We start from the raw sequence: 101,139 nt of genomic DNA, 5'->3' as shown, positions 1-101,139 counted from the left end.
AAGAAGTGCCTCACTGCTCAAGGGGAGAAGTCGCGGCTGGGCTCAGGCAGCGGCCGGCGACGGCTGCACGGGGCCCATGGGCACATCCTCTCACCACTAACGGTCCTGCAAGTGGGTTTGGGGACCTTTTCTTTATTTGACAACTTATCATGGGTGGTGGGGCGGGCCGTCTCAGCTCGGAGAAGAAGTCCGCGGGGAGGGACTCTAAGCCGGGACCTCCGAAGGACCAGAAGAGCGCGCGTCCCGCCAAGCGACAGCACGCGCCCCTCTCGGTCCGCTCCCCTCCCCCGCGGCCAGTCTCCGGGCGGAGGTGTCTTGCGCCAGCCCGTCCTCCCCCTCTCCAACTCGTCCGGGCAGACCGAGCCTCAGCGGGAGCCCCGCCTGTCTCCGGGCAGCTTGAGCCCCTGAGCGCTCGCCCAGCCTGTCAGTAACCGCCGTTTGCGCTTTCTTTCTTTTTTTTTTTTCCCTCCTCTTCTTTTCTTTCCCCCTTCTGCCTTTGTCCCGCTTAGTAACTGGCTCCGACCAATCGCCGCCTCACCGGCCGGCGCCGGCTGGCTCCTGATTGGCCCGCTTGGGGCGCGCAGCCGTCTCCCGCTCCTCCGCCGGAGCAAGGCAGACAAAAGACGCAGGCTCCGGGCTCCGGCAACCCGGCTCAGCCAATCACCAGCCAGTTCACCCTCTCTTCCCCCGCTCCCCCCTCGCCTCTCCCTCCCCGCCCAGCTCGCGTGCTCCCAGCGCCGACTCCTGGCGAGCGGCCAGCGCCCGGGCCCTACCATTCTGATTGAGGCTGGGGGGAGAGAGGTTGGAGGGTTAAGGAGCCGAGGCCTAGGGAGAGGTGGGGAGAGTTGATAGCCGAGGCAGAGGACAGCTTTCTGCACACTCTTTCAGGCACCTGACAGAAGCCCTAACACTTTGAGGCGGGATAGAGTGGAAAGGGCAGTGGCGCTGCTAGCCGTCCCTCCCTCTCGGCACGGTTGGGTGGCGCCTCAGCGGGGGAGCGTGGGGGCGGGGGAGGGTATCCCCCCTCCGCGCCGTTAAATTGAAACTCTAGTGGCTGGACTCAGGGCAGAGCGTGAGGGGAGCCGGCGCTGGCGGGCTTGCCTACAAGCTGGCGGGAGCGCCTGGCCAAGCAGAGCTAACTGGACTCTCGGACGGGCCCCCATCCCGAGGCTGCAGCAGCTTCGGTTTCGAGCCCGACCGGAACGGAGCCTGAGTCCTGGCCCCTTAGGGGATCCCTCCCCGCAGACCAGTGGGACCCCGAAACTTGAACGCAATACCCAACCCCCTTTTTATGCCTGCCTTTGTCATTTCCCCACCTTTCTCCCAACGCGTTCTTTTTTCCCCCCTGTCTAGTCTCCCTCTCTCGAAGGACACAAAAGTGGCTTCCGCGGAAAGATCTGAAGGCGGTGGGAGCTTTTCTCTTTGGAGAACGACTGTGTAGAGGGGGTTTTGGGGAAGCCGCTTTTTAACACCTCTGCCCTCCGCCCCCCGAGCCTCTCTGTACCCCTTCGAGGAGAAAAGCCCGTAGATTGAACGTTCGGGGGCATTTTGCTGGGTGCCAGAGGAGGAGAGGGGAGGAGGACCCCGTCCTCGTCCTGGTAGTTGGCTGGACTTGTACCGGCCGTTGGAAACGCCGAAGTACATTTCCGAGTGGGACTTTTACAGATATATGTTTTTAGATTTTTAAATAGCAGATAAAAAATATATATGCTTTCTATATATTTCCTGACGACCTGCCCCTGACAGCGCGATGTACAATACGGTGTGGAGTATGGACCGCGATGACGCAGACTGGAGGGAGGTGATGATGCCCTATTCGACAGAACTGATATTTTATATTGAAATGGATCCTCCAGGTACTTGGGAGAAAAAAAAAGAATCTTGTGATGGGTCTGATTTGTGTTTAACAAAACCTTGGTGATGTTTTCAGGGCACAAGTATTCTCGGGTGCGCTAGGTTCGGGATAGGGGCAGATTTGCAGTTAGAGCTGCAGTAAAACTGCTTCTGGTTTACACGTTTAAAGTTTGCAGTTAGGACCCCGATCCTATTGTCCTGTGAGAGTGAGGGTGGGGGCTGGGGTGGGGGATGGGAGGAGAGACCCGTTTCTTTTACTTCTTTGCCTTTGCTTGTCGTTCAGGTTTTTGTCGTACCCTCCAACCCCCCCCCCCTTTTTTTTTCTTTTTCAATTAAAGATTCTTCTACCTGCAAAGGATGCTTTATACCCCATTCTTGAAGTCAGTCTTTTCCTTTGGGGGAATTCTTTAAAACTCGTCATTTCATACATTTGTCTTGTTTGGTTCACTGTGTTTTACCTTCGTTAACTTCTGAAACTGGGTTGCCTATGTGATTATTCATTTTAAGACCCCCTTTTTCTCTCATGGAAACCGAATGCCGGTTAGTGATTTTCAGGGACTGGGCGTATTTATTCACTCAAGGCCTTAGTCTGAGGTTTTTCTTTTCAGAATATAGTCGCTCAGAGAGATCTACGTGCACTATTTTATTACTCTTTAATTTATGGTGATTTAACTTAATTTATGGGATAGGATTTAATGTAATTTCAATTCTTAGCCTAAAAAAAGGAGGAACCTTTTCTGTATGTGTAAATATATGTGATGTGTACATATATGTGATAGGTTTGAGTACACATAATGTAAAGTATACATACACTGTATTTTTGCTTAAGAGCTTTGTCTGAGATCCTTACAGACATTTTGTGTATCTGAAAAGGAAGGAAAGATGGAAAAGTTGGGTAATTTTTTTCTTTAAAGTCTACCCCATTTTATGATTATTAGCTGTCAGATTTTCAGACCGTTTGCAGTTATAGACAGTGCTTTATGTAATGGTTTTGAATAAGCAGAGGGCCTTTGTGACTATTTTTGCTGAGGATGAATTCGTTATGTCTTTTAAAAATGTGTTATAGCTAAGCCTACAGAATAAATTGTGTGTCATTGGGGAATCTCAGTTATCAGAAGGCTGTGTGGTTTTGGAAACCTTTGAAAGGATTTGAGCCCATGAAAGTGTGATGAAGTATAACTGTCTTATAGGATGTATGTAGAAATTATTTCCTGTGTCCTTGTGAACAGTGAATTATTCTTTTTGTTTTTTTTTTCAGTCATAGAGTGATAGTGTTAAATGATGTTATATTAAAAACTAGTACTAATATTGAATCAACGTTTTTCCACTCTTAACGATCACTGAGAATTTTTTCTTTTCTCTTCATTTTGGAGCCTTCTTTATTTGCTTTTATAATTGTGACTGCAGTCCAGATGCAGCTTTTTTTGTATTTTACAAAGTTTGTAAGATTTGCCACCCATCTATTGTGTGTATTTCCCCCTTTGTTTCCCCTAATGGTAAAGCATCATTTCTATTAGATGCATTTGTCATTCATGTAAATAGAAATTTAATACATCGTTGGTTCTTCTCGTGTAAAAAGTAAGGTTAATAATTCTAGATTTCTGCTGCTATAAGAATTATATATTCAAACTGCTTTAGAATCATACTGTATCATGTAGTATCTTGCCTTGCAGACATACAAAGGGAATTTGTTGGGCGGAGAGGTGAGTGGGGAGGAGGGGAGAAAATGAAGAAGGCACTAATATTTGAAAAATATGGGCCTAGGAGAAATATAGACCGAGTTGAGTTGTCCAAAAATGATTTTAAAAAAAGTCAACTATTATAATTATGTAGTAATGTGGGTCTTATAAGGTTGTATAGAAAATTCTGATCCAAACTTTGTGTATTCCATGGAAATAAACTTTTTGAGCTTAAAGTGTTCATCCTTAAATGATTATACTGAGATTCTAGTCAGAATATTGAAAGTATGCATTAGCTGCTCTTTATTACCCATTTTGTAGACTTCATGTAGAATATATGTGGTTATTCCTAACAGCTTTTTAAAAAGTAAGCACACTTGAGTATGCTGAAATATTGCCTGTGAAGTGAACGGTTTTTAATGTAAATAATGTGAACAACCTTGTTTTGTGTGATAAATTAAGTTTTGAAACATTTAAAACTAAGTTAATTTTTAGTGAAGAGGTTGCAGCATGTCTTGTATCTGGCTTTTTCCTAGTCCCTGTCCCAGATCAAGCTCTTATTATTTCCTGCCTGGACTGGTGTGATAGTGCACCAACTGTTCTCCCCATTTCTACTCTGTCCAGTCCACAGTATTATTAAAGTATCATCCGATGACTTACCTTCCAGTGGGAAATCTTCCAATGACTTTACAAACCTTCCAATAGATTCCCTTTGCCTACTGAAAAAAGCCCCATTTTGCTTATCCTGTCATGTAATTCCCTTTATTTTTGCTTCCAACCTAGTATTCCCTCTTTTCTCCTCCTGTTGTCCATCACAGGTTCTATGGAAGCTGTTTTATACTTGCTTTTCCTTGACTGTGTGTTTTTTTCCACTTCCTGGGATGCCTTTCACTTTGGGTTGAAATCTTATATGTTAAGGGCCCTGGTTAGATACCTTCTTTGCCAGAATGTATGTTCCATGCCGCCTTCTATTAGGAGACATCCTTCCTTCCTTTTCCCTCCCTCTTCTAGCGCTTCTCAGATAGATTTTCTTCCATTCTGTCTAGAGTATACATTTATTTATGTGTACTTCCCCTTTGGAATTATCTTCCCCCCAGCTTATGAGCTTCTTAGCTTGCTCAGGGTCTTGTAAGTAGTAGCCAATTTAATAAATATGTGAACTAATGAATACTTAAGCAGCATCATTTCTTTCTAGCCTTTAAGCACTTTCTACTTAAGGTCTTTGGTCGCCTCATTTCTTGGCTATTGCAATAGCCTAGGGTTAAGTAACTTTCAAATTAGACAGTTGTTGACTTAGCATTCTTAACTGTAATATTAATATCACAGTTTTTAAAATACAGCTTTCATTTTAATTTTAGACTGAAGTATAAATGCAAAGTTTTTATCTATTATTGCTTCCAGCAGCCTCAAAAACTAGTATTGAAAGGTGTTTCCCTCCAGCCTGTATTTTCAAAAACTACCATTACCATGCATCCTGAAGTTTTCTAATAGCTGCACGAATTGCTACATCTGTTACAATTTACTGACAACGTAAGGATTGGATCCAAATGGGACTTTAATGTCTTAATCATTATGTATTTCCCAGAAATACTGGGAAAAATTGAACTGTTCAGGTGAAAAAAAACTTTTTACTTTGGAAATGTTAAGATTTTGGTACAGAGAATTGCTCATAACCATCTCGGTTAGTCCTATTGTGATTTGGGAATCAGGATTCCATAACAGAACAGTTGCTGGATAGACCTCTCAAAGAGCCCTGCTTTTGGTATAGGAGCTACTGCAGGATTACCAATACACAGCTGATCATAAACTCATGCCCAAAGCTTATAAGTGGTCTGTTAGCTTGCACTTTAGTTTCAATATTATATTTATTTTGAGAAGATGTAAAAAATGATTTCTTTTTTAAACTAATGGATACAGTTCTTTTTTAAGATTGTAGACTTTTTTCATCTCATCAAGACAAATTTCTGAAGTAATCTGTAGGGCAGCAACATCTCGGTGGTAACTAGAAAATTAAAAATTTAATCGTTTGGCAGAACATAAATATAGGAAGGTCTAGAAAAGTGGCTTTCATTTTTTAAAAAAAATTTATTTATTTATTTATTTGGCTGCGATGGGTCTTCGTTGCTGTGCACAGGCTTTCTCTAGCTGTGAGTGGGGGCTACTCTTCATTGCAATGTGCAGGCTTCTCGTGGTGGCTTCTCTTTTTGAGGAGCACAGGCTCTAGGCACGTGAGCTTCAGTAGTTGCAGCACGCAGCCTCAGTAGTTGTGGTTTGGGGGCTCTAGGGCATAGGCTCAGTAGTTGTGGCACTCGGGCTTAGTTGCTCCGAGGCATGTGGAATTTTCCTGGACTAGGGATTGAACCTGTGTCCCCTACGTTGGCAGGCGGATTCTTAATCACTGTGCCACTAGGGAAGTCAAGATTCTCATTTTTTTTTTATCTCAGTACCTCTTTTATACTCTTAAAAATCATTGAGGATCCCAAAGAGTTTCTGTTTAAGTGGGTTATAAATACTGAAATTTACTGTATTAGAATAAAGCTGAGAAGTTAAAAAATATTTAATTCATTTAGAAATAATAAAGCATTACATGTTAACATAACTTTAAAGTGAGAAAATAGCTATATTTCCCCAAAAACAAAAAAAGTGAGAAGAGTGGCATCATTTTATGTTTTTGCAAATAACTTTAATGTCTGGCTTTTTAATCTTTAATGTCTGGCTTAAATAGAAGACATATAAATTGCTCCTGCATTCAGTCAGTTGAGATATCACAGGTCTTAGCCTCTGGAAAACTCCACTACACAGTTGTGAAAGAATGAGAGTACAGAACGCAGATAATGTCTTAGTAACACTCTGAAAATATTTTTGACCTCTTGGATCCTCTGAAAAGGTCTTGGGGACCCTCAGTGGTCTCTGAACTACACTTGAAGAAGTACTGGTTTAGTAGCTGCTTGACTATGTAGTTTAATGGCCAACCTAGTGAAGTATCTTTTGACTTTTTGAAGCCAAATGAAAAGGTTGTTTCAGGAAACCTTCTTGCTTTGGCATACTTGGTATTTTCATCCTGGTAAAATTTAGATTAAGTAACATTCTGGTGGAGAACTAGCATACTGGCCCTGCTTTTGAAGAAAATATCTGCTGAGAAACACACTGAAGAAACAGGTCACCTGCCACCATGTGGTCCTTACTGTTAGCAGATTGGGCATCCTGCTTCTGTGGTTGAATTTTTCTTTATAACTCTGAACATTTGATGGATGCATCTTATGTAAAATGCTTCTCCTGTGTGTAGTAAGGTGTTTCTTTTATGAGCTAGGTGTTACTTTTTAATGATACTGTAGTATGGGACAAATGTTAATATAATCAAATGATGTAAAAAGCCATGCCAACTTTTTCTGCATCTTCTTATTGCAAAAGATTAGTCATTGCTTTCATTTAACATATTATAGTTTATAGTATACCCAACTATGTTTCATTAGAAGTATGGTAAGGTTTCATTAGAAGTATGGTAAGTCTTCATTTGATAGTACTTTTAAAATTTATTATCATTTTTTTTCATGCTGAATACCTTTATTTTTTTGTTAGAATATAGAAAAGATTGGACATGTTTATGGTCACCATATTTAACAAAGTAGATAGAAAAGTAATTACAAATATGTCTATGTAATATGGTATAATTTTTATTGATATTAAAGCGGGATGCAGCCTGAATGTAGTAGAAAGAACACAGGCTTTGGAAACAGATGGTATGTGTCCCAAACCTAGCTTTGCTTCTTACTCTGCCCAAGGTATGTGGCTAGTGCTAAACCTTTGTGAGCATCCGTTTTCTCTTTTGTAAAATTGAACTAATACATATCTTTCACAGTTGTTCTGGGGATTAGAGGTACTACATAAATATCTAGCACAGTGTTTGGCACATATTATGTACTCAGTTCATTGTAGCTTACATCTTAAAGCATGTTTTTTTAAATAAGGTTTTTCTTTTTTTCTTTCTTTCTTTCATTTTTTTTCTTTTTTAATGTGGACCATCTTCAAAATCTGTTGAATCTGTTACAGTGTTTTTACGTTTTGGTTTTCTGGCCCGTCTTCATGCAGGGTCCTAGCTCCCCCACCCAGGGATAGAACCCGCACCCCCTGCATGGGAAGGTGAAGTCTCAACCACTGGACTGCCAGGGACGTCCCTCTTAAAGCATATTGATAATATTTAATTATCTCAACTCTACCGATTTGGACACTCTTACAGTCAAAACTTTTTGAGCTATCTTGCTCCATTCTTTTCTTCATCCTTGACCTTTAAACTGGGACCATTTTGTTTTTGGAAGAATTCTCTAGGGTCTTTTCTAGTTATAACATCTCATGAGTCTATGGAAATATCACTCCAGTCATCCTTTCTTTTTAGTTTCTATTGCCCTTGTTTCTCATCGCCTCGGGTTTGAAATGATTTGTAATAAGGTAATAGTTGCCAACATTTGTTGTATAGTTATTATAGACCAAGCACTCTGTTAAATGTTTTCATATGTAGTATTTCTTTTAGCCACACAACAACCTCATAAAACAGGCACTATTATTATCCCACTTTAGAGACAGAAAACTGAGAGGTAAACGTGTTGAGTAACTCATTCAGTGCCTCACAGCCAGCAAGTAGCAGAGCAGGTCCATCTGCTTGACTCTAATGCCCAGGTTCTTAATCAGTACCTCCTAACTGGTTGCTTTGTTTCTAATTTCTCTTTCCCCTCCCCCATAAATTCATACTGACTTCTTCAGCCAGGTTAATCCTCCTGAAATGTTCTTCTCATTGTCTTACTGCTCTATTTAGAAATAATCAGCAGCTCTCCATTTCTTTTAAAGAGAGGTCATATTCTTAAATTTGGCATATGTAATCTTTAGTAATATGGTACCAGTTTACATTTCTAACTTAATTACTAATCCTCTATTCTCATTTCTCTTCTTGCCCAATTCCTTGCTTGTCCCCTCAGTATACCTTGCCTATTTCCGTCTCCAGCCTTTTACTTATGCTGCTTCATGTGTTAGATTATGCCCATCCCACCCCATCTGCACATCAGGATCCTTTGCAGGTCCTTCTTCCTCCTTCTCATCCTCTGAAAATTCTAGCACTGAACCCCTTAATTTATCTAGAGCTGTGATCTGTTATTTTGACACGAAATCATGTTATATTATGGCATTAATTATTTCATGAATATAATTTATCTCCCCAACAAGATAAGCTTCTTGAGGTCAAGCTGTCGTATTTCTTTTGTATCCTTTTTTTCTCTTAACACCCAGTGTCCAAATATTTTGTTAAATCTTAGGCCTGTGGACCCAACCAGCTTCATTTTGAGACTTGTTTCAAAATGTTGATACTATTTATTATCAGCATGTGACCTTTAAAGTTATAAAGATAATTTATTCTAACAAAGGAAATAATGAAAAATGCAGTACTTAATGTTAGCAAAATTCTATGGTTTTGCGTAAAAGTCGTATTTGAAATTTTGAGGAATTAAAGTGAGTAGTAAGTTTTTGAAAGTTAGGCTAGTTTTACACAGCATTGGATTAAATGTAGATTTGTTACTTAATGTGTTACTATACCAGTTAAATTTAGATTATGTAGGACTTGACTTGGGATAACAAGGTAAGGTCAACCACAGAGCCATATAAGATCAGTTTCCAAATTGTTTGCCTGTATGTGGTATATTTTTTTGTTTTTAGTGCATTATTTGTAAGTTCTTATAAAGTGAAAGGGTTATCTTATTCTTTTAATAAAAGAGGCAGTAAGCTAGCAGCCTGCCAGATCATACCATTTTGCATGTCCCATGTCAATATAAAAACTGCCCTGTGCCACGTGATTATGAGCCAACACAAAGCCAAAGTCAGCACCGTGATGTCATACCATCCACCATCATCCAGCCTTGGATTTCCTGTCTGATGTTCTGTTTGTGGACCAGATTAGTTGTCTACCCGTGTGTAAGGGTGTAGGGCAACAAATCCAGAGCATGTGGCTATGTAATCTTCAATACTTACTGTTATAGTTTCCTCTCTTTTCTTTTCTTTTTGGCTGTGCCACGTGGCTTGCAGGATCTTAGTTCCCTGACCAGGGTTGAACCTGGGCCATGACAGTGAAAGCACCGAGTCCTAACCACTGGACCTCCAGAGAATTCCCTAGTTTCTTTTTTTTAACTTAGGAAAAAATAAATTCAGTCATGAGTCAAAATTTAAAATTTGTGTATAAATTGTTTTGGAGAAGGCTTTATTGAAATGATTGTGCTAGAAGAATACTGCTTTAGAGTTCATTCTTTCACATGTATCCTTTTTAACTTTTTAACTCTACAGCAGGTTACTTGGTATGGTATAATTCATGTTGAACTTCTAATATGCATTTGTAGAATGAACCACAAACTTCTTTTAAAGATAACTTAAGACAGATTTTATTTATTTTTCTTATTAGAAGCACTACAAAAGTACTACATAGTCATTGTAGAAAAGATAGAAAATACAAATAAGTAAAAAGAAGAAAATAAAAGCCCCTGATCTTACCACGCAGAATAACCACTGTGATCACCTTCAGATATATTCTTTCACGTGTATATGTCAAATTCAAATGAGACAGTACTGTAAATATCTGCTTTTTAAGATACTTAGGCAAACTTTTACCTTTGAGAATAGTTTTATATTTACAGAATAGTTGCAAAGTAGTACAGAGAAGTCCCACATACCTTTCACCCAGTTTAACACCTGCTTTTTTCCCCTTAATTTGTCCTGAACACTTTCCCATGATAATAAATATTCATCTCAACATCATTTTAAATAATAGGATTGTATTCATTTGCAGAGATAGAGCATATTTACTGAACTAATCCCATTTAACCACAGGCTTTTTTTTCTGAGGTTAGTCCTGGGATATGTTTCATAAAAAAGTTTGTAGTTAGTATGTTTTCAGCTGTAAGCAGCAGAACCTAATTGCTTAAGAAGTAAGAAATTTTATCTTCTCATGTAATAGGCTTCAGCGTTGGTTGATTACAGATATTCAACAGTGTCAGTAAAAACCCATATTCTTTCCATTGCTCAGTTCTGCTGCTCTCCCTGGGATTGGCTTCTAGGCATCACATCCATACACACAACTTCTAAAAGGAGGAAGATGTCACTTCCTGTGCCTCCTGAAGCCTCTAGCAGGCTTCTTTCACACCTTTTTTGGCCAGAATTGGGTCATATGTCCATTCCTGAACCAGTCAGGAATGGTTCAGTAGTGATTACTATTGAACTAACCATGTTCGTGCCTGAATCTGGAGTGGTGTTGACTTCCCCTGAGGCATTATACTGGGGAAGGATTCTATTAGGAATGAAGAAGGAGGGGATGAATTCTAGGTAGGCAAATAGCAGTGGCCACTCTGGGAAGTAATTTGGAAAACCATAGCTCTTTACAAAGTTCTTGTCTCTGTGTTTGGAAATAAAAAGAATTAGCCAGTTAAGTTTTTTTTTCTTTTTCAAAACTAAAACCTAATTAGTATAGTGATGTATTATGAAACCCATTTTCATTTTGCAAATTGGAATTCACAGGGTCACATAGTATTGAGAGTTAAATATAAGACAGGTCTTTTCCTGTCTTACCAGTTGCTTTCTAGAAGGTGACGAAGCTAACTTCTTGGTTGACAGTTTCCTTATTTGAGGCATGTAGGTGTTGGAATAGAGTATGTTAATATAACAAGTAAATGAGTGTGAGAGAGCATTTTGTAAAACTGTAAGTTCCAAATTTCAAAGTTTAGTAAATTAAGTAAATTTGGTAAATTAAGCCTCGGACTTGTAGAATGATTTATGGTTTGCGTGACTGACCTTAAAAATTAGGACACTTAAAGTAACCCATAGATCATATCTTTGAGTTAAAATGTGTTAACTAGTTAGAAATTTAGAATCAATATATTGGGGCTGTTAAGAGAGAGGGTTCTGGAATCAGATTGCCTGAGTTCGGATTGTGCCTGTGCCACTTCCTAGCACATGTCATTGGGCAATTCACTTAGGTTTTCTGTTTTGGTTTCCTCACGTAAAAGATGGAGATGATGATGGTCCTTACTTCAGTAGGATTGTTGTGAGAATTTAGTGAATTAACAACTGTAAAGCAGCTAACATGGTGCCCAGACCATATTAAGCATCCAAAAATTTTTTGGTTCATGTGTATTAATTAATTCATGTTTTTCAACAAATATTTGATTGCCGGGTAACGTTCTAGGTATAGCAGTGAACAGAACAGCAAAACTCCCTGTATTCATGAAGTATACATTTTTAAGGGAAGGGAGAGAGCAAAGAATAAACCAATTCATAAGTGAAATACATGGTGATGGTGATAAATGATCACGGAGAAGAAGCAAGAACAAAAATAGAGTGCTGGGTGGGGGAACTGCTATTTTAAATAGTAGGACGGGGAGGGCCTGACCTAAAGGAAGTGAGGGGCCTAGCCAGGTAGATATATGGGAGGTGAGAGGGTGGGGGAGTATGCCTGCTAGAGGGGATACCAGATAACTTACTCTGAGGCAGGAGCATGTGTGTCATGTATTCAGGGATCATCTAGGTGGACAGTGTGGCTGGAGTGGAATGAGGGGAAAGTAGTAAGATTTAAAGACAAGTAATGGTGTGGATGGTGGGGAAGACCACATAGGACATTGTAAGAACGTTGGCTTTTAAAGCTCAACTGAGGAATATAGCCAATATTTTTAAAATATCTATAAATGGGGTATAACCTCTAAAAATTGTGAATCACTGTTCTGTGCACCTGTAAATAACATTGTACATCAACTATACTTCAATAAAGAAAAAAAAACTTGACTGTGATTAAAAGCCATCCAAGTGTAATGAACAGTGATGTATTATGATTCCTGGCTTAAAAGGATTATTCTAGCTGCTGGTGGAAGTGGAGAAACTGCTTACGAGGCTACTGCAATAAACACGCTGAGGGATGGTGGTGGCTTGGACAAAGGTGGACGCTGGGGAGGTGGTGAGAAGTAGTTGGATTCTGAGTATCATGACCAGTTTTGTAGCTTGTTGTTTTGAAACTGACTTACTTTATTTTCTAATTTCTTAGCTTTAAATAAGCTTTAACAATGAAAAGATTTAGCTTTTAAAATGGTGACAAAACTATTTATATATTTTTTTGATGAATTTTTCTCGTTTTTGAAGTGTTAGGATTTCTAATCTCTAACATCTGAGTGCAAAGCAGCGTAATATATGGTGTTAGTTATTTGATGAAAGCTTGCTCATGAGTTGCTTTGATAAACATTACTGTATAAATCTGTACTATAATTTACTTTCAAAAGTAACTTTGAAAGGAAACATATCTTAAAGTTCTAAGTTTCTATGGTAGGCTGTGAAGGGGAGAAGAAATTAAAGAGAAGGAAGCCATGCCACATGCGTGTCATTTTACTTTATGTGCTAAGGTTGTTCGTATGTTAGAATAATTAAAATATGTTTATCAGTGGAATACTTACGTGCTTGAGTAGACATTGCTTTGAAGTAGGGAAGTGTTGCTCAGTTTTTAGGAACTTTTTCCATTTTTGATCAGTATCTTTGCATGTTTAATCCCAAACTTCCTCCTCTCCTTTAAAACTTGCCAAACTCTATAGCAACTTGAACAGCCTCATTGTTTTTTGCTTCTTTCCTCCCTTTCTCTTCCAGGAGGACCTGTTTCCCTTTCAACTCTCTCCTTTGCCTATTTCATTACTCTGATCTTTATGATAAGGGCCAGGAACCAAGGGAGTAAAGAGAAGAAGCTAAGAACACTCATGTAGCAACATATTTCATTTTGTCACACTTATCTGCCATAGAGGGTATATAACATGTTTGACTTTTAGAAGGAAGTTTGCTTAAGACAATCAGGTAGTTCATACCTATTGTAGGAGGTTAGTTCAGAACTTAGAATTTACTCTTTTTCCTAGTAGTCATGAACTATGTAAGAGCAGTTATCACTTCTATCTAACTGAGGTTGACCTGGGCCTCTCTTTTGATTCCTAGGGATCAACAGTGGGCATTTAGAGTAGAGTTGCCAGATGAAATACATTCAGTATGTCCCACGCAATATTTGGGACATATTTATACTCAAAAGTTATTCATTGTTTATCTGAAATTCAAATTTAATTTGGTGTCTTGTGTTTTTATTTGCTGAATTTGCCAAGCCTAATTTAGAGAGAGGCTAGACACTGTTTCCTAGTCTATTCTCATGGAGATAGATGTGTAGGGATAGACATGTAACTTGTAATGGATATCAGGATATTTTCAGTTTTAGTAGCAAAAAGTCCAACTCAAATTGGTTTAAACAAAGAGAATTTATGGGTTCATGTAATTGAAAAGTTTAAAGGGAATGAGGGAATAAACAAGGTCCTACTGTATAGCACAGGGGACTATATCCAAGCTCCTGAAATGAACCATAATGGAAAAGAATATAAAAAAAAAATGTATATATGTGAATAACTGAGTCACTTTGCTGTACAGCCGAAATTAGCACAACATGGTAAATCAACTATACTTCAGTTAAAAAAAAAAAAAGGGAATGAGGGCCCCTGGCTAGGTTTGATCAAGACCGTCAGGCTTTGGCCCTGTTTTTCTGCATTTCTCTTGGCTCTCCCCTATATCAGCTTTTTTCTCAGGCTGGCTTCCCTGGTAGTACAAGATGACTGCCTTTGGCTCCTGGGACTACATGTTTCCTTAGTTCTGGGTGGGGAAAAAAGGATGCATCCCACAAAAATAACATAAAAATCCTGAGTTTGTCACTAATTAGACTACTTCCTTTGTCCGGAAGGATCACTGTCTTAAAATCTGGAGTCCTTGAACTATTAATTGTAGCTTTCTCTGTCTCCTGAACTTGAGAGTGCATCAGAACCACCTGGAGGACTTGTAAAAACACAGATTGCTAGGCCTTAACCCCAGAGTTTCTGATTCAGTAGGTTTGGGGTTGGGTTCTAAAAATTTGTATTTGTAACAAGTTTCCAGATGCTACTGATTTGGCTGGTCTGCAAACCACACTTTGAGAACCACTGCTGTGTAGAATCAGGGCCTACTCCTGGAGCTGGGGAAGGGGTCAGTCCCACATAAACTCCTTACCAGTGTGGGGAAGGAACAAGATATGTTTTGAGGAGATAATTACAATGTCCACTAAAGAGAGGACTGCTTACTGTTTTTTGCCTGTCCAGCTTTCCTTCCCTCTTATTTGGGTAACAGCTTCCTGATTTTTGTTTTGGAACCATTCCTCCCCTATTTGCAATCTGTGTGACTTAGTTAGAGTTGATCTAGCCCATTGGCTTTAAGGGTGGGCACATGACCCAGGCCTGGCCAATGAGATTAGCCTAGGAAATAGGGCAGTGATCTTTGTAATATAGTCAATGCACATTACTATGCGTTACTATTTACTGTCCTGGCTAGTGATATAAAGATGGTGTAATCCCTGTCCTTAAGGAGCTCAGACTATAATTAAGGAATACCCACATGGAAACAAATGCATGTCGTGCTTCTCTTTATGACTTCCTCCCTTTCTTATGGCTATCATCTAACATACATTTCCATTATGTACTGTATGACCCACTTGATAATCCTTAACAACAGTTATTGTTAGTTGTTTAGCATCTTTAGTCCTTATTAGATTATAAATTCCATCAGGATAAGGGCTGAGTCCATAATTAACTGCTGGGTTTCCAGTACCTAGCACTGTTTCTGGCACATGGAGGTACTCAGTAAATATTGGTTTAATGAATGTTTGAAGTGTAGTAATAGAAAAATGTATAAACAGAAGAGGGGATGATTGGTTTGCTGGTGGGTTAGCAGAGAGGTAACAGTCTGGGTGAATGCACACAACTTGGTGTATTTTGGGAACTGTAACTAATTCAGTTTTGTTGAAACAAGTGCAAGGTGGAAAGTGGTGGTAAATGAGTCTGGAGAAATAGGTGAGGGCCAATTGTTGAAAGGCCCTGATTGCTATACTTAGAGGTTGAATTTTTTTCCTATGGGCGATTGGGGAGCCACTTACTGATCGGTTTCAAGTAGGGAAAAGAATATACTGGCTGAAAAGTGAAAAATAGATTGGAGGAAGGCCAGGTTGAAGAAGGTAAACTCACTAGGAGGCTATTTCAGTACAGATGAAAGGTGTTATGAAAGCCTAAGGTAAAGGGAAAAAAAAACAATATGGAGGTTGGGGGGAGACCCTGTGCATAAGAATTCATGTGGACTCATGGAGATTTTTACTATAATTTAATTTTGTCTTAGCAACAGAAACATTGCATCAACCAATCTTTTTAAAAAATTTTTAAATGTGTTATTTTTATTTATTTATTGGCTGCATTGGTCTTCGTTGCTGTGGGTGGGCTTTCTCTAGTTGTGGTGAGTGGGGACTGCTCTTTGTTGTGGTGCTTGGGCTTCTCATTGCAGTGGCTTCTCTTGTTGTTGTGCAGCACAGGCTCCAGGCATGCGGGCTTCAGTAGCTGTGGCACGTGGGCTCAATAATGGTGGCTCACGGACTCTAGAGCACAGGCTCAGTAGTTGTGGCGCACGGGCTTACTTGCTCTGTGGCATGTGGGATCTTCCCAGATCAGGGATCGAACCCATGACTCCTGCATTGGCAGGTGGGTTCTCAACCACTGTGCCACCAGGGAAGTCCTGGCATTAGCTGATCTTAACTACTGACCCAAAGTTCTGCATCCATACCCACTTACATTTGTAACCAGAGATTATATTTCTGTTTTATCTTCTGATCATTTAAAAAAAAAATAAGTGGAAATTATCTGCACCCCCCCCCCCAAAAAAAAAGCCTAAGGTAAGGTAGTAGGAGAGAGAATGAATAGCAGAGTTATTTAAAAAGTAGAATTGATGGGACTTAGTGACTATCTTGAGAAAAATCAAAGACTAGAATGATTTTTAGTTTTCTGGCTTGGGAGATAGTGGTACCATAAACTAAGAGACATTATTTAAAGAGGAAGGACAAGTTTGGATCATATGGAGAAGAGTCTAAAGGTGTATTTTATTCTAGGTACTCTTCTAATGACTGGGAATATAGCAATGAACAAAACAAAGTCCTTCCTTTATGTAGGAGGAGATATGACAGTAAACGAAAAAACGGTAAATACACAGTTATGTTAGGTGAAACAAAGGCTGTAGAGGAAAAAAACTGCTGGCTCAGGAATTCCCTGTTGGTCCATTGGTTAGGACTCTGCACTCTCACTGCAAAGGGCCGGGCTTCAGTCTCTGGTCGGGGAACTAAAATCCCACAAGCCATATGGCACAGCCAAAAAAAAAAAGGAAAAAGCAAAACAAAAAAAAAGCTACTGGCTCAGGAAGATGGAAGTCAGAGAAGGAATTACTGTTTTATTTTGGGTACTCAGAGAAGGCCTCCCTGGTATGGTGATTTAACCTTCTTATTGTGACATAAAATACATATTAATAAGTATATAAAACATAAATGTACAGTTTACTGACTTTATATAAAGTGAACAACCTTATAATTACCACTCAGGTGAAGATGTTAAAGATAGCTTCCCAGGGACGTCGCTGGTGGCCCAGTGGTTAAGAATCTGCCTGCCAGTGCAGGGGACATGGGTTTGAGCCCTGGTCTGGGAAGATCCCACGTGCCACAGAGCAGCTAAGCCCGCGTGTCACAACTTCTGAAGCCTGAGTGCCCGTGCTCTGCAACAAGAGAAGCCACCTCAGTGAGAAGCCTGGGCACCACAACGAAGCACAACAAAGAGTAGCCCCTGCTCACAGCAAGTAGAGAAAGCCCATGCACAGCAACGAAGCCCAACGCAGCATTGCCCTCTCCACTGCCAAAAAAAAGATAGCTTCCCAAAAGCCATGCCCCTTTCCAATAATATTCCTCTTCTCTTCTTCCCACCAGAGGTAACCATTGACTTGACTTTTTATGTAATTTTTTTCTTTTCTTTCTTTCTTTTTTTTTTGGCCGCACCGCATGGCTTGTGGGATTTTACTTCCCTGACCATAATTGAACCCAGGCCCCTTGCAGTGAGAGCACCGAGTCCTAACCACTGGACCTCCAGGGAATTCCCATTCCTTGTTTTTCTTTATACTTGTATTCATAAATGATATATTTTAGTTTTGCCTTTTTTTGAGTTTGAGATACATGGAATTATACCATATGTATTCTCTTCTGGTTTTTGTTCAGCACTGAGTCATCTATACTGTTTTCACCTAGCTGTAGTTTCTTCTTCTTTTATTAGATGGTGTTTCATTGTGTATCACAGTTTATTTTTACTGTTGATAGATATTTGGATGGTTTCTATTTTGGCTATCATGGACAATGCTGCTATGAACGTTTTTGCACATGTGCCCTGTTTTATTTACATCAGTGCATTTCTGTAGGGTATATATCTGGGATTCAGAATTATGGTTTATAGAATATATGTATCTCAGCCCTTCTAGAGAATGCCAAACTCTTTCCTTCTGTAACAGTATATGTTACTCTACATCTACAATAACCCTCGTTATTGTCAGACATTTACATTTTTGTAAATCTCATAAGTGTGTAGTGGTATCTCATTGTGGTTTAAATTCAATTGCATTTTCCTTATTCCTAATGAGGTTGATAAGCTTTTCATATGTAGGCCATTTGGTTTTCCTCTTATAAATTGCCTTTTCATGTCTTTTGCCCATTTTTCTATTGGATTGTCTATTTTTTCTTTTTCTTAGATTTGTAGGAATTATAGATATGTGTCAGTCCTTGTTTATTATGGTACATGTATTGCAGATATTTTCTTTTAAGGTGACATTTTGAGCAGAGACCTGAAGGAAATGAATGAGTGAGCCATGGGGATAACTGAGTGAAGAGTATTACAGGTAGAGTGAATAGCAGTAACATACAAAGACCTTGAGGCAGGAGTATTTTTGAAATGTTGCAGGAACAGCAAAGGATGTTTACCTGAGGTTGGAAGGGGTGGGGAGTGGTTAGGAGGAGAGGATCTCAGGAAAAAAATGAAGCAAAATGAAAGAAAAACTCATGGAGTGTTACTAATAAAAATGTAGACTATAAAATCCATTCCTTGCTCTTACTACAAATATGTAAAAATGGAATATGGTGAAGGAAAAGAACTAGAATACGATCAAATGAAAAGAATAATTTAATGATGGGATTATGGATAATTTTTGTCCTGGATTTGTTATTATGTATCAAAAACAATATTAAAAGTACATTTAGGACTTCCTAGGTGGCGCAGTGGTAAAGAATCCGCCTGCCAGTGCAGGGGACATGGGTTCGAGCCCTGCCCTGGGAAGATTCCACATGCCACGGAGCAACTAAGCCTGTGCGCCACAACTATTGAGCCTGTGCTCTAGAGCCCATGAGCCACAACTACTGAGCCTGTGCTCTAGAGCCCATGAGCCACAACTACTGAGCCCATGTGCCGCAACTATTGAAGCTCATGCGCCTAGGGCCCGCGCTCCACAACAAGAGAAGCCACTACAACGAGAAGCCCACGCACCACAATGAAGAGTAGCCCCCGCTCACAGCAACTGGAGAAAGCCGGTGTGCAGCAAGGAAGACCCAATGCAGCCAATAAATAATTTAAATAAATAAATTAAAAAAAAACATTTAAAAAGAGAAAAAATTTGCACATAGATACTACAGTTAAATTATAAAAAATTAATCTTCAGAAAGATAATCTGGGAGCTGCCTCTTACTCCCAGGTATTAATATGTAGAAACTCTGTATTGGTTTCCTATTGCTACCATAACCAGTTACCATAAACTCAGTGGCTTATTACATTATTACCTCGCAGTTCTGGAGGTCAAAAGTTCTAAAATCAAGGTGTTGACAGGCTGTATTCCTTTTGGAGGCACTAGAGAAGAATTCATTTTCTTGCTTTTTCCACCTTCTAGAAGCTGCCAGCATTCCTTGACTCCTGGCCCCTTACCCTATTTCAAAGACAGTAGCATTGCATCTTCAAAATTCTCTCTCTGTCTCTGTCTCTCTGACCTCTGCTTTTGTTGTCATATTGCCTTCTCTGACTCTGATATTCTTGCCTTCATCTTATGAGGAGCTTTGTGATTTCTTTAGCTCACTTGGATAATCCAAGATGATCTTCCCATCTCAATATTCTTAACTTAATCACATCTACAGAGTCCCTTTTGCCATGTAATGTAACATATTCACAGTTTCCAGGGACGTTCTAGGGATGTCGACATCCTTGGAGGACCATTATTCTATCTACTGCAGACTCTAAATTTTTTTCTTTTATAAATTTATTTATTTATTTGTTGGCTGTGTTGGGTCTTCGTTGCTGCATGCAGGCTTTCTCTAATTGCACAGAGCGAGGCTACTCTTTGTTGTGGTGCACTGGCTTCTTATTGTGGTGGCTTCTCTTGTTGCTGAGCATGGGCTCTAGGTGCGAGGGCTTCAGTAGTTGTGGCACGTGGGCTCAATAGTTGTGGCTCAAGGTTCTGGAGTGCAGGCTCAGTAGTTGTGGCACATGGGGGCTTAGTTGCTCTGCGGCATGCGGGGTCTTCCCGGCCCAGGGCTCGAACCCGTGTCCCCTGCATTAGCAGGCGGATTCTTAACCTCTGCACCACCAGGGAAGCCCTAATCCTGTTTCTTAGGGTATGATGAATGAGGAATTGGAAGTACAGATAAAAGAGAAAGGGCCCTCATAAGCAGAGAAGGAGCTTGGTAAATGTCTTATCTTAATTTTGAATATTCTACAACATCTGCCATTGAGGGATAGCTTAGAGTTAGCCTTACACGTGATGTGAGGGGTACCTGAAAGATCGCCAGAAACCTTTTAGTCATATTTCATGTAGTTGATGCCTTGAAATAAAGAGGATTGTGCTTTGTTAGAAGACTGGTTTCAATTTGTTCTGCTTAACAACTGTGTGACATTGAATAATCTTCATCTGTAAAATGGAAGAAGTAGTACTTAATTCACAGAGATTTTTATAAGAGTTATAAAATATATATACACACATTCACAAATATGCATATACATATAATGAAGTAATACTTAGCTTAGTATCTGGCATATAGCAGGTACTCACTTTTCTTGAAGGTCAGTTCTTTTGGGATACAATGATAGGGAAATGTTAGAGAGGTTAAGGTGAGGGGCCTATGCTGGAGGCTTTGCTAGAGGCAGCTGCACATCTCACTTGCTAGAAGCTGCCTGACTCTAGTGTGTGCTTGGCTTTAAGGTCAGGATGGGTAGACTCTTGGGACAAGAGAAACAGTGGGTTAATATTTGTAGCACGTGTCACTGATCATTATTCTTTTCTTATGGCTTATTTTACCTTTTTCTATGGGAAATTTCAAAAATGTTTTTATGTCTTCAGGCTGACCTTTTTTTTCTTTTTCTGCCTTCAATAAAAGTCTACTGCATAATTATTCTTGGATCTTCACGTTTTCTCTGTGGTTAGCGTAAATGCTGATCATCTCATACATTAATTCAACAAATATTTATCGAGTGCCTTCTATCAGTGAGACAGCACTGGAGACACAAAGATAAATAAGAAAAGGTATGTCCTCAAGGAGTTTCAGTGTAAGCTTTATATTAGAAGGTTCAGCAAAGCTCTGTGAAATCGAAGAGGAGATTGTGCTTACCAAGCCTAAAAATGTGAGGGAAGGTTTCATGGATAAAACTATGCATGACCTGAGTCTTAAAAGAAAAATAGGTGGATAGGAGAGTGTTGGGGGGATGGGGAGGGAGAGAGAAAAAGGAGAAGGGGGAGGAGGGGAGAGAGAGAGAAAGAGAGGAATGGGCATTCTCTGCGGTAGGGAACCATATGTACAAAGGCATGAGAGGGTGTTGTGTGTTTGGATGAGCTGTGGATGTTTACGTATGGCTAGGGTGGAAGGTGCCTGTGGGAAATTAATAGGAAAATGAGCTTAGAAAAGTAAGCAGGGCCAGATCCTGAAGGGCCTTATGTTCCATACTGAAGAATTTGGACTTTATCTTATAGGTAGTACAGAACTGCTGAAACATAGTATGCTAAAGCAATATGATTAGACTCAAGACTCAAAAGTAGCAGGGAAGGTAGGAAAAGAAGGAGATAGGTCTCTGGGAAGCCTGGGGGAGATTTTCAAGAAGATAAAAATGGCCTACAGCTTAAAACCTAAAGTGATTTTGTGAAGTAAAGATAGAAAAGTTTCTGCTGGATGTTGTTATTGAGAAGACCTTAGCAAGACATATCTTAAGTGAATGGGGTAGAAAGCAAATTACATTAGGTTGAAGAGTGGATGAGAGGTAGGAGTATAGAGACTACAAGTATATAGACCACTCTTAGACAACTTGCTGTGAAGGAAAAGTGAGAGGTAGCAGAAGAGAGACATAGATCTGAGAGAGATTTTTTTTTTTTTAAAGACAAAGGAGTTGAACACCTGTTATATTTTGGTGGAGATAATAAAGCAGAGATAAGGTTGAATATATGGGTGTGTGTCTGATTTGATGGAACAGGAAAGTGATGTGTTTGGAGGTGAGAGGAATTATTACCCCAGGGAAGGAGGAAAGATACCTTTGTATAACACTTAGCAGGAAGAAGATAGGTTTGAAGAGTAGTGTAGGTTGGAAAATTCGCTAGGGTCAGACTTCTTTTTTCTGGTAGAGGGCAATTGTGAAGGAAGAGGTATATAGAGTGATCACTGTGCAGGATGGAAAGGGCCACTGATCAGAGGCATATAAGTGAATTACTAATAAGATAGATAATATCAGTGAAGATTAGAGACTTACAAGTTTGCAGTGGCACACATTCCCAGCTCTTTGTGATTTCCTTAAGCAGCACTCAGCAGTTGTGGTATGGAAACAGAGGAATCAGGTGGTTGGATGATTCCCCATGGCTGAGAGATGTTCTGGGCTGGGGTGGCAAAAGAACAACAAGGAGCCGGGTAGAGATATCAATAAGAGAGTGGTGGATGCCCAACCCTGAAGGCATAGTTAAGTGAATTATGACACATTCATATAAAAACTCTTTTACAGCTATTAAAATTTATGTTTATAAAGTGCTTATTCTATAGTATTAAGATAATAAAAGTACTCTATGTTGTATAAGGGTTTAGTTTTGATCAACTGTAATACTCCAGGGATTGTCTTAGGCATAATGATGGACAAATACTCTCAAAACCAAAAGAGTACTGGCTGTTCCTCTTCACACATAGTCACTCGACAGGGATTATTATCTCTGCTTTACAGGTGCAGAAAATGAGATTTAGTAAAGGTGGCTGTTCAGAGTCATAAATATGATAAATGGCAGAGTAATAACTATTATAGTACTTATTGAGTAGTTACTATGTCAGGCATTGTTCTATTTAAGTAGTCTTATTTAATATCTTCCTCACATATTGCTTTAATTTTCATTTCTCAGTTAAGAAAACAGACTCAGAGGAGAATAATAATATAAGTGATAGATAACTATCAAAATGTGATACCAACAAGTGCTTTAGAAGTTCAAGAGAAGGGGGCAGTTGTGGGCTAGGGTGTTAGAAGGACTTTGGAGATGATGATATTTGAACTTGGACTATGAAGGATAGGTAGGATAGTGTTTCTTTTTTTGGGGGGGATCTCTGATTTATATTTTCCACATTAAAAAAAAGGTTCTCTGTAATAGTGTAGTATATCATGTTTCTGGAGCCTTTTGCTCAGGTAAGAGGAAATATTATTCGTGCTTATTTTTGATGAAGAGATCAAGGCTATCTGTAGATGTCATAAGGAACTCAACATAATTTCCAGATCTCGAGTACATCACATTTGAGACTGCTTTGGAAGGAATGCAAGAAATAATGGCTTCCAGTCAGCTTTGATAGTTGATTCATGAACTCCTTGGTAGGCCTTCTAGAATAGATTTCAAATATAAATATAAATCAGTCTATATTTATTTATCTATATATTGATCTTAAGTTAGTTTTCCCCTTAGTCATTTATATTTGGTTATTATTTTTGCTATACTTAATAGACGAAAACACTTCATTTGAAACAACAATGAAAAGGCCACTGAAAATTAGTTCTTTCGTGCTGAGTTGAAATGGGAAAAAATAAGGACTTCTTAAAGGTAGTAGTTTAAATTTCCTTTTTCCCCAGTCTTGACACTTTCCTTCTATGGTTTTAGTGGAAGAAACATTTGAATATGGAATATTTTACACTAAGGAATCTTCAAGAACATATCAGAAAGAATTTAGTAAGTATGATCTCATATTACTCTTAGTTCAAGTAGGGGTTTTCCTGTGTGGATTTGTTATTTATCAGTTTTTATATTTGGAGATGCCTGTAATTGCCATCTGTAAATTTCTACAAGGAGTAGTCACCATTGTAATCTGTCTCATTTGTAGATCAAGTCCATATGTAATAGATTATGGCTTCAAATGAGTACTTCATACTGTTTAGTAGGGCTCATCTGGGAACTACAAAGAAGTAAAGATAAAACAGACAGTGTAATGGGCTGTGAAAAGGTAGCGTCAGTAGGGAAAGCAAATTTTAAAAACTGCAAGAATAACTTACCGATACTGATTTGAGAAGAAATTAAAAATCTTTATAGTCTTTTAACCATAAAAGAAATTGAACTAGTGATTAAAAAAAGTCTACCTACCAAAATAATTCTAGGTCCATATAGTTTTAAAAATCATGATTAGAAAAGAAACCTTATAAAATTTGCCTGCTTCACCATTCTTAAGCGTGTAATTCAGCTGAGTTAAGCATATTCACATTGTTATAGAACAGATCTTCAGAACTTTTTCATCTTGCAAATCTGAAATGCTGTACCCGTTAAACAACTCCCTTTTCCTCCTCCCCTTAGCACCAGGTGACCACTGTTCTACTTTGTGTTTCTATGAATTTGACTCCTTTAGATAGAAGAAAAATCATACAGTTTATCTTTTTGTGACTGCTTATTTCACTTCATATAACATCCTTAAGGTTCATCTATATTGTAGCCTATGACAGGTTTTCCTTCCTTTTTAAGGCTGAGTAATATTCCATTGTATGTATATGCCACATTTTGTTTATCCATTCATCTGTCAGGGAACATTTGGGTTGTTTTCACTGGTGGCTATTGTGAATAGTGGTGCTGTGAACATAGGTATCCAGTGTCTCTTCGAGACCCTGCTTTCAGTTCTTTTGGATATATGCTCAGATTGGGATTGTTAGATCAAATGGTATTTCTTTTCTTTATTTTTTATTTTTATTGTTAAATTAAAAAAATTTTTTTGGCTGCACTGTGCATCACGCAGGATCTTATTTCCCCAACCAGGGATTGCACCTGTGCCCCCTGCAGTGGAAGCACAGAATCTTAACCACTGGACCTCCAGAGAAGTCCCTCAAATGGTACTTCTATTTTTAATGTTTTGAGGTAGCTCCATACTGTTTTCCATAGAGGTTGGACCATCTTACAATCCCACCAGCAGTGCACTGGGGTTCCAACTTTTCTAGATCCTCACCAACACTTGTTATTTTCTGTTTTTGTTTGTTTGTTTGTTTTTAATAGTAGCCACCCTCATCAGGCTTATACAGTTTTACAAATGAGTTCTATCAAACATTCATGGATAATCATAACTTTAGATAAACTCTTCCAGAATCTGGAAAAATAATCATGCATTTGACTGTTCTGGGTATTTCGTATAAGTGGAATCATAAGTTTTTATCCTTTTGTGTCTGGCTTATTTCACTTAGCATAATGTTTCCAAGGTTTATCCATTTTGTAGCATGTATCAGAATTTCATTACTTTTTATGTTCCATTATATGTATGTATTGCATTTTGTATATCCATCAATCTGTTGATGGATACTTGGGTTGTTTTTACAACAAATGTAATTTTAAAAAGATATAATTTATTATAGCAGCGGTAGCAGCAACAACAACTATTTTAAAAGTACCCAGGAACAAAATCAACACAAGATACTCACGACCTTTTATGGAGAATATTGTAAAATTTTATTAAAAGACATTAGAGAAGATCTAAATAAATTGGCATACCGTATTAATGGACAGGAAGACTCAGTATCATAAACACATTAGTTCTTTCCAAATTAATTTATAAGTTCAATACAATTCTATTTAATATAATGATAGGATATTTCATATAACTTGACAAGCTCTGTTCAAAGTTTATATAGGGGAACAAACTGCCAATAAAAATTAGAAGAATTTACTCTTTTAGATAGTATGACTTCTAAAGCCATTAGAACAGTGTGACGTTGGAACAAGATAGACCACAGTGGAGCAGAATAGAGGCCAGAAACTGATCCCCTTCATGTAAGGAAATTTAATATAAGACAGTAGGTTTTGCAGATGAGTGAGGAAATGATGGACTGACTAAACAATAAATGATAATGGAACAATTGAATATCTATATGGAAACTAATAAAATGGAATTTTTATTCACACTATATATACAAGTAAGTTCTTAGCAATTAAAGATGTAAATGTGAAAAAACAAACTTTTAGAAAAGAACTTGAAATTTGAATTGTAAGGGAAAGTATTAACAAATATGTCTCTAGATCAAAATAAAAAATGTACAGTTATCAAAAGAAAACATGAAATGAAAAATATCCTATCATCTGGGAGAAGATGTTTGCAGAACACATAACTAAGAAGAATTAATATACAGATATATAAAGAATATTTTACAAACCAAATAAGGAGGAGAAGGAAAAGGAGAAGGAGAAGAAGAAAATAATGGACCAGAAATTCATAGAAGAGGAAAGGTGAATGACATGAAAAAGTCTTCAGTCTTCTAAGTCATCATGGAAATGCAAATTCAAACCGCAATTAAATAATATACTTGCCATTTTGGTGAGAATGTGGAATAATGAAAACTCTCATATACTGCTGTGGGGAGTGGAGTATCAGTTGGAACCCCATTTTAGAAGTCAATTTAGCAGTATCTGATATAGTATATACCTTAGGAAAACTCGAGAAGGTGGGCAATTGTTTGTACCTGTGACAGTACAAGAAAGTTTATAGCAATGTTATTTGTTAAAGCAAAAAACTACAAACTGCTCAAAAGCCATCAATAATAGAGTGAAGGAATTGTAGAATATTCATGTAGTGGTAGGGAACAATGAAAATAACCACAGTTACATGTATCAATATAAATGAATCTTAAAGACACAGTGCAGAGTGAAATGCTGTGGAATGATTCTTCCTTATGAGAGTCATAAAGAGAGAAAATATTTTAGGAGATGGAGCCCCTGGGGGAAAATAAGGGAATTTGGGAGGGGTAAAAAGCAGTGGCAGAGGAAGGAAAGTTTGGCAAGGAGCCTAAAAAGGAACAGCCAGACATTTAACTAAACATAACTGAGAAGGATCAGAACCAGGTAGTTTTTCATATGTAAAATTGTGGTACTGGCTTGAAGGTAAGCCTTGAATTGAAACACGTTATTCTTTATGTGATTAATCTCTGTGTGTATGTATTTTTATATTTTCTTCGTTATGAGGTTACAAAAGGTCTATTTAAAAGGTCTGATAAAAGTCTTTTAAATTGGAATTTTAAAAGTATCTTTGCCTTTTTCTCTTTTATTGAGATATATTTCACATGCTGTTATATTCATCCTTTTAAAATATACAGTTCAGTGGGTTTTAGTATATTCCTAAAGTTGTACAGCCATTTAATTTTAGAACATTAAAAAATGTTGTAAACCTTGTAGCCCTTAGCAGTCACTCCCCATTCCGCTTTCCCCAGCCCATGGCAATGACTAACCTACTCTTATCTCTGTGGATTTGCCTGTTCTGGACATTTCATATAAATGGAATGATACACTATATGGCCTTTTGTGTTTGGCTTCTTTCACATAGCAGAATGTTTTCAAGGTTCACCTATTGGTAGTATGTATCACTACTTCATTTCTTCTTATGGCTGAATAATATTCCACTTTATGTATATACCACATTTATTTATCCATTCATCAGTTGATAGATATTTGGGTTGTTTCTACTTTTCAGCTATTATGAAGAATGCTGCTATGAACATTCATGTGCAAAATCTTCCATTTTCAGTTCTCTTGGGTATATATATATATACCTTGGAGTGGAATTGCTGGTCATATGATAATTTTATGTTTAACTTTTTGAGAAACTGCCAAAGTGTTTTCCACAGTGGCTGCGGCATGATTTTACATCCTTGCCAGAAGTGTATGAGGGTTCCAGTTTTTCTACATCCTCATAAACGCTTCTTGTTACCTGTCATTTTTATTATAGCCATCCTAGCAGATGTGAAGTAGTATCTCATTGTGGTTTTGATTTGCATTTCCTTAGTGACTAATGAAGTTGAGCATTTTTCGTGTGCTTATTGGACGTTTGTATATCTTCTTTGCTGAAATGTCTGTTCAATATTTTATTCTCTTTGGGGGTCTATTATAAGTAGAATTGTTTTCTTAATTTCTTTTTTGATTGTTAATTACTAGTGTATAGGAATTCCAATTTACTTTTTTTTTTAAACAAAGGTTTATTAACTAAATCATTAATTGTGGTTTCTTTTGGTATAGGAGGCTTACACTTTTTTTTTTTCCCTTCTTTTGGCCGTGCCACGTGCCATGTGGGATCTTAGTTCTCGGACCAGGGATTGAATCTGCACCCCCTGGAGTGGAAACCACTGGACTGCCAGGGAAGTCCCTCAGTTAACTTTTGCATATTGATCTTGTGTCCTGCAATCTTGCTGAGCTTGTTTGTTAGCTCTAATAGTGTGGGTTGTTTTTTTTTTGGTGTGTGTATTCCTTGTAATTTTCTGTATGCAAATAGAGATAGTTTTACTTCTTCCTTTCCAGTGTGGATGCTTTAATATATTTTATTTCCCTAGTTGCTCTGGCTGGAACCTCTAGTAGTATTAAGTAGAAGTGGCAAGAAAAAACATCCTTGTATTGTTCGTGATTTAGAGGAAAGCATTCAGTCTCTCATCATTAAGTATCATGTTAGCTGTGGGGTTTTTTGTAGATGCCCTTTATCAGGTTGAGGAAAATCCCTTCTACTCCTAGTTTGTTGAGTTTTTTCATCTTGAAAGTGTGTTTGATTTTGTCAAATGATTTCTATGCATCTGTTGTGATGACTGAAACTTTCTTCTTTAATTCTATTAATATGATGTATTACATTGATTAATTTTTGTTTGTTGAACCAATCTTGATTTCCTGGAACAAAGCTCACTTGTTCACGGTGTATAATCCTTTTTATGTGTTGCTGGAGTTGGTTTGCTAGCATTTAGTTGAGGATTTTTGTATCTGTGTTCCTAAGGGATATTGGATCTATAGTTTTCTTCTCGTGTTGTCTTTTTCTGGTATTGGTATCAGAATTATACTGGCCTCATACAATGAGTTGGAAGGAGTTTCATCCTCTGTTTTGCTAATCGTCTCTCCCCTTAATGTCTAATTCTAGTTTTTTTCAGTTCTGTTGTTCACTTTAAGAAACATTAATGCAATTCTTTTGGTTCTGGTTGTTCTTTTTATGAACACCTAGAAATACCTCATGGTCTTCATAATTGCATTTAGCTTACTAGTTGGGAATATGACTCATGGTACACAGCAAACTTTAAATGAAATCTGCCTAAGATACTGTCTCTCTTGGATAGCCAAATACACAGGAGGAATTATTTAGATGTAATCAAACATTTTATAGACAAGAAGACAAGCGAGTTTAAGAGGATTGTTCAAAGTTACATTGCTAGATTATGGCCAAGTCTGGAGATTGTATTTTAGACCAGTAGCTTTCTGTGTTTGTGAGCAATACTAAGAAACAGTATTCTATTTATTTGAATGGAATATGTCTAAAATTTATCATGTCCAATTGTATTTTCCAATTGAAGGAGTCCTTGACGATATAATGAATTCATTGCTATCAGGAAGATATTATTATTATTATTATTATTCAAAGCACTTAACTTTAGCTGAAGAAACTGCTGTTTACCTAAATTATATCATGTGAGTGGACAGAAAAAGGCAGTGTCAAAAAAAATTGAAATCTGAAGGAACTCTTGTCTCTAGCTTGGGGAAGGGCACAAAGGGAGGGGGAATCATATTACTATTCCAACCTAAATGTTTTAACATTTAATTATTAATTAAATGTTACTTCTACTAATTGTTAAAGTCATTTTTTTTTGGTTTTGAGACAGTCTTTTAGAAAAATATATTTTCAAAGAAAAAATTAGCAATATAATTTTAGGAAAACATATATGTTTCTAAAGATAAAATCGTAACTTCAATTTTGCTGAGCCAAGAATTTCAACTAAAAATACCTCCTGGAAATTGCAGTTTTCTATCTCAACATCAATAACATAAAAACCAAATTCCATGTTGTGATTGGGTTATGTACTGTTTTCATTCAGGGATTAGTTTTGCCAGCAACATCTGATTTGGGATTGGGATTTAGCTCACAAAGGAGGTTGGTTATTGGGACATAGCAAAGGGTCAGTGTTACTAATGAGCATGCTACAGAGAAATAATTTCAGTGGAGAAAAATGGCATTTGTCCGTATGTGAGCAAAACTGTTCTGTAATTCATTGTTGTATGCCAAATATTCTGTGAAGTCTGGATGTGAATGTGGCAGCTCACTGGTGCTGGGGGCGGGAAATTTTGTTTAATCGTTGTTCTTGAAAAATAAGTTGGTTAAAGGTGTCAATTGTTTTTCTTTTAGAAAGATGAAATGTTGTTTCTGTTTCTTTCCCTCCTCATGTTTCCATAATTTTAATTTTAGGTTTTCAAAAAGCTGAAGATTTAAGTAAAATTTTTTTCTTCCTTCTGAATATAGTTGTGTTTTCCCCTCTGGATAGCCTGATCAACCAGTCATTCTTTTCTAAGCATTTTTCTATATCTAAGATTGTATCAACATCCAGAGTAGTTCTAATTCTTTTTTAAAAATTTCTCTAAAATGAAATAGGTTCATGAGTTTAGGCACTGTATTTTAATAGAATTATTTAGTTTTATTACTTTTGTATTTAAAACCTTGTATAATTTCAGATTATTCACAAATATATGTACTAGGAATTTTTCTCTTGTTCCCTGGTTTCTTAGCAGTGGTTGTAACAGCTGGCTTGATGTTTCCAGAAATTCAGAGTGCTCTTTTAATAGAATGGTCATTTAAAGTACCATAGTTAAAACTTTCTATTCAAATAGTCAGAATTTATTATATGATGAAATATTTCACGTTTGTTATGTGTACTTGATAACATCATTTGCCTTTGACAACACTTAACAGGATAATTTCTTTATTTACTTAAGTATTTAAACACAGTACCCTCAATACCATACAGCAAAGGTTTGTATGAATGAAACACTTTTCTTAAACTGGGAATTTTTATGTTAAGCATATTTGCGGAAGATAGGATTTACTATTTAGAGAGTAGATATTAGGAATTTTAAAAAGAAACAAATGTAAGCAGTTGATACAGAAAGATTTTAAGAGAGCAGTGCAAATTCCTTTTTTACTTTTTAGTTGATTGATCAGAATCAGTATCTAAATATAGCTTAAATGAATTAACTGTAAAGGGGAACATGAATTAGTAGTAGTCTATTTCTTCTTTTTCTTTATGAAATTAAAAACAGTTTCTGGTCTTCTAGTTTACCATCTCTAGTTATACTAAACACCAGTAACAGCTGACAAAGCCAGAGGTGCTAGGGACTTTTTTCCTAACATAGAGATGACTGCTTTTATGTTTGCCTTTTGGTTCTGCATATGTTACTTAGGTCTGGTTTAATGAGAACTAAACTATCCTTTGAATGCCTAATAGATATTTTTGGTGCCTGCTATATCACCTTCGGGGGAGAAAAAAACCTTTTTCTCTACCCTCATAGGTTTAGTTACTGGGGATTGCAAATTAAATTGACAAATGCCACATAAACAAAACAAAACAAAAAGGTTTACTCCTCATATATACACAAGAATGTCACAGAAAAGAAGTGAAAACCCAAAGAAGCAGTTAAACTTGAAAGCTTGTATGCCATATTTTTTCTTTTCTTTTCTTTTAAATTGGACTATGACATAACATTATATTAGTTTCAGGTTTACAACATAATGATTTGATATATGTGTATATTGTGAAGTGATCACCACAATAAGTCTAGTTTACATCTATCACCCCATAGTTACAGATTTTTTTCTCATGATGAAAACTTTTAAAATTTATTCTCTTAGCAACTTTCAAATATACAATATAGTATTATTAACAATGGTCACCATGCTGTACATTACATCCCTGGGACTTACTTATTTTATATATGGAATTTTGTGTCTTTTCACCACCCTCACCCATTTCACCCATCTCTCACCCCTTGCCTCTGGCAATCAGCAGTCTGTTCTCTCTGTGAGTTCTGTTTGTTTCATTCTTTTTTTTTTTTCTTTTAGATTCTGCATATATGTGAGAGCATGTAAGTGAAAGTATTTGTCTTTCTCTGTCTTATTTCGCTTAGCGTAATGCCTTCAAGGTCCATCTATGCTGTCACAAATGGCAGGATTATCTTCTTTCTATGACTGAATAATATTCCTTGGTATATATTTTCTTTTTCTTTCTTTTTTTTATTTTTGGCCTCACCTCGTGGCTTGTGGGATCTTAGTTCCCTAACCAGGAATCAAACCCAGGCCATAGCAGCGAAAATCTGAGAGCACCAAGTCCAAACCACTGGACCTCCAAGGAATTCCCTCCATTGTATATATTTTCTTTATCCATTCATCCATCAGTGGACACTTAAGTTGTTTCCACATCTTGGCTATTGTAAATAACGTTGCAGTGAACATGGGGATGCATATATCTTTTTGAGTTAGTGTTTTCATTTTTTTTAGATAAATACCCAGAAGTGGAGTTGCTGGTTCATACATTAATTCTATTTTTAATTTTTTGAGGAACCTTCATGCTGTTTTGCATAGTTGCTGTACCAATTTACATTCCCACTGACGATGCAAAGATTTTCTTTTCTCTGCATCCTCACTGACACGTGTTATTTCTTGTCTTTTTGATAGTAGCCATTGTAACAGGTGTGACATGATATCTCATTGTAGTTTTGATTTGAATTTCTCTGATAATAGTGATGTTGAGCACCTTTTCATGTAACAGTTGGCCACCTGTAAGTCTTTTTGGAAAAATTGCTATTCAGATCCTCTGCCCATTTTTTATCAGACTTTTTTGCTATTGAGTTGCATAAGTTTTTAAATATATTTATTTTTTATTTTTAAAAGTATTTATGTATTTATTTGGCTGGGCCAGGTCTTAGTTGTGCCATGTGGGATCTTTGTTGCCATGTGAGGGATCTTCCTTGCAGCGTGCAGGATCTAGTTCCCTGACTAGGGATTGAATCCAGGCTCCCTGCCTTGGGAGTGCCGTGTCTTAACTGCTGGACCACCAGGCAAGTCCCTAATATATTTTAGATGTTAATTTCATATTTTCCCCCATTAGGTAGGTTGTTTATTCATTTTGTTGACGGCTTTCTTTGCTGTGCAGAAGCTTTTTGGTTTGATGTAGTTCCATTTGTTACTTTTGTTGCCTTGCTTTTGGTGTCAAATCCACAAAACCATTGCCAAGACTGACGTCAAGGAGCTTACCTTCTGTTTTCTTCTAGGAGTTTTATGGTTTCAGCTCTTATGTTTAAGTGTTTAATCCATTTTGAGTTGATTTAAAAAACAAAAGAATTATTTCTTATTTATTTTGGCTCTGCCAGGGCTTAGTTGTGGCATGCAGGATCTTGTTCCCTGACTAGAGGTTGAACCTGGGCCCCCTGCACTGGGAGCATGGAATCCTACCCACTGGACCACTAGGGAAGTCCCATTTTGAGTTGATTTTTGTGTATGTTTGTGTATGGTGTAAGATGGTGGTCTAGTTTCATTCTTTTGCATGTGGCTGTCCAGTTTTCTCAGCACCATTTATTGAAGAGATTGTCCTTTCCCCTTTGTGTTTCCTTGGCTCTTTTGACATAAATTAATTGACCGTGTGTAGGTTTATTTCTGGACTATTTCATTCCATTGATCTGTATGCCTGTTTGTATGCCAATACCATACTGTTTTGATTGCTTTAGTTCTGTAATATAGTTTAAGTTCAGGAAGTGTGAAGCCTCCAGCTTTGTTATTTCTTCTCAAAATTGCTTTGACTATTGGGGTCTTTTGTGGTTCCATGCCAGTTTTAGGATTGTTTGTTCTATTTCTGTGAAAAACACCATTGAAATTTGGGTAGGGGTTGCATTGAATCTGTAGATTGCTTTGGGTGGTATGAACATTTTAACAGTATTTCTTCCAGTCCATGAGCATGGAATATCTTTCCATTTAGTTGTGTCTTCTTTAATTTCTTTCATTAGTGCCATATAGTTTTCAGATGTAGAGATCTTTCACCTCGTTGGTTAAATTTGTTCTTAGGTATTTTATTCTTTTTGATCAGGTCATAAATGTGATTGTTTTCTTAATTTCTCTTTCTTATGGCTCCTTATTAGTTTAGAAGTGCAGCCAGTTTTTGCATATTGATTTTGTATCTTGCAGCTTTACTGAATTTGTTTATTAGTTCTAACAGTGTTTTTTTTTTTTTTTTGGTGGAGTCCTTAGGGTTTTTTATATATAATATATTGTCATCTGCAAATAGAGACAGTTTTACTTTTTCCTGTCCAATTTGGATGCCTTTCATTTATTTATTTTTTACCTAATTGCTCTGGCTAGGACTTTCAAAACTGTATTGAATAAAAGTGGTGAATAAAAGTTATCTTGTTCCTTAAAAAAGCTTTCAGCTGTTTATTATTGCATATGATATTAGCTGTGGGCTTATCATATGTGGTCTTTATTATGTTGAGGTGTGTTCCCTCTGTACCCCTTCTTTAAAAAAATATTTATTTATTTACTTATTTATTTATTTGGCTGTGCCAGGTCTTAGTTGCGGCACACAGGATACTTGTCATGGCATGTGGGATCTTTGTTGTGGCATGTGGGATCTTTGTTGCTGTGTGCAGGATTTTCATTGCAGCATGCGGGATCTTTACTTGCAGCATGTGGGATCTTTTTTTAGTTGCGGCATGTGGGATCTTTAGTGGTGGCATGTGAACTCTTAGTTGAGGCATGTGGGATTTAGTTCCCTGACCAGGGATCAAACCCGAGCCCCCTGCATTGGAAGTGTGGAGTCTTAGCCACTGGACCACCAGGGAAGTCCCCCTGTGTACTCACCTTGTTCAGAGTTTTTATCATTAATAGATGTTCAGTTTTGTCAAATGCATCTATTGAGATGCTCAGATGACTTTTCTTCATTTTATTAATGTGGTATATCACAATGTGGTGCTTTGTGGATGTTGAACCATCCTTGCATTCCTGGAATAAATTCCACCTGATCATGATGTGTGGTCCTTTTAATGTATTGTTGAATTCAGTTTGCTGATGTTTTGTTGAGGAGTTTTACATCTATGTTCACTGGAGATATTGGCTTGTAATTGTCTTGAAGTATCCTTGTTTAGTTTTGGTTTTAGGGTAATGTTGGCCTCACAAAAATGAGTTTGGAAGTGTCCCCTCCTCTTCTATTATTTGTAAGAGTTTGAGAAGGATTGCTATTAATTCTTTTTAAAATGTTTGGTAGAACTCAGTAGTGGAGCCATCTCTGGACTTTTGTTTATTGGGGGGGTGGGTTTCATACTGATTCAATCTCCTTACTAGTATCTGGTCTGTTCATATTTTCTATTTCTTCATGATTCAGTCTTGGTAGGTTGTATGTTCCTAGGAATGTATCCATATCTTCTAGTTTGTACAGTTTTTTGGCATATAATTACTCATAAGTAGTCTCTTATGATCCTTTATATTTCTGTGGTATCAGTGGTAATATCTCCTTTCATTTCTGATTTTATTTGAGTCCTCTGTCTTCTTTTCTTGCTAAGTCTAGCTAAATATTTGTCTATTTTTAAAATATTTTTGAAAAACCAGTGAGAGCTTGTCTGCCATTTTAAAAAAGGGTGATAAATTATGGAGAACTGACTAGACAAAGTAAAGAGGAGTTGGAATTCTAGAGGTAGTAAATTGTGGGAAGGTAAAGGTAAATATATGGGGAAATTAATGGAAAATAAGGGTCATCTTAGTAAAGTTTGTTTATGCAGACTTGAGTTGGTGCTGTCTCCTGTGATAAAAGTCATTTCTGGTGATTAAGAGTCATTCTCCTCTTCCTGGTATGGGAGAGGGAGATGTCTTTACAAATATGCTCTGCCATTAGACAGAAATGAGGAGGGCAGAGAGTTCCTCTTGTGTCTGCTGTTTCTTAATTGCCTTCAGCTCAAAATAATCCTCATGCCAAAGTGGCATATTTTGGGGTGGCATATTCTGATCCCTTTCACTGAGGCATGTTTTGTTCTGTAACACATATGGCCTTATGAATAGGTTGTAGGATCAGAACCTGAGCCTCTTCTTTATCCTAGCTCTTTTTTTGGTTTCAGGGTACAATTCAGTTATACATAAATCCTTTTGTACCTGCACAAAAAGTGGCAGTGAAAAAAATCCCTTTTCAAACAGATGTCTGATTAGATTAGTAGTTCTTAAACTTTTTGGTTTGGGACCCTTTGCACCCTTAAACATTACTGAAGACCCTAAAGCGTTTTTGTTTATGGTAGTTCTGTCTATTTTTAATGTATTAGAAATTAAAACAAAATTTGAAAATGTTTACCATATTCATTTAAAAATAACAATAACAGGGACTTCTCTAATGGTCCAGTAGGTAAGACCCTGTGCTCCCAAAGCAGGGGGCCTGGGTCCTATCCCTGGTCAGGAAACTAGATCCTGCATATATGCCACAACTAAGAGTCTGCATGTTGCAACTAAGAGTCCACGTGCCACAACTAAGAAACCCACATGCTACAAATAAGAGCCTTCATGCCACAACTAAAAGATCCCACATGCCACAACTAAAGATGTGTTGCATGCTGCAACTAAAGATCCCACATGCAGCAATGAAGATCCATGTGCTGCAACTAAGACCTGGCGCAGGGCTTCCCTGGTGGCGCAGTGGTTAAGAATCTGCCTGTCAATGCAGGGGACATGGGTTTGAGCCCTGGTCCGGGAAGATTCCACATGCCACAGAGCAACTAAACCCATGCACCACAATTGCTGAGCCTGTGCTCTAGAGCCCACTAGCCACAACTACTGAGCCCATGTGCTGCAACTACTGAAGATCATGTGCCTAGAGCCTGTGCTTTGCAGCAAGAGAAGCCACCGTAATAAGAAGCCTGTGCACTGCAATGGAGAGTAGCTCCCACTCTCCACAGCTGCAGGAAGCCTGTGTGCAGCAATGAAGACCCAATGCAGCCAATAAAATTAAATAAATAAATAAATAAATACTAGCTATAAAAAAAAAATTCTAAAAAAAAGACAAGACCTGGCACAGCCAAAATAAATAATTAAAAAATAACAATAACAAAACCATTACATGTAACATAAGTGACGTATTTTAAACGAAAAATAATTTAATTTCCAAAACAAATTTAGTTAGAAGCATGGCATTGGTTTACATTTTTTTTCAGATCTCTTCAATCTCTGGTTAATAAAAGGCAAATGGATTCGTACATCTACTTCTTTTATATGTTATGATATGTTGTTTTGGTTGAAGTCTGTGAAGAGAAATCTGGTCTCACACAGGCAGTTGCAAAAGGGAGGAATATTTTAATATAATTAATGTTAGTGTTTAAGGTCTTCCTTGACACTTCTTTGACAAAACTTTGATAGTTTCTTAAAGGTTAGTTGAAATGTGGAATGAAAAACCATATCGAAGAACTTTTCAAATACTGTTATATTACAGTCCATTGGTCTTGTACTTTAATAGATTTCTTATCCATGCATGATTTTTTTTTTTAAGATAATAAGTGGCAAGGCAAGGATACACATCCAGGCAACTCTTAATCACTGCATTTAATGAGTCTTAACTATTTTTACTGTAATGGCATGGTTATGTTTTTTAAAATTAATTAATTAATTAATTTATTGGCTGTGTTGGGTCTTCTTTGCTGCTCATGGGCTTTCTCTAGTTGTGGTGAGCAGGGGCTACTCTTTGTTGTGGTGTTCGGGCTTCTCATTGTGGTGGCTTCTCTTGTTACAGAGCACGGGCTCTAGGCATGCGGGCTTCAGTAGTTGTGGCACGGGGGCTCAATAGTTGTGGCTCATGGGCTCTAGAGCACAGGCTCAGTAGTTGTGGTGCATGGGCTTCGTTGCTCCGTGGCATGTGGTATCTTCCTGGGGCAGGGATCGATTGTGCCCTCTGCATTGGCAGGCAGATTCTTAACCACTGCGCCACCAGGGAAACCACCCCCCATGCATGATTTTATAACATCATGAATTGTTGTAATCCATCTGGGCTGCTATAACGAAAATACTTTATAGACTGGGTGGCTTATGAACCGCAGAAATCTATTGTTCACAGTTCTGGAGGCAGAGAAATCTACAGTCAAGGTGCCATCGGATTTGGTATCTGGCAAGAACCCACTTTCACATTCATAGGTGTCTGTGTTTTTCCTATGTCTTCACATGGTAGAAGGGGCAAGGGAGGTCTCGGGTCTCTTTTATAAGGATACTGATCCCATTCATGGAGGCTCCACCCTCATAATCTAATCACCTCCCAGAGACCCCCTCCACCTCCAAATACCATCATATTGGGAGTTAAGAGTTTAACATATGAATTTTGTGGGGATATGTTGGGCTGCACCCTGTAGGCCTGCAAGCCCTGCCTGTACTTGCCCTGCCTCAAGACTGGAGAAAGAGCCTGGAATCAGCAACAGAGATATCAGTGGTTTCATAGGTGGGTAAATCTTACATAGACAGCAGATGGCTGCCGTAGGAGGGGGAGGGGAATGATTTACAGTAGGTTGGCTCACTGGTTACCAGGGAAACCAACAGAGGGGCACACGCCTTTGGTAAACTGTCATAGTGAAGATAGTTCTGATCTAAAGATTAAAACAACCACTAGGTGGTGATTGATTAGACTCTTAGGGAATGTCAGTCACATGAGTAGGGTGTAGGTGATGCAGGGACTGGTGGAGCAGGGGATGTACGGAGAGCAGGAGAACAGCCATCTTGGGTGGCCTGGTCATATGAGATACAAACATTCAGCCTATAGCAATCTTTTTGAAAATATTGGTTGACTGAATTATATAGGTCTTCCAAATGTTTTCACATTGCATTCTGCAGTGTTAAATAATCATTTTAATATCACTGTTGACCTCAACAGAAAAGTTTTAAAGTTATTGGGAAGCTTTCAAGTTTTGTAAAAAATGTAATATTCTTTTGAAAGCTCAGTTTTGTCAATGGCAACAAATACTGTCCATAGGTCTCTGTAAAGTGAGAGGGTTACTTTATTTATTTTTAGAAAAATGTCTGCCAAATACCCAAGTGTGAATAATTATAGTTTGTTAGCCATTTTTACAGTTAAAAATAGACTTCTGTGGAGAAAGTGGCTTGTAAGACAACCTCTTAAGGGTTTTTCAAGATAACCATTATATTGCATTGTGCAAAACTGTTTTATATGTATTTTTCATTTTGTCACACTATTAAAAAGATGTGTACTCAAGGGTCAAGGTTTATAAAATTTTAAGTATATATATTTTTTTATAATAAAAGCTAGAGATGTCATAAAATTTTTTTACTGCTTTGTGTTGGATATTTTTAAGTCCAACTGACTTTTTTTTTTTAACTCAGGTATGTGATAGTGAAGAGTAGTGACAAGACTGATGAAATGGTCCAGTTTGATTCCACTGCTTTGGTTTATCTTTTATCCAAGATGCTTGTACACTATCAGTGAACCATAATTAAGTGAAGGAGGAAATATGAGGGTGAGTCAAAAATTATCTGCACTCTGGCTGTAGAATTTATTTTAATTAACTCTTAGAAGAGACAAACATCCTTTTTCAACATAATCTCCTTGCTTTTCAATACACTTTGTCCACCTGTCACACACTTTTTTATTCCCTCATTAAAAAATGTTTCAGGCTGAGCTGCAAGCCACGAATGTACCGCTGTCTTCGCTTCTTCATCAGAAGCGAATCTTCGTCCTCGTAGGGCTGCTTTCAGGGGACCAAACAGGTGAAAGTCTGATGGAGCAAGATCAGGACTATAGGGAGGCTGCTTTAACACCTCAAAATGAAGTAATCCATGACAGACTTAGGTTTCGAAAAGTTTGTGCAAGTTGGGTACTGAAACAACTCATGGAAGGACATAAACATAAGTGTTTGGATATCTCCAAACAAAATTTGGACTGATATGCTAAGCAAGGTGAAAGTTTGTTAAAGAGAATCATTATTGGTGACAAGATATGGATTCATTGCTAGGAGCCTGAGAGTAAACAGCAGAGTATGGAATGGAAACATCCTCAGTTGCCGGCCAAGAAAAAGTTCAAAAGTCAGCTATCAGCTGGAAAATTGATGCTTCCAGTTTTCTGGGATTCTCAAGGGCCAGTATTGGAACATTATCAGGAAAAAGGTCAACAATCAAACAGTGCTCATTACAGTGAGATGCTTATTGAAGAGCTGAAGCCTAAACTTCAGATTAAATGCAGAGGACTGCTATCTAAGGGGTTGTGATCTTGCATGACGATGCACGTCCGCACACTTCTGCCCACACTGTTGACACTCTGCAAAAACTTTGTTTTGGGGTGTTAAAGCATCCTCCCTATAGTCCTGATCATGCTCCATCGGACTTTCACCTGTTTGGTCCCCTGAAAGCAGCCCTACCAGGGCAAAGATTTGCTTCTGATGAGGAAGCATAGACAGCAATACATTCGTGGCTCGCAGCTCAGCCTGAAACATTTTTTTAATGAGTGAATAAAAAAGCGTGTTGACAGATGGACGAAGTGTATTGAAAAGTAAGGAGATTATGTCGAAAAAGGATGTGTTTGCCCCTTCTAAGAGTTAAATAAATTCTATAGCCAGAGTGTGGATGATTTTTGACTCACTCTTGTATTAATATGAAAATAGTTTTGGGGACTTCCCTAGTGGCACAGTGGTTAAGAATCCTCCTGCCAATGCAGTGGACACAGGTTTGATCACTGGTCCGGGAAGATCCCACGTGCTGCGGAGCATCTAAGCCCATGCGCCACAACTACTCAACCTGCACTCTAGAGCCTGCGAGCCACAGCTACTGAAGCCTGTGCACTTAGAGCCCATGCTCTGCAACAACAGAAGCCACTACAATGAGAAGCCTGCGCACCGCAACAAAGAATAGCCCCTGCTTGCGCTGCAACTAGGGAAAGCCTGCGCGCAGCAATGTAGAATCAACACAGCCAATAAATAAAATAAATAAATAAAATTGAAAAAAAAAAGAAGAAAATAGTTTTGACCTTGTATATTCCCTGAAAAAATCTCAGGGGCTCTCAAGAGTTTGTGAACCACACTTTGGAAACTGTTGCACTATTATCAAGAGGAGAGTGCTTTGTCTGTGTCAGAACCATATTAGTAGAAATCACCTTAGCCATTTATTTGGTACTGTGTAGAAAGAAAAAAGAAAAGATTCTGGTTGTGCGATTAAAATAAATTGTTCGATTATATACAAAATATAAAATTTATAAGTTTAACCTTTTAAAGTGTATGTCAGTGGCATTAAGTAAATTCACAGTGTTGTGCAACCAATACCACTATCCATTTCTGAAATTTTTCATCATCGCTAACAGAAACTTAATACTTTAGACAATAATTCCTCTATTCTCCCCACCCTGCAGCTCCTGGTAACCTCTATTCTACTTTCTGTCCCTGTTAATTTGCCTGTTCTGGGTACTTCATATAAGTTGAGATAAATATACAATATTTTTTTTTTTTTGGTCTGGCTTATTTCATTTAACATTGTATGTTCAGGATTCATTCATGTTGTAGCCTGTATCAGAATTTCATTCTTTTATAAGGCTGAATAATATTCTTTTATATGTGTATACCACATTTTGTTTGTCTGTTCTTCTGTTGACAGACATTGGTTTGTTTCTGCCTTCAGCTGTTGTGAATAATGCTGCTATGAACGTTGGTGTACAAGTATCTGAGTCCTTGCTTTTAATTCTTTTGAGTATATACCTGGAAGAGGAATTGCTAGATAATCTGGTAATTTTATGTTTAACTTTTTAAGGAACCACCAAATTGTTTTCGCAGCATCTGTATCATTATTACATTCCTAGCAGCAATGCACCAGGGTTCCAATTTCTTCATATTCTTGCCATCACTTGCTATTTTCTGTTATTTTGATAATAGCCATCCTAATGGGTATGAAGTGATAATTCATTGTGGTTTTGATTTGCAGCTCCCTAATAACTAATAATAATCTTTTCATGTGCTTATTGGCCTTTTGTGTACCTTCTTTGGAGAAATATGTATTCAAGTCCTTTGCCCATTTTTTAAATTGAGTCGTTTTGGTTGATATTAAACCCTTATAAGATATATAATTTGCAAATATTTTCTCCCATTCTGTGAGTTGTCTTTTTCACTTTTTTGATAGTGTCCTTTGATGCACAAAAGTTAAAAAAATTTTTTTTAATTTTATTTTTTGGCCATGCCACGCAGCATGCAGGATGTAGTTCCCTGACCAGGGAATGAGCCCGTGCCCCCTGCAGTGGGAGCGTGGACTCTTAACCACTGGACTGCCTGGGAAGTCCCCAAAAGTTTTAAATTTTGATGAATTCCTGTTTATTTTTTCCCTTTTTGCCTGTGTTTTTGGTATTGGACCCAAGAAATTATTACAAAATTTAATGTTGTGAAAATTTCCCTGTATGTTTTCTTCTAAGAGGTTTATAGTTTTGGCCCTTACATTTAGAACTGTATTAATTTTTTTATATAGCATGATGTAGGAGTTTAACTTCATTGTTTTGCATATGAATATACAGTTTCCCCAGCCCTGTATGTTGAAAAGACTCCCCAAAAGATGGTCTTTGGACTCTTATCCTAAATCAATATACCATATACATATGAAGGTTTATTTCTGATTTGTCAGTTTTGTTCCATTAGTCTGTGTGTCTGTCCTTATGCCAGTATTATCCTCTTTTGATTACTGTAGCTTTATAGTAAGTTTTGAAATAGGGAAGTGTGAATCCTCTGACTTTGTTCTTCTTTTTCAAGATTATTTTGGTTATTCAGGGTCCCTCTTAATTCCATATGAATTTGAGTGCTTTTTCCAGTCCTACAAAAATCCTATTGCAATTTTGATAGGATTGCATTGAGTCTGTAGATCACTTTCAACCATGTGTGAGCATGGGATGTGTTTCCATTTATTTATGGAATTATTTTCTTAATTTTCTTTCAGATTGTTCATTGCTGGTTTATAGAAATATAACTGACTTTTATGTGTGGATATTGGACCCCTACAACTTTGTCAAACTTGTTTATTAGCTCTAGTAGTTTTTTGTCTTTGTTTTGTTTTTGACTCTTTGGGATTTTCTATATGTAGGATACGTCATCCGCAAGTACAGTTTTACTTTGTTTTTGGCCATGCTGTGCAGCTTGCAGGATCTTAGTTCCCTGACCAGCAATTGAACCCAGGCCACTGCAGCGAAAGCTCCGAGTCTTAACTGCTGGACCACCACGGAATTCCATTTCCAATTTGGATACCTTTTATATATTTTTCTTGCCTAATTATTTTTCATTTCCAATTTGGATACCTTTTATATATTTTTCTTGCCTAATTATTCTGGCTAGAACCTCCAGTCGCACCCAGTGTTTACGTCATTTTGCTCAGGTTTCAAAGTCCTGTGAGAAAAGATTCAATTTGCTTTTTTCAGATTATGTATCCATCCCTCAGCCCCTTAGCCATGGGATAGGAGGAGACCTTGATTTACCAACACATATACAGGGAAGGAGTCATTCTTCCAGATGAAATTGCAGTACTATTACCAAAGAAGAGGAGATGGCTGCCCAACAGCCAACAAGCAAAGAAACAACCACTGGCTCCAAGGCCCTATTTGGTCACAATTGGTTGTGGCAAATACAGGGTTAGAACCCAGGCCCTTTGATTCATAGGCCAATATTTTTGTTCATTGTTCTAGCAGTTCTCTGTTAGATGTTAATCACAAATTAATTTTCTTAGAATGCTTTAGTTTAGTAGCTTTGAATTTTCAGTCTTATCAGTTGCCGCAATTTAATAAGGCTGCTTTCAAGTAGCATTTTCTGTTATGCATAAAAAATTTATTGGATAATGTTGAATTCTTTTAAAGGTCCTTATATTAATCTAAAAGTTTATGTTCAATATGTGTATATGGCATTTCATGTTAAGTTTTTACTCTCCATCCAGTAAGAACTGTCCATGGCATGCTTATAGTACAAAAACTTCATTTTTGGCACTCATGTTTATACATTTCTCTATTTTATTTGTTTAGGATGTTGACTTATGAACGGATGACCACTTTCATTCAAAAGCATTTCCCAAAGCATGTTGTAAATTATTTTCTTAGGAAAGGATCATTTATTCCTGAGAAAGAGATGGTCTTTGAAGTGGTTAAAATGATAGAATCTGGACTAGCATTACTTGGGTGCATTTGTTAGTTGGGCAAGGGCTACTTAATCTCTTTTTTGTGTTTGTAACATGGGCATGATAATAGTATCTCCTTTATAAGATTGTTGTGAGGATCAAATTAACTAATATATGTAAAGCACTTAGAATAATGCCTGTCATATAGTAAGTAAACACTCAGTGAATATTAATTAGTATATGTCCCCACTGGAGAGAACTATTGGTCTCAATATTTTTTATTAAGCTCTGTACAGTAGGATTTTTTAAAAATTTAATTAATTAATTTTATTTATTGGCTGCGTTGGGTCTTTGTTGCTGCTCGTGAGCTTTCTGTAGTTGTGGAGAGCGGGGGCTACTCTTCATTGCAGTGCACAGGCTTCTTGTTGCGGAGCACAGGCTCTAGGCGCATGGGCTTCAGTAGTTGTGGTGCAGGGCTCAGTAGTTGTGGTGCATGGGCCCCGTAGTTGTGGCTCATGGGCTCTAGAGCGCAGGCTCAGTAATTTTGGCATCCGGGCTTAGTTGCTCCTCGGCATGTGGGATCTTCTCGGCCCAGGTATCGAACCCATGTCCCCTGCATTGGCAGGCAGATTCTTAGCCACCGTGTCACCAGGCAAGCCCTGTACAGTAGGATTTCTAGTGATTAATTGCTTTGATAGACTTACTAGTATATCAAGAAACTTCATTGCTAACTCAACAAGATACTTCTGGTGATTCTGTCATCTATTAGAAACTATATTAGGTACTGAGGTTACAATGATGACTAGTATTCACTTCTTACTGGGATCTTATAGTCTACTGGGAGTCACACACAAGTAAGATGTTATTTTAATAGAGACTGACAGGTACGATAATAAGAGTAAGCAGGAAATACTTACGATATCAAATGGAGGGACAGTCAGTCTTGCCAGGAGAGCGGGCATTTGAGAAGTTTCCTTGAAGAGGTACTGAGAATGAATTTCACATAGGAATTACCAGGTAGAAATTAGGTGGCTGGAGATAAGATTTGGAGGTCTGCAGCATGAAATTACCCCAGGAAAGTATACAAAGCAAGTGTTGCAAATTTACGTGTCTACAAATAGCTATGAGTGAAGCAGGCTGGATATTTTAAACATATGCTACACTAGCTAAATGAAAATGACAGCTGAAACTTGGCCTTAGGTATCTTGGGAGACCCCAGGGAGTAATTATTGCTTTGTAGCAATATGGGCTCAGGATTTTCAGAACTTCCAGTTTTTTAAAAGAAGCCTGAAATTGAGTTTGATGTGGAATTCCCTAATTTTTAAGTGTTGGGAAATCAAAACGCTCTGGGAGTAGAGTTGGGGAGAAAATACTAATTGTAAGGTCAAAACAGTACATTTCTGATCACTAAAATGAGCCTTGTGGAATGCCAGTTTGTGATATCTTTGGTCTAGAGTGGTGGGATGAGGAGGCAGCTGGCCCGGGAAAAGGAGCCTATAAAAGGTTTAGAGAGAATGGCCAGAGAGATAGAAAAAGTATACAAAAGTGTATGGTCTCAGATGTTGAGTAAAGAGGGTATTTCAAAGTGGAGGGAATGATTAGCAGTATCAAATTCTGCAGATAAGGAATGAAAAATGTGTACCAAATTTAGCAGTGTAGTCGCTGCCCTTGGCAGAAGTGTTTCAGTGGAGTTGTGAAGTTGGGAGGCAGGATTGCAGTGGATTCAGGAGGGAATTTAAGTGGAGACAGGTAGTGTACAGCTCTTTGGTAAAGCTTGGGTAGGAAAAGTTATAGGGTATGAGTTCTTAATCTGGGATTTATGGACACCCCCTCCATCAATATTATATGCACACTGTGTGTGTAGGTACATTTTTTCTGGAGAGAAGCCTTAAAGGTTTCATCAGCTCTTCAAAAGAGTTTATAACCCCAAAGAACCACTTCTGTCAGGGGGCCTGTAGTTGAGTGATTTGGGCATATTTATGAGCTTGTTGGAAAGGAGCCAGTAAAGCAGGAGAGACCAGCAAGTAGGAATAGGGTGTTGGAAAACCACAGTTCCTCTGGTGGTAAAAGGAGATGAGATCTAGAGCATTAGGTAGGGGGACTAATTTAGATAAGAAGGAAAAAATGGGTATGGGTGCATATATATTTATAGGAGAATGGCAGGAAACTGAAGTAGCTCTGTTCACAATGTTTAATTTCTCTGTTATGTAGTAGGGGAAACGGGGTCTACCAAAAAATGTGTAGAAAGAGGTGGAATGTGATGTTTGAGGAAGGTGGAGAAGGTTTGAAACAGCTGTAGTGAAGAGTGGGAAAGAGGGAATTCCAGGGAGAGCTTTTTGGATTGCATTGAGTGGTCTGTGTGTGATTGGAGATCATTACCAGTGAAACCAAATTGAAGATGGTGTTGTTTATTTCCCTTTCTTGTGGCCTAAGGAGAGAGCAGAAAAAGCATGAAAATGGATTGAGCTATGGTTGGGGTCTTGCCAGGCAGGTACATTTAGTAGAATAAGAGGAATAAGAGAGATGAGGCTATTGATTGAGATAGGCAGTGAAGACCAGCATCGTATAGAAAGTAATGAGTTCAGGGAATTGGAGGGCTTATAGAGGCTAAAGAACAGGGGGAGAGCAGGAGTAAACGAGAAAGCTGTAGAGATAGAAGTCAGAGCATTTGTGGGATTAGGACCAGGGTTCTCATCCTAGTTTTTTGTTTGTTTGTTTTTAAATCAGAATTACCAGCTGTGTTTAAAAAAACACAGATTCCCAGGTCTCATTCTGGATCAACTGAATCATAATCTCTAGGGAGTTGGACCCAGGCATCTTCATTTAAGAAGATCTATGTATGATTTAAAGAAATTTTTCAGTGTTTACATATAGTAAAATTTACTCTTTTGTGTGTACAGTTCTGAGGTTTTTTTTTAATGATAATACCAGATTTATTATTTTTTAAAATATTTATTTATTTATTTGGCTGCATCTGGTCTTAGTTGCAGCATGAGGGATCTTCATTGCGGTATGCAGGCTCTTTAGTTGCAGTATGCAGGACCAGTTCCTTGACCAGGGATCGAACCCGGGCCCCCTGCATTGGGAGTGCGGAGTCTTAGGCACTGGACCACCAGGGAGGTCCCCAGTTCTGAGTTTCAACAAATGCATAGTGATGCCTTTTATTAGGATAGAGTAGATAGGAGGAGCAGGTTTACTAAGGAAGGTACATTTGTTTTTGAACAACATCTAATTTCTTGTTACGCTAAAGATGCAGCCCATGGAATTAAGATTATTACACGGAATTAACATTTTTTTTCATCACTTTCTTAAGTCTAGATCAAGGATGGGCATACTTTTTCTGTAAAGAGCCAGGTAGTTAATACTTTAGGCTTTGTAGGCCACATATGGTCACTGTTACCTATTTTGTGCGTGCGTGTGTACGAATGTGTGTGTGTGTTCCAACCATTAAAAAATATAAAACCGTTCTTTGCACTGTTCAAAAATAGGCAAAGGGCCATAGTGTAATGACCCCTGGTAGATAATCAATACAACAGTAAATTAAGCTCTGATTTGTAGCATTTGCTTGATTCTAGAAGTGTAAATACTCCTGGGCCTGATTTCAAGCTGTAATACCAATGTGATATGCTGAATGCAGAGTTTGAAAGAGATGTGCAATATCACAAAGGATTTCTACTATATAAGTGCAATAGATGTAAATAACTTTAAACACATAGTTAAATAAAATATAGTAAAATACTAATTAAGTGAAGAATTTTGAGTTGAAATTTTGATATAATTTATATAATTGTGCATTTTTATGATTTAATTTTAATAATTAAACTGTATATAATAGTGGCTTGCAAAATTCCTGAAAATGTAACAGTCAGCTTCTGCTAGCCTGTACAAGTTGGCTCTAACATATCATTGAGACAATATTGTAAATCAACTGTACTTCAATTAAAGAACAAACAAACATGTCATTGAACCTAAGACTTAGAGAAGTAAGATAATTTGCCAAATCTGGTTTAAGTAGCAGAACCAGAATAAACTCTAGGTTTCTTTTATTTAATTTTTATTTTTATCAGGGCAATTCAAGTTCATAGCTTAAAAAGTCAAAAGGTGCTTCAAGGTTTATAGTGAAAAAAAACCAACAGTTGCCTGCCTTACCCTCTCCATCCCTGATTTCTAATCTACAGAGGCAACACAATTCAAAAGCCTTTTCTTTTGGTTTTTACCTCCCTGTTTTTCATAATATGCCTATAGTACTATTTTACATTTTTTCACTTTTTGGTATTATTTATTCTTTCTAAGGAAGATGGGGATTTAGTTCTCTTATGCCATACATATACTTCCCCCTTTACCCATTTTCCAGTATATTTATATCACAATTATAATTGTTTCTTTAATTATATTTTAGTATTTACACTATTATGACTATGTAAATAGTGTTCATACCATTAGTATATTATGATTATATTTCCTTTATTATATAATTTTTTGGAATTATTGTCTTAGTTGTTAAACATTTGTCGGATTCTTTTTTATGTGCTTATGACAGCGTTAGCCACATACTCTATGACAGAACTATAAAACTCATCACAGTATGGTTAAACATGAGATAATCTATCATTTTAATTTTTTTTCTTCAACACATCCTCTAAGTCACTCTTTATTTTCTTGCTAGCATCCCAACTATTGTTTTCATCTTGTCATCCTGGTACTCCCATTATCCTAGGAATTACTTTTGCTTCTCTTCTGTGTTGACATCCATTTTCCTGAATCCTATACCATCTTGCCTAGATTTACTTCTTCATTTTGGTAGAGGACATTGTAAAGGAACTTCCTAAGAAAGGGTGCTAAGAGATAAGACCTCGTATGTCTGAAAATGTCAATTCTGCCCTCATGTGTAATTGGTCATTTGGCAGGATATATAATGCTAGGTTGAAAAACCAGTTTCACTCAGAACTTGAAGGTTTTTCCTCCAGTGTTGTTAATTTCCTATATTTGCTGTTGAGGAATCCAAAGTCATTCCAGGCCTTAGTTCTTTGTGATCTTTTTTTTTCTTTCTTTTTCCCATGATAGATTTTAAGATCTCTTTATTCCTAATGTGAAATTCCACAGAGATGTACCTTGATGTGGGTCTTTTTCATTCATTTTTGGGGCATACTTGGTACTTTCATTCTGGAAATGTATATCCTTCATTTCTGAGAATTTTTTCCTATTTATTTTAAATGTTTCTTAGTTGTAAGGTATGGGTGAAGGAAAAGAGGGCTTTCTAGAAAAACCGAGAGCTAAGGAAGAACAGAGGCTTTGTGTACATGAGGTGTGGGAAAGTGAGCAACCTTCCAAGAAAGGGGGCCACAAGGTTGGAAGTGTCCTTTAGGGAGAGCCAAATTTCAGAGAAGGCTAGGAAGTGGGAAGAACTTTCTGGGAAGATATTCAAGTTATAAAATAGTTTATTTAATTAGAATTTGGATGGGGAGGATATCAAGGGGGATGCTCTGGAGAACATAATGGAATGAACGATGAGCAGTGAGATGGTGTAGTGGGGAGGAATGAAAACACAGGAGATGACAGGGGGCTAAAATGAGTTTCCATGATTCCTCACCTCATACTCCCCATGTGCCAGGCATTTCTTTTAATTCTCTCTTGGGCTTTTTTTTTTTTTTTTTTTTGGGATATGCATGCTATTCCTTTAGTCTGGGACACTATATTTCTTGTCTTCCTTGACTCTCTCTGGATTTTGTGCCCTTATTTTGTGCTCCATGGCACTTTATTCTTTCTTTCTCTCTTATTTATTTATTTATTTATTTATTTGTCATGCCGTGTGGCTTGCAGGATCTTGGTTCCCCCACCAGGGATTGAACCTGGGCCTGGCAGTGAAAGCGCCGAGTCCTAACCACTAGATTGTCAGGGACTTCCCTTGTCTCTCTTTTTTAAATTGAGATACAAATCATATACCATAATATTTACCCTCTTAAATATATTTTAAAAATACTTTCCCTTTTATTATATTTAGCTGCAGTATAGTAATTATATGCTTTATTTATTTGAATTGCTCACTGGACTGTCTGTCTTGTTACTGTCTTTGGCATCTAGCCTGGCACCTATAGCTAAAGCTAGTATTTATTCATTGCTCTGTGTCATATGCTGTTTTAAGTTTACACATATGAACTCATTTAATCCACAAAGGATGTAGGTTCTACTATAGCCCCATTTTATGGATGAAAGAAACAAAGGCCTAGAATAAGTAGGTGCTCTATCAGTATTTGTTGAATGAACACATTTGGGTTACAGAATAAAGAAACTCTTTGGTTGGGGTTTCAGACAGAATGTTGGTTAAACTTAACCCTGAAATGAAGGAAAGATAGCTGGCTCCTGGTTTTGTGGTACTTGGAATCAAAAGGCTTGAAGGCCTCTGACTCTGCTTATATAACTAGATATTCCTCTTCTTCCACCAGCACATCCTGGAGACATACATTCAAATATTGTTTTAGCTTTTTCTCTTCAAGTTTTGATTTAAAGCCATCTTTCATGAAGTCAAATCCCAGACAATGAGGGCTGAGATCTGCCATTCCTCTCTGGTTTTAATAAGTACCTAACTCTGATTCTTAATGTTAAAAATTAAATATTTTATTTGGAAATAATTTCAGACTTACAGAAAAGTTGCAAAAATAAGAATACAAGGAACGATTTATGTGTCCTTCATTTGTTGTTAACATTTTGCTCCATTTGCTTTATCATTAATGCTCTCTCTCTCTGTATAAAATAATGCTGCTTTTTTCTGAACTATGTGAAAGTAAGTTACATTCATCCTGGCCCTTAACCCCTGAATACTTCAATATGTATCTCCTAAGAATAGGCGTATTCCTTTGCATACCAACTACACTGCAGTTATCAACTTCACTACATTTAACTTTGATACAATACTTTAATCTTCTGTTTGTACATTATTTGTAGACTATGACCAAAGAAATAATTTTTTTTACAGTGCTGTAGCCCCTAAATATTTATTTATTTATTTAAGCTGTGTCGGGTCTTAGTCGCAGCATGTGGACTCTTTGTTGAGGCAAGTTAGTTGTGGCATGTGAACGCTTACTTGTGGCATGCATGTAGGATCTAGTTCCCTGAGCAGGGATTGAGCCCGAGCTCCGTGCATTGGGAGCGTGGAGTCTTACCCACTGGACCACCAGGGAAGTCCCTCTGAATACTTTCTTTAATTAAAGAAATCGAAGTCACTTTTTTAAAGTGTTTTAAAAACAGAAAACACAACAAATTAAAATGAAAAATTATTCATAACTAGTCATTTTTGGTTTTGTTGTTCTTAAAACATACATAAATAATGCATACATATATAAAGTGCTCTCCTTTGTGACTCCCAACATTCCTGTTATATACACTATTAACAGTTTGTGTGTTCTTCCAGATGTTTTTGTTTTTGTTTTTTTATTTATTTAATTTATTTTTTGGTTGTGTTGGATATTTGTTGCTGCGTGTGGGCTTTCCTAGTTGTGGTGAGCAGGGGCTACTACTCTTTGTTGTGGTGTATGAGCTTCTCATTGTGGTAGCTTATCTTGTTGCAGAGCATGGGCTCTAGACGCTCAGGCTTCAGGGGTTGCAGCACATGGGCTCAATAGTTGTGGCTCGCAGGCTCTAGAGTGCAGGCTCAGAAGTTGTGGCTCATGGGCTTAGTTGCTCTGAGGCATGTGGGATCTTCCCAGACCAGGGCTCGAACCTGCGTCGCCTGCATTGGCAGGCAGATTCTCAACCACTGCACCACCTGGTAAGCCCCTTCCAGATGTTCCAAGCCTCTTCTAGCCCCTTCCAAACATATGTATATATGTTTGTTCTTATGTCTACGTATTAATTAAAACTGGATTTGAAACATCTTTCTGTATTGCTAATATTTTAAAACTTGTAATATCGTTTTTCAGAATGGGAAGAGAAATACTGTTCATTGTCTACTAGATAGAAGTAAAAGTGCTAGGTATTTTATGGATACTTATTTAGGAAGGTATCTGCTCAGATGCATTTAATTTATCACTCGGCACTGTAGTGCTCACTTAGTGCAAGAAGCACTTTGTCAAGGGGTTGAAAGATAATTAATGTACCCTAATTAGCTTCTCCCTCAATGTGTTCCACTTGACCTACTTAAAATGTATGTGATTTGTAATTTTTCCCTTTATTTATAATATCATAATCTGGAAGTGACATATGATACAAATCTGCTTATCTCCATATAATAAGAAGATTATGTAAGGTAAATTTTTACTTACTTTTGTTCAGTAAATTCTACAATTTGCACGGGAGGGGACCAACTACTAGAGAAAGCAAAACATTTAGTTTGAAGACTCACGTTAGTTTAGTTGAACTAAATTTGAACATACTCATGATTTTAGGAGTGATGAGTTATCGCGAAGTTTATCCTTTTGGATTATGAAGTCCATAAGTATAAAGACTGTGTCTGCCTAATTCATTGCTATATTCCCAGCTTTTAGAACACAGGAGGTATTCAATAAATACTTGTTTAACTTATGTATGGAATGATGATAGATAAGAATGTAGAAATAGGCCAGTATTTCATTCATTCTTATTGTGTTCTTTTAGCAACTTTATGTAGGAGCAGCTTTAAAAGCAGTTACAAGGAGGCTATGGGCAGCCCTCTGTAATAGATGTGACATGGTCATTATCTGTTTGTTGGTGGTGGAGCTATCAGCGAACTGTCATTATCCATAAATAGCACTTTCCCCATGCTGCTGGTCAACTCATTTCGGTATAGAGGTCCCCCAGAGAAGGAATCTAGACAAGCAGCAAGTCTCTGTGGCTCCTTTTGGTGATTAGGTTGTAATCTACCTGCTGATTCAAGGAGGCAAGTTGGTCCTTTTTTGGCTCTGGTGGTTATGGCATTCAGTTTAGTAAGGACTAGGTTTGAGAAGCCCAGTGTTTGAACTTAAAGTTTCCCCAGGAGGAGATCAGTTGCTCCTTTTGCTAAGTTTCCGTTGCACGTTAGTTTTACTTTTATTATAGTATTTATCTCATTCTGCTGAGAATTATGTTTAGGTGTTTCTAAGTGTCATTCCCTCTAGATTTGTTCTTTTGAGTGCCTTGTCTTTGTACCTTTCGTAGTGGTAGTGCAGTGCTTTTGTATAGCACAGGTTTAAAATGCTAATCCTTATAAATAGAAGTATTTTAAATTCTACAGAATTGTAGTTCCAACTGTAACTACTTCTATAAGCCACATCCTTTTCAAAGAAGATAGGTATAAATAGGTAGCCAGTTAGAAAAAAAAAGTATGGATTATAGCAAGCTCTCCCCCATCTAGTGATTTCAGAAGTCTGATATTTGTCTTTTTTTTATATAACAGCTTTATTGAGATATAATTCACATACCATACAATTCATTCACTTAAAAAGTGTGGATAATTCAGTAGTGTTTAATATATTCACAGAGTTGTGCAGCCATCACCCCAAGCAGTTTTGGAACATTTTCATCATCCCCCAAAGAAACCTGCATACATTGGTTGTCATTCCATTTTCCCCTTCAACTCAACCCTAGGCAACCATTATTCGGCTTTTTCTTTATAGATTTTCTTGTTTTAGACAATGGAATCGTATAATATGTGCTCTTTCATGACACTTTTTGTCACCTAGTCTAATGTTTTCATGGTTCACCTGTGTTATAGCATGTTTTATTCCTTTTTACTGCCTAATAGTATTTAATTGTGTATGTTTTCACACATACACCACATTTTATTTATTCATTCACCTTCGATGGATATTTGGGTTGTTTCCAGTTTTTGGTTATTATAAATAATACAGCTATGAACATGTATATACAGGTTTTTGTATGGTTGTATGTTTCATTTCTTAAAATGTGTAGCTAGGATTGAAATTGCTGGGTTGTATGGTGACTCTACATTTAACCTTTTGAGAAACTGCTACTAGACTGTTTTCCAACCAGTTGCATCATTTTACATTTCCATCATCAGTGCATGAAATTTCCAATTTTTCCACATCCTCACCAACACTTGTTATTATCTGTCTCTTTGATTATAGTCATCCTAGTGGATATGAAGTGGTATCTCATTGTGGTTTTATTTTCATTTCCTTGATGGCTAATGATATTGAATATGTTTTCCTCTGCTTGTGGGCCATTTGTATATCTTCTTTGGAGAGATGTCTGTTCAGATCCTTTGCCCATTTTTAATTTTAGTCATTTTTTATTATTAAGTTGCAGGGGTTCTTTATGTGTTCTAGATACAATTTTTGGTCAAATATATCATTTACAAAGATTTTCTCCAATTCCATGCGTTTTCTTTTCACTTTCTTGATGGTGTCCTTTGAAGTAGAAAATTTTTAATTTTGATGAAATTCAGTTTTCTATTTTTTCTTTAGTTTGTGCTTTTGGTGTCATATCTAAGAAACTATTGTCTAATCTAAGGTCATGAAGATTTAAGCCTGTTTTCTTCTAAAAGTTTTATAATTTTGGCTCTTAACATTTAGGTCTTTGATCCATTTTGAGTTAATTTTTGCATATATGGTGTGAGATAGGAGTCCAGCTGTTTTCTTATATTCACATTGTTCCCCTTTTCCCGCAGTATTATCTATAACTTTTTTGTTAATTCAGAAAAAGTTTTTTGAGGGCTTGCCTGCTGGTACAGTGGTTACGAATCCACCTGCTAATGCAGGGGACATGGGTTGGAGTCCTGATCTGGGAAGATCCCACATGCTGCGGAACAACTAAGCCCGTGTGCCACAACTACTGAACCTGCACTCCAGAGCCTGCGAGCCACAACTACTGAGCCCACGAGCTGCAACTACTGAAGCCCACGCACCTAGAGCCTGTGCTCTGCAACAAGAGAAGCCACTGCAATAAGAAGCCCACACACCGCAGCAAAGAGTAGTGCCCGCTCTCCGCAACTACAGAAAGCCTGTGCGCAGCAACGAAGACCCAATGCAGCCAATAAAATAAATAAATAAATTTATAAAGAAAAAAATTTTTTTAAATAGTCTAGAAGTTATAGAAAAGTTGCAAGTACAGTACAAATCACTTGATTTCTTGAACCAGTCAGAGTAGGTTGCTGACGTTATTGTCCATGATGACCACGTTTGTATTTCCCGCAAATAGGAACATTCTCCAATGTAACCATAATATGGCTTTCAAAATCAGAAAATTAACATTGATGCATTACTGCCATCTCATCCTCAGATCCTATTCAGGTTTGGTTTTTGTACTTATTTATGTATTTATTTATTTATTTGGCTGCATTGGGGCTTAGTTGTGACACATGAGATCTTTGTTGCAGCATGTGGGGTCTTTTGTTGTGGTGTGTGGGCTCTTTGTTGTGGTGCATGGGCTCTGTAGTTGTGGTGTGCAGGCTCTAGAGCACGTGGGCTCAGTAGTTGCAGCGCATGGGCTTAGTTGCCCTGCAACATGTGGGATCTTAGTTCTCCAACCAGGGATCGAACCCGTGTCCCCTGCATTGGAAGGCGGATTCTCAACCACTGAACTACCAGGGAGGTCCCCCCATTCAGGTTTTGCCATTGTCCCAGTAATGTCCTTTATAACAGAAGGATCCAGTCCAGACTCACACATTGTATTCAATTGTCATGTTTCTCTAGTCTTCTTCAGTCTAGAACGGTCCCTCAGTCTTTCTTGACTTTCACAAGCTTGACATTTTTGAAGATTCCAAGCCAGTTATTTTGTAGAATGTCTCTCAGTTGTGGTTTGTCTGATGTTTTTCATGATTAGATTCAGTTTATGCATGTTTGGCAGGTATATCACAGAAGTGTGTTGTGTCCTTTGTGGTGCATCCTGCTGGGGGCCTGTGATCTCACCATTACTGTTGGTAGTAACCTTGATTACTTGATTAAGGTGTGTTTGCCAGGTTTCTTCACTATTAATAAGCATTTGTAGGAAGACCTTCTAAATCATATAAATCTTCCTCCTCATTAATCTTTCCATTTTTTCATTTATTTATTTATGTCTGTGCGGACACTTAGATTCCTGTTTTGTTTAATGGCTTATGTTCCCTTATTATTGTTACTGGTATTGATGCTCCAGTTATCCCAGATCTGGCAGTGGGAGCCCCTTCAAGCTGGCTTCTTTGTTCTTTTGTCATGGCCCCTCATTCTTTGAGTACTTGGTTACTCTTTGGCACAACATAACGTTCCAGGTTCATTTGCTACTTGCTCTGCCCCACCCCAGCCATTTCTCCAAAGAGCCCTGGTTCCTTTTAGTAGAGAATGTTGTTAGAAACCAAGACCTGGGAGCTAAGTGTGCATATTAGGATCTTGCTGATCCTGGGACCTCTCAGGGGACAGAGCTAGGGGATAGTTGTATTTTCTGTAAGTACAGACATTTATATCTATCTGTCTATCGAATTCCATGAGTTCACATCAGTAGTTGCAATTGCAGTCCAAACCAGAGGGTTCATTCTACTTTTCTACCTTTCCCTATTTGTAACTTCCTTTTTAGACTGTGAGAACCCCAGCTCCTATTATCTGTAGTAGTTTTACTTACTTGATCCATCTCTCTTGTATTTACCTGCTCTTTCATAGTTATTGCTACATTCCCCCACCCCCTCCCGTTCCCTGCCCAGTTAGAAACTCTTTTCATCCTAATTTGGATTTGCCCCACTATGCTGGGATGCCCACCACCTAGGACTGTGTCCTTGTTGGCTTGGTCTCCAGCGCTCTGTGCCACCCGGGCCCCGGGCTACTGTCCTTCTTCTTTACTCAGCTTTGCTACCCCATGCCAAGCTGTCCTCGTGAGGATTCCCTCCTCACCCCGCTCAAGCTGTGAGATGTCTTGCTGTGCTGCTGCCCTCGTACATGGACATAGTCCTCCCTCATCTGCTTTGGGCTCTGACACCAGCTCTTGGCCATCATAACCAGCTCCCTTTTAATGACTTTTGGACTGAATTGTTTGTGAAGGGGCTTCATGTTGTCTTTTTGAGAGAGAAGTTTTTCGAATATCTGTTTAGAATAAAAAGTTAGTATTTTATTTTATTGATTTTTCTAATTTAGAACTATTTTATTTGAAGAGATTTTCCTTGGTAGTTTGTTATAAACACAAAACGAAAAAAAAAAAAAAAACGAATGCTGTTTGAGTGAGTGCCTCAGAGGCATCATTGTGTTTAAATGAATCATGTGATATGTTTACATGTTAAGCCACACTTGAAATTGAAGACTCAATACAACCTTTTTAAAAGTATCGGTTGTAAGAAAACATATAACTATTCATTCTACAGGTTATCACCTTTCCTAGTGACCACTAAATATGAAAACATTGTAGAGACACCTAAAGAGCCCTTATTAAGTTTTTCTTTTAGAAAAAAAAGACACAATAATGCAAATTACATTTCCCTTTTCTTTACTAGTGATGAACTATGGCATCCATTTGACAGAGCACCACCCAACCCTACCAAAGTCATTTTAGTACCCTTTGCACTCAAAATTGACCATCTTTTACACTTAATCTGTCTCCTGTAGGAGTGGATAAAAATGGTTATGTCAAGTGCAGAAGTGGTGTGTATTTTATATCGTGTTCTTAAAGTAACACCAGAAAATAAGTACTCTTATGTGAATGAAACATACCCTTTGATAGTTATCACAAAGGCAGAATCAACTGACTTTCAGTCAGGACTAGTGTCTCAGTGTCTGTTTCTTTATTAATGCTTTTTGTGGACGTGTATTCCAGGGATAAGAATAAATGCACACGTGAACAGCTTGCTTCTCTCCCAATACCTGCTTCCCTAGCCTTGCTCCTCCTTTTCATGGGATCAAGCTGCTGAGTCCTCAGCTACATTGGCTGCTGCCTAGTCAGTGTTTTTAAATAAACCAGATCTCATATCATCCTTTTCTGAAAAATGAAGTACAGAGAAGACTGGAAAGTAGTGAAAAAGAGCATACTGTGAAAAACCAAAACCATAGGACGTGATGTTCAAATTTAGAGAAGAGCTGGTTCATGATAATTGTTAGTAAGTCATAAAATAGGGGACAGATTGGGCCAGGACTGAAGAGGCAGAAAGGCCAGGGAGCCACAGCACACCTGACAAAAGTGGGGATCTTCTAGATGGACAGTCTAATTATGACCATAACGGCAAACATTTTCACAAGGTTGTAACCTCTTCAAGGCCAGGAGTGGTGGCTTACTTACGTCTGTATTCCCATTTCTTAGCACTTTTTTGCACATGATAAACATTTAATACATATTTTTGGGAACCAGGGAACTGAGCTGAATCAGCTCACTGCTTTCAAAGCCATTTTGGGTGGTGTCGACTCACGCAATTCATTCACTCCTCTGCCTAAGGCAGGAATGACAAACAGACTTCATCTCACTCTGATGAACTGTAATGGATGCCTGTAAGCATTAGTGACACAGATTTTGAGGGGATTTCCCTGGCAGTCCAGTGGTTATGACTCCACGCTTCCACTGCAGGGGGTGTGATTTCTATCTCTGGTCGGCGAACTAAGATTCCCCCCCAACCCCCCCAAAAAGAGAAGCATTAAAAAAATGACATGGATTTTGAGACCAGTTCCCGGCATGGAGGAAAGGAGTGCCACTCATTCACAATGCCACCTTGAAAGAATGGTGGCACAGATGTTCTCTTGTTCCGCACCCCTGGTCTAGGAGAAAGGCATCCAGCGAAAAGTTAGTATTTCATAAGATGAAAAAAACGCAAATAACTTGAATATTTCATTTTTTCAGGCAGTTATTGGTGAGTTATAAAAGGATTCTTTCTTTGGCTAATGTTTAACATTTAACATAAAATAATGCTTAATTTGATTTATAATTATTTGAATCTTAATGTACATTGGTTAATGAGCTGTGTTTGAGGATATTAGAAAACAAATAATTTACATCTACAAAATAATATTCATTTCTCTTCTAGCTCTTCCACCAAAGCCACCTAAGCCAGTGACTTCAGCCATTACAAATGGAATGAAGGATGGTTCTGTTTCTGTTCAGGATGCAGAGTGGTACTGGGGGGATATTTCAAGGTAACTAGAATGGTACTATAATTGAAGTTTAAAAAATTAATTTTTGAGATCAGTAGTTAAAACATTTTTAATGCCCCACAAGTTGTCATTTAAAGATTACCATTTAAAAAACTGTGTAGGAGAACTTTCCCAATTTTCTAAATGCTTTCCTTTCCACAGAAAAAGTGACAGGAAAATCTTTCAATTGTGAATGTGATTATTACTTTTAATACTGTATTGAGGATAGATTTCTGAGTAAATGAAACTTATACATTTAGGTTAGGTACATATATTTTAGGATAAAAGATATTTATCTGTACTTAATTTTTCTTACCTTTCTGTTTCTAAGGCAGTGGTTCCACAATCTTTGCATGCACAAGAATCATGGGGTAGGGTCCAGGAATCTGCATGTATAACCTTCCCCGCTGATTTTTATGCACTCTTCACACACCTCCTTTTGAGAAACAGGACTCTAGGACAGATTTGCTTTTTGGGTAAAATGTGGTTTTGGAAAGCTTTGAACCTAGAGAAGGAAAAAAAAAAATCTTTGTGTGTGTGTATATATATATATATATATATATATTTTTAAATTTGAACACTGTATTTTCTTGTTTTTAAAAAGTCCTATCCATTTCTGCCAAGGCAGATTCCAGGTTGCTTGTATATTCCTCAGTATGCTTGTCCTTCTCTTTCTCTTGTCTGTTCTCTCCCATTAACAAAGTAGTTCTCATTTTTTTCTTATCATTTTAACCATCTTTAAATGTGTAGTTCAGTGGCATAAAGTACATTCACATTATTATTCAACTATCAGCACCATCCATCTCTGGAACTCTCATCTTCCCAAAGTGAAGCTGTGTACCCATTAAACACTAATTCCCCTTTCCTTCTGTTCCCCCCAGCCCCTGGCAACCACCATCCTGCCTTCTCTTTCTATGAATTTCACTGTTCTGGGTACCTCACATAAGTGGAATCGTATAACATTTGTCCTTTTGTGTTTGGCTTATTTCACTAAGCATAATGTCTTCAAGGTTTTATCCATGTTGTAGCATGTGTGTCAGAATTTCCTTTTTAAGGCTGAATAATATTCCATTATATGTACATACCACATTTTTATTTATTCATTCATCCGGACATTTGGTGTTGATGAATATTTGCATTGTTTCCAGCTTTTGGCTATTGTAAATAATGCTGCTATGAATGTTGGTGTATAAATGTTGGTTCAAGCTTCTGCTTCCAGTTTTTTGGGCATATACCCAGGAGTGGAATTTCTGGGTCATATGGTAATTCTGTATTTAATTTTTTGAAGAAGACAATATATTTGATATTAACATTGATCAGAAAATTTAAATTTTAGCGGTGTACAAAAAAAGGACCTATTATATTTAAATACTACTTAATTTATATTTTAAGACAATGTGGTCCTATAATTCAAGGTTCTTTTATGCCCTGCCATTTTCTTTGAGTCTTCTAGTATTGTTCCTTAAAGTCCTAAACCAACTCTGCGGAAGGATTTTGTTATCAGTATAAATTCAAATTGGGGAATATTATATTGAAAGGTTGTGAACTGAGTAAATTATCCCCACTCTGATCTTACCCAGCTGCCACTGTTGCTTAAACTTAATCTTTCTAAACAGCTGTTGTTTTTTTCTAAAACTCTACAAGTTCATACCTGCCTAAGGAAGCCCTAAAGGCTTAATGGAAACACTATTCCCTGTAGACAGTTGAAGCCTGGAAGAGTTTAAAAATCAAATACCCTTCCTTAGATTGCATAACATCAAAAGCCAAAACAGAAAGAACACATCTATGGGGAGGAACTAAATGACATTTGACGGCCCCTGTGATTCTATAACCTTAGACGTACCCACCTCCCAGCTATTCTTAGTGATGATATGTGAAGAAAACAACCAACACTTAACGTTTTTTTTCATTTTTCCTATACTTCTGTTCTTCAGGGAGGAGGTAAATGACAAATTACGGGACATGCCAGATGGTACCTTCTTGGTCAGAGATGCCTCAACAAAAATGCAGGGAGATTACACTTTGACTTTGCGGTGAGTATTTTTCAGCATTTTGGCTAGTGTTCTACTAGGATTATTTATTTCTGGGTATACAAAGAGCCCCATATTTTATTTAAATCTTTATATACAAAATTTTTCATATTTTTTATTTAATTTAGATACATAATTTTTAGTTGTTTGGCTAACTGTCCTTTTTCTATACATTTAAATATTTAAATGTAACATTAAAAAGGCAAAAATTTTTATTTTTATGTAGCAATGAAACAAGAAGCCTGAAAATCCATAAATGTAATGAAGTAAGAAGTATACTGTTGACCTTATGAGTGAAGTAGAAGTCATGGTTACAGCATAAGGTTATTAATGATATGCTGGGAATCCAACCCTCCAATAACTCTGTTGTTTTCCTCAACACATACTTCAGAGAGTAAAACACAACATAATTTAGGCTGATAAGGCTATATAGAAGATAAAGCAGTTCTCAGCCTATATCATGCCATCCCTGATGGGTGTATTAGAGTCTCTCATAAGTTTGGGTATATCACTCTTTATATTTACAAAGATGGGATGTATATTTAAATAGATTAGGAGAACTGTATTAGGTATTTCCACATTTAGTTTTAACAGTTAACGTAGCCAAAGGACAATAAAGTCTTGTGTTCTTTATTTTTTGCTTTTTGTTTTTTTTTTGCAAAACGGACTAAAGAAAGGAATAATGATAACAGTAGTGACAATAGTAACTTCCTTGTACTAAGCATTTTACATGCAATGTTTATTCATCAAAACAACCTTTTAAGGTAGGTATTATTAATATTTGCATTTTATAGATGAAGCAACCGAAGCTTAACTTGGTTAAGAAACTTGTCCTAAAGACACTTAGCTTGTAAGTGGCAGAGGACAGGTTCAAATCCAGACTTATCTGTCTCTTTGCTGCCTTTCCATCTTAGTATCTTTAGGAAAAATAATCCCATATTTTATGCTAGAAATTTGGGGTTACTATATCAGTTTCTGGTAAAGGCATTAGGACTTCAGTTGTGCTGAGGAATAATCAGTGTTCTGCAGTGATTCACTTAACGTAATTTTTTCCCATTCCAGTCAGGCTTCTGTCTCTTCTACTCTACACGGACTGCTAAACCAATGGCCACTTCTCTCTTCTTACCTTACCTGACCTCTTAGCAGCATTAGCCATAGACACTTCTTCTTAGAAACAGTTTATTGTCTTGACTGTTGTGATATCACACTCTCCTAATTTTCTTCCTAACTCCTTTGTTCAATATTCCAGGGCTCAGAATTGGGGCTCCTTTTCTTCTCAGTATTTATTCTCCCATGGCTTGTCCTGTCCCATGGCTTTAATATACAGCTTCATGGTGATGATTCATAAACCTTATCTCCAGCTTTGACCCCCTGAGCTCCCAGACATGTATATCCAGTTGCCACTTAGATAACCAGGGGACATACTAATTTTAATATAATCAAAGCAGAATTCTTGATTTCTAACACAACTCCCCCTACCCAAACTGTTTCTCTCTTCATCTTTCCTTTTTTCAGAAACAGAGTCACCATCTCTACAGTTACTAGAGCCACAAATCTTTTTTTCCTCTCTCTCCCTCTGCCTCACATCCAGTCCATCATTAAACAAGTCTTGCCAACTCTACCTCTAAATATACACCTGTAATCTCTTCACAGTTCTCTACCATCCAAATCTAAGCCACCACCTTCTTGCTTGGTATTTCGTAGTTACCTCCTAACAGATTTGGATGTATAAAAAGTGGGAGAGGAGGTTGCAGGATTAGGTAACAATATGAACAAAGATATGGAGGTGAGGAACTATAGAGTCCTGTTCTGTGAGATGCAATCCCATTTGGCTAGAGGGTAACATTTGAAAAGTGGAAAAAGTGGTAGGGGATAGAAGGTTGGAAAAGGGCCATGTTGAAGAGGGCCTTGAATTCTAACATTTGGAGTTTGTGTTTATATTGTAGGGAGGCAGGGGGAACCATTTCATTTTTTCAATAGGAAAGTTATATGATCAGACTATGTTTGAATAGAAAGAATAAAAGAGGATAGAGACTAGTAAAGAGTTAGAAGGCTATTATGAATTGAAAGGGAATGATGATCCAGAATTAGATTTATTCGTTAATCATTTAATATTATTGAGTGCGCACATTGTTCTAGGAAAACAAAATAATGGACAAGCCAGACCATGGTGTCTTTCTATAGTGTTTATATTTGGGAGGAGGTAACAGTAAGGGAGAGGGATACAAATAAACACATAAAAAAGAAGTGCGGCTGTTTGCAGATGACATGATACTATACATAGAAAATCCTAAAGATGCCACCAGAAAACTACTTGAGCTAATCAATGAATTTGGTAAAGTTGCAGGATACAAAATTAACACACAGAAATCTCTTGCATTTCTGTACACTAACAATGAAAGATCAGAAAGAGAAATTAAGGAAACAATCCCATTCACCATTGCAACAAAAAGAATAAAATAGCTAGGAATAAACCTAACCAAGGAGGTAAAAGACCTGTACTCAGAAAACTATAAGACACTAATGAAAGAAAGCAAAGACGACACAAACAGATGGAAGGACATACCATGTTCTTGGATTGGAAGAATCAACATTGTGAAAATGACTATACTACCAAAAGCAATTTACAGATTCAATGCAATCCCGATCAAATTACCAATGGCATTTTTCACAGAACTAGAACAAGAAATTTTACGATTTGTATGGAAACGCAAAAGACCCCGAATAGCCAGAGCACTCTTGAGAAGGAAAGACATAGTTGGTGGAATCAGGCTTCCTGACTTCAGGCTATACTACAAGCCTACAGTGATCAAGACAGTATGGTACTGGCACAAAAACAGGAATATAGATCAATGGAACAGCATAGAAAGCCCAGAGATAAACTATGGTCGACTAATCTATGACAAAGGAGGCAAGGACATACAATGGAGAAAAGGCAGCCTCTTCAATAAGTGTTGCTGGGAAAACTGGACAGCTACATGGAAAAGAATGAAATTAGAACTTTAACACCATACACAAAAATAAACTAAGAATGGATTAAAGACAGACACTGTACAACTGCTAGAGGAAAACATAGGAAGAACACTCTTCGACGTAAACAACAGCAAGATCTTTTTTGATCCACCCCCTAGAATAATGGAAATAAAAACAAAGCTAAATAAGTGGGACCTAATGAAACTTCAAAGCTTCTGCACAGCAAAGGAAACTATACGCAAGACGAAAAGACAACCCTCAGAATGGGAGAAATATTTGCAAACGAATCAACAGACAGAGGACTAATCTCCAAAATATATAAACAGTTCATCCAACTCAATATCAAAAAAACACACAACCCAATCAGAAAATGGGCAGAAGACCTAAATAGGCATTTCTCCAAAGAAGACATAGGGATGGCCAAGAGGCACTTGAAAAGCTGCTCAACATCACTAATTATTAGAGAAATGCAAATCAAAACCACAATGAGGTATCACCTCACACCAGTTAGAATGGGCATCATCAGAAAATCTACAAACAATAAATGCTGGAGAGGGTGTGGAGAAAAGGGAACGCTCTTGCACTGTTGGTGGGAATGTAAATTGATACAGCCATTATGGAGAACAGTATGGAGGTTCCTTGAAAAACTAAAAATAGAACTACCATATGACCCAGCAATCCCCCTACTGGGCATATACCCAGAGAACACCATCATTCAAAAAGACACATGCACTCCAATGTTCATTGCAGCACTATTTCCAATAGCCAGGACATGGAAGCAACCTAAATGTCCATCAACAGATGAATGGATAAAAAAGATGTGGTACATATATACAATGGAATATTACTCAGCTGTAAAAAGCATTGAAACTGGGCCATTTGTAGAGACATGGATGGACCTAGAGACTGTCATACAGAGTGAAGTGAGTCAGAAAGAGAAAAACAAATATCGTATATTAACACATATATGCGGACTATAGAAAAATGGTACAGATCAACCGGTTTGCAAGGCAGAAACAGAGACACAGATGTAGAGAACAAACATATGGACACCAAGTGGAGAAAGCGGGGAGGGTTAGTGGGGAATGAATTGGGAGATTGGGATATCAAATTGTACACTCTAAATATATGCAGTTTATTGTATGTTAACTGTATCTCAATAAAAGTTCTTAAAAAAATGAAATAAAAAAATAAAAAAGAAGTGCGGGAGTCCCCTGGTTGGTCAGTTCGTAGGACTCGGCATGTTCACTGCCGTGGCCCCAGGTTCAGTCCCTGGTTGGGGAGCTAAGATCCTGCAAGATGTGCAGCATAGCAAAAAAGAAAAGAAAAATGAGACTGAATCACATTGTTGTACATCTGAAAGTAACACAATATTGTAAATCAACTTAGTTCAATTAAAAAGAGAAAAAGATAAGAAAAGAGATAATTTTCTAGTATATGAAGTGCTTGGTAGGGAATACATAAGGTTATATGGGAACAGAATATGAGGAAAGGGAATTTCACATAGTTTTAAGGAGGGCCTCTCTGAGGATATGACCTCTGAAAACTGAAAGATTAGAAAGAGCCCGCTGGAAAAGTGTTCAGGAGAGGGAACACAGAATGCAGAGACACTGATTTTGGAAAGATTTGGTGGAGCCAATGAATGCAGAGACTGCTGTGCCTGGCTTCCAGTGTGAACCACAGAGTGGTAGGAGATGAAGTTGAAAGTTGGAAAGAACCAGATGCAGAGAGCCTGATGAGCCATGGTAAGGAATTTGAACTTTATTCATAAGTGCAAAAAAATATATATTAATGAAAGGCTTTAAGTAGGGCAATGACATGATTGAAAGATTGCATACACTTTTACCTAGGATAGTGGCTCTAGGAATGGAGTTGAGAAATCAAAGTAAGAGGCAGTGTGGAGCTAAGAGCTAAAGGGATTTGATAATAAAAAATGTATGAGGTTGAGGAGGAGTTAAAAGTGACTGTGGGTTGAGCCTGCTGGGCTTAGAATGAATGTGCCATTTATAGAAATAGGAGCAGTTGATTTTTAGCTGCTTCAGAACTTCCAGGTAAAAATATACCTAGAATGTGGCTAGAAATTTAGGTTTAATGCTTTGGAGAGAGTATAGTACCAGAAAAAGATTCAAGTACCACCTACATAGAATAATTGGAATTTTAAAGAAAGAGTTTATATAGGAAAAAAAAGATAGAGGCTGAAGGCAAATGTTTTTTAGGGAATAATTGTGTTTAGCAGCAGGATGGAGGCAGAGAAATAGTAGCCTAAGAGGTTGAGAGGAAGAGTAATGTCATAGAAGTCATGGGAGTGTGAAATATTAAGAAGGAAGTGGGGATGGAGGGAAGGGAGTGTGGAAATTTCAGTCACTGCAAAGAATCTGAGCCTGGGTTAGAGAGAGTGAGTAGAGTCTGAATTTGGTAAAAGTCATTGGTAACCCTCAAGTGAGAGGAATGAGAGTGAAATCAGACTTCAGAGAGTAGGCGATGAGAAAGAAGAGGTTTTTCAATTCAGTAACCATTTAGAAAACCAGCAAATCTGGATTTGTAACTATCAAATTTGATAACTATCAAATCCAGATTTGAATCTGATATATGCCAGGCATTGGGCCAGGTGCTAGGATATAAGAAGGAATAGCATGATTCTTCTGTTCAAGAAGATTACAATGAGGGAGAAGCATAGTTAAAAATCCACCATTCCTCAATTCCTTCAGGTCTTTTATTATATATAAATCTATTTATTTATTTATTTATTGGTTGCGTTGGGTCTTCGTTGCTGCGCGCGGGCTTTCTTTAGTTGCGGTGAGCAGGGGCTGCTCTTTTTGTGGTGCAGTGGCTTCTCTTTTTGTGGAGCACAGGCTCTAGGCATGCAGGTTTCAGTAGTTTTGGCACACGGGCTCAATAGTTGTAGCTCGCAGGCTCTAGAGCACAGGCTCAGTAGGAGTGGCGCACAGGCTTAGTTGCTCTGTGACATGCGGGATCTTCCCAGACCAGGGCTTGAACCCTTGTCCCCTGCATTGGCAGGTGGTTTCTTAACCACTGTGCTACCAGGGAAGTCCCCACCTCCTTCCCTATTAACTAAAGAAGTTGCTTCCTGTTTCTCTTAGGACGTGGAAGCAGTTAAAAGAGATCTAATTCCATCATGCTCCTGTTGCTATAGCTGTCAACACCAGTGTGAATACTCTGCCTTTCTCCTTTTCCAGTGAATGACTGTTTGTGTCCTTGTCCAGGATCCCATCCTGTCCCTCTACCCTACTCAAGGACATCACCCTAGGAATTATCTTGTCGTTTCTTTTGGATCAACAGATTTTGTCTCTCTACTGAGCCATTCCCATCAGTATATAAATATGCTATACTATCTCTCACTTAGGAATAATAAAGAAAACTTCCTTGACTCTCTTTCTCTTTCCCTATTTCTCTGCTCCCATTTACAGCAGTATTCCTCAAGACAGCTGTCTATAGGCATTTCTTCTTCCTCTCCTTTCATTCTCTTTAATCCATTACAGTCAGGCTTCCATCCTTACCATTCCACTGAAACCATTTTGTCAAGATCACTTAGTGATTCTCTACTTTGTCAAGCCCCAAGACTGGTTACCCAGTTGATTATTTCCTCGTAATGCTTTTTTTTTAAATTGGTTTTTAGGATACCATTTACTTCATTAATTCTCCTTTCACTTCATTAATTGCCCTCTCTTGGTTTCCTTTGCTGGTTCTTTCTCATCTCCCTGACCACTAAACATTGGTGTACCCCACACTTAGACCTCGGACCTTTTCTCCTATTCAACTATGTTCATCTTCAAATAACATCTATAGGCTGCAGCTCCTGATTTTACACATCTAGCCCAGAACTTTCTCCTGAGCTTTAGATTCTTCATGTAGGCTGCAGGATCCTCTGCTCTTGGATGTTCACTAGACATCTCAAACATAACATGTCTAAAACCAAAGTGTTTTTTCCTCTTTAAACACGTCCCTTTTATATATCCTTCTTCATTCCAGTAAATGACAATTCTGTTCTTTACCTTGTCTCTTTCCCTCATACCTATATCCAGCCCACAGCACATCCTGTCAGCTCTCTCTTCAGCATATATTCAGAGTCCCACCATTTCTCAGTATCTCCACTGCTACTACCTTTGTCCAAGACACCATCATGTCTTGCCTAGATTATTTTAAAGTCTCCCAACTGATCTTTCTGCTTCTACCCCTGCCCACATTGAATGGTCTCATCTCAACCTAGTAGCTAGAATGAGCCTTTTAGAACACAAAATAGATGATATCATTCTGCTCAGACCTTCTTGTGTTTCCCCATCTTACTTAGCAAAAGCCAAAGCCATTACAGTGACCCACAGGTTAGTACATGATCTAAGCTGCTTTTACATCTTTCACTTTGTCTTGTACTACTCTCCTTTTTGCTCATTCAGCCCCAGAATCACTGGCCTCATTGCTGTTCCTGGAACATGCCAAGCTTGCTTCTGCCTCAGGGGTTTTGCACTTGCTCTTCCCTCTGTTTGGAAAACTTCTCCCCCAGATATCTGCTGTGCTAGCTCCCTTACTTCATTTAGGACTCTGCTAAATGTCACCTGAGCAGAGTGGTTTTCGCTGTGTAACATATATAAAATAGCAATCTTTCCACCCTTAGAATGATCTCTTCCCTTTACTCTGCTTTATTTTTTTTCCCAAAGGACTTATTACAAGTTGATATATCTAGTTGTTTATTTTATATGCTCTATCTTAATGAAAAATTCTTTATTCTCTTCATAAAGATGGAGATACATTCCTCATGCTCCTAAAGTGGAAGTTCTGTGTAAGCATGGACCGTATCTAGCCTGTTTATCACTCAGTCCACTGTGCCTCATACAGTTTCTGGCACATAGCAGATGTTCAATAAGTTTTTTTGAATGAATGAGTGCCTTTTAGCTTTCCTCTAGCTAGAAAGACCAGCTTGCCTTTATTGTGGGTATATTATATATATGTGTGGGTATATACACTTACAGAAACTGCATGTGAATAGATGGTCCTTCTGATGTACACTTTATAGGACTAGTTCTTCATCCATCCAAATACTGACCTTCTAAGCATTAAATTTAAATCAGTCCACAGATTCAAACCTATTGTGTTTGACCTTTCACAAATCCCAGTGCTTCATTTATCATGTGTAATGGCATGGCATAAAGAGATATAGAAGCCTATTTTTTCCCCATTAAGTCTGCATGCTGCTATAAGAACAGTTGAGTGGGAATGGTGCAGTATTTTGCTGTGATATAATGAATCAGTCTGCTCTGGTTTTAGATTATACGTTATGGGACTTCCAAAACATTGCCATTTTAATCTTTGGTTATAAATTATCTTTTAAGGGGCCATTGGATATGACTCAGTAAACAAAAATGGTCTAAACTATTCAAGCATCAGATTACATCCATCTAATATAAAGGACTCTTCAAGAGCTGTACTTTGTAAAACAGTTGAATGACAGTTGAATCATTTACGTATTGTGATAGCTTAAATAGTCATTTCCAAGAATTATAAGCAAATATAAAAGACAAAATAGGACTTCCTAGGTGGCGCAGTGGGTAAGAATCCGCCTGCCAATGCAGGGTACACGTGTTCGAGCCCTGCCGCAGGAAGATACCACATGCTGCGGAACAACTAAGCCCGTGTGCCACAACAATTGAGCCTGCACTCTGGAGCCCGTGAGCCACAACTATTGAGCCCATGTGCCGCGACTACTGAGGCCCATGCGCCTAGAGCCCATGCTCTGCAACAAGAAAGGCCGTTGCAGTGAGAAGCCCACGCACCACAGCGAAGAGTGGCCCCCGCTCACCACAACTGGAGAAAGCCCATGTGCAGCAACGAAGACCCAACACAGCCAGTAAAATAAATAAATGAACAAATAAATAATTTTAATAATAAAAAAAAAGACAAAATAATGTAAGGTGCTAGATTAATGACTCAGTTGTAAATCATTCAAGGAGCTTAATTATGTTTGTGCATTAACAGTAAACCCTTGAGTGTTGTGTTGGTGTATGTGTGACGAGTGGATATCATCCCCCTTCATATAGAGATTGCTTCTGTTTCCCTCCACAGGCACACAACCACATATTTTTAGGTCCTAAAGAGATTGTCTCTGTTCTTCCTGGTATAGAATTTAAATTAAAAAATTCATTCAGGAAATAAACAAAAGATACAATTTACTTCTGTTGTTTTTTTAGTGATTATTTTTGCTAAATTTATTAATACTGAAAGCTGTGTGAGTATGTTAACCTTTAGTAACCAAGATATTTTATAGACAAAAGAAATAATTATAAAAATAATATATTATGTATACTTCTACACACATAATATATGCCTTTTCACCCATTCCAGTCTCATTAACATAGTAAAACTTGTTTATAATGTGACACCAACCTTTCATGTCTCCATGTGAAAGTAGTACTGCAATAGAATTTTTTTGGAAAAAAATCTACAGTTGTTGTCTTGTCGTTCACAGGAAGGGAGGCAATAATAAGCTAATAAAGATCTATCATCGAGATGGTAAATATGGCTTTTCTGATCCTCTGACATTTAATTCTGTGGTGGAGCTCATTAGCCACTATCATCATGAATCTCTTGCTCAGTACAATCCCAAACTTGATGTGAAGCTGATGTACCCAGTGTCCAGATACCAACAGGTACGATTACACATTTTTTTTTTAACCAGGCTTATCAGTTATTAAAAAAGAAATCTAGACGTTTAAAATTTCCTGCTTAAGATTTAAGATATTTTTAGAACTTATTTTGTGGCTACTATTCCTTAATAGCTTGTTGCTTGTGTTTATTAACTTTATATAAAGATACTTCTCTTTGTTTCCTGTTTATATACTTCATTAAAAAATTTAAACTATTTTGATGTGATCTAAAAAGGCTGATCTTAGTGTTAACAGAAGGATTTAGTGCTTTTGCGTACTTGATGTTAATGCAGTGGCTTAAACTTACAGCAGAAATACAATTTAAAAATAAATAAATGTGGAAAAAAATCCATGTTTCAGAATTGTTAACATTCTTTATTTCTTCTGTTTATCTGTATAGGATCAGTTGGTAAAAGAAGATAACATTGATGCAGTAGGTAAAAAACTACAAGAGTATCACTCTCAGTATCAGGAAAAGAGTAAAGAGTATGACAGGCTATATGAAGAATATACCAGAACATCCCAGGTTAGCATATTTTTGTTGTTTAGGCCAGTAAGTATGCAATAAGTATTATAGTTATGTCGGATTTTCTGTAATTTTATAATTTTCTGTAATTCACCTGACAATCTAGCTGTCTTAATATCTTTTTTAATTAAGAAATTTAAAAAATTTGTTTTTATTTTTTTAACGTATAGTTGATTTACACATATAAATTCTTATATATGTATAAGGATTTCTATAGATAAATTCTTTTTCAGATTCTTTTCCATTGTAGGTTATTATAAGATATTGAATATAGTTCCCTGGGTTATACAGTAGGACCTTGTTGTTTAAGCTGTCTTAATATTTTTTGTTTTTAATTGAAGTATAGTTGATTTGCAATGTTGTGTTAGTTTCTGGTGTACAGCAAAGTGATTCAGTTATACATATATATGCATATTCTTTTTCATATTAATATCCTTTAATATCAACTAATATCAACCTAGCTTGAAAAATACCAACTTATTGTTGAATAAGTTTTCAGAAGGGTATGAACAATGTGCTCCTGTACATGTTTATCCCTCCCCCTTTATATTGTTATTGCCACTGACTACATTTTTATACATTGTCTGCCCATTGGCATAGATTTATAATTATTGTTTTATGGATTCGTCCTTTAAATCAGATAGAAAAAAAGGAGAGTTACAAACCAAAAGTACAATAATACTAGCTTTTATATTTACTTATGCAGCTGCCTTTACTGGTATTCTTTATTTCTTCAGGTAGCTGTTTAAAAAAAAAAAAAAAAAATATATATATATATATATATATATATATATATATATATATATATACACACACACACACTTATATATGGTCTTTAGCTGCAGCCTGCAGGATCTTTAGTTGTGGCATGCGAACTCTTAGTTGCAGCATATGGGATTTAGTTCCCTGACTAGGGATCAAACCCAGGCCCCCTGCATTGGGAACATGAAGTCTTAGCCACTGGACCACCAGGGAAGTCCCCCTTCATGTAGCTTTGAGTTACTGTCTAGTGTTCTTTCATTTCACCCTGAAGGAGTCTCTCGAGCATTTCCTGTAGGGCAGGTCTAGTGGTAACAAACTCCTTCAACTTTCCTTTATCTGGGCACATCTTTTTTTTTTTTAAGAACATTTATTGAGATACAGTTAACAGACAATAAACAGCATATATTTAGAGTGTACAATTTGGTATCCCAATCTTCCAATTTATTCCCCCCCAACCCTCCCTGCTTTCCCCACTTGGTGTCCATGTGTTTGTTCTCTCCACCTGTGTCTCTATTTCTGCCTTGCATTTCCTCATTCACAGTTGTTAGCATTTGCCTTATGTATTGAGGGGCTCCTATATTGGGTGCATATATATTTATAATTGTTATCTCCTCTTCTTGGATTGATTCCTTGATCTTTATGTAATATCCTTTCTTGTCTCTTGTAACATTTTGTATTTTAAAGTCTATTTTATCTGATATGAGTATTGCTACTCCAGCTTTCTTTTGATTTTCATTTGCATGGAATATCTTTTTCCATCCCCTCACTTTCCATCTGTATGTGTCCCTAGGTCTGAAGTGGGTCTCTTGTAGACAGCATATATATGGGTCTTGTTTTTGTATCCATTCAGCCAGTCTGTGTCTTTTGATTTGTGCATTTAGTCCATTTACATTCAAGGTAATTTTCGATATGTATGTTCCTATTACCATTTTCTTAATTGTTTTGTTTTTGTTTCTGTAGCTCCTTTTCTTCTCTTCTGTTTCCCGCTTAGAGAAGTTCCTTTAGCATTTGTTGTAGGGCTGGTTTGGTGGTGCTGAATTCTCTTAGCTGTTGCTTGTCTGTAAAGCTTTTGAGTTCTCCGTTGAATTGGAATGAGATCCTTGCTGGGTAGAGTATTCTTGGTTGTAGGTTCTTCCCTTTCATCACTTGAAATATATCATGCCACTCCCTTCTGGCTGCAGAGTTTCTGCTGAGAAATCAGCTGTTAACCTTATGGGAGTTCCCTTGTATGTTATTTGTCATTTTTCCCTTGTTGCTTTTAATAATATTTCTCTGTCTTTAATTTTTGTCAGTTTGACTACTGTATGTCTTGGCGTGTTTCTCCTTGGGTTTATCCTGCCTGGGACTCTCTGTGCTTCCTGGACTTGGGTAGCTATTTCCTTTCCCATGTTAGGGAAGTTTTCAACTATAATCTCTTCCAGTATTTTCTCAGGTCCTGTCTCTCTCTTGTCTCCTTCTGGGACCCCTATAATGCGAATGTTGGTGCGTTTAACATTGTCCCAGAGGTATCTTAGGCAGTCTTCAGTTCTTTTCATTCTTTTTTCTTTATCCTTTTCCACATCAGTGATTATCACCATTCTGTCTTCCAGGCTACTTATTCGCCCTTCTGCCTCAGTTAATCTGCTATTGGTTCCTTCCAGTGTATTTTTCATTTCAGTTATTGTGTTGCATATCTCTGTTTGTTCTTTAATTCTTCTAGGTCTTTGGTAAACTTTTCGATCTTTGCATCCAGTCTTTTTTCAAAGTTCTGGATCATCTTCACCATCATTATTCTGAATTCTTTTTCTGGAAGGGTACCTATCTCCTCTTCATTTAGTTGTTTTTCTGAGGCTTTATCCTGTCCCTTCATCTGGTACAAAGTCCTCTGCTTTTTCATTTTCTCGATCTTTCTGTGGCTGTGGTTTTCAGTTCCACAAAACGAAATACTGCTGATACTGCTTGATACTGCTGTCTGCCCTCTTGTGAAGGAAGCTATCTAGGAGCCTCCTGTGTGCTTCCTGATGGGAAGGACTCTATCTGGGCATATCTTAATTTCTCCTCCTTCATTCTTGAAGGACGGTACTGGTTAGAATTCTTGGTTGACAGTTTCTTTTTTTCTTTCAGGGTTTTAAATATGCCTACCCACTGCCTTCTGGCCTCTATGTTTTGGATGGGCCATCAGCTATTAATTTTATTGAGTGTCTTTTGTGTATGACAGGTTGCTTCTCTTTTGCTGCTTTCAAATTCTCTCTTTGTGTTTTAACAATTTGACTATAATGTGAAATACTTGTTTTTTTTATATCTTTGTCTACAGTTTATAATTGTTAGCTGTGAAGGGTTAGTCAGCTATGAGCTATTCCAGTATTACTGTGCTTCATACATTGCTTTGACCCTAAAATTAATGTTCTTAATTTTCTCAGCCCCAAAGCCCTTGATCTTATTTCTAAGCTAGTTTCTGTAAAAGTAGAGACTGCACTGGGAATTTCAGGACTGCAGGAGTTTATTAGGGGATGTTGGCCTGTGAGGATTACAGGTTAGCTATGAGATACAGTGCTAATTTGGGAAAGGTGTGGGATTACAGTGGCCAGAATTGCCATAATGGTCCATTTTTGTATGTGAGATGTTTGATATCATTCATTTTCAGGTTTTCTTTTATTAGTTAATTAGTTATCTAGAATTATTTTAATAACTTTTTCCCCCTATCTGATACTTGTGCTGTGTCTGTGGTGTGCCTATGTGTGTATGCTTTCTTTTTAACACTGCAGATTTCAGCTTTTCCGTATTCCTTTACCTCTTCTAGGTGAGTTATCTGTGATGAGGCTAGTGTTTGAGTTAGAATGGGGGAAAGTTACTGAGGCTTCTTCAGATTGAATCAATATAAGTGGTCAACATTAGGGGATGGTGAAATTATCATACACATAATAGAAGGTTATATAGCTATTAGAATAGTTTTCAGAAAGTATTTTAAAACTTCTTGATTTTTTAAAAGTGCAAAAGTTATGTAAATATGTATGATATATTCAATGTAAATACTGCTGAATTCTATGAATTCTATCACACAAAGTAAAAGTCCCCATCCCCAGAGGCAACTGCTTCTTAGGAATTCCTGATGACCTCAGAAATGCTAATGATGTAGTTTCAGGTAAAGGAGACAGCATCTAGAATTGTTTGTACATGATTTCAGCTGTGGGTGTACCCACTCACCTGAAGGGAGAAGACTTTATAAAAATATGCTGGGATGTCTTGGATGATAGGATTAGAGAGATTTGGGGAAAATGCAGTTAAATTAGAAAAAAGGAGATAATAATAAAAATAATAATATGCATATATTATTCCATAACAAAATGGCATTTCTTTTAAAACAAAATGAAATTATTCTATAGCCATCAAAAAGAATAAGGCAGTCTACATTTACTGATTTTTAGTGGTTTCTGAGATATATTAAGTAAAAAAAGTGAGGTACAGAAAAATACATGTGGTATACTGTCATTTATGGCTAAAAAAAGAATTTGGAAGGTGTTATATATTTAAATATACTCAGAATATCTCTGGTCAGAAACCGATATACTCTCTAGGGAGGGTAATTAAGACAGTGAGAGTGCAGGAGTAGGGCACTTAATCTTTACTATTTTCTTATATTGTTTGATTTATTTTTTCTGTTGTTTGATTTATTTTTTCTCTGTGCATGTATTACCTTCTAAAAAATATAAAATGAACTGAATTGAAATTTAGGAGATTTATTTTGTAATCCTGTCTTTGTTAAAAACTAGCAGTGTCCTGTGAGAGAGTCTGTCTGTGCTTTAAGTTCCCATCTATAAGATGCAGATACTGGCAATTACGGCTGTATTTGAGTGTGAGTGAGTGAGTGAGTGTGTGTGTGTGTGTGTGTGTGTGTGTGTGTGTCAGAGAGAGAGAGAGAGGGGTTGGGGGGAGAATCACGTATAAGAGGTTAGCACAACCATCCCAAAACATTTATTGAATACCTAGTCTAGGTATGAAACTATATTTGACTCTAGAAATACAAAGGGATGAGGCCCTATTTTACAAAAGTGCAAAGTACTCTGACAATATTTGTTAAATATAATGTACATTGGTCAAAATAGCACACTTTAATCCCTTCCCTCTGCATCAAATAAAACAGTGATGGGTTACTATAATTGTGTGTGTATATTCATTTAAAGGGCAATGTGTAACACTATGTGTAATCTCACAAAATATTGAGTAGAAGATTCAGAAGAACATATAATACGAGTGTATTCTATAAGGTACAAAACCAAGCAGATGTTAACTTTTTAATTTTGGCTGGGAACATGAAGTGGTAAAACCGTGAAGAATAGCAAGGACATGATCGTCATAAAGGGCAGGAGACTGTTACCACCAGGGCAGGAAAGGTGGAGTGGGAGAAGGCGGGGCGTCGTGATGCAGGAAGGATAGACGGGGAATTTCTGGGCTGCCGGTAGTGGATGTTCATTTGATAATACTTTGTTAAGCTGTGTATTTTTTATGTACTTTACTATTATGTTATATCTCATGCTAAAAAATGATAAATATTAAAAGCCCATGGCTGTATGCAAAAACAGTGTGAATATTTCTGTAGATCAGAGGTGGAAGAGAAACCCAATAATAATCATAAATGGAACTTCCAGATCTGGAAATAAGCAGACAGCTGAGAGCTTGACCTCCCCAGTAGTTCCTTCTCAGTCTTCTTTGCTGATTTCTCCTCTTTGACCGTGGTTCTGTTCTCTTGTCTAGTTAGTCATTCACTCTGGTGATTTCAAACAGTCTCACGCCTTCATATACCACCTATATGCCAGTGACTCCCAAACGTCTATCTCTGGTTCTTCTGACTTCTTCGAACTCTAGACTCATGTATTCAACTGCCTATTCAACAGCCCCACTTGGATGTTTAAGTAGATATCTCAAGCTTAACATATCCAAAATTGAACTCTGATATTCCACATCAAGGCTGTTCTACCCTTTGCTTTCCCCATCTCAGTTGAGAGCTGTCATATTCTTCTTACTCAGGTCAAAAACCTTGAAGTCTCTTTCTTTTACATGTCGTGTCCAGTCCATCAGGAATTCCTATTGACTTTACCCTTAGGATATACCCAGATATACCCTTCTCACCACATGAATTGCTAACACCTTGATCTAAGCCACTATCGTTTACCACAGAAACCTCCTAACTGGTCTTCTTGCCCTTATCTGTACTCCCTTTGCCCTGATCAGTTCTCAACATAGCAGTTAGATTATACTCGTAAAACATAGGTATGATCATAGCACTCCTTTGTTTAAGACCCACTTCTGGTTCCATGTTTTACGTAGAGTGAAAGCCAGAGTTCTTTCTAAATGCCAGTATGATCTGTGTCCCTCTTCCTCTCTGACCTCATTTCTTATAACTCTCTCTTCCTCACTCTACTCCAGCTACACTAGCCTCCTTGCAGTTCCTCGAATATACTAGACCTGCTTCCTACCTTTGAGTCTTTGCACCAGCCATTTCCTTGCCTGAAACACTTTCCCCCAGAGAGTCACCTGGCTAACCCCCTCACCTCTTTCAAGGCTTTGTTCAAATGTTGTCATCTCAGCGAGGCTCACCTGACAACTTTATTATTTAAAATTCCAGCTCACATTCCAGTTCTCCTTTCCCACTTTACTTTTCTTTTTCCATAATACTTCTTACCTTCTAACAAACTATGTAATTTATCAACGTGTTCTGTTTATTATTTGTTGTCTGTATAACCCCCTAAACTATAAGTTCCAGGAGGGCAGAAATCTTTTAAGTTTGTTCACGTATATCCCAAATGCTTCAAATAATGCCTGGCATATAGTTAGCATTCAATTATTTGTTGAATGAATTTATGCAAGATAATGAACCAAAGCACCCCACCCTTGTCAAGGGCCTGAAGTCAGACTCATGGTATGGACTGGAGTCTTGGGGAGGGCTAACCCTCCTGTGAATGGAGGCTAGAAAAAACGGCCACTATTGCATATGGCTTTGGCTTGTGTAGAGCTGCATGTCTGCTTTCTTGTCGTGACTGGAGAAGGCGCCACATGCTGCACACATGCCCAGTAATGTGGGGGATTTAACAGCAGAATGTGAATTCTGAGCAGCTGATATGAGACTGGGTTCTGATCGTGGAATCCCTGCTTGGGGAGCTGGAAATGGGAGTGGATGGAAGTAACCAAAAAAGCCACTAGGTCAAAGCTAGAAGAGGGCTAATTTCTGTGTGTGAGAATTGACAGCAAGACCTGAAATGGGGCTGAGCAGAGAAGAGCCTTGGAGGCTTGAAGCTTTGGCGGTAGGCGAAGAGAGGGAGGGATCCAGAGGGATCCAGTGATTAGCCCTTTAGGAGATGAGCTGGGACAATGAGTGATAAAGGGATATTAAAGAATTGACCTCCTCTGTGTGTAAGTGTTATAGTGTTTCTAAGTGTTATAGACCTCTGTTTTTTTTTTTTTTCTGTGAAATCTTAGATGAAAACCTAGATTGCTTTGATGTAATCGAATTCTTCCCAGAGAGTGGGAAGAAATGGTGTATCCTGAGTCAGTGTTGGCACAGGGTGAGAGTAGGCTGCATGTGGGGATATTTGGCATCTGGATTACATATAATTAGGAGGCAAAGTGATAGGTCTTAGTGATGGTTTGGGATTAGAGACAGGAATTTAGCAATGAGATCACTGGTGACCTTGGAAAGAGCAGTCTCTGTGGAATGGTGAGCACTGAAGCCAGGATAGAGTGAGCTGGGGTATGAATGGAAGATGGGGAAAGAGGGAGAGCCCATATAAACAACTCTTTTAAGAAGCTTAACTGTGACTGGAAGAGAAATTAGGGTTAAGGAACTTTTTTTTTTAAATGGTGTTACTAGAACTTGTGTGTATGCTGATGAGAAGGAACCTTAGACTGGGAGAGTGAATGCTGAAAGAGGGGCTAGTTGAGGTGATGAGATGAGGTACCTGAGAGAGGAAAGGGAGGTGAGACCCAGAGCACAGGTAGGTAGGAGAGAGGGGGTATAAATAAAGGTAGGTTTACAGTTTTGATGGTAAGTATAGTGGCATTGTTTGTGGGGGAGCTGCTGCTTTGGCAATGATACCAAATACTTTTCCTTTTGCTGCCCTGCCTATCAACACACACAACAGTATTAGTAAGGTCAAATTATTGGTGTTTTCTTTGAAGATACAGGGCCAGAACTTTAATAGGTAATTTCTAACCTTGCAAGGGAGCCAAGACCCTGCACTGTAATTTGAGAATTTTAGAATTTATAGCTAGATATTCAGATGTGGGCATTCTAGTAAGTTTACAGTACTACTTGAGATACCTATGACATAGCCTCAGCTGTGTGAAACATCCCAAGATTCTAGCATCCCTTCTCTGCTAACCCCCTGTGTTCCAGCCCTACTGAGCAACTGCTGATCCCTAATGTCCACTGCCGTTTTATGTATATGTCATGTCATGTCTTCTGTGTGCAATGCTGAATTTTCTCCTCCTACCCCAGTTCTTTAAGACCTAGCTCAGATGTTGCCTCCTCCATGAAGTCTCTGTAAAGCAGTCAGTAACTAATTCACCCCACTTTGTTGCCTCTATCATGACATGAAACAAAACCTTATTAGAGTTCAGAAATCTATTTTGCCTGTGTATTCTGAATCCTGGAGGGCAGGCCCCATGTTTTATGAATCTCTTTAACACCAGATGGTACTTTCTATGTAGTGGAGTCTCAGTAATCTGTTGTTGAAATTAATCAGTGATAAATAGTTGAGGAATTATCCCAAAACTTTTAAAATTGTAAACATTCAGGATTGCAGTCTTTCTAGACCTTCACACATATTTTTTGATTTTCTAAAGTAAATTGAACCAAATTTTACCCTCTTGGAAGATTTTAGGGGACTCATGATTCAGAAGCTAAAGTGTACAAATACCCTTAGAGCTCATTGGAACGTGGAGGACCACTTACCCTAGTGTAAATGGCTTAGCCTTCTGGGCTTCTGTTTTGTGGAGTTTTTAGCTTTTCATCTTATTCTGCATCTCATTTTAGCAGCTATTCCTCCCCTTTTCATTTTCTGCTTCTAATCAGATTTATCTGCTCATGAATCTGTTTAGAAAACGACATGCTTTAGAAATGAAAGTAAGAATAGACTCTTTAGGGCTCTTCTGGAAATAAGGCTTTGCATGTTGGTGCATGAACTCCTCTGCTCTGTCTCTTCACTGCTTCAGCAGCTTTTGGGGGTCAGCGCTACAGTAGCTACAAAGGCAGAACTTCATCCTTGTCTTCAAGATGTTCAGGGTTAATCTCTCTTAGTAACTCAGAGGCTTTTCTGTGGTTCTCAGCTCTATTTCAGGTAATAGTTATTTTTCTTTTATTTTAGGGTGTGAATGTTGTATTTTATCTATAAGTAATAAGGGTAGAAGGGTCTTGTTTTGGCCCCCTTAATTTGATCTTATATGGAATCGTAACTAGAATTGTAAGATTTGTTTTAAAACTAAAATTACAAAAAATACAAAGATAATGAAGTGTACATGTTTTCTTCTTTTATCCTATAGGAAATACAGATGAAAAGGACTGCGATTGAGGCTTTTAATGAAACAATTAAAATATTTGAAGAGCAGTGTCATACACAAGAACAGCATAGCAAAGAATATATCGAGCGATTTCGGAAAGAGGGGAATGAAAAGGAAATTGAACGGTAAATCTACCTAATACCTCCAAGTGCATCAGTGAGCCAAGACTTCTTTTCTTCTCCAGAAATCTCTGTCATGTCTGCTTTTACCCCCTCAAACTTGACAGTCCTGCCACATGGAATTACTTGCTGTTCCCACTAATGGCACTAAGCTGAATCTTCTCTCTTCTGCATTCTTTCTCCATCCTCCTAAATTGTTGACCCCTGCTCATTCTTTAAGACTCAGACACGACTTTCTGAGAAAATTTTCCTCGATTCCCTAGACTGGTTTAGGCGCTTTTTGTCCCCACCCCTACAGCATCTGATCCTGATCCCTACTGTAACATTTGCTGAAAGTCACACTCACTGAATTGCGAGCTTGTTGAGAGTAAGGCTAGTGGCTTATTTTCCCTGATAGTTCCAGCGCGTATTATGGTGCCTGAGAGTACATAGTGGTGCACGTGGAATATTTGTTGAACTGAAAACCACCGACAGCAGTCTGAGAATAAATTGAAGGCAGAACAAGACCATGGGCAGAAAGACCAGCCTGCAGGTTGCAGGTGACTGACTGTCTTTGTGGTCATCAGGTTAAAAGATGGTGAAAGCTTGCACCAGAGCAAAGGCAGGAAAGGAGGGGGGGGTTCATAAAAATGCTGAGGACTTGATACCTGACCAGATCTGGCAGGTGAGGGAGAAGCCAAAGATTATTCCTAGATTTCTGATATTAGTGACTAAGGGATGCTGTAATTCACCAAAATGGGAAGTATATGAGGGGAGTTCAGGGTTGGAACCAGTGAGTTTTGAGGCTCCTGTGAGAACCCAAATGGAGTATCTGAGAAACAGGCAGCTGGTTATTTGGATTTGGAACTCACAGTACAGAAGGATTTGGGAGGCAGAAGTGTACAGGTGATGGTAGATGCTAAGGATGAGATTACACAGTGAGAAGCATGAGAAGTATTGGATCTGGTGACTAAGAGAATATTGGGAACCTTTATCAAAGCAAATTCAGTGGAGTGTTAGGAGAGGAGCCAAATAACAGCAGGCTGAGGAGTGAAAAAGTGGATAATAAAGACACATGAATCGTATGCGAGGGAAAAGCAGAATTATTTCTCATATTAGTACCAAAGTGTTAGTGAACTTCTGTGTGCTTAAGAATAGTGCTGTGAGGCAGTGTAGCTTAATGGATAAAACCGTGGGCTTAAATTCTTTATTAACCATTTACTAGCTGTGTGACTTTGAGTGAGTTACTTAACTCGCTGGGCCTTTTTCTTCCTCCATAAAACTGTGGATAAAACCTCATTGAAATGCTATGAGGACTAAGTGATACACACACATTTATGGTAGAGAAAGGTGTGCGTGCGCTTGTGTGTCGTGTGTGTATCTTGACATGTGGTATCAATAAGTGACAATTATTATTAATCATGAAGAAATAGAGAAGAACTTGTAGTTTAGTTGCAGAGGGAGGTAAAGTATCATGATGAACTTTTAATAGTAATATAAAACTACATATCATTGAGTGAAAAGTGAGTAATGCGGTTAGCTGTTGCCTTAGGGTTCAGAGCACAGCAAAACTTTGTGTGCTGGAAAAGCTGAGGGCCGTCATCTTCTGAGTGCTTACCAGGTGTCCCCAGGCCCTGCTTAGGCCTTGTACACGTATTATTACCACAGTTAATTCACACAGGAACCCAGCTTCTCTCGTTCACTCATGGCTGGATCCAGGGCCCAAACAAGATCATCAGGACTCTCCTCATTCTCTGTCTCTTGGCTCAGTTTTTCTCTGTGGTGGCTTCATCATCAGGCAGGCTTTCCCTACGAAGTAGCGGTATTAGCTGCTGGGAGTCCTAGAATCACATGTTCACAACTTAACCATCCCAGTAGAAAGAGAGAATCTTGTTTACAGTATTTCTAGTAAGAGTCCTAGATTTGACTCTCATTGGGTCAGTTTGGGTATTATTCCCATTTCTGAACAAGTCACTGTTCAGAGGCAGGGAGGCAGGGATAGGACGGAGTGGGACACTCGCATTGGCCAGGACAGGCTGTGTGGATTTGCCTGTGACTCTGAGCTGGGACAGGAAGCCATCCCTGCGGGGAGCCCCAGGGTGCTGTTCCCAGAGGGGTGGGGACAGGTGTGTGCTGGGCAACAACAGCAGAGTCCACCACACTTAGGTGTAGGGACTGTGTTCGCACTGTGGAAAGCTGCTGTGGGGATCCTGTTTTAGCCTTAATATGTCAAATATTTTCACAGAATTATGATGAATTATGACAAATTGAAATCACGTCTGGGTGAGATTCATGATAGCAAAATGCGTCTAGAGCAGGATTTGAAGAAACAAGCTTTGGACAACCGGGAAATAGACAAAAAAATGAACAGCATCAAACCTGACCTGATCCAGCTGCGCAAGATCCGAGATCAGCACCTTGTGTGAGTGTTCTGGGCCTGTGCGGGAGGGAACCACCACCCCCTGATCCCTGCTGCTCTAGAGATGTTAGAGGTGGGAGAAGGGATTTGTGGTTGAGAGCTGGCCAGTGAGACTTAAGAATTTAGGAACGCAGTCCTGTTAGTAGCAGGGGCATCAGAGTCTACCTAAAGTCAAGTGTGTGGGGCCGATCAGAAGGTAAGACTGTAGTAGATACAAAGGAGCAAAGTGACAGACAGAGCTTTGAAAGTACAGATTAATTCATGTTTGCCTCAAACACAAGATCCAGAATCTTTGGCTACATAGAAGAACCGTAGAAACAGAAATGACCTGTCACAGGCAAGGACACAGACAGTGGGAGCCTACAAGTAAGTATACGGAGTAGTCCATTAAAGGGTTTTTATATTTAAGAAATAAAATTCTATATTGAAGTAGTAGAGATGTGTTGATAGCAGGTATGAAAAATGGCACACCTGAGGAGTGATGGAAAACTGTGTGATTTAGCTAGATTTAGGGATATTATCTAAATATATATTGAAAGATGTATTATCGGAACAAGATGTGTGGATTAAGATTTTTAGGCCAGATGACTGCTTCTTAGAAGGAGAAAATCCATGAGAAAGGAAAATATATTAGGTTTAGTTCTATGTAATATGTTTATAGGTGACTTTCATGCATGTAACACACACAGTTCAAACCCTTGGCAAGAGAGGACAGAGTAAAGCCTGGGGTTTTCCATAGACGTCAGGGTTTCTTTGTGTGAGAAAGAGGGAAGGGATAAAATACACGCTTAGAGGTTGGAACATTGGCTGTTGAGTTTCAGTAGAGGAAAATTTAAGGTGATTGTTTTGGAGCAGACAATTATAACTACACTATACTGAGTAGTTTGGTTTTTTTTTAAGATTTATTTTATTATTTATTTTATTTTTTGGCTGCGTTGGGTCTTCGTTGCTGCATGTGGGCTTTCTCTAGTTGTGGTGAGTGGGAGCTACTCTTCGTTGTGGTGCGGAGTTTCTCATTGCGGTGGCTTCTTTTGTTGCAGAGCACGGCTCTAGGTGCATGGGCTTCAGTAGTTGTGGTGCTGTGGGCTCAGTAGTTGTGGCACACGGGCTTAGTTGCTCCTTGGCATGTGGGATCTTCCCGGAGCAGGGATAGAACCCGTGTCCCCTGCATTGGCAGGCGGATTCTTAACCACTGCACCACCAGGGAAACCCTACTGAGTAGTTTTTAGTAACACTCCTCTCTAGAGGTCTTTCAGTTTGCTCTTATGGCCAAAAAAAGTCAAGCAAGTGCACGTAGCATACAGAAGAGCTTTGGAAGCAAGGCAGGGAGTGCCCTTGTGTAAAAGCAGGATGTGTCTGCTCTTGGAATGCTTATATGGTTCCGGTCACATAATGAACCTGAAGAAAGGCCCGAGGAGGCTGTGCCATGGATCAAAGGAATGAATGGAGGCACTTTTTTGCCCTGTAAAGTGATGAGATAGTAAGAAACCTACCATTCCTAGGTGTATGACTAAGTGTGGCAAACTAGATCATGAAAGTTCCTTTAACAAGTTATGTAAGCTAAATATAAAGGAGAGTTTCGGTTACATCATGGATGATAAGCCACGACCTGCCTGTATCTTGCTAGGATGTTTAGGGAAACATAGAAAACCATTGCCTCTTTCGAAAGCGTTGCTTCAGGGAGGGTAGGCCAGTGTCCCATAGTCCATGCTTTGATGTTTCTAACAAAGACAATACTAGGATTGGTGGGCTTGATCTGCTCTACTGCTGAAATTGTATGGTCAGTCCTAAAAGAGACTGGTTGTATTGCTGCATGATACTCAATATGATCTCTCTTTGGTCCTGTTTTGAAATTGGAATAGGTTGGAATTCTACAGGACCCAACGTGAGACTGTCATTAGTTCATCAAATCTCCTTTGTGTATGGACATTTCCCTGACTTCCCGTTGTATAGCCCATAAGGATTTTTTGAGATTTTCTGCTGAGATTCCAATGTACTGTTTCTCGAATATTCTTGAATGCCTAAAAGCAGAATTTCATTTCTTAAATACAGAATAAAATATTTCTTAAATATAAAAGCCTTTATTTATTTTTATTTTATTTATTTTTTTGGCCATGCCATGTGGCTTGCAGGATCTCAGTTCCCCAACCAGGGATTGAACCCGGGCACTCAGCAGTGAGAGCGCAGAGTCCTAACCACTGGACAGCCTTTAAAATTCGTTTTCAAGAAAAGGAGTTCATTTGCAATTCTTTTTCATCAGGAGTTAGTTTTCATGGTTACCATTTACTTTTCTTGGTATTCATAAACCTAAATTCATAAATCCAAAATAAAGAATAGCTTGCCATGTTGATTGAACCTGGTGTACCCCCAAAAAAATAAAATAAAATAATTAAAAAAAAAAAAATAGCTTGCCATAACACAGCCTGATCTAACCTGACTGATAAACTATGGCTTATTGCCATCCTGGAATAGGCTCTGTGTAGCGTGCATCAGTCCATCCAGAGTCACACCCAAAGTGACATTAGTATCAATGATTGGATGGTCATTAACAGCTGATTGTATTTTAAAAAGCTGGGAGAAGTACCTAATCAGATAGATGATAAAATATCAGGCTCCAGAAAGATCCCAGGAGACTGAAACTATGATCCAAATTGAATATCATAAAACTTAATTTGAATAAATGTCATCTTTCACATAGCTCCAAGAAGTCAACTTCCCAAATGTAAAATTGGAGAGGCGAGATGGAGCAGTCACGTGTATGAGGAATTCTGAAGGATGTTACCGTGCCAATAATTGTTCAGTAAAGGTACACATTGTGACTACAAAAGTTAGTTTAATCTTATATTAGAATGTATCCTAAATAAGCCATTAAAAGTCCCATTCTCTTATGCTGGGCAAACACGCCTTGAGTACAGGAGCCATCTCTTTATCTGAGGATAATAGGTCCTGGAAAAAAGTCCACAGTAAAGTTAATCCATTTAAGAAAAAATGTCAATCCATTTCAAAGGATGTGCTGGAATTTTCCATTTGCCCTCACAATTTCTGCTCTTCATCTTTCTCCACCCTGCTCTGTACTTAAGAAAATGGATCTGTTTGCCCTCTGGCTCCTGATTAGTTTTGGCCATTTGGAGGCACTGGCTGGAGATGAGAGGGCAGGAGGAGAGTGAAGTAAGACAGTTTATTTTCTGGCTTCCTCCCTTGTGATCACGGTGAGCTGGCTGTGTCCTCGTTCTCTACCAGAGGTGGCTCTCCATGATGTCCTCTCTGGTTCCAGTCTTTGCTGTCTCCAGCTGACTCTTCAATTCTAGGAGAGGTTATGGCTTCCCACTATTGCTAGCACCAGGGAGTCTCTAACATATCTCCAGACCTTTGTAAATAGTAAACTCTCCTCAACTACTAGTTTGACTGTGGTTCTGCTTGTAGCCAAGACCCTAACTGATACAAATTAAGCGAAATGTCATAGTGCATAGTAAACAAAATGATTGATTAGGGATTTTATGTTGAAAATGAAACTGAACATAAAGAAGATAAATTCATTCTATGTGCACTGAATTTATGTTGTAACTTCAACTTTATGTCTTTTTTAGAGTCAACAAGGGAAAAAACCCCACACAATTAGTAACAGAGTAAGAATGGGATGTTAGGTCTTTGGTGCTTTGCTCAGGTGTTTCCTCTGAAATGTGCTGTTTTATATGTGGCATTACTCAATAACAGTAAGTTAAATATGAATTAAGATACTAAGTTACTTAAGCTTTTTAAAAATCATTTTTAAAAGCTAGTCAGGTACTGGCATTGTTATTAGATGTTCAAGGAGTCAGAACTATATAGTAGTATTTGAAATGGACTTCTGGGAGATTAGAAAAGTTCCCTGTGTCAGAAGGCAGAGACCACCATAGATAGAGGGTGAACCAAACAAAACGTTCTTCTCTTTCTCCTGGATTTTCCTGGGTGTCTTAACATTCCTTGTGGCAGAAAGGGAAGTTCAGTTTAAAGAAAGAGGTTGGTGGTTTAAAAGAAAATGGGGGCTCAGAAAATGTGGCGCAGTTTGTTCATTTCAGGACTTTTACCCAGGGCACTTGTCTCTTTATGAAAGATCAGTTCTTCAAGGATAGAAAACTTTGAATGTTTAGAGGAGGGTGTCTGGATATTTTGCCAGAGAAGTGATGGTGTAGGATGGAGTTTGTTACTAAATAACTTCTACCAAAATCATATATTAGTTGTTTTCCAGTTTCACTACTCATGACAATGAAATCCAGATTAACTGAAGAAGCTGCCTTACTGAGAAAGGCTGTGTAATCTGTCTTAAGAGAACTTTAAAACTATGTGTGATGCCAAGTTATCTAGTGTACTTGAGGTCAGAAGGAGATACAAGATGAGCTTGGAGTTGACCCTGAAGACTTTGTTAAAAGCGGCCCACCTGCAAATGTTTACTGGCTGTTTGTTGAATGTCTACTATGTGCTGGCACTGTTTTCAGTGTTCAGAATAGCCATGAACAGGATAGATCCCTTTCTTTAAAGTAGCTTACAGTTTAGTGGGGAAGAAAAACATAAACAAGTAAAAATATAAAATAGCGAATTTCAGGGAGTTCCCTGGCGGTCCAGTGGTTAGGACTGCTTGCTTTCACCTCTGTGGCCCGGATTCAATCCATGGTTGGGGAGCTAAGGTCTCGCAAGCCATGTGGCATGGCCAAAAAAAAAAAAAAAAAAAAGATTTTCAGGCAAGTGCTATGAAGATGATAAAATAAGGAAAAGTGTAGAGTGACTGGCGGGACTGCCTTAGTTGGGACAGTTAGGGTAGTCCTCCCTGAGATGTTTATGATGAGACCTGGATGGTCGGGGCCTGGTTGGGGGTGGTGATGAATGAAAGCGTTGTTATACTCCACTCAAGTTCTAGGCCATCATCCATCTCAGTGGAACTAAATGAAATGATTTATATCATTTTACATCTAAAATGTTGGTATAATTTAAAATACTGTGATTTGCCTGGTGATGAAGTAAATTTGTATTAATTACTCAGATTGCCACCCTGAATTTCTTGTGGCTTGCTTAGGTGCAAAAATAGACCTTGAAATTCTGTTTTAGAATTTTAAACTCAGTGTAGTAGGCCACTGAGAATTGCATCCTCTAGCTTAGTAGAGATTGCAAATGTGACACCATGCTCACCTAATGCTCACCTAACTAATGATTTCAGAAACAAGTGGCCCATTGTGTTTGAGTGCAAGTATGTGTGTGCTTGTGGTGATGTAACCTTCTAGAAAAGGAAAGTGAAAAGTGAGAGAAGTGCCTAATTTCAAGTAGCTCTCTGTGTTTCTGCCTTTTTGCAGAAAGTTGAAGGAAAAGTAATGGAGAAACAAGTTTAGGGAAATCTCTGGCCATTCTTAGTGGGTCTGGGGAAAATAAGAAGTTCTTGGACTCTGGAAGTTTGGTTGGCTTGGACCCGTGTACTTTGTCCAGGCAGAGTTTGCACAGACACTGACACTGGTGTCTTCCCTCTGGCAGGTGGCTCAATCACAAAGGAGTGAGACAGAGGCGCCTAAATGCCTGGCTGGGTATCAAGAATGAGGACGCTGATGAGTAAGTTCTCACCGAAGCTTTCTGTCAGAGGGCTTTGTTTCCAGGATAAGACACGGGCCTTCTTAATACATATTGAGTGTTGGTTTTCTTTGTTACTTGAGGACATTTGAATCAAGAACTTTGCACCTCTTTAAATTGAATTGCCTCCAGAGTACCCTGTAGGCGCTTGAGTTCAGAGATCTGCTGAACCACATGAAACCTGGATGCTTAAGCCTTGCTCATTCAGACATTCATGGGTCAGGTTATTGGACGAGATGTGTGAATTCTGTGCTTTCTGCATAATAGCAAATAATGAAGTTGTTAAAAAAAAATCCAACTAATTGCAATTCCACTTTGTCGTTTTGTGGTTAAAGATTTAGAAGAGAGTTTTATTCATGAATTTACTTTTAGATGTAAGTAAACTAATTGTTGGAATTGTTGGAATAATATTTTAACATTTAATTTTTAGGACCTATTTTATCAATGAGGAAGATGAAAACCTGCCACATTATGATGAGAAAACCTGGTTTGTTGAGGATATCAATCGAGTACAAGCAGAGGACTTGCTTTACGGGAAACCTGATGGTGCATTCTTAATTCGTGAGAGTAGCAAGAAAGGATGTTATGCTTGCTCTGTGGTGTAAGTCTTCTCTGGGGGTATGACCTTTTGAAAACTTCCAATTGATTAATAGAAAATCAATCCCTCATAAAGTTCAGATCAAATTAGTGGAAGTACAGTAAAATGAGGAACTGTGGCTTAGACCATTAATATTTGTACAAAGAAAACAGGTAGTTGCTTTAGGAGGAATACCCTCTGAAATTATTTCGGGGATTTTAATTTAAATGGTAAGCAGACTAGACCCTGCATTGTTGCTGTTGGAATTTCAGGTGTCTGTGAAAAGTAATTCGAGATTTTCAATTGAAAAGATTACTTAATTCTTTAGTAGTCTCCTGCATGCCTAACTTGGCCTTCATTGTCAGATTAAGGAAGGCTTGATTAAACAGAACACTTTTTACTTCAGAAGAAAAACTATCTAAACTCTTTTGTACTTAAATAGTATTCTGTTGAGATAGTGATAGAAAATGTTGGATGTTTTCTGTAAGGTGATCTTGTGACTTTGTTTGGAAAAGCCTATTTTCCTTTTAATGGAAAGTGAAATTCAGGGGACAACTAATCATGCTTCAGTGAGATTTTGCTGAAGTTTTTTATATATATTCCTTAAAAAGGCAACTGTTTTCGTTGACAAAGAGCATACCTAGAGTGGAGGTATAGTATGATGGTCATGAGAGCAAGCTTTGAGGTCAGATATACTGGATTCAAATCCTGACTCTACCACTTACCAGATGTGTGACCTAGGGTAAGTCACTTAGCCTTTCTTTGCCTAGTTTCCTTATCTGTAAAATAAGGATAATAATAATATCCACTTAAGGGTTTTTAAAGTATTACATGAGTTAATATATGTGATGTAATACACTTTGATCAGTGCTGGAACATCATAAGCAAATGTTGTCTACTAATATTATCATGATAATGCTGCTGCTGCTGGACCTGCCAGAAGGCAAGCAAAGATGACAAAATGATTTTGCCCTCCAAGAGGGCAAAGTGGTGAGGATAGGCAAGAGACACTCATATTAGCAGAAGGCTTAGTGCTTTACATGATGATCTTCTTGTCCTTAGTGGTCTGTCTCTGTCATGCAGAGTTTGACTCCAACTTTACTTGGTTTCAAAGCCCACATTTTTCTTTTGCACCACACTTTCTTCATTTCACAGTTAAATATCCAAGATAAATAAAATCACTGTGACATAGGTGTCACTAGTAGGCTGTGTGCATGAAGAACTAATTCTGATGGAGAAAGAGAGTTGGCAGATTTTGTGGAAGAGGCGGCATTTGAGCTGGACTTTGAAAGAATGAATAGTGGTATATCTGTGGGCAAAAAGTAAGGGAGGAATTGGGTTAGTGTTATCTGAAGATAGAGCTACATGAAACATTTCATTTCTCTCTGATCTGGGCTCAGATACTCAAGGTATTTGAGTGGAAATGGCAGGAGAAGATGGCTCTTGCAGGATCTGAGATCTTTTAAGAACAATACAAAGAAGGAGGACAGTAAGCTCAGTGCATTAGTCCCTCACCCTTATCCAGGTCACTGGGTGGCAGCCTGTGGGTAAAGGACTTGGCTGGGGGAAGGTGCTGCTCAGCAGCTCAGCTGATTCGTGGGAGACCAAGGAGCAGCTTTAATATCTTGGGGAGCTGTATTCTTTTTCTCCTTCCTTTAGCCATAGACCTCACCAGACTCAAGTCCACAGCAGTGTGGATTTCTGTTGCCCATGAAAACCTGCTGCAGTCATGTATCATATTGGGGTTCACTTTTGGGGAGATTGGAAGCAAAAGAGTCTGGCATCACAGACTTCCATTTGTTCGCCAGCCACTCCAGCTACAGAAAGCCTGCTTACCATGATTTCTCAGTTTACTTAGGACATTTGCTGAAGTTAGGGATGTGACTAAGTTCAGTTTTTAAGGAGACTCATAGCAGAATTAAGATGATCATGTAGTAGGAAGTCAAGGCATAAAACTCACTTGTTTTTCCATTTTAATTTCTGTTAATGACATCATAAAGAAGCCTAAGAAGAAATAGCTCAACTCTATGGCCTTCTCAGGCTAGAGACCTGTAGCCAACAATGCATGTGTTTCACTAGGTCAGGGAGTTAGGTGGTGAGCACTTGTGATCCTTATTGTTATTGCCATTTGGGATAAGAACTTTGAGTAGGGATCGGACAATTAGACGGCTCAACAAGGAAACAGAAGACTTGAACAACACTATAAAACAACTAGACCTAACAGACATCTCTAGAACACTCCATCTAACAATAGCAGAATACATGTTCTTCTCAAGTGCACATGAGACATTATCCAGGCTAGACCACAGTTTAGGCCACAAGTCTCAATAAATAGGGTTGAAATCATACAAAATATGTTGTCTGTAACCACAATGGAAAGAAATTAGAAATTAAAAATAAGGAAATTTGGGAAATTCACAAACATAGACAGTAAATAACACACTCTTAAATAACCAATAGATCAAAAAAAGAAAACAAGGGAAATTAGAAAATATTTTGAGTTAAAAAGAGAAACACAAAATTCAAAACTTACAGAATGCAGGTAAAGTGGTGCTAAGAGGGAAGTTTATAACTGTAAACATTTATATTTAAAAAGCTCTCAAATCAATAACCTACCCTTCTTCCACCTTATGAAACTAAAAAAAGAAAAGTAAACTAAACCTAAGCCAGCAGAAGGAAGGAAATAATAAAGATTAGAACAGAAGTAAGTAAAATAGAGAATAGAGAACAATTGAGGAAATCAGTGAACTCAGAAATTGGGATGAACAAAATTGATAACTTCTAGCTAGTCTCACACACACACACACCACACACACACACACACACACACACACAAGGGAGAGAGAGAAGACACAAATTACTAAAATCAGGATGAAAGAGGGAACACTGCTTGTAGTCCTTACAGAAATAAAAAAATAATGATGGAATAGTATAAATAATTATATGCTAACAAAACAACCTAGATGAAATGCACAAATTCCTGGAAGCACACAAACTACCAAAACTGACTTAAGAGGAGGTAGAAAATCTGAATAGAACTATAACAAGTAAAGAAATTGAATTATTGTTTTAAAATAAATGTATTTATTTTATTTAGTTTTGGCTGCGTTAGGTCTTTGTTGCTGTGTGCAGGCTCTCTGCAGTTGAGAGTGGGAGCCACTCTTCATTGCGGTGCACAGGCCTCTCATTGCAGTGACTTCTCTTGTTGCGGAGCACAGGCTCTAGGCACGCAGGCTTCAGTAGCTGTGGCACTCAGGCTCAGTAGTTGTGACTCGCTGGCTCTAGAGCACAGGCTCAGTAGTTGTGGCACATGGGCTTAGTTGCTTCTCAGCATGTGGGATCTTCCTGGACCAGGGATCGAACCCATGTCCCCTGCATTGGGAGGTGGACTCTCAACCACTATGCCACCAGGGAAGTCCCTGAATTATTAATTTTTAAAAAACTACCCACGAAGAAAAGCCCAGGCCCATTTGGCTTCACTGGTGAATTCTACCAAATATTGTAAAAAGAATTAACACAAGTCCTTCACAAACTCTTCCAAAAAATAGGAGAGAACACTTCCTAATTCATTTTATGAGGGCATATTCCTTATGGATATAGACATAAAAATCTTTCACAAAACACTTGCAAAGCAACTCCAGCAGAAGGATTATAAACCATGACTAAGTAGAATTCATCTTAGGAATGTCAAGTGGATCAACATTAAAAAATCAGTGTATCAGTAATATACCATATTAATAGAATTAAGGACAAAAATCAACTGATCAAGTGACAGCAATCTACTGAGTATTTCAGTAGACTCAGCAACAGCATTTTACACTCCTACATGTTAAAAAACACTGAATAAACTAGGAATAGGAGGGCACTTCCTCAGCCTAATAAAGAGTCTGAAAAACCCACAGTAATATCACAGTTAGTGGTAAAAGACTGAATGCTTTCCGTTCAGATCAGGAAGAAGACAAGGATATCTTCTCTCACCTCTTCTAATTATTGTACAGAAGGTTCTAGCTAGGGCATTTAAGGCAAGAAAAAGAAATAAAAGGCATCCAGATTGGAAAGGAAGAAGTAAACTGTTAGAGCTAATAAATGAGTTCAGCAAGGTTGCAGGTTAAACAATTAGGACACAAAGATCAGTTGTATTTCTATATTCAAGCAATGAACAATCTGAAAATGAAATGAAGAAGACATTTATTTATAATGGCATAAAAATGATAAAATGTCTAGGTTTAAAAAAAAGTGCAAAAGCTGTACACTGAAAGCTATGAAACATCACTGAAAGAACTTAAAGAAAATGTAAATAAATAAGAGGAAAAACATCCTGTGTTCACGGATGGCAGTACTTCCCAAATTGGTCTGTGTGTTCGGTGTAATCCCTATAAAACAGTACCAGCTGGCTTTTTACAGAAATGACAAGATGATCTTAAACTTCATGTGAAAATGCACAGGATCCAGAACAGCTAAAATAATCTTGAAAGAACAGAAGAGAGTTGAAGTACACCTCTCAATTTGAAACTTACAACAAAGCTGTAGTAATCAAAATTGTGAGGTACTAACATAAGATTAAACATGTAGATCAATGAATAGAAATGAGGGCCAAGAAATAAACCCTTACAATTATGGTCAGTTGGTTTTTAACAAGGGTCTCAAGACCATCCAGAGGGGAAAAAATAGTCATTTCAACACATGGGGCTGCGACAGCTGGTGAGCCACATGCAAAAGAATGAGGTTAGACCCCCACCTCACACCATATACAAAAATTAACTCAAAATGTATCATAGAACTAAATGTAAGAGCTAAAAGATGAAACAGGAGAAAACATAGGTAATAAATCTTTGTGACTTTGGATTAGGCAGTCGTCTCTTACACATCAAAAGCACAAATGACAAGAGAAAAAGATAAATTGGACTTCACCATTATTAAAGACTTTCTGCATAAAGGACACTATCAAGAAAGTAAAAAGACAACCCACAGAATGGGAGAAAATATTTGCAAATCATATATCTAAGTGACTAGTGTCTAATACATAAAGAACTCAACAAAAAGACAAGTGCCCCAATTAAAAATGGGAAAAGGATTCAAATAGATATTTCTTTAAAGAAGGTATATAAATGGTCAACAAGCATATGAAAAGATGCTCCACATCATTCGTCATTAGGGGACTGTAACTCAAACCCACAATGAGCTAGCAAAAGGGTGACTATAATCCAAAAGATGGACGGTGACAAGTGTTGACAGGGATGTGGAGAAGCTGGAGCCCTCATACACTGCTGGCAGGAATTTAAAATGGTGCACCCACTTCAGAAAACAGTTTGGCAGTTCCTCAAAAAGTTTACTTTTTTTTTTTTTTTTTGGCGGGGCAGGGAGAGGCCATGCCACGCAGCTTGGGGGATCTTAGTTCCCAGACCTAAGGTTGAACTCGGAGCCACTGCAGTGAAAGCGCCGAGTCCTAACCAGTGGACCTCTAGGGAATTCCCAAAAAGTCTGTGTAACTTATGACTCAACAGTTCCCCTCTTAGGTATACATCCAAGAGAACTGAGAACATGTGTCCATATAAAAACTTGCACATGAATATTCATTATAGCCAAAAAATGCTGACCATCCAAGTGTCCCGTCAATTGATGACTGGATAACCAAATTGCGATATATCCATACAATAGAATATTACTCAGCTGTGAGGAGAAATGAAGTATCAATACACGCTACCACACAGAAGAACTTTGAAAATGGTGTGCTAAGTGAAAGTAGCCAGACACAAAAGATCGAGTGATGCTGTATGATCCCATTTATATGAAGTGTCCAGAATAGGCAAATCCAAAGTGACAGAAAGTGGATTAGTGGTTGCCAGGGTTCCGGGGGAGGGGAGGGATACAGAGCGACTGCTAATGGGTACCTTGTTTCTTTATAGGGTGATGAAAATATTCTGGAATTAGATAGTGGTAATTGTTGCACAACCTTGTGAATATTCTAAAAACCACTGATTTGTACACCTAAATTTTTTTTTCTTTTTTTCTTTTGGTTTGTTTTGACCCCCCAGTGCATTCTTGACTAATGAATGTCCAGAGCTGAGTGATTAAATGCAGCCATCCACCGGGTCTTGGGAGATGAAGGGTATCTCTGTGACGTCTCTAAGGGGTGGGGGGACACATGGGGGTGATATCATACAAGCTTTGACTGATGAAAGGCTTCTGCTTCTCCTTTGCAGAACAATTGCTCTCAGACTTCTGGTCATTTAGGGTCCCTTTACCTGTTGCTATCTGCCTTAATCCCTGTGGTGTTTGTGTGTTGTGTCGTTGCAGTGCCGATGGGGAAGTGAAGCACTGTGTGATCTACAGCACTGCTCGGGGCTATGGCTTTGCAGAGCCCTACAACCTGTACAGCTCACTGAAGGAGCTGGTGCTCCATTACCAGCAGACGTCCCTCGTCCAGCACAACGACTCCCTCAACGTCAGGCTTGCCTACCCTGTCCACGCACAGATGCCCTCGCTCTGCAGATAAAGAGGGAGTGGGAAGAGCGGTGGCTCTCTAGTGTTTTTTCTACAGTTTTTATTAGACTATGAGGGCATTCTTTCTACGTAGACTGCTTGTTTTGCACAAGAAGTGATTCTGTGAATGTGAAGTGGCGAGGCCGAGCGGCAGCCGGCCAGGATGGGGGCATGCGGGGCCTGGGGTTCTCTGGGACTCAGCCGTGCCGCTGCACTGACATAGGAAGCTGGGAGCAGATGCTGTTTTTTGGAAAGTCTGTTTCATAGGGGTTTTTGTTTTATTTAGCCAGGCACCCTCAACAGAACACATTAGGCCTGATGGGGGTGGGATTGTATCTGGAAGCCTCTGAGGAGTCTGTGCCTTCTTCTGAGAGGCCATGTTGCTCTGAGAGTGTGATGGGGCATGGCCCTGCTGGGAGTCTGTTTTGATCTAGCAGTCTCTCTTCCTCCCCAAAAGAAGGCGGTTTTGGTTCAGTGGTAGAATGGCATTTGGCGAAAAAGACAACCAAAGGAAAATGGGGAGGCTTGGGGTTTCATTTGAAGAATCTTAATCCATAGGCGAAAACCTCTCCACCGAAGGTACTTAACCAACATAGTTTAGGCGTCAGCATCTCGGTAGCTCCTCCCTCTAAAGAAGCATTATGTTTAGAAACCAAATTGATCCCAGGAAATGATTGTTGCCAGACTGAGAGCTGATGGAAGAAGGCGGCACTAGTATCTGAAGGCACACTTCTGTACCAAAACTTGAAAATAAAACCAGAGAATTTGTTAGTTTTAGCAAACACTAAAATTGGTCAGTGTATCTCCTTTTGCCCTGCCCTTGTTTCTCAGAGATGAGGAATAGTGTTCTTTTTGTGCGCTGGTGAGCTTTGAATCATAAAATGAAGTTGGTACTTGTGTGGTGTTCCCTTAGCCTAAAAGAATGATCTGTTTGAAACCTTTGTAACTTGTGTGTATGAGTAAAGAAAAGGTGCAATCCAGTGCTTTTAGATGGCTTGATATACCAAATAATCACATAGAACAACATTCTTACATGTGCTTCCCCAAGTGTAAAGGCCCTGCAGAAATAGTCAACGTGGTTTAATTTCCTGTCATCTCCTGTCCTTTGCTGGGTAGGGCCCAGGGGAGCCATAGGTGGCTAAGGCTGTAGCTGGAAGGGAGGCAGATTGCGGTCAGGGACTTCAGTAAATCACAGACCCAGGGGCTCTGGTGTCCAGGGCGAGGGTCATACCACATTACCCATGTGCTTCCTCACAGTGGTTTCTGAAACTTCTGCAAGGAGAGGAAAGGATGGCTTGGAGTTTATAGACTGTTAGCTGAAGCCATCTGGAAGCTTTTCTCTTTGCCTTTTTTTGTGATCCTGCTGTAAGATGATGTGCACAGGCTGTCCTCATGCTCCAGTGGCCCTGATTTTAGGCCAGGAATCTTCTGCTTCATGTGGTTTAAGCCTTCCAGCTGAGTGAAGCTGGCCAAATGGAGCTGGAGGCAGCATCCACTCCTACCTCCGTTATGCTCCACCCCCATCAGTCAGCACTCATTTGACAAATAGAGTCCAGCTGCCTCTGAGCCAATCCTAGAGCCATAATAGGCTCAAGTGAGTCAGCTGTTCGAGCCCAAAGCTGTGCAGTCAGGCATCCTGGCGTCTGAGTGAATAAGGTTTACACCTAGGGAAGCTCTACTTTTGGGGATGAAAGAAACAAATTTTGCTTTCCCTGAGCACTTATCTTGGTGACAGGATCTAGAATGGACCATGACATAGAAATAGACCTAGATTAAAAATTTGGGGAGAACCTCCAGTTACTAACAATGAAGATAGGAAAGAGGTATATCTTTGGCTTTTCCTTCATCACGTTGCAGTTTCAGGATTGGGTGAGGCAGACACATGAAACCCCCTCCAGTGTCACTGTTCTGACCTAAGCCCTTAACTGAGTCAGCCAGCTGGACATCCCTTCCCCAAATTGCCAGATTGTTGAACCTGTTTAAGCAGCCTGATGCTCAAAATTGGGTGCAAGGAGTCCCTTCTTTCTGGTACTGGAATTCAGTGTGTCCTAGATATCTCTTGAATAAATGGAAACGAGAGTGAGGACACGTGCCTGCAGTGTTGAAGCACGTGTTGCTGTCAGGCGGCATGAAGGGTGCGCAGGGAGGGAGCAAGCGCTGTCGGCCACGTGCCCAGACTGGCTTGTGGAGAAGGGCAACTCGTTTTCAAGTCCTACATTCCTTCACGTTTTTGTTTCTTTCCTGTTTTTCACTCTTGAATTTTTTGCTTTGTGGGCACTAAGACCTAGGGATCATTTGAGACATTGGAAAGGATCTTTTCTGACTAGTTGCCATGGGATTTGCTTGGTCTTGACCAGTGGAAATGGCATAGGGACCAGTCTGCTAACCACTCGGAGGGGTAGTGTGCGGCTCCTTTACTCCATGGTCTCAGCCTCCTTCATCAGAACCTAGCTCTGTGTCTTATCCTGTGATCTGGGCCCTGGGGTTCTCTCTTGGCATCTTAACTGCAGCCTCACTGAGGCAGAGGGTAAAGAGACAGACCAAGACCAGAGGGGCTCATTGTTTTCCCGGCAAGAGAAGCTGGCCGCCAACGTGGAAGCAGCTTGGGCTGGCCAGACACCAGTCAGAGGACTATCTTTTCCAGGTGGAGCTTTCATCACAGAGCAATGCTCTGTCTCCATCTGGCCACAGATGCCAAGTCTTGGCCATGCCTCAGGCCTGTATAGGCTAGTGGTGTCCTTACCCCTGATGTGGTGAAGGTTGAGGACTTCTGATACTGCCCCTACCCTGTCTCCAAGCCTTGATGGGACCTTCACTTATTTTGGACCCTCATGTGCTTTGCAGAAGCTCTGAGAGCCAGTGTGGTGTCTTCCACAGGTGTCCTCTTCTTGCAGCAAGGAACCAGCCTCTTGGGCCAAGAATTGCATCTGGGCAATTACTGGTTTTTCAAGGTGGTCTCTGTTGCCAGTTAAGACTCCTTAGTAGATCTCTGTGAGGCTTCAGTGGCCTCAAAGCAGAGGGTCCACATGGGGGCCGCTGGGCCCTCTGCTGTCAACTGCTCAGCCTTGCTCTAGCTCCAGCCACTTGTGACAAACAACCTTGTTTCCTTACAAATTCCAGCATGTGACTTTGGTGCCCTTGTTGTTACTCGTGAAAAACCTATTCTGTTGTCTTTGGTGTAGTCAAAAAAATTCATGTAGTTACGTAAAAATAACTGATTCACAAGGAAGCCAACTATATGTCTTGTGTTGGGACAGTTCATAATGTAGTTCCTAGACCACTTTTGCAAATTGTTCTTGTCACCAAATGTGTTCAGACATTGCTGTGCAGTTGTGGGAGAGGGTGGGGGGAAGGTGAGGGGAAGATACTTTTTGGTCTTTTTGTTTTTTACCTTCCCCAAGTGGGGACAGTCTGGCCAACTTGCTCCAGTAATGCAATAAAGACATTGCCGTAAAACACCTTTTTGTTCTCATGCTGTGGAGGGGCGGGCTGGGGCTGGGGCTGGGGGTGGCGGCAGAAGGAAGAGGCCTGGGACGTTGAGAAGGCCCAGAGCTCCCAAACCTCTCCTCTGAGCACCAAAAGATCAAGATCAGTTCTGGGGCTGAACTGGGGGCTACCAGAGGCTCTCTTCTTCCCCTGAAGAGGAAGTCAACCCTATCAGACATGATTCCAGAGTCCTGTCCACCAACCAGCACAGCACACGGGGAGACTCAGACACTAACCCTGAGAAAGTTAAACCCGAGAGCCCTTTCCTCCTCATCCCATTCCTTACAGTCTGTCCTCTTGTTGCCCCAGGCTGTCACCTTCCTGCCACACTTCGCTGAGGCTCCTACCTGTTGGGAACATAATCAGCCAACACGTGACCACCACTGTGGGCAAAGGGCACTGCAGTTCTCATCCCTGCCACTCAGGCCCCACCCACGTGTGTACTGAATTACAAATCAGACTGAAGGGCAATAATCTGTGTTCTAAATGACCTTGCCTATCTCCTTCCTCCCCACTACACTTAGCTACATAGCACCCTCAAGGCCACTGCTGGGAACCGTGGAAGATTTCCCCTAATTCCAACAGTTTTCCCACTCAGCATGGGATGCTCAACTTCTGTCTCCCGCTCAGTCCTCTCTTCTGAACTCCGCCTGCTGGCTGGATATCTCAACTGGGGCCTTGGGTGTCCCACAGGACTGTAGACTTCTTGTTTACAGAGTAAATAAACATGCTTGGCTATGAATTCCCTTACCTTCCTACCACCAAACCTATAACTGGTCTATATCCACATAACTCCTCTCCTTCCCATCTGTTAAATTACAAAAGGTAGCCCTCCTCCAACTAAAGGCAGTCTCTTCACGTTTATTTTGTATCCTATTTTCTCCCATCTTCTCAGGAACCTCCAGTGACTTCTCTATTGTATTCTCTCAACTGGATGATCATTAAACACGGTTGGGTATCCTCTCACTCCGCCTGCTCAATCTCTGCTCAATCCTTTATCTCTTCAAAGCCAAATCTTTAAAAAAAAGACATCTCAATTTGTCTTTATTGCCTCATCTCCTCAAGCTTTTCGGTACAGGTCCAACCACTACCTGAAACTGCTCTCTTTGATGTCTTCAGTAACCAGCATTGTGACTACTTTTCTCTGTTTCTCCTACCCAGAACTTTGTTGTGAGACACAGCATATTGAATGCAGGCTCACCACCTAGACTTGGTTCTCTTTCAGTATTTCAGACCTCAGTGACTGGAAACACGTAATTCATCTGGTTATGCAGGTCAGGAATGTAGTCATCTCCAATACCTTTGCTTTGTGTCTACATAAAACGCACCACCAACCCATATCAATTTTACTTTCTAAATATCAAAGATACTACTTCTATCCAACTTCACTCTTTCACTATCTCTAACCTTAATACTGGAAGGCTTCAATAGAAGTGCTCAAAACAAAACAAAACAAAAAAAACGAGTGGAATTTGCCTTGCCACCCCTCTGTCCCCGCCAAAACAAACAAAAAAACCCAACAAACCTGGGTCCTCCCTCTTTTCATTCTTGCCTCTCAAATTCATTCTCATTATAGCAACCAGAGTCATCTTTTCAAAATACAAATCTGGGGAATTCCCCAGCAGTCCAGTGCGTAGGACTCAGCATTTCACTGCCAGGGCCCAGGTTTGATCCCTGGTCGGGGAACTAAAAAACAAACCCAAACAACAAACCCCTAAATTCAAAACAAAACACCTGAATCTGAACTTGTGTAAAACCATTAAACACCTTTCAATTGCTCTTATGGTAAAGTCGCACAATTCTTAAAATGGTCTGGCATCTCCCAAGTTCAGGATCTCATCCCCTACTTCACTTGGCTCCCTCCCTGCAGCTAACTCCAACGGCTTGGACTTTTTCCTTTTTCCTTCTGCACATATCCTCTGTACAATCCCTATCTGCTCCTGTGGCTGTGATTACCATCTACTGGCTTGATGGTTACCAGATCTATGCATCGCTCCCTACACATTCTCTCCTGGGGATACCGCCTCACTGTTGCCGCCCTAGTTTAGACCACCATAATGGGCCACTACATAATTTTCTCTCTGGTCTGCTTACTCCACTCGAGCCTCTCTGCACTGCAGCCAGTGATCTTCCTAAAACCTAAATCTGGTAATACCACTTACAGAGTTACCTTCCAGAAACTCCTCACTCCTGTCAGGCTAACTGGCAGTGT

At 38.7% G+C, this 101,139-nt stretch overlaps 1 protein-coding gene across 4 annotated transcripts; it reads left to right on the top strand.

Moving 5' to 3' along the window:
- The first annotated feature begins 839 nt into the window (after positions 1–839).
- On the top strand, positions 840–98,892 carry PIK3R3 (phosphoinositide-3-kinase regulatory subunit 3). 4 transcript variants are annotated; one of them, XM_057709579.1, is made up of 11 exons: positions 840–1,856; positions 23,583–23,651; positions 58,688–58,796; positions 60,728–60,826; positions 70,275–70,455; positions 70,853–70,978; positions 80,255–80,397; positions 82,616–82,792; positions 88,289–88,363; positions 88,812–88,982; positions 95,256–98,892. In XM_057709579.1, exons 1-11 carry the CDS (start codon positions 1,751–1,753, stop codon positions 95,452–95,454), a joined length of 1,455 nt encoding a protein of 484 aa, XP_057565562.1. In that variant the 5' UTR covers positions 840–1,750; the 3' UTR covers positions 95,455–98,892. The 4 variants fall into 4 exon arrangements, with proteins under 4 accessions (XP_057565562.1, XP_057565571.1, XP_057565591.1 ...); XM_057709588.1 differs by lacking the exon at positions 23,583–23,651 and having other exon boundaries at positions 842–1,856; XM_057709608.1 differs by lacking the exons at positions 840–1,856; positions 23,583–23,651 and adding an exon at positions 24,756–24,793.
- Positions 98,893–101,139: the final 2,247 nt, after the last annotated feature.

Source organism: Hippopotamus amphibius, chromosome 1 (genome assembly GCF_030028045.1).
Source record: "Hippopotamus amphibius kiboko isolate mHipAmp2 chromosome 1, mHipAmp2.hap2, whole genome shotgun sequence".
Taxonomy (NCBI): domain Eukaryota; kingdom Metazoa; phylum Chordata; class Mammalia; order Artiodactyla; family Hippopotamidae; genus Hippopotamus; species Hippopotamus amphibius.
This window is presented reverse-complemented; position numbering and strand designations above follow the sequence as displayed.

Excerpts from the sequence above, each read along its gene's own strand:
- PIK3R3 (XM_057709579.1), top strand. The coding sequence starts at position 1,751 with ATGTACAATACGGTGTGGAGTATGGACCGCGATGACGCAGACTGGAGG. Across the intron at positions 70,456-70,852 it reads CAGTGTCCAGATACCAACAG|GATCAGTTGGTAAAAGAAGA; the intron begins GTACGATTACAC and ends TTATCTGTATAG. Across the intron at positions 70,979-80,254 it reads AATATACCAGAACATCCCAG|GAAATACAGATGAAAAGGAC; the intron begins GTTAGCATATTT and ends TTTATCCTATAG.